The following is a 144,179-nucleotide window of genomic DNA, read 5'->3' on the forward strand; positions in this document are numbered from 1 at the left end:
AGAAGAAAAATCCTCAAAAGAACTATGATAAAAACTTAAAAACATTTCCCTAAGTGTCTTCTCAATAAATATCATCATATAGTTTTTAGGGATACCTTGGTAGGTTGCTCATACTAAATACCTATATCGCATGCATCATCCTTATAGGAAACACTTACTGATCCTACTTCATCAATACAACCTTTTGTAAGTGGTTTTTGCTTTGTTTTTTAGAAGTCATTAAGTGTGTTGTGATCTTTGCTGAATTGAAGGTTCATATGTATGTAATTAGTCATACTTGCATCAGAATGAGTCACCTTTGTTTGATTTTCCTTTTGCACACAATCTACCCCACATTCTGAATGATTCTTCTCACAAGAAGATTTTGAATATAACCCACATTCAAGCATTATTACTTCCATTTTGTCCAAAATTTGATCAATTAAGATATTTGAAATTTTTTTAAGACTAACTTCCAACACGTCCTCCTTATTATGTACATTTGATTGCATCTCATCTTCACATTTTGAATGAAAATATTGATCATAAAATGGATTGGAAAATAGCTCCTCTTCTAAATATATTTCTCCACATATGCTATGATTTTTATTACTTTGAGAATCATCCTTAGGCATGTTATCATAGTGCTGATATATTTGATATAAAAACTCTACTTCAATTAATGGACTCAAGAAAGCAACCTCAAGAATATCTTCCTGACAACCTTCATCTGAAACTTCGTCATGTCCATATGCTATCTCAAATGCACTTTCTTCGTCTTCCTGAATATTCACATTCTCCTCAAGAAATGTATAAGAGCTATATTCTTCATTCCGTTTTGCTAGTCCATCATATATAGGCTCTAAAAATTCTTTGAAATTGTATCCAAATAGATCACTTTCTATACTTAGACCACAATGCACATCTTCAACAAATATGCCATCCTCCTGAGAGCTATACGCTTCTTCTAGTTCGTTGGCTTCCTTCTCATGAAGTAATAAGGATTTGACAAGATGAATGGATTTTCTTGTTCATTGAATATTTCATAGGACACATTAATTTGTTTCTCCTTGTGTATGAGAAGAAAAATTTGACCACCCTTTTCGACATACTTTTGATATTCCATATCTAACAAGATTGAAATCTCATCCACACTGAGAGAATCATTTTCATCATTTCCATGTTCTTCACAGTCTAATTCCTTACCAGTCTCATCATGATCGGATTCTTCTTCTATTTCTTCTACATTTGAATCTGAAACATCATTATGTTCTTGTATTATTAGGGTATCTTTTTCTTGATCTTTAATAGCTTCTTCCCATATATGAAGAAGGAGCTTCACATCAAGGTCCTTTGGCAAGATTCTCAACTTGACAATTTTGTTCAGAAATTCCTTGTAAGGAGACTTGAGGTTTGATGGAATCTCATGATAAGAATTCATCATCCTCAAAAACAAATGTGTTGAAGTCTCGTCTTCATATCTTTCTAAACTAAAAAAGGTATCGAGTGGAGACATGTCAAGATCTTCTATGTTGCAATTTTGATCTTCATATTGTTCATAACACATCTCTTCTTCATGGTTTGCATTATCAAATTCAGATAGAAACTATCCTTCAAATTCTTTCCAAAATGAGATACATTGTGTGGGTAATGATTCGTATGCTTGTCTTGCATCATTCTTTGATGTTCTAGCAAACAACTTCATCACTTGATCTTCCACACAAATCTCATAATCTTCTATAAATGTATAGAATGCATCCAAATGTCGGATTGCCGATTCATCCCATTCTCCATGGAACTTTGGTACCAGTAGTGAAAGATTTGGGGATAACCTCCTAGGTTCGTAATCAAAACTGTTGAAATCCAATGGCTTGATGCCATCTGGAACAAAAGGCTTTCTTTCAAATGATCGATACATTTGAAAGACCATCTACCATTTCCTTTTGAATCTACTCCCTTAGCAGAGTCACTGGTGATCCGGACACTCTTTTTGTTAAAGATCAATCAAAATACAATAGAGTTGCCACCGCCAAATGGAGGAAATGAATAATCTTTAAGAATTTGAGTTCTTCCTTCCAGCAGAGTATACTAAAGATTGAATCTGTAGAAAAAGCTTAAAGAAAAACATGAAATGCTTCTACAAGATCAAATCTTCATAAAGCAATTCAGAATTTCTAAAATAATTCTGAGTTTGAAATCTTCAAGGAAATTAAATGCACTGTAAAAACTTATCAATTTAGAATTTCAAATATATCAAAATGCTTTTTAGAAAATTAAATAGAATCTAACTCTTACTGATCTCAAAATCAAAAAACTCTTAGGGTTTGTTTTTCAACTCCCTAATAGAGTCGTCAATCTGTTGGTTCCCAAAACTGTAGATTAGAATCCTACGAGTCTTGCCTGCTCGATGCTGGGATATCTAATTGGTTGTGGCCAACTTGACAGGATTAATCAATTCAATCTAGATCCCCTGCGCTTCTGGCTCTGCAAAACCAAGGCCTGTACACCTAATCCTGGACAACAAACTTGGATCCAAGATGTTTATAGTAGATAGATTCAATGCAAAGACAATTTCTCAAAATGGCAAGATTTTAAGGAAACTTCTAGATTGATAACAATGAGTATTTAATCTTCGAAATATGGTTACTTTAATAAACTTGAAAATGTTGAAATAAGATTAAAAGTGAATTACTAAAACAAATAGATATCAAACTTTTAAAAGAAAAATATTAGAATATTGTCAGCATATAGATTGAGAAATATGAGTGGTTTAATGATCAGTGCTAAAATTTAAAAGGGCGATAGAGTCAAAACTATATGTTTTCACATACAACTTTATGATATTATGTATATTAAATCTATAAACAATTCAATTATCAGGATGCGCCAAATTATTTCATTTTATGTGTATTTAATCTAGTCTATGATGTTTTAACCCTTATATGGACAAAATAGGTACAAATAAAGAAAACAATAATAATATTTCACAATATTTGCATTTATCAGGTTTAAATAGCAACAAATAATTTGATTCACTTATCCTAATAATAGATTATTAATAGAAAATAAAAATGAACTATATAGTAATTTAACTCTAAAGCAAATAAAAATCTTACTAATTATACCGTGGAGAAATTTGTGTTGAAGACACTCAAATGTTGATGCTTCACTCAACACAATATCAAAATAAATGCACAATAGTTTCAATATCCAACAAATTGGTTCAAACTTCAATCTTTTCAAGGAAGGAATTTCAAAATCGTATAAGCTTCAGGAATGCAAGAGAGCTTTTTGAAAATATAATGAATGGTGATTCTATCTGATTTTTATCACATGTTTATTAAAGGGTGTCGGTTACCTTTCTAAACCTTGCACCCTTTCATTAAAACTAACCAGTTTTTAATATGATTTTAATTACATCAAATCATAACCAGTGGTTCAACTTTTCCTTCAGTATATTTCATCATCGACAGGTACTTATATCCTGTTACGCATCCATATGAAGTTTTTGATCACTCATGTTGGTTCATGCATAAATCTCCAGACTTTGACGCCCGCGAATGATAATTCATCTCCATTTTTGCACTCTAGTGGCCCAAAGAAAATCTGAATCCATGCTCAAACCTACAATACACAAAAATATTGTTAGATTTTGTATTATTAAATCCACTATTTCCAATGCAAAAATGTGATACATGGATCCCTTTGCCAATCTTCAAACCTTGTCCAAGAATGAAGGTAATTTTGCCTCTGCATATCTCTACAAACTTCATATTCTGAATCCGCGTGGGCTCCTCTAAATGGGCAAACTGACTTCTTTGATATTGTTGCAACTCCTTATTTCCATGTAAGAGTCTTTATCCTTTGTGCGAGCATCCTCAAACCTGTAACACGACACGTGACACTGATGATCCCGTGTCTGCATCTTCATTACTCCCGTGATGTGCAACTTGGCAAATATGTATTGGTTTTGCAATGACTTTGTTTTTCAATCAAATTTTATGGATACGTGCATCTTCCTTGTCATACTGGTGTGCCACAACTTTATCTAGCATCCACAAATTATTATAGTTATGCCATACACAATAATATTTTTCATCTACATTTACTTCTCTATATCATTGCCCGACTCGTCAAAGCTACTTCATTTTTGTGTTTATCGGTGATCTCCTATGTGCTCTTAAAGCCTGAATATTCATTCATTCTACAAGGGCTTCTCCATTACGATTCCTTCTGGGTGTATTTTCTTTTGTATAATATGTAATCACAGGCATTTTCTCTTTGGAATGATACGTTTGGCTCCATATTGTTTCATTTTCGACAGATGATCAAATTGTATAGGTGGCGGAACCAAATATTGATGGTTGCTTTGACAATACTTCCCATCTCCAACTCTAAAAAACCTTAAATGTATGATTACATTTAGAGCATTCATAACAGTAACCCAAATTGAGTAAAAGGGCTCTACCACCATGGCTCAACCAAGTAAAAGAAAACATTTACTCTTTGAAATATTGATGGCAATCCTCAGCAAATTCTTCAGCTTAATCTATATTCATGTCTACAATTGTTGCAATCTCAACTTCTGATAATACAATACAAGTTTGAATCCTGAAAACCTTATGTGCCATTTTAGTTGCAACATACAATGAGTCAACCATAGGTCGTCTCCAACACTTCCATTGTCCATGGTAGTAACAGTGATAGCATCCTCCAATAGTGTGTGTGTGTGTGTGTATAGATAGTAGTAGATCTCACCTTGTCTCAATTCTTACACTCCTTGCTTTATAACAGATTCAAGAGGGCAATAAAGCAATCAAAATGCTTCCATCATTGCTTACTGCATCCTGTATGTGTTGATTGAAATTAAGTTGAGTGGACAATTCCACAATAATTGGATATGTTTCTTTGCATTATGAAGAATGGAGACCCGAATTTTGGGCTCCACCAAGGTGTTCTACCACTGAGGTACTCACCCACTTTGTGATTGGTCCAGACCTTTCACCGTTTGAGTGCTCAAGGCTCCTAGGCTTCCTATGATACCACTGTCTATCCAAGACGAAAACTTAAAAAGCAGAACAAATTGAAATGTTTTCTTATTAAAACTACCAAAACTAGTGAAATTGAATGCTATTAATATTTACAATTTCTTGGAGAGCTAAAAGTCTCATTGCACAACTCAGAACCAACTCCATCAACTTTGATGTGAGACCGGTCGATGCAAGAGGCCAAAAGAGTCTTGGGAAGAGAGAATTTGCACGTTTTGCAACTCTGGGAAGGTGGAAACAAAACAACACTTTATGTTAGAATGTGATGTGTACAAGGACATCAGGTTCAAATTTGCAGATATTATATCTGGAAGCTTTTGGCACAACTTATTCAACAAATATCACAGTGAGAAGTTAGGGGGCCTCATCATCAACTTGCACAAAAAAAAAATCTGAATTACTAAAATTGTTTAGTTGGAAGGCTGTCCCATAGGCTATTTTTAGCCTTGTGGACGATAAAAACCTATCTATCTATCAATCATTAGAAGCCTATAAATCATTTCATGTAGAACAATTCTAAATAGGCACCAGAATCTATTTGTATTTCATTTTTGCAAACTTCAAAAGAAAACAAAATAAAACTTCTAGCCTCTCTAGAATTGGATGAGGGAAAAAGAAAATAAGTGTGCAATTGCTCCAAAACTTGGCAACCTCCTTTTCTAACCTAGCGTGACCATATATTTAAAATTTCCCAATTAATTAATTCACTCTTGTAATAAACTGTGACTCGGATATGCTATATTTTCAATACGGCGTACCTATAAGCGGGTTTGACAGATTTTCTCACGTACCCATGACCAACCATCGCTTTAATTGAGGAATTTGATACAAAAAATTACTGAAATTAAAGAATTATAATTGAAGACAGCCAACTGTTTCCTCTGTTTCCAGAGTTGAGAGAGCACATTTAGATTGAAACAAAAAGAAACGTGAAGATTACCTTTTTATTAGAAAAAAACACGAGAATATTATTAGAAAAAAACACGAGAATATTAGAAATACTCAATTTTATCCTTCATCACTTGATCAATACTTGCATCAGATATTAAATTGAAAGCGAAGGAGAAACTTACTAGATGAAGTAATACAAATAATCAATTTACCCATTACCACTTGAACGATTACTGCAAAAACAAAAATTCAAACAAACGCCCCAGAATGCTAATAGTAAACTTTATAATGCAAGCCATTCGTCGGTTTGCTATTAACAGTCACAATTTCTCTGTTTCGATTTGTTTGATAAGACGAAGAGCATCATCAAGCCTGTTTGACCTTTTATAAATGCTAGATAAGATCAGATGCAGTTCCTTTTTACTAATAGCCTCGTCCAACAGTAGTTTTTCAAACAACGACAGAGCTGCCTCTAAATTGCCCCCAGCTGCATGGAGATTCATCATTTGAAAATGCACCTCCTGTGCAAAAATGCAACCCTCTTCTTGCAGCTTATCATACAAGGCCTCTCCTTTTTCGAAAAGCTGAAGCTTCCCATATACATCTAAAAGAATCGCTACCGTTTTTGAGCCTGGCAAATGTCCGACCTGTCTTAACTTCTCATATACATCAACAGCTTTAGAATACTTCTTGTGTCTTGCATAAAGGTCAATCATGAACTCAAAAACAGATATATCTTTTACTCCTCCGGCAGCAAATTCTTTGCAAAAAATCCAGCCTGCTTCTTCCATTTTACCAGCCTTTGCTAAGATAGTTATAGCTGTTTCTCTTGAGACATCTTTACACCGTTTAAGCTCTGAAAGAAGGTGTTTTGCATGGCTGACAAGACCTGCCCTCTCATATACCACAATCATACACTGATAGAGAATTTCATCTATCTGAACTCCAGATGACTGTAACTTCTGGAAGATATATGCAGCTTTTTCGTGCTTTCCAACCTTTCCATAAAGGGAGATTAAAGTGGAAAAGGTTATTTTATTTGGTTCTATACCCTTATTCTGCATCTCCAGTAAAAGATTCGTAGCCTTCCCGTCATCAAGGCTTTTTGCGTGGATGCTGATCATAGTGTTATATGTGATGATATTTTGTTCTATATCATTTTTCTGCATGAGATGGAACAAATGAACTGCTTCTCTAATCAGATCTGCCTCTCCATACACTTTCAGCATGGTATTATAAGTTGCAATATTAGGAAGGATGCCCATTGACTTCATGCTCAGGAAGAGTTTTTCTGCCTCATTTACCATATTCAACTGTCCATACACATTAATCATGATATTGCAAGTAGTCAGATCTACAGCACACTCTGCAGACTTCATCTCAAGGAAAACATTTCCTGCTTCAATAAACTTTTTATTTTCTGCATAGGCATTAAGAAGTGTCCGGTAACTCTCAGTATTTGGCGGAATATCATGGTCCTTCATCTCCTTAATAAGATCCTTAGCTTCTCTGAACAGTTTTGCCTTCCCAAATACTTTGATCATTGTATTATATAGAATTAGATCGGGACAAAGATTTGCAGCCTTTAATTTTGAGAAAAGTGAGACTGCTTTTAAGTAGTTCTTCTGCTTTCTAGCCAACTCAATAAGAGTACTATATGTTATAAGATCAGCAGCAATTCCTTCTTGCTCCATCCGTTCTAACCACTTCAAAGCAGAATCGAACTTACCTACCTTAGTAAAATTGCTGATCAAAGTGGTGTATGTGAACTTATCAGGTGAAACATGTCTCTCACACATCTCATCAACAAGACCTTCTCCTAGACTCCATTTCCCTGCTCTCAAAATATTCCTTAAAACTATATTGTAAGCAAAAATAGATGGTCTGTAATCCCCCTTCTCGACCATCCAGTCATGTAATGCCAGTGCTCTTTGCCAGTCTCTTTCTCGATTCAGTACCACCACCATTAGCCTCAAAGACAACTTCCCTTTCCAATCTTCCATCAATTGATATAGTTCTTCTTCACTGCACGCACCGTTTAAAGACTTTGACAGCTCATCAATATTAATATAATGGTCTGTCTGGACGGATTTTTTACCATACTTATCTGCAACCAAATTTCCCTCTGGCAATTGAAAACTTTTTTTTGTTGATGAACTAGATCTGCAAAATAATTTTCTCCCTCGAGCTCTTATACGAGCACCATCTCTACATGTTAAAGGTTGAATCCCTTGGCCAGTATGAGAAGTGTCTCTCATCATGCCCATATTTACTATCAATAAACCCAGCCATAAGAAACAAAATGTTAGTCAGACGGTAATGGTCAACCAGCATATTACAAATCCATGCATATGAAGCCAGAAGAAATGTAGGTTCTGGACTGTACCTCCACTCTCCTGAGTTGTTGCTTTCAACAAATTCTTATGACCTAAAACAGAAGGTGAATATGCCAAGGGATTAACTGTTAATGCTGATGCCATGTAATTGTCCACTATCACCAGGGATTTCATATAGACTCTCCGTTTATTCCTAGACAACACTAAAGAAAGCACCCTTTCTACTATCAAACTAAAGCTTACAAGAGATTGACATTTAGATTTTGATTTAGAAGGATTGTACTACACATCCATAAAAACCCACAAACAATAGGGTCCACTGGACAGCCATAGAATGATACTATAAGATTCCATCTTAAATACCATAACCTAGCAAACATGTGTTTCTCTTTTGATACCGCTGGACTCAATTTGGATAAACAGGATTACTTTCTGCATCTGCGTAAGATACTCCCTGCAAAATACAAAACACAACATTATTTATTTAATCATGTTTTTTGAGTATTAATCAGTAATTTCTTTGATACAATCCTATTCTAGAAATTACATAAAATACTATTTTTTTAAAGGGTATCCCTCGGAATGTCACTTGTATTGGTAAGGAATAGCCACAGAAGACTAAAACTTATGAGCTAGATATATTTCTTCAGTAACTAGAAGAAATACCCCAGCTTGAATGGCTTTCCTTTGAATTCTTTATAAAAATGTTGCATGTTCTTGGAATATTTTATTCCACTCAGATCTGGGAAGACCAATAGTTCCCTCAAAATGCCTATAAATGGTTGAAGAATTTATTCCTAAAGATGAGTATAGAGATCTGATTTCCATATGGTCATTGCATCACTTCCATATTTCCTTTATGGTTGTACAAAATAGCTATAGCCTGTTGTTAAGATTCAATTTTTTCTCAAAAACTTGACAAGCAAAAACAAACCAAAATCTTTAAGAAAGATATATTTTGGATAATATCCTCTCAATTTGGAATCTTTAAAATGCACAAAAGACACTTGGGTCACAATCATTAATAGTTAAGCTGGACCTAAACCACTAAACAAAATACCATAGAGCATCATCATTGACGTGGACAGACTTGCTAGCCTACTTATTAGGCATTTGATATTGTTGCCTGTTGTGTCCAAATATATTTTATCAGGTCAGGCACAAATATTGAATAATGGTTATGTTAGAATAAAGTAAAATAACAGAGTTAAGTCTATAAAGTAAAATTGATAATGTCCAGAATAAAGCCACAACCATTGGCCTTAAGTGCATTATTGGTTGTGGCCTGAATGCAAGGAAGAGTTTCTTGTGTGTGTATTCTGTTAAAATTTGAACCAGAATATAGATAAATGTGTTGATCTGAAACACAAAACACAAAATCACAGAGAACACAGAAATCTTATCCTGTGAAAACCCTCCACTTGAAGGTGGAAAACCCAGCCCACAAAAATTTATCCTTTACCGAGTTCTTCAAACAACTATAATAATCTTCTTGCTTATGATTGAATACTTTGATCAGTCAATCAATAGGCTTTTAATCCCTTGTACACAGACTGATCATAAAAGAGTCATACATATCTCTCGGATAAAAGAGAAACATAAAAGATTTATAAAAAACATATTGATCTTATGTTAGATTAAATATATACAATAACCAATGTCTTTTTGAAAAATCAACTTCAGTAATTTCATCTCACAGATAAATGGAAAACTCAGAGAAACAATATTCCAGACACGATCACAAAAGTTTGATGATTCCACACACATATGCCATTGAGTGTTCTTTTTACATCTCCCGCTCATCTTGGACACACTCTCCAAGAATCAAAGAGTAGCACACAAGGAGGCAGCCGTTTCCATAGTAACTGAAGTCATCAGTTCGTTGTGGTGGAATAAAGACATGAACCAATGACAACCAACTGGATCCGTGCCAGTCATTAAACATGACCCACCTCAATACATACTCGGTGCCATGTCATTGTAACTCTGTTAAGAATATTAACCAGATAACCTACAGGTCTGATAGTACAGACCGAACTTCCTCTTCTTATTGTATATATATATATATCTCTAAACTGGCATTATATTAAATATAACTCTTCCTATAGGAGCCGGCAACTTCTCATGAAGCAACATTATAATGCTTAATTAAACTAATACATACTTAAGTGTTATTATATTTGTTTCTCCCAAATCGCTGACTTAAGGGGAGTTTAGTTAGTGCTAGTTTAGGAAGGGATATAGTAAGGATATATAAGAGGGTTATTGGTGCAGTTAGAGAACACACAGAAACAATTAAGTCTGCTCTTCTAAGCACCAATACTCTGCAATCAAAGTTCAGAAGATACTCTCAGTCACAAGGTTAATTATTACTTATTATATCAGCATAAGAGAAGTTCGGTGTTCCCCATATATTACACCATTAAGGTTTTTTTCTCAGCAACAAATTACACTGATCTATTTGCAGATATATAATTCTCAGATCAGAATTATAAGTGTCAACTTCATCATATTCAGAATGTAAAAGATCATTGTCAACAATCAAAGAAGGAAACAAAAGCCTGATTCAAAGAATTTTCAGAATCTTTACATGGTATCAAAGCTCTAGTAGTCCAACCTAGGCTCTGCAAAATTCAATTATCAGACTCTATATATATCTAGCAACTATCTTCTATCTTCAATGGTATACACAATCAGACCCCAGGACAGGTTTGATGGGAAAGAGCACTTTAAAGCTTGGAAATTCAGAATCATGATGATTCTTGAAGAGAACGATGTAAAACATTTCGTTGATGGTGCATCCAAATAACCCCTAGTTGAACCTCACAAATCTATTTGGAGCAGAGGAAATAGAAAAGCTATTCAAATCATCTTGGATGGAGTAAACAATGATTTCGTACCTATGCTTACAAAACATCAAACTGTCTTTGATATGATGAATGCATATGAAATAAATAATGCAACTAGGGTTCTTGCACTAAAAAGGCAACTGAATCACATTCAGATAAATAAACTCTAGACTCTTTATCAAAGAAGGTTAGCAGTGAAGTTACAATTGGTGATAATTCAGCACACCCCGTTAAAGGAATTGGAAATTGTACTTTGAAACTAAAATCAGGAAATACTCTTCTTCTTAAAGGTGTACTCTATGTACGAGGAATTAAAAGAAACTCAATCTTAATTACAGGACTTGAAGATGATGGGCACAATGTTGCATTCGTGGATGGCAAAGTATTAACTTGGGTTAAGAACTCCTCCATCAAAAAAAAAAATTTAATTGGTCAAAGAAAAGGATATTTGTATGAATTGAATACAGAATCTAGTCAATCTATTCAAGCCATAGTTCATGAAGCTGCAGATATAAATGAAATATGGCACAGAAGATTAGGGCATCTAAACTTCAAAACTTTATAAACTATGGAGAAGATGGTTACTGGATTACCTAAACTAAATAAAGACCACCCAAGTATTTGCAAAGGGTGTGCTCTGGGTAAGAACACCAAAAGTCCCTTTCATGATAGTATTAGGAAAACAAATAATGTACTAGAATTAATTCATTCAGATTTATGTGGACCTATGTCTGTTCCTTCTCTTGGAGGATTCTGATATTACATCTTGTTCGTAGATGACTTCTCTAGGAAAACATGGATTTACTTTTTAAAATGCAAGGAATCAGAAGAAATCTTACAAAGATTTAAAGAATTCAAAGCATAAACTGAAAATTTTTCAGGACATAAAATTATAACCCTTAGAACTGATAACGGAGGAGAATATACCTCAAACTTGTTTAAATTTTTTTGTAAAGAATTAGGGATTAAGAGGGAGTACACTATTCCTTATAATCCAGAACAAAATGGGGTAGCAGAAAGAAAGAACAGGACAATTATAGGAGTTGCTAGAGCCATGATCTTTGACCAAAATCTAGAATATTATCTTTGGGTAGAAGCCTCTCGTACTGTTGTATATATTCAAAACAGAAGCCCTCACTCCTATCTTAAAGATAAAACTCCTAAAGAAGTATTTACTAAAGCAAAACCCAATATAAGTCATCTTAGAATTTTTGGGTGTCCTGTATATATCCATATTCCAAAAGAAAAGAGAACCAAGTTAGAAACCTCTGGGAGAAAAGGTATTTTTGTAGGGTATAGTGAAACACCTAAGGCATATAGGATTTTCATATCTGGACAAAAAAGCATTGAACTTAGCAGGGATGTAATCTTTGAAGAAGATCTTGCATTCAAAAGAGCCATAAGTTCTGATGAATTCTCCTTTATCTAGTTCTGAAAGAAATAGTAAATTTGGGTCCCAGAGGGAGAACTTAGAAGAAATTGAAGATGAAATTCAAAATATGAACTTTGAAGAAACTTCAAAGAAAAGACCACTTTGGGCCATTAAAACAATTGAAGTAGCTCAAGACTTTGTTGCACCTTCCAGAACAGTCAGAGAAAGCAAAAGACCTAAAAGATTCTCTAGTTATACAGCAAACATGAGTGATTTAACCAAAACAGAACCAACCAATCCTTTTGAAGCTATTAAACATATAGCTTGGAAAGAAGCTATGACAGAAGAATACCAATCTATCCTGAAAAATGATGTTTGGGAAATTGTTCCAAGACCTAAAGGAAAATCTGTTGTTTCTTCCAAGTGGATATTTAAAATAAAGCATGTTGTTGACAATAGTATTGAGAAGTATAAAGCCAGATTTGTAGCCAGAAGATTTTCTCAGAAAAAAGGAATTGATTATGAAGATACATTTGCTCCTGTTGCCAAATATACCTTCGTAAGATCAGTCTTAGCAATTGCCGCATCAAAGGGATGGAAGGTACATCAGATACATGTAAAAACAACATTCTTAAATAGAAAGATTTCAGAAGAAGTATATCTGGAGCAACCTGAAGGATTTGAAACTCATGATCCTAATATTTTTGTTTGCAGGCTCAAGAAAGCTCTCTATGGGCTTAAACAAGCTCCCAAGGCCTGGTATGACAGAATTGATAAGTATCTCACCAGCTTAGGATTCTCCAAGTATGAAGCTAATCCAAATTTATATTATAAAAGAGATAGAGATGATATGATCATTTTGATACTGTATGTCGATGATTTACTAATAACAGGTGATGATCATCTCATAGATCAATGCAAGAAAGATCCAACTAGAGAATTCGAAATGAAAGATTTGGGACTCCATTACTTCCTAGGACTGAAAGTACGGCAGAATTTTGACAGTATCATACTTAATCAAGGAAAGTATACATCAAATATTTTGAAGAGATTTGGAATGTGGAATTGCAAACCTATGTCGTCTCTAATGGAGACAAATCTACATAAACTTAAGGAAGCAGCAACATAATCACCTTCCATAGATTCTACTCTCTACAAACAAATGATTGGGTCCTTATGTACTTAGTAAATACAAGACCAGATATTTGCTGTGCAGTTAATGCCTTAAGTCAGTTTATGTGTGAACCAAAGGAGATTCACCTAGTTGCGGTTAAACAAATTATGAGATACTTACAAGGCACTTTTAATTTCGGACTCAAATACGAGAAAGTTGCTTTAGACTTACATGGATTCACTGATTTAGATTGTGGTGGAAGTGTTAATGACAAGAAAAGTACTTCAGAATGTTGCTTCAGTTTAGGATCAACAATGATATCTTGGATATGTAGAAAGCAGTCTTCAATAGCACAAAGTTCCACAGAAGCTGAATACATTGTAGCAGCAATGGCCTCTCAAGAAGCAGTCTGGCTGAGGAAGTTACTTGTGGGATTATTTGGGCAAGCTATGAATCCCACGATTATTCATTGTGATAATCAGAGTTCCATCAAGCTCTCAGTGAATTCAATTTTCCATGACAGGTCCAAACATATTGAAATTCCTTACCATTATGTAAGAGATATGGTAGATAGAAATTTTGTAAAATTGGAATACATTTGCACTGCAGATCAAACAGCAGACATACTCACCAAACCTCTATCTAGAGTGAAGATAGAACATTTCAGGAAGAGACTTGGTATGGTTGAGTTGTAATCCATTTGTACTCTTTTGATTATTAATAAAAATATTTTTGTTTTGTCAGGCTATTGACTATTATGGTCTCCACCATGTGTATTGATTTTTTAAAGAGGTGACGATCTCTAAAATAATGAAAACTTGTATAAAAGGCATTATGAGAGGTGACGATCTCTTAAATAATGTACTAAACAATAGATTTTACTGTAAGATCTAGATGAGTTTTAGATCATATTGTGATGTTGACATTGCTATGTTCATAAGTCACAAATGGACAAAGGAAGAATCTTAGTATTCTCCAGGTCTATCCTGTATTCTGGTAGATCTTAAACTCAAGATCTTGTTGTGATATAGAAATACCAGTCTCTATGAAATCACAACTTGGATAAATGAAAAGATTACTCTTCAGATTTATCCTGTATAATATCACTAGTAGTGGTGATTTGTCATATCTCAGGTTTTGTAATATGACTTTGTATCATGTGTTCTATGATACCACATACTAAGAAGAATCAGACAGATATAAAGTATTAATTCTTGCTTATTCATCTGTATTGGTGTTGCTAGATATAATATCTCTTTGTAGGATTATCAGGTTAAGAGGGAGTGTTAAGAATATTAACTAGATAACCTGCAGGTCTGATAGTACTAACCAAACTTCCTCTTCTTATTATATATATCTCTAAACTTGCATTATATTAAATATAACTCTTCCTATAGGAGCCGGTGACTTCTCATAAAGCAACATTATAATGCTTAATTAAACTAATACACAGTTAAGTGTTATTATATTTATTTTTCCCAAATCGCCGACTTAAGGGGAATTTAGTTAGTGCTAGTTTAGGAAGGGATATGTCCCTTTGAGGGACATACCCTTTAGTAAGGATATATAGCAGGGTTATTGGTGCAGTTAGAGAACACACAGAAACAATTAAGTCTGCTCTTCTAAGCACCAATACCCTGCAATCAAAGTTCAGAAGATACTCTCAGTCACAAGGTTAATTATTACTTATTATATCAGCATAAGAGAAGTTTAGTGTTCCCCATATATTACACCATTAAGGTTATTTTCTCAGCAATAAATTACACTGATCTATTTGCAGATATATGATTCTCAGATCAGAATTATAAGTGTAAACTTCATCATATTCAAAACGTAGAAGATCATTGTCAGCAACCAAAGAAGGAAATAAAAGTCTGATTCAAAGAATTTTCAGAATCTTTACAAACTCAGCGGTGAAAAAAAATTAATGATAATATATGAAAGAAGCAGCTCCCAAAAATGAACATAGTCAAATAATATATGAAAGAAGCAGCTCCTGAAAATGAACATAGTTGAACACCTTGACCACAATAAGAAGCAGAATGGTGATAATAACTGAAGGTGGTTGTTACCCTTTTCCAGAAAATACAAACCTTTCACAATAAGTCACAATATATAGAAAACACTGTACAACAGCATCTCAGAGGAAGAAAGAAACAACTCTCAAGAATACAATAACAGAGAAACAGGAGTCAAGGAGAGCATTGTAAGTATGAATAATGTCTATCGCTGCTACTAACACTTAAACACTCCCTCTTAGCAAGAGAGATTATTCATATATCATGGCATCTCTCAAAATGACAAACATTAAAAAAAAGCTGCATCCAAAAAAAATGTCAATAACAAAATCTCATTACAGATTTTCTTAACATGATATTCTCATCTCAGCATGACATTCACCATGGCTACTCCCAGAGGGTGACAAAAAAATACAAAAGCTAAGCCGAGGAGTCTCTCACATGACATCCACCATAGCTACTCTTAGAGGGTGGATCCACCATAGCTACTCTCAAAGAGTGGAACAGGGGTTTCACCTCAAACTTCTTTCATATAGAAGAATGCTTTAACAAGGATTTGCACTTCAAACTCCTCTTGTAGAGAAGAATGCATTAACAAGGGCTTGCACCTCAAACTTCTCCCACAAAGAAGAATGCATTAACAAGGGCTTGCACCTCAAACTTCTCTAATAGAGAAGATTGTATTAACAAGGATTTGCACCTCGAACTTCTCTCATAGAGAGGAATGCATTAATTAACATGGATAAGAATCACTGAAGCTAAGACTCTCTCTCAACAACAGCATCGTTCTCCACAAAAGCTTATCACAATAGTAACAAAAATTCACTCTAGGAAGTGGCGTGGTGAGAATGTCCATTGTCTTCTCTTCTATTTAAATGTACTTGAGCTCAATTGCTTTCCTTTGAATCATATCCCTTAAGTAATGCTACTTGATTTTGACATGCTTGATTCTATCATGGAATATAGGATTAATTGAAAAAGCTTGACACAGATTTGGTTCTCACAAAGAATCACGGTAGGTTCCAAGAGCTTCCCAAATATTCCTATCTCAAGATAGGTCTCATTTGGTCTTTGCCATACTTCAAGTCCAAGGAAGTAGTGCATAAGACCGAGAGCTTCCATCTCAAATTTAGAAGCTAACTCCTTATACTTAATTATGAGAGCTTAACCAATGAGAAACAAATTATCATCATAAAGTAATAAGATTAAGGCTTTATCATTAATTACCTTGAAATATAATTCTGGATCTGCATCAATCTTTTGAAAGCCGAAGATCGATAAGTAATGATCAATTCGCTCATACCATGCATGTGGAGCTTGCTTAAGGCCATACAAGGCCTTTTTCAATTTGCATAGATGTGATTCCTTCTCATGAATCACAAAACCTTTTGGCTGCTCCACGAATAACTCTTCTTCAACTACCCCATTCAAGAATGTCATCTTCACAACCATTTGATGAAGCTTCCATCCTTCAACATTTGCAACAGCAATAATAGTTCTAATAGTAGCGTATTGAATTACAGGAGCAAAGGTCTCCTCAGAATCTATGCTTTCCTTTTGAGAAAACCCTCTAGTGACAAATCTGGCTTTATATTTTTTAACATTCTCATTAGCTGCATGTATGGTTTTGAACAATCATTTAGAGGAAACAATAGATTTACCTTTGGACCTAGGAACAATGTCCCAAACATCGTTCTTGATTATGAATTTATACTCTTTCACGCCATCCTTCTATACTTTCTGTTTTGAAGTCTCCCCAAAACTTGAAGGCTCGAATATTATAATACGACTTCATCAAAGAAACATATCTTGCAAACATAGGAGGTCTTTTACTTTCTCTAAAAGTGCCATATAGGGCTGCAAATTTTTCTGTCTCTTGCATAGTATGCATGGCCCACCAAGGTCTCTTCTTGTCAAATGAAGCATTACTTGGACCAGCAGTAGTATCTATTGGATCAACAGAATCTTCTAACTCAGTAGACTCCCTTTGAATCTCTGAAGGGAAATCGACGAACACGATACTCACATCTTGAGAAGGCTCAATATCTTCACTATCGATTTCCATATTAGATTCTTTAGATCTTTGCAAGCTGCATCTTCTTCAAAAGAAACAACCCTGCTGATTTCAGTTTGCTTTTGACCTAGAATGTAAATCCTGTATGCTTTTCATGCTTCATTATAACCAACAAAAATACCTTTCTTTCCTGAAGTTTCTTGGTCCTCTTATCTTTTGAAACATGTATATAAACTGGACATCCAAAAATTCTGAGATGACTAATATCTGTTTTAGTGCCTATGAATTCTTCGTTAGGTGTCATATTGTCTAGGATTTGATGTGGACTACAATTCTGAACATATACCTATATCTTACAAGCTTCTTCCAATAAAAATGTTTGAAGGCCTTGATCATGGATCATGGCTTTCGCTGCCTCAACAATAAACCTGTTCTTTCTTTTAGCTACACCATTTTGTTTTTGATCATAAGGGACCCAAAACTCCTCTTGATCCCAACATCAATACAGAAAATTTGAAATATACCAGAAGTATATTCACCCCAATTGTCAAACCTTAAAACCTTTATCTTCTCATTGGACAAATTTTCTGCAATAGCTTTATATTCTTTAAAATTTGGACGATACTTCACCAGAATCTTTAGATTTTAGAAAATGAATCCATGACTTACGATCTTGCTAAAAGTAACATAATACCAAAAGCCACTTAATGAAGCAACAAACATTGGACCAAACAAGTTGGAATGAATCAGCTCTAGGATATCATTTTCTCTACTTCCACTACTATGAAAAGAAATTTAAATGTTCTTACCTAGAGCCCTCCTTTTGTAAACACTCTCATGATCTTGATGCAGCTTTGGAAAACCAACTACCATCCTCTCCATGGATGACAAGGTTCTGAAGTTTAGATGACCAAATCTTTTATGCCACAGCTCGCTCAAACTTATTGAATCATGTGCTGAGACTAGATAAGATAAGATGAGATAATGATATTAATGTCCAACAAAAGACCAAGAAGAGGTCTATGGGACTAAAAGATTACAACAAAGGCAGAGCAGAACCCAGCAGGAGCACACAAAAGTGTCCGAAGAAAAGCAACAACAATAAACAAAAACAAGCAACAGATCGCAGAGACCGGGAAAGCACTAGGAGGCTTTCTTGGGCGAAAAGAAATCTGTCACAGAAAGATACATGTGTCGATGTGTATAGGTATTGCACTGTCTCCGACCCGTCCCAAAGGAGTGTCACTGGTGTAAATAAGCAAAAAGGGATTTGATGCATCTAGAAAGCTCACTAGGCCGAATAGAGCTAGAGGGCCTTTTCACACTACATAAGGGGGATAGTGGTGTGAAAAAGGTAGTAATGAGCTGAGTAGAAGAGTGTCGATGTGGAAGTAGAGTCTGAATCATGCTATCCCTAAGCATAGTGGCTTCCCAAAGATACAATGCAAGGCATCTCTGATCATAATAGCTGAAGAAATCATAGAGAGAGAAGCACTCTCTAAACAAACAAAAGAACCTCCCTCTGATCTCATAATAAATAGGGCATTGAAAAAAAAAGTGAGCCTCATTCTCCACCTCCCCTATGGTACAAAACAAACAAGTCCGCTCCTCCCTTTCACTATGATGTTCCGACTGAGCCCGAAGACGGTGAGAACCAACTCTAAAAGAACCTAAAGAGATCCGTAGGGCATGAGACCAACGTCGTGAGAGATAGCTAGGTCGGGCAATAATCCCATCTGATATCTCCAAGAAGTGTGTCACATAAAAAGACATTCGTGGGCGTAACCCACCAGGAGGGTTAACCCAGGTAGCAATAATGTAACATCTATAGATATCAAGGCAAACATGCTCATTTAACTCCTACCGAGAAGGGAGAAGATGAGCAGGAGCATCCAAGGAAAACTAAAAAGGGGGGAGACAGTCAATATCGATCCCAATCGAGCTCAGCAAAGAGGAAGCCTGCGCATACCAACACCGCACACGAACACCAGATTCAGTAGCCGCCGTAGAAACCGAAGAACAATAAGCTAAATAGGAGTAGCGATCACGGTCCCCAACCATATCCGCAAAACCACGAAGGCGATGAAGAAACCAAACTAAGTCAAAAATGGCCGCGAGTCTGAAAGGATGAGCCCCAAACTCAGCAAGAATGATACTGTGAGGAGTAGATCTATGACATCTGATAATGCGCTGCAAGAACAAAGTCCAGACCTGCCCAATCGAGGCCCAATCAGAGCTAAGGAGAGAAGGCCCCAAACCACAAAGCCATAAAGAACAGTTGGACGAACACAAGCATCTAGGAGAGATAACTTAGATGAGGTATCTTGAAAGTGATGCCTAAAGCACTGTTTCTCAAGCAAAGCAAGAGAAACCATACCCTTATTAACTTTGGGCTGAATAGTAGGTCTCATACTAAACCGCGGTCCAGAAAACATAACCCCCACATACATGTAGGATGAAGTAATCTCAATCTCCTAGCCCTGAAACATAAAGTGAAGATGAGAGGTCTTTAAACAATTAAAGACCATGATCCAAGTCTTACCCAAGTTAACCACCAGCTGTCTCTGATCACAAAATAAAGCCAATCTATCAAGAAGTCTTTGTAACCTATCAGGAGAGGAAGCAAGGAGAACAATATCATCCGCAAAGAGAAGAATCAAGATCAAAACCTGATTAAGATAACAACCATCTCCCGGGAGCGAAGACTTCAAGAGGAAGTCCTCAGGCTCATCAATATATAATCCAAATAAAGTAGGAGAGAGAGGACACCCCTGCTTAACCCCAATAGTACTATAGATCGGATCCGAAAAGCCATCAAGAGTCTTGAATCTACCGACCACAGTCTCATATAATCTCATAATAGCGATACACAGCATCTCAGAAATACCAATTTCCCTAAGTCTCTCAAACAGAGCCACCCTAGGAACAGAGTGAAAAGATTTGCGAAAATCAACAAAGCAACAGTACACCTTTTCAGATCTGTGTCTGGCCTCCTCAATAATAGCCCGTAGCGTGAAGATGTGATCCATAGTCTGATAATCCGCTCGAAAGCCAGCCTGCCCTCTAGCCCTACAACCAATCCTATCTAGCTCTGCAGATAACATAGTATTAAGAGTTGTAGTATATAGTTTGGCAAAAGTGTGCCCAATCATGATGGTTCTATAGTTCCTCGGATCAAAAACAGGCCCGGTCTTGTGAATGGGATGAATCAAGTGCCTAGACTAGGAAACCGGAAACCCAGAGTGGATCACTCTATTAAATAGAATAGAGAGATAAGGACCCAAAATTGAGGCCTCGAACTTGACAAGCTCGGTCTGGAAACCTTCCTCATCAGCAGCTCTACTACACTTCATGGATCTGATAGCCTCATAGATGTGGGAAGGGGTGAAAAGGTGAGCGAAAGGAGGCGAGGGCTGGTGAATGGAAGGCTGCCCAGGAATGTCATAAAGAGTTATAGTGTGCAAAGTAAGGGAGTGAAAGTCAAGGGTGGAAGGCGGAGAAGGATGATGGGGGAAAAGGGTATGCCAAAAGAGTTGGGGGTTACGAATCATTGTGGAGCAAAGAGATTTACACTTTGAGGCAGTAAAGTTATGCTTCTTACTCCGAAGCAAGCGGAGATAAGACGAGCGAATACTGGCAAAATCAATGGAGTGAGCCTCAAAAGCAGAACGCATAGCACAATGAATGGATTTGCAGTCCGAATCGAACCATTGGTTCATGGGGCAAATATTACGGCGCTTGCTGCGGAGGAGCAAGGGAGGGCAGTGAGGGATGGAAAGAGTGGCAGACTTAAGGATAGTCAACATGAGCAAGTCAAACATGGAGGTGGCCTTGCACGAGTCAAAGAATCCCGAAGGGCTGAGGAGTCTGGAAAGATGAGCTGAGAAGAGCTCACAATCACCATTAATAAAATGGAAGCGAATAGGCAAGTGGGCGGTGATAGAAGGATGATGAGGGGACATGAGCGATGGCGCAGAAAGAGGGGAGAGGCTAAACTGAATGCTAAGGAGAGAGTGATCCGCAAGAGGAAGGCGCAAGATGGTGAAACTGTGAATATAAGGGATGAAGGAGGGATAGGCAAGAACATAATCCACGACACTAGCACCACCACAATGGGGCCAACAAGTGAAGATCTCAGAACCAGGGAAGCAAGGGAGGCCGTTCAGGATCACCAAACTAGAAGACTCACAAAACCACAACAAATGTCTACCATACCCGGATAACGGCCCAAGGGCATCCTCAGAAGATCTATGAAACCCTAAAGAAGTAGGATCAATCTCGGTGGAGCATATGGAATCTAAGAGATGATCATAAAGTGGAGTCTACAGTACTTTGGTTCTCGCATTGAAATCCCAGAGAATAAGGATGTCCCCTAAAGCAGCAAACTGAGAAATAGTCTTGCAGAGATCAATAAACAGATCACCGTCATCGGTACCATGAATAGCATAGTGAGAAGCAGCTGGTGGAAAGTAGCAAGCAACCAAGTAGAGATCTCTCTGACGATAACACTTACGATCAATGCGGACCCACATAAATTTGGCAAACAAATCTGAGTGTACGATAGAAGTGCTACTAAAACTATCATCCTTAATCAAACAGGCCACACCCCCCAACCCCGCACACCTCCTGAGACACGAACCTCCTCCCTATAAACGGATAACCATTGAAAACCTGTGACAGCTGGCAGAGGATGCACAAGAGTCTCATGAGTCTCAAATATGGCAAGAATAGGATGAGCTGAATGTCTATATAGGCTCTCATGATGAACACTGATCTCATCTGTTGTCTTAATGCTAGTGTTCTTCTTCCATGTAAGGACTTTGCCTTCAGCAAATGTTACATGATAACCTTTATCTTCGAATGCTGAAAAAGAAATCAGATTCCTCTTAGTTACAGGAATGAATAGTATATCATTCAAATGAAGAGGAATGCTGAATCTAAATGAAAGATGTAGAACCAACACCTTTCACAAAATAGCAAGCATCATCACCAATGATAACTTGTGTGAATCTTTTATTTCAAATCAGAAAGGAATGCACAATAACCTGTAATGTGGCAAAAGGTTCCACTATCAATAAGCCAAGTGTTACTATTAGTAGGAACATTACTAGAAAGTGAAGAAATAAATAAGAACCCTTCTGAATTTGCACTAGACTCCCTATGAGGAGAAGCTCAACATTTGTGGCAGAAACTTGATGTTTAGATCTTGTAGTACAATCTCTAGCAAAGTGACCATAGTTGTCACATCTAAAGCACTGAATACTACATAGATCCTTCTTTTTCTTAGAGAGCTGAATCAAAATTCTTATCTCTGAAGCTCTTATAGTTACCTTTCTTTTCTTTTCCTTTAGACTTATAGGTAGGAAGAACATGATCTTCTTCATGGTGTGTTACACATCCATTACCTCTAGCCTCTAGTTTGCATTCCTCCTAAATGCAATCAGCTCTCAACCAATCAAACTTAGGAAGGTCATCTCTTCTACTACTTCCCTCAATGAAGGATTCCCATTAGTGAGGAAGGCCATTCATGGCCAACATAACAAGATCTTTGTCTTCAATGTTATCGCCAATAGCACCAATTTGATCCTTTAATTCCAAAATCTTCATAAAGAAAGACACAACAAATCCACCTCTAGCCATCTTAATATGTAACAACTGATGTCTCAAAGCTATAGCTCTGCTAGAGTTGTTGAATTCATTCAAACTTTGAAGACATACAAACATTTCCTTAGCTGAATTCAACTTGGATATGATAGGTACCAAATGATCCTTAACAAAATCAATCAAGAACTTTCTCATTGTGATGTTGTTCTTTTTCCATTGTGCTTTCTCAGTTTCATTAGTAGGCTCAGCTACATCAAACCTACATAAGTGAGAAGATCATTTTTCTCAAGCACAATTAGGATCCTAAATTTCCTTAAGTGAAGTCAAATGCTCCATCCAACTTACCTTCGACTTTCAGTCTATTCAATATTGTAGAGAGCATGAACAAACAAAGTAGAGAAAATAGAAATATATAACTTGAAGATTTTGGTTCTAGATCGTTTCCTTAGACCCGCTCTAATGTCATGTTAAAATTTGAACTAGAATATATATGAATGCATTGATTTGAAACACAAAACACAAAATAACAGAGAACACAGAAAACGTATCTTGGGAAAACCCTCCACTTGCGGGTGGAAAACTCAGCCCACAATAAATTATCCTTTATTGAGTTCTTCAAACAACTTGAATAATCTTCTATCTTTGATTGAATTCTATGATCATTCAATCAAAAAACTTCTAATCCCTTGTACACCGAATGATCATAAAAGAGTCATACGTTGTTTACCCTCGTGGGGTAATAGAGATTAATTGAATACAAAAATAAAGTACTTAACACAAAATGTAAAGAGAACACAAGGGTATTATATTCATTGTTAGGTTTACCATACACATATTTTGTACAACCATGTCCTGATCAAAAGGAATAATGAATACATATAGTGTTTGAGGGGGTGCAAGGTGAACCATCGCACCCGTGTAACTCCCTTGACCAAACCAACTATCTAACTACCCATTTGCCCAACAACATCATCTCCTCAAAAAGAAAAGGTCATCTCTTGACAACTTACAAAATTGGAGACAACTACTAGGTAAACGAAAAAACATAGACTAAGAGGGAGGAGGTGCATCCCTAAAGTGTCCAATATCCTTCGTAGCTCATAGACTTGGTTGGTGCGGACAAGTAAATCTTTTTGTGTCCTCGAATTGACTTCCACCTTCTGTGCATAGGCCACCCTACTCACCATCACTTTGGCTTTGACCTCTGCTAACTCCTTTCCAGGTCTTTCCTTATCTTGTAAGAGCGTTGCTTTTGTTGTTGCCCAATCTGCCTACTGCTTAGCCAACTAATTGGCTAACTCTACTCGAGACTTTGCCTCTACCTCCCTATACCTCTCGGTCGTCATTGTATTGGCTTCCGCACGTCACTGAGCATAGTAGGTGCCTTTTATATGCCTCTACTATCTCATGGACAAGCCTCTATCCTACTACTGCCTGGTCCCAACTATGGTTCTATTGCCCAATCTGCCAGCATTTTAGGTGTCAACTGCCAGCCACCCTCGTGCCTCGAAACAAGATCGGAAGCATTCAAAGCATCTAGTCCAAATGTAGGCTAGGACAAGGTGCCTTTCATTGCATTCTAACCAATTACCTGGCCCTACTCCAACACAACCTCCATAGCCTTAATGTATGCCATCAATCTTTTAGTATCTGAATTGTATTCTATTTTATCCTCTTCTACCTTCTCAACATCTACCTCCATTCCTCTTATCACTGTTATTTCCACATCCGTTGTGACCTCATCACTTGGCGCATCGTTGGACTATGGAATCCCCACATCCTGTGGTGCTGCAATCGCTGGTATCTAAGCTAAGACATCTTCCCTTCTCGGGGACTAAATGGAGAGTCTTACTTCTGCAAGGGTAAGTCGGAACTCCTGCCATAAAAACATGTTGGCACGACCCATTACTTGCACGTCAACTGCCTCTCACTATGTCATATGCACTGGTTTGGTCAATAAAGTGTAATCAATAGTCACCATTGCCTCCGTACCAATCACCTCCAACCTGACCTGGGGTGCCAGTGATGTACTTCCTCGAATGTCCCTAGCCTCACTCTCCAGATGTATATCTATTGCTCCTTCAGCTGGAACTATATTAACCACAACTACGTTGGCTTGATCCTGAACAACTGGGGCTATAACACCTTCTTGAAGTACTAGCTGACTCTCCTAAGGGACTTCCATCGAGGGTGTCACTTCTACATTTTTTGTCCCCATCTTTGTCTCTGTAGGAACAATCTATGTCGTTGCCACTGCTTCGGTCTCAGGAACTAAGGGAACCCTCGTAGTTATCACCGATGGTGGCGTCATATCAATTGGTGCTCTTATCTGGCCAAATGTAAAATGGAACACCAAGTAGTGGTCAACACTAAGTGTGCTGAAGCAGGTAACACAAGGGGTGTGAAAAATGGTTGAGGTGTCGATACTACTTCTATTTCATCCTCCTCGTCCTCCTCTGTCGATGTATTGTCCCCCTTGTGAAGCACTTTCACTACTCTCCATAGTATCCTCCTGTTCGCTGTCTAAGTTGCCATGGGTATCTAACTCTTGTCTCACCCTGTTCTGACCAGCCATCGTTCCATCAGTATCCAAATGTCACCAATAAACTATGGGAGGCTCCCCTAGTGCCAACTTGCCCTTGGGCGGTACCTCCAACACGTAGGCAGGAATCTGGTAAAGTGCAGCTTCCAAGAACAACCTAATGGCATGGTGTTGTATATAGAAAGTACGATGTTGCAATGTCATAAAATCATACATTCTATCTGCCAACAAGGATGCCCAATCATAAACAAAGCCATTCATGATACCATTCATAAAAACTATTTGCTCCTATCAGTCAACTCTTCAACACGTCGAGGATATAGTGCCACGGCCCTTTGCCGATAAACTCGCATCTCATTCCTCTACTCCTTGTGCCCTTTACTACGGAGTCAAACTCGGCGGGGGTGAGTTCTTGAGCAACCAACTTGATCAAATGCTCTTTTTGTTCCTATGAGAGTTTCTGATTTTTTATTTCTACTTTGCATCTAGCTCGTCCTAGGATGCCAAAAACCCTCATGAAATCTATGGCTCTGAAGGAGACAGTGATAGAATGCTTCCTCTACTGAAATGAGTTACTCCTACTATGGTTGTATGCTTCAATCATCACTCTACAGATATGTTCAAAAAGACGAATAGAGAATACCGACATTTGAATCGCCCAATGCACCTGCGCTCATTGCAATATCTACTTTACTACGTCTGCATCAGGTGTCTCTTGCCACCATTGCCAATATTTGAGCCCGTTAAGTCCCTCAAACTGAATTGTGAGGTGTGTAATGTCTTCTATTTGAGGGTTTTGTTGAATCTTGGGACTAACTTTCTTCTTCTTGCTACTAGAGGTTGCCTCTTGCATTTGGCTTGCAACCCGAACGTCTAAGGATAGAACTCTTGCGTTTTTGTCCATGCTTGAACTATCAACTTCCAATTGATCTTTCTAGTGCCTCCACTTTCTTGTTAATTGCATAACTCAACTGCTTCTTGTTTTTGTCATATTGTGGAAAATGGTTAGGTTTGGATGCCACCTCTCCTTGTTGTACATGGATGCAATTATCCTCACAACTCCCACTATCAATTGCCCTAGATGGTGACTAATTATTCCTCCGTTCTTACTAATTTGTTGCTGAATATGTACGCCTAAAGTCACCAAGGGCAGAATATGCACTTTATTTTGACAAGTTTTCCTTTCCACTGACCATGGAACTTTGTCCACAGGAAACAAGTCACGTTCTTTCTTTTGTTTGCAAGCCTAGGTGTTCTCCATATGAGTTCTTCTTGGTCTCATTCGCAAACCTTCTTAGTCTCGTCAATGGGGGTGTGCCTTTTCTGCAAGTCGATTTCTCACTTTAGTTGTCTGCGGGGAGCTAGGGAATCCACGACCATTTTTCATTTTTCGTGGGAGTCTTTTTTGGTTATACGCGGGTCTTGTTGTCTGTGGGTGACACACTCGCAAACTTTTGTTGTGTTGTCCACGGGTGACACACCTGATGACTCTCATCTCTCTCTCTATATATATATATATCTATTTTTTAATTAATTTTAAATTTTTTAAATTATCCTAAAAACTAAATTACCCATGAGTTTCCCAGCAATCCTGGCTTCCTTGCCATTGGCGGTAGACTTTCAACTTTGAGCCATTGACCGTGTCTGAGATTTCTTTGCCATAGAGTATCCATAACTTCATGACTCTATTAGCTGCCACTTCTAGAACTTTATAGGGACCTAGCTATTTCACTTTAAACTTGCCAGGCTTAATTTCATTTCACCTATTAAACTTCAATACCAACTAACCTAGTGTAAACTTTATCCGTCGGCGGCATTTGTCATGCCAGAGTTTCCTTCATTATTGCACCACATCTGTAGCCCACTGTGTCATCGCCCTTTTCTACAAGCTAAGAACCATGAATTTTGCAAGTACCCCTACTTCTTGTCCGTACATGAGGGGAAGGGCATTTGCCCCATGATCACCTTACAGGAAGTTTGGCAGGCCCACAACACTAAAGGCAATTTCTCTTCCTAGTCTTAACCTTCAACTCCACAAGACTTATAAATAGCTCCCACTAAAAATTTATTAGTTTCTTCACCCTAGTCGTTCGCCTGAGGATAGTATGGACTCGACAACTTATAAAAGATTTTGAATTCAGTGGTTAGGAGTTTAATGATACGATTGACAAAATGACCACCTCTGTTGCTCATCAATTGAATGGGGATGCCATACCTTGTTATGATTTGTTCGTAAATGAATTTTGTGGTGTTTAGTGATGAGTTATCTTCCAATGTGCATGCTTCAACCCATTTTGTTAAGTACTTAGTGGCCATTATAATATATCGACATTGTCAGGCTTGACTAGCCTTCAGAGGTCTAACAAAATCCAACCCCCATCTTTCGAATAGCTCCTGGGCATGGGAAGGATTGAGTGGCATAAAGTCCTACTTGAGGGGTTTTCCTGGACGTTGGTAAGTGTCACATCTGACAACCCATTCTCTCACATCATTGTACAAAGTTGGCCACCATAAGCCTGCTAATAATACCTTCCTCGATGTCATATCAGGACCCATATGTCCCCCTATCGGTCCCTCATGGGCTTCCTGAAGCACACTTGGTACTTCTTCCTCCATCACGCATCCCCTCAACACTTGGTCTGGACCCATTTTAAATAACAATCCATTTATTAGTTGGAAATTCCTACTCCTAAGGACCAACTTCATTCCCCTGGAGGCATGTCCCTAGGAAACTGGGTTGTAGATAGATACTCTCCTATACTTGTATACCACTTAGGGAGAACTGACAATATGAAACAAATGTGTGTCTGGGAAGTCATCATTTACTCCAACAAGTGGCTCACCAGACTTAATCTATCATAGTTGGTCTACGATCACATGACTACGTCTTGGTTGTACTCTTGAATACGAACTCTTGAAGTAAGAGAAGTCATCAATTCACTCTTTCCTGTATAATGGATTTATTGACTAAGTACATGAGGGCTTGGTGGTCCGCATAAAAAGTGGATGACGTCGCCAATAAGTAGTGCCTGAATTTTTGGATAGAATAGACCACATTCCAAGGGCCTCCCATTCTATAGTGTTATAATTCTTCTCTACATTCGACAACAACCTACTTGCAAAATATATTGGGTGATCCAATCCCTGCACTACTTCCTAAGCCAAGGTGGCCCTAATGGCGTAATTTGATGCATCCACATGCACATGAAATTCTTTTTCCCAATTAGGGAACACCAAAATGGGAGCACCTAGCAACCTTGATTTCAGTTCCTCGAAGACCTCCCCTTGTTCCTTCTCCCAAATGTACAACTCCCCCTTCCTCGTGAGCCTGTCCAACGGAAATGAAATTTGTGCAAAGCTCTTTATGAACCAACCGTAAGGATTTGATGCCAGTTACATCTGTAGGAGCCTCCATCTCTACTATCACCTGCTCATTATTTAGATCTATTTTCAGTCCTACCTGGCATACTATGTGCCCAAGCAACTTCCCTTGTGACACCATAAACCAACACTTTTTTGGGTTAAGTGCCAAATGAGCTCGACGATATCATTCTATGGACTCTCCTGAGGTGGCAATATGCTTGTCCTCCCCACTAAATATGGACCAGTTGTCCAAGAATGCTTTAAAGTTTCTCGTGGACATCTTGCCAAAAATGTGTAGAATGATGCACTGGAACGTTGTTGGCGCATTACAAACGCCGAAGGGCATCCTATTGTATGCATATACACAATCCTCCACTATGAAACTTATTTCTGATTTGTCTTCCTTCACAATAGATATATGGTTATATGCGGAAAACCCATCCATAAACGAGTAAATCTCATGGCCCACTACTTCCTCCAGGATGTTCTTAGTGAATGAAATAGGGAACGGATCCTTAATAGTTACTACATTAAGAGATCAAAAATCCACACAAATACAAATATGGTTCGCTTCCTTCTTTAAGGATATCACAATCGAGAAAACCCACTCACTCGTCTCCACCTGAAAGCTAATACCTACCTCCAACATCTATTCAATTTTGGCTTCTACCCTTGCAGCATAGTTCTTGTTCATCTTGTATGACCTTTTCCGCACAGGTTGGGCTCCAGAAACCAAAGGAATTTTGTGTATGCATTACTCTGGAGGTACACCCTTCAAATCCATGTAAGTTCAGGCAAAGATGTCTTTGTACTCTGTTCAAGACTTATCTCCTTCAGATTTGCCTCTTTGTATCATATTGGTTCATCTTTGCAGAACTATAGGGTAGGACCCTCATCGACTCATGCCTCGCCTTCCTTGTGTTCTTTAAATTCCTGAGGGAACTTGTTTGGATCTTCCTCGATCTTGATCACATTACATGACAAAGGGAATAGTTAGTAATCACTCATTTGCCAATGGAATAAGCCATCCATAGAATATCTATCCTCTTCCAAATCTAATAATGCTTTCTCATTGGACTCCATACTCCTTTTTCTTTCGCCCCCTCCGTCATTAGATTCTAAATTTGAGGAAGATGCCATTTCCTCTCCAACCAATTACGTTTTTAGATCCATCACAAACTTTCTTCCCCCCTTCTTGAATGACAAGATAATTTTCTTTCAGTTATGATTTTCCTTAGCCGTCACCAGCCACCCACTCCCAAGGATGGCATCATATTCCTTCCGCTTGAGAGGGATTAAGATGAAGTCCAATGTGAAGGGTTATGTCTCAATTGTTACTTGTTGCGCCATTAACATTCTGGGGGGTTTGATGTCATGTTGGTAAGCCCCCAGTAAGTTGAAGGTTAGTGATCAAAGCATTAGCTTGCCCAGACTCTTCCAAATCTCTTCGGGCACGACATTTACCCTTGACCCACTATCAACAATTGTGTTCGTCAGCACGATGGCCAAGATGCCCATTTCTACTACTGTGGAGTTTCGTCCACTATTGACGGTAAGTATCATTGGGTCTGCTACAAAACCATCAGGAACCTTTGTTTGTCCCAATATACTTATTGGGATGGTTGGGTTGTTGAACAAGGCTGCCTTTAAATGTGGCATTGCTTCCAATAGGTCCTGGAATTTCACCCATATCTCCATTTGCATCATTTGCCTTAGGATATTTTGTTCTATTGTGGCTCGAGTAGAAAAACCGTAGGTATCCTTGAGGTCCCTTCAGGCCTATATTTCTCAATCTTGATCTTTGCCTCGAGCACCCTTTGTTTCTCTGTACAAGGGTCAGGATACGTGGCCTTCTTTGCTTTGGGCTCGTGTAATTGCCAAGATGTCTTCCTCTGTATCTCTTGCTTCCACATTAATAAGGTTGCAACCGGGCTTCAGGTAGTTGGCCTCCTCGTGGTCCCCCAGTTTGCACCACTTACACGGTTTCTATGGATTTTCCTCCTAGCAATCCCAGGCAAAGGGTCTCCACTGGTTGCAATTTCTACACTGTATCATTGGCCTTCCCTTTACATTGCATTGGATCCGTGGGTGATTGTTGTTATTGTTATTTCCTCTGCCTCCCTATCAATTAATCCTGTAACCGCCAAATGATACAGTATTATTATTATTTTGTTGACTATTGGTTCCAAATGTGGAAGGTTGCTCTATGTGTACAACACTTGTTGGTTTCTCACCCCCAAATTATAGGGGCATTCTTCGCTAGAATGTCCCACGATCTAACAGATGTCACAAAAGGATTTCTTTGGGCAAGACCCTTTTGTGTGTTCGGCTTTCTTGCAGTCTGTACACCACACCTTATCCTCCTTAGTTTTGCTTGATCCTCCTTTCGTCACCTTAAGTTCCTTCATCATCTTTTGGAGGTCTTTTTTTAGGGCATGCACTTTCTTACTGCATTCCTCCTCACTACTTTCCGTCGAGGACTCATCGTCCAAGGACTTAATTTTCTTGGAAGTCTTACATTCACTTTCTAGGTCCATTGCATTATTGTACAATGTTGGGGGTACAATCTTCATCTTCTTCCGGAGGGAAATTTTTATTCCTTCAACGAACCACCGCTTCTTCAGTTTGCCAGCTGGAGCAGATTCCATTTTTCCCATTAATTCCTTTAGTCATTGCCCATAGGCTTTGAACAACTGGTTCTTCCCCTGTTTTGTGTTGTAGATCTCGTCAAGGATCTCATTGTCATCTATTAGTAGTTTGAATTCCATTTGGAACTCTTTCTTCACTATCGACCATATTATCAAACCTGTTTTTCCCACATCCGAATACTAGTCAATGGCTCCTTCCCTTAATGTGGCAGGAAACTGTTGGATCACTCGTCCTGATCAGTGACACCAGAAGCAGTCCAAATTGTTTCAGATGTATGACAGTGTCGTATGGGATCCTCTTTTGCTTGGCCCGTAAACTTGGGCAATTTTCATTTGTTCCCTGCCATGACTGTCGATTATGCCACGTTTTGTACTACCGGTGGTGCTGCTGACTACATCAGTGCATTACACCATAGTGTGATCGGTTTTGAAAAGAGGGTTGTTCGATTATCAAACTATACTCGTTTGTATAGTGTAAGGGACAAATTGGTCACCCGACGCTCGTGCTCTTTCAACACCTTGAGCTGCACTGGATACTTCATCCCTTCTGTCCAGATTCTCTACCTGTGGTGTATGCAAATTTAGAAATTCGTCCCTCATTTCCTCGATCAAATTCAACCTTTGTCATGTCTCCTCTAGTAAATCCTCCATACTTCTCGGTCGAGGATGGTTAGGCGAACTGTGCTCTCCATTTAATGCACCTCGTGTGGCATCATGATCACCCTTCGTGACCCCACCGTGGTACCCGTCAACAAGTTTCCAGAGCCTTTGCCTTCACTCGACTTGTTGTCTGAGGATCAAAGCTTGATGGGCAGTGTGGGCATCATCATTATTTTTTTCTCTTCTATTTCTACTCTTGTTCAATTGATTTGGCATCAATTCTTAAGAGCACATTATAAATAACAAGAACACTTCTTTTTATATAGTCTATGTACATCATTGGGTCGTCTATGCGACCGTTACAGAGTTCAGTGCTCTTTTCATTCACACTCCATTTACATTCCCACGGCCGAGGGCTCATCAGTGAGACCTCCAGCGGGTTTCATCCTGATCCTCTGATTTGCAACGGTTATGATCCAAAAAGTTCCTGAGAGTTTGTTGCCTACATCATTCTCTCTCCACTTCCTCCCTTTGCCTCACCTGCTTTAGGAACATTTGTGCAAACAATTGAGGGAACTAATGCAACAATCGGTTTACAGTGTGACTTGCGTTCAACACGTCCCAAATGCTGTCCTTTGGAACCTATTCACATATGACTTCTCTCTATATGAAACTTTTGATACTTGCTCAGAACAAAATGTGGAAACTTGTCGTTAGTTCATTCTCCCCTTCATACAACTCGATCACTCCATTGTCATTAGTCCTCACAGTCTCCGAGATAGGTATTCCATTTATTTTATTCTTTGTATGTCATTGTTTGCATTACTCTTCCTAGATTCAGAATAGGCAACAACACAAAATGTTTACCCTCGTGGGGTAATAGAAATTAGTTGCATATGGAAATAATGTACTTAACATAGAATGCAAAGAGAACACAAGAGTATTATGTTCATTGTTACGTTACGATACACAAATATAGTTCGTACAACCATGTCCCGATCAAAATGAATAATGCATACATATAGTGTATAAGGTGATGCGAGGCGAACTGTCACACCCGTGTAACTCCCTCGGGCAAACCAACTGTCTAAATACCCATTTGCTCGACAACATTCATATCTCTTTGATACAAAAGCGGCATAAAAGACTTATCAAAAATATATCGACCTTTTGCAGATCTAATATATACAATAATCAATGTCTTTTTGAATAATCAACTTCAGTAATTTTATCTCACAGATAAGTGGAAAACTCCAGGAAAAGTTATTCAAGATGTGATCACAAAAGTTTGATGATTCTACACACATATGCCATTGAGTTTTCTTTTTACATCTCCTACCCATCTTGGACACACTCTGCACGAATCAAAGAGTCTCCATGTGGGCACACAAGGAGGCATTCATTTTAGTAACTAAATTCATCAATTCATTTTCCATAGAATAAAGGCATGAAGCAACAACAAATAACAGGGTCCATGTCAATCATTAAACATGAGCTAACTTGGCAGTGAGAAAGATATAAATAATAATATATGAAAGAAGCAGCTCCTGAAAATGAACATAGTTGAATAGTATATGAAAGAAGCAGGTCCCAAAAATGAACATAGTCAAACAACTTGACCATGACAAGAAATTGAGAAGTGATAATAATTGAAGGTTTATGTTACCCTTTTCCAACACATATGATCCTTTTACAATAAGTCACAATAGATAAAGTACATTAGCATCTCTAAGGAAGAAATAAACAAATCTCAAGAATGCAATAACAAAGAAACAAGAGTAAAGGAGAGCATCAGAGGTATGAATAATGTCTATTGCTGCAACCAGAACTTTAACACATTCTCCCTAGCCTATAACATGATGTGCTTTGCTATTTCTATAAGACCACCAATTTCACTTTTGAATTGGGCTTCTCCGTTATGTGTATTGCTGCTTGCATTGTTGTTTATGTTTGTCACAATGCCACATTTATGTTATTGATTTTATTGTACATTTACACTAAGCAACCTATATTTCTAGTAGGATTGCCTATTAAAACCTTGATGATTGAAGATGATGTACAAGGGACTTAACTGATGAAGAGTTGGGAGGATGGCCAAATGAGAGTCTTTTAAAGGATTCAGTTTGAATTCATACCATCAGGAAATATAAGATGGTGTAGAAGAGGACATCATATGGAATGTCACTGTTAGACAACACATAATACTAGAAGCTATAGAACTACAAATGTCATCAGCAAAGGTTAATAAAAATTTCAGCTCTAGCAAACTACAAAAGGATTGACTGTCAATGAAAATTGAAAGACATAATGTTCTAAAGGCAAACTCAGCTTGAAGTTGATCTTGACCCAAAGGAAATATTGACCCTAAGAGGATTTCATCTCAAAATGATCCGAAGGCAATCTTGACTCGAAGGGAATCTCAACCCAAAGGCAATCGCTCTAATACCACTATAATGTTCTGTTCCAAATACACACTGGAGAGAGACAACAACTTCATGCAAGAACTGTGAAGCTCGCCTACAGTGTACAAACTAAGGATTACCAAGTACACAGAGACCGTACAGTGAGGAACGATGATTTCCGGAAGTTCATAGAATAGTGCAGGGAGGTGTTCATACGACGTTGCCAAAATCTGTGGTAGTGCAGGGAGGTGTCTGTACAGCATTGCCAGAATCCGTACGGTGATGTCCAAAGCCCATACGGTGTTGGCACTAGCGCTCCGTTCGGTATTGTCGAAGTCCATATGGTGATGCAAAATTGAGACTGTACGATGGATGTTGGATGTTGGATGTCATACGGTGTTTGGGCAAAGGGAGATAGGATGTAATCACTTTGCCAGGGTATTGCACACATCCACGCAAGTAAGATAAATCACTACCAATAACAATGATATTGCAGGTGATTGCACATAGAGAAATAACAATAGCACTTCAGGTTTGCCAAATACAGATGATAGATAAAATGCTAATACAAATAATTACACACAAAATGTATATTTGTAGACAAAGATGGCGCTCCAGATGTGCCAGACCCGAAGCAAAGTAGAACACAACAAAATAGGGTGAGAGTTGAGTCCCACTGAAACCAAAGTAACCAAGTAGGGAAGATCTTTCACTTCTGAAATGGCGAACAATATAGAACTCCAACAAGAATTTGCAGTACAAAGAAATAAAATCACATACCAACTACTACCTACATGTCATGCTTAAATACCCTTCAGAAAAACTTTCCGAGGGTTTACAAAGATAGCCAATAGTCACACCTACCTATGGAAATAATTAAATAAAAATGGGTTTGAGATAGACTAAATCAATCAGAATCACAAATACAAATATTATTAACTTGGGCCCCATATTAATTAATTAAAGTAATAATTAAAGGTCCTTTTGTTATATTATTTAAATCTGGGACTAGTTAATTAATTAATTTAGTTAAATTATTACATTCAAATTTGGGGACATTACAAATGTGAAAAAATAGATAACGAACAATAGAAAGCAGATCCTTCAGCATTATCATGATTGTAACTGACAAAAGAAGCAAAAAAGGTATAAGTGGTGTTGTTGAGGCAGCCAGCAATAAAAAACCAAAAAAAGTCTAGCAACTAATCAGTGACGCCTTCAGGATGTGAGTTTGGATTGAAAACCCAAATCATTTTGTTGAACAACCAAACTTGGGGACATTGCCATAAAACAAAAAATTAAGCAAGCAGTTTACCATATGCCTCTGTTTGCATACTTTCGATCTTAATGATACTTGGAATTTAGGTGTTGATGCATAGCAATATGTTAAAGGTGAGAACCAAATGAGCAAGTAATGACATGACAGCTCTACCGAGTTAGACAAATGTCATGTTTGATCAATTATATAGAATCATATTCCACATGGTGTGACCTGTTTAATTGATGCAAGGCTCACAGGTACACCAGGGTGCCAAGCATAGTTAAAGTGAAGTGTTTAGATCTGAGTGGGGTAACCAAGATGGCAGGATGGTTGCATAGTAATCAAGTGAAAACCAAGACAGTCAGTTAATGGCCCATTGGCTGGTGCAATCAAAGCCATGAAAGGAAATAATTTGAAAGGATAGCATATCACATAAAATGCTAAAAATGAGACAAGGGGATCACAGAGAATATCACCTAGAAAAGAAGGATGACCCAAATAATAAAAGCCAAGAAAATATGTAGAGAATAGAGAGTAAGTCAACAAAAAATCCATATGGTCAAGAAAAAAGTGGAGTGTGTAATATTACGTAGAGAAACCAGGATCAAATTTAAAAAATAAGCCCAATGAAGGTCAAAGAATTTACGAAAAGTTCCTCAAAGGAATTAAAATTTCCAAGGGATCTGGGAATGATGGTGATACAGAACAAACAAATCAATTCCAAGACATACATATTTGTGGAAAAAAGAGCCAATGAAAACAAAGAGCACATGTCCATGAGAGTTAGAGAGAGCGTGCTATAAATCCATGAGTGACAAAGTCATGTAGGTCTGACACTTCAGATCACTGGCCCCAAATGTTAAGTTGCTGAGAGGGGTGAGCTAAAGTCTAAGACACTAAACTTAGCATGAAGAATTCTTCCATGAATGAATGGAGAGAGGTTTAGATGTCAAGATGTTATAGAGGGAAATAAAGAGGAAGAACTCTGGATTAAGAGTCACTTACTCGTAGTAACACTCAATTACCCGTCCAAGTTATTCATTCTTGAATTGGGCACTCACTATTGAGGGCAGAAAGGCAGAATATAAGACTTGCTTCCTTTGGCTTGGCTGCTAATAGGAAAGAAATTCAAAGATGGGGCTGAGACAATAAATTATAAAATTTCTTCCTTGTTTATCTATAATTAATCAGATAACAACAATGTATTCTTTTGCAAGGTGATTCTAACCTATTGTGTAAGGCATCTCATAATTACTAAATGCTAGTGTGCGGGAGGAATTCAACCAATACCAATGAGGTGGATATAAGAATATTTTGTTAACACGAGAAGGAAATACCATTAAATGCAAACAATCCTCAAATTCTTGTAAAGGATGAATGAGTGCAGTAGTTGCACAAAGGATTTAGATGCTGAACTTATAATTTTATGCATCTAGAATTATTGTATCTATGATGGTTATAAGAATTATATGCTCAAATGAGTACATGTAACATTGGACACATCTAGTGTATAGACTTTAGAGACGGTTGAGGAACTTGGTAAGGAATTGAGACCATTATATAATATAAACTATGGTGAAATGAGTTCTAATGCTAATAAATTGCGATTATTTGCCTAGATGGTATAATTAAGGGAGTTAATTTCCATTTTCTTGCAAATAGAGTAGTTGCAAGCACTAGCATGTAGCAGGGAACTGCATAGAAATGCTTAAGTTGGAATAATGTTTTTAGACAGTTGTTCTTGGTAGCTTCAAAGCTCAGGTATCTCTAGCACAAGGCACTAAACCTTGAGTAGTTGACTGCACAAGTGATCCATAAAAGAACCTAATAATACCAAATTAAGTAGTTCAAATATACAAAACTTAATTTATACATTCTTGTCCTTAAAGTTGTCAACTTTTATCAGTTAAGAAATTGATAGCGAAATAAGTTTCAGTTTCTCTACAATTAGAGGTGACATTTATTGTAAATCAATAAAGCCCAATGAAGGTCACAAAGATAGCAGAGGTCCCTGTGTTGGTATTCAACTAGTGCACATTTCTATAGACATACTCCAGATTAGGTGTGTTAATACAAAAGTATCTGGGCAAAATAATTTAGTCATATAGCTGGTGAGAGATTGTATGCATTAGTGAGATGCACATTGGGTTGCCCACAGGAATTTGAAATCTGGCTGTAGTCTCAGGTTAATTTTTTCCACACATTCAGTATTTAGATATTCCCTTGTTTAGTCAATAGATCATCCAAAGAGGAACTTTTTTTTTTGTGGATTGCATAGTTAAGTTTTATGTAACAATCCCTGAATAGTTAAGCTAATAGAGTGGGTTAAACTCCTCTAAGTATATTTGGCAGGCACTAAAACCAATATCTGCCAGTGTTGAGGATTCCACCCTATTAAGGTTCAAAGTTTTTGCGTTTCTATTTCACTTGGGGAAGCCTAGAACCATTTTCCTTAGTTAAATTTCTCGAGATGGATAACTGATCTAAAATTGGCCAAGTGTCATCCTATGATGCGAGGAGTTGATAGCTTACAATTTTAAAGAAGTTAAGGTAGCAGATAACTTCCTACACTAACCTAGAGAGGAGCTTCATGCAAAAACATCTTTTCAGATTTTTACAACTAAAGAAACTTAGCAAAAATAATGTGCAGAAGCAATCTTAGGAGGAAAGCCCTAAACTCCAAAAGCCGCCTAGTATATAATTCAGAAATCAACAACAGACTAAAATAAATTTGCAAAGAAAGCTTCTCACAAGAGTATCACGAAGCAGATATTCGAAGGAAACCTGGTATTACAAACCCATGCGCTAAAACCAACCAAAAAGTGGCATCCACTTATCTCCAATCCAAGATGACCTATGAAAGTGTCAAAACACACACCAAAATAAGTAGCTCCCTTTAATAACTCATTTATGTGTCCAATACGTTTTTATGTTTCCCAATTTAGGAGACCCAACTTTTGAACCATGTCTGATTAATGAATCATTTAAATGTTGGAAAGCTTATGAAGCATTCAATCGAGCTCTAAGCCATTATGCCAGTTACAGACACTTTTGGGTCATTTCAAAGCCTCTAAGGCCTTAAAATTTGACTTCAAAACTTCATTTGCAACTTTTAAAAACTGAATTGAATCTATGCAAATTTAGATATGATCTTGCAACAAGCATTTATCAGTATGTTTATCTAGCCATTCCGAAGCTTTCGGAAAAATTAGAGACCAGTCCAAGCTCAAATGTAAACTTACTATGAATAGTTAACTTATTTAAATGCAAGGTTGAGAGACCATTTTCCTAAGAACAATATCATTCTTTTCAGAGTTTCATTTGTGGATTATTGTGCTATTGTTGTGGTACATTTTTTTTTCTGGTGTATCTGCACATTGTAATATTGAAATAACTTTGGTTATTGTTGCTGCTTCTGGTTTTGTTTGTGTATAATTATTCATGTAATTTTTTGTTGCTTCTGATTTTGATGCAAAAAAATATACATAATCAAACCAGACGCAGCAACAATAACTGTGGAATATTGTAATAACTTTGGTTATTGTTGCTGCTGTCAATTCTATTGGATATCTGTGAGATTGGACAAAGGCCATATGGTTTATCTATTACCAGGAGAAGATGAATACTATCAGATAGCTATAGGAGATTCTTTGGCATTAAGTTAAGGGAAGGGATGCCTAAGGAACAATTGACTGCAGCTCGATTTCAACAAGATCTTTTTATTTTTTTGCATGGGATCAAATTCATTGCAGAAACATTTTTCCTTCACAATATTTTGTGTAAATTTTTTTGTATAATTTTATGTTGCTTTGGATTTTGATGCCAAACTAAAACACAATCAAAACCCGAAGGAGCAACAATAACTGTTATGGATTGTGAAAAATGAATGTATTTAATAGCTTTAGTTATTCTCATCCCTGGGATGTGGTTGATTATTAATTTTTTATAATGTATTTGCATATGTTTTGCTAAAGTTAAAACATGGGAATTTTGTATGGATAACTCGGCATGGTTGTTGTGATGTAAATGCAATTATTTCAGTACTTATTATGCATTTTAGTTTCATAAAACTGGTAGTGTTGATGTCTTATGGTGTTTGCAGGTACAGGAGGAAGAGATTAGAGGGGGGCAAAACTCATGGTCCCCACCTTCCTTTTAACAACCCATTGAAGAAACACATGAGTTTGGTCAAACCATTTAGACATTACATGGAATCCACAAGTTACATTGAAAAAGAAAACATATCGCCAAAGGCCACCTTGTGTTCCATCGATACTTATCTCATTGGAAAAAGTAGGATCTTCGATGAAGCTCATGGTATCCTTTGATCTCTAAAACAACAATGACAACAGCTCATCGGTAAAGCCAGCTTACTATTACATCGAACACACCCTATCGAAGAAGATGTGTATATCAATAAGACTTTAGGATTATCCGACGACTGCTAAAGTTGCACAGATGGCTCTATATCAACTAAACCAAAGATCATATATAAAAGATATCCTATTGATATAAGAGTATGGTTTTGATAGAACCTTAAGTCACTCCACCGAACAAGAGCATCAACGATAAGTCCGTTAAGTCAGTATTGCTAGAACCCTTGCCCTGTTCCATCAAAAACTGCTTGATAGTGAAAAATGACTGCTCATCGACAAGATTAAATGCAACACATATCAAAATAGTAAACCATGACATTTGTTCATTGATATAACCCAAAAATATTACATTGAAAATGCCCATACTAAGGAAAATTACCAGAAAGTAGGAGACATCATTTCTCAACAAAAACAACCCCTAGAAGGAAATTCCTGATCTTGACAACATTCTAAGATCCTTTTGCAATTCCCATACTTAATGAAGATTTGACAATTTCATCCTCAATTTCCCACTTTTGCAATCACAATGCTTCAAATTGATCAAAGTTCCACTTGAGCTTATTGCAACTTCTTGTCTACTTAGGAGACTAAACAAACACAAACTAATGTCGAACCTGACTAATAAACACCTATGACAAGCTAAGCTTAAATGCTAATTGACTAAGGAAAAAGAGGGGGTCCCCATTTGCAATGGGGGTAATGGTGTGAAAATGTTGCAAACTGATGTAATTGCTTATCGTCAATTATAGTCGTTACAATTTTGTATATAATGGTTAATTTTAATGGTTGTTATTTATTTACATATATTGCAAGAATTAAACTGTGTTCGCAAGTCACATAACCTTGCTGAAAATGTCTGTGGTGGTGACTACACTCTTTGATAGCATTATTTCAGATTTTATCCATTGACTACAATAGAAAGGGAATTAAATTTAATTATTGAAACTCAAGTTCATGGTTAATGCTCAAGTGGAAGCCATCATGGTAAGGTCAAGATGGTATTGCATGGCATTCTTGGTTTGATATGTATGGAGTGTGCAAATAATATTTGCACCACCAAAACTGGGGAGGATAGAGAGATTAATGATTTAGGATTGGCTTTCTAGAGTCCCATTAATCTCCACCTAAATGATGTAATGAGGAGTAATTAGTAACATGAAGTTCATTTCTGTACATGTTTTCTTTCTGCTTAGCTTTTTTGTGGGTTACAAATAAATTCAGACCTATTAATAGGAGGGAATTATGACTTTAGTTGGTTGTTCAAGTGTTATGGTTCTGAGCTAGGAGTTAAAAAAGGAGTTGGTGAAAGTTGGAATAATTATATAGTCAGGTATTTTTAACTCTTCTATAACATCCTATTTCTGGATAGCTTTGTTGGAAACAGGGCTTGGGTTTTGGCTTCTTGGCGGCATTTGGTGGAGAAAGCTATTGAGGCAGCATTGCAACCAGGGATTAAGCAAAAATGGCATTGGCTCATTCACTGGACCAGTCTGCAGTGTCTCAGGCTAAGCAACAAGTATTGTATTTAATTTGGGTATAGAACAATGTTAAATATTTCTTATGCTAATGGCTTCATTGTTTTGGGTATTGAGGAAAGTTTCCCTGAGACCATGGGTTGGTTGAGTCAGCACACACATATTCTAGTATGGGATTAAAATTAGCAGTGTGCAATTAACTGAGGCCACAAGTTAGGCTGTAGCTTGTCATATGTTTATTGAAATTTTCAAGTCAAATGGTGCTGTAGTCATTGGTTAGTATAGAAAATGGTTGGGTTTGTTGGATTATGTGAATGTATTCTAGGCAGAGGCATGTGTTTTGTAGCTATTTCAATCATTCGGCTCATATGAAAAACATATAAGCCTAATTATTGCTTAGTTGACAATGGCCGACTAACCAATAATTGTACTTGATGATATGGTGGTTAATGTCAGTTGTAAACTGTGACAGTTCCATTTAAATAAATCAAACAATCTTTGATATTCAAATTATGTGCAAAAGTTCTTGGTTTATGTTGTTTTACTATCTGTTATATATATGTTCGAAAACAAATTTAAGATTGGAATAACTTGACATTTCTATCCTCAGTAAAGAAACATTTAAGGATAGGAATAAACAAATGCATCTTGATATTGCTCAACAGTGTTTTAAAGACTGGAATAAATAAGTTAATTGGTATCAAGTTTGATAATGTTGCTGTATGCTATGAATACTGGATATTCTGAACTTATTGATTATACATTTGTAGATACACACCCATTCACTGTTGCATCAGCATATTGTTAAAAACTTAAAAGTATTAATATTAATTGTAAAAGCCATTTAAAAATATATACTTTGGGTGACCCAAAATATATCTTTTCAACTCAACTGTTTAATTATCAAGTACATATGTTAATTGGTTTTGCACAATTACATTAGGTATTCAAAAATGTAATGTCCCCTTTTTGGGACATTAGGATTCTGAAGTTAAAGTCGTATAATATTAAGTTTGGCTTGTGAGAGCTTAAAGAAAATTTATAAAATAGGTAAACTGAACATAATAAAGGGGGTTAAAAGGTCAAAAAGAGGGAAAAAAGATGAAAGAAGAGGAAAGAAGCTCAAGAGTCACATGTTTGGTCCTTAAAGAAGGATGAGGAGTTTATTTGGATGCTTGGTTTTATGATTCAGACTTCATTTTTCTCTCTTGGAGAATTATTTCGAAAGCTTCAGCTTTCATCCTTCCTGAGGACGGAAACCCTAATGCCGGTAGACAGTGGACACAACCCCATTGTCCATAGAGACGTCACACCATATGTCTCGCATGTGTTTACAGGTTCATTCTTAGTTTTCCAATCTGACTATAATACTATGTTTAAGACTGGATTTTTGATAAATGGTTATTGTATTGCTGATGTATAATGTAATAATGTATCTTGAAGAGTTTATATGAGTTTTGCTGGTTATGATATTGTATTGCTGAAAATCATAATGAAATAGAGATTTCAGAGGTTTTTATACGAGCATTTGTTATGTAAATCTGAAAGTATTTTGCATGAGCTATGTGTTTGCATTCTGATAATTTGTTGTGAGAGAAGTTTGGGGAAAATATCCATTTGGGATATTACAGTGGTATCAGAGCATCAACCCTGCCATCCTGTGGAGCTTGTTTCCAGCAAATTTACAAAAGGCTTCATTAGAAGCTTTACCCTGAGGTAGGTATTTGCCGAAAATAAAAACTCTAAGTCTTATTATTATCTGCAGAAGAGAAAATACCTTTGGAACCATTAGTAATATTTGCAATAAAGCCAAAAGAAATTTAGTATTTGTCTTACAAATACTATTACCATATTTCATTCTTTTTAAGTTGTTGCAAATCAATATAGGAACAAGCTTTAGCTATTCTGAGAGAGTCCTAACGGAGCAAGAACATTGGTTCAAGCTATAATACAGTCTGCATGAGAATTAAGGAAGCTGAAACGCCTATGCATTGACGAGCCTCAACTAAGACGAAAGAGTAAATATTGTTGGGCTAGAATTGTGTTTTGAGCTTTATGTCGGCTCTGTGGTGGTGACATAGCCGTTCTTAGTGGATGGGTGTTTGGGAGGCTTTAATTTAAACTTGACACAAATTGTCAACTTCAGGTTTTGTGGAAGGTTTATCCAGCACAGGTTCTAGCGTCAGCAAGGAAAACAAGAAACTTTGTTTATGTCAATGAGTAATTATATATTTGTGATTGAGAGGCGATGAGAGGCTACATACTTGGTTTTAATGAAACCATGAGTAGGGCATAAACTTGTTTAGATTAAGCCATTCAGGAACTAAGCTAAACACAGAGTGCAAGGGAACCTTTAGAAAATATATATATATCATCAGGAATCTATAATTTTGTTGTCGTCAAACTATAGATGCGGAAAAACTTTGCCACAAAGTATATAAGGAAAGAGTGAACATAGTGAATGGACCATACACAAATTCACCATGTTGGTTGGGAGTTTTTGGTGAGGCATACAAATTAACTGGATTGCAAATATGAGATGAAGAGGCATTTGAACTCAATTGCAATAATTTTGGCAGTTTTTCCCCTCCATTACAAGAGACTGTTGATGGGTGGTTAAAACTATTATCGGCAACATTTTATGCTAAGACCTGCCAAATTACATGACTCAAATTTATGAATGAGACTTTTTAAGGCACTCACAATAAATATTGACTGATAGAAAAATTATTGATTCATCCTACGTTCAACAAATTTGGATGAAAAAGAACATAACGTTGGGCTCAACAAGGCATTTCCACTAATCGAATCATTCTTGGAACCATCAAGCTTGATTATTTAGAAGAACCGAGTTAGGAGTTGTCGTATAATTGCATTGACTAGTGCAAGAAACGGTGGAACAAATTTCTCGCTTATAGAGAATCATCAACCTTGGCATTCTTCTTGGGCATTATATCATCTAAAGACATTTGATCCGATTGATAGGATCTAGGACTATTACAGAGGAATGCAACCAATTACATAAAGTTAATTTAAAACCTTTAATGAATCAAATTAATGTAATTGGAATGAAAGAACAACACAAAATTAAATGACAAAAGGAGGAAAGAGAGATAGGGACACAACACATTTGATCTCGGAGTTCGTCTGGTATGGACTACGTCTTTGAGTTCTGCTCCAATTGGGGGGACCGATCGGATTAACTCCAAAATCAAGTACAATGTTACAAATCACTCCCTCAAAAGTACTACAGCATCACTCTGATGTACGAGACTAAAAAAATGTCCTCATAGGAATATCTCTCCAATTTTCAGAATTTCTGAATCCTCTCCATAATCTGATGCCTTCAAAAGACCCCTAACCCCTCTTTTATACAAAATATTAGCCTAAAATAGGCCAAAACAAAAATTTACAAGAATAGGTTATTCAACTAATTCCCATTCGAATAACCCTTTTGGCCATTTTAAAAAATTTGGCTTTTATGTCACTTTGGGGCAAAAATTAACAATAAAACCTTAATTTACTAAGGTTAGGCCATTTTTGGTTATGAGTTAAATAAAATGTCACCCGCATATATTAACAAACCCACGAATAGCGCAGCGGTGGTAACAAATTTTATTGGGCCGACCGGTCAGGGGTTCAAACCCCGCCGCCGGCCGACTCTTATAACAAACTCGACGGCATTTTCAAGTTACATAACATATTGTGCATGTTAGTTTCAACTACCACCGGTGGTGCAACGGCCACCGGCCGAGTTTTGGGGGCCGGTGGTCAAGGGTTCGACCCCCACCGACCACCAAAGGTTTTCCCGCTATTTTTCTATAACTTTTTTTTATTTTTTATTTTTATTTTTATTTTTTTAATTATTATATTTTTTTGCCACCTCATCATCCCAGACTTTGATAGGGCGTATCTTTCGCATACGAGCTTCATTTTCGATGAAACAAACATCGTCGGAAAGCTCTCGACGAGACCTTCGATCTGATGCTGACTTTGATTGATTCTGGGGAATTTGAATTTTTTTCATTTTGACGGCCTCTAGATCAAGGTTTGACCAACCTTTGACAGGCCATAACTTTTGCATACAGACTTTGTTTTCGCCCGTTCGAATTGCGTTGGATCCAGAATTTCGAGAACTTTAACTTGGTGCTGATTATTGGAGTTTTGGAGATGCTTCAATTTTTGATGAAAATATCCTCCAGATCAATCCTCCCTACTAAAGAGCTTTCGGACCTTCGAAAGTTTGGATTACTCGAAAAGTAGGTGAGGGTATAGTTCCCTCACTTTACCAATCTCCATCCATCTTGTCTTGCTTGGATGCATCCCCTTCAATCCTACTCAGAGGTATTCAACTGGTCCTCTTCATGAAGTTCTGACATTTCTATCAAGGATAACATCTTCTAGCAATTCTGACATGTACTTTGGTGAAAGATCATTAATTGAGGGAATTTGAACACTGATATCTTCATCCAAGATCATTGGGGGCTCATACAACTTCAGATTCTCAACATTGACAACTGAGTAAATTTGCATGTATGGAGGAAGATTAAGGCGGAAAGCATTAGTACCGATCTTTTCCAAGATCTCAAAAGGACCATACCTGATAGGTTTGAGCTTTCTTCCTTCACCTTGCATTCTTTCCTTGCTGATATGTAACCAAACTCTATCACCAACTTGAAAATGATGATCGATGCGATGTTTATCATGGCGAGCCTTGTATTTTGCTTGGCTCTACTCCAACTATGCTTCTACTGCCTGATGAATTGCTTGGACCTTCTGGATGAACTTTAAAGCCCTTTCTAAATCATGGCGTCCATCGATAATGTCATCCTTCCCAAAAGAAAAATCCATTGGCATTTTAGGCAAATAACCGAAGCAAGTCTCAAAAGGAGACCTCTTTGTAGAAGAGTGTGCCGCATGGTTGTAAGTTGTAATGTCCCTTTCCTGGCGACATTAGATATATTAAGGGGGGTCATCACTATAATATTAAATTGACTATGAGAGCTGAAACATCATTAATTAAAAGTCAAATTAATATTCCAAATGGGAAAAAGAGGACGTGGAAAGATAAGACGAAACCCAAGAAAGAAGTCGAAGGGTCATCGTTGCGAGAATAAAAGGGGATGAGGCTCTATCCTTTGTTATGCTTGATTTATTATTCAGTTCAGTCTTCTCTCTTACGAGAGTCTTGGAAAGCTTCAGCTTTCAGCTAGTTGGAGGACGTAGCCCCTCGTGCTAGCAAGCAGTGGACGCAAACCCATTGTCTTGGGAAACATCACTTCGGGTGTTTCATTTGCGTGTACAGGTTCTTATCTTATCATTCCAATCTAACTGTTAAATCTGTATTTAGGATTGGTTTATGTGTACTGGTTATTGTATTGCTGCTATAAAATACAATAACGTATTTAGGAGTGTTGAAAGACTTCTAGTTTATCCTACTGATTTGTAATACATTTTTATATGCGTGAATCTTTAATATCATTCTGAAGCGAACAGATTTATGTGGGAAAATACTAGTTTCTTATTGCTGTTCGTATCACATCTGCTTATGCTTGAAATTCTGAATATAAAGCTGAAAGGAACTGGTTATTAATTGGTGAAGAGTTTTTTGGTTCAAACATCATACTGTACTCCCTTTGTTTGTTTCTGAGTTTGAATATTATTATTAAGGAGAAACTGGTTAAATATCTGCCGGCTATTGTACTGTATTCATTTGTGTTCGAATACATCTACAAGATTTTACTTCTAGTTATTTTATTTTAAAGAGAAACCAATAAATATCCTGTCCGGGATATTTCAGTGGTATCAGAGCTAGTTTTCCTGCCAGCCTGAAGGATTACATTGAGACGATGATATTCTTTTCTGAATTCTAGAAGGGATTGCATCTAACTGCGATAGAGTATGTCAAATGGCTTTAGTTTTTGGCAACATGGGAGGATCCTCTTAAATCAGTTACATTCTGCACAATAGCTTGTTACATTACCTACAAGGCTAGGGCAAAGGAAGAAGCTAGAAATGCTAGGGCTTATGCTAAAGAGCGTCAAGGAATTCAAATCCAGGTTGATAAGGAGTTTGATGAAAACAACACTGCAGTGTTAACACGACAGTACAGGCCAAGGTTCAGAAAGTTTTGGGAGAGTCACCTTTACATGAGGTTACTGTTAGAGCAGAGGAAATACAAAGGAAACTCAGGTATTTATCTAATGATTTGCGGGTCAGAATTTTAGGTGTCACAAAGAAGTTAATACATGCCATTGGATTTCTAATAACTGGTTTACGATAGAAAGCATGCCATACAAGGGTAAGCCCATTCATATTACAGCCCGAGAACACTCTTCACGCAAAAGTAAGAGGTAACAAAAAGTACGAACGCGTGAACCAAGGTCGAAGAAGGGTTGTCGCACATGGAGATACTTGGCATACTAAACTGTGTGGGAATACATTGAAACCTTTATTGCGTGCTCAATTTAATCGCCTTTTTGAAGTCACAGGCAGAGTCATTCGCAATAGCAGCAAGGAGGCACGAGTGTTTGAGAGTTTTGGAGGTCGCGTGGTAAAAACCAAGGCAGTTCAGACAGTGTTTAAGAGGCGCGTCTAATATAGTTGGTCGGGTTTTAGGTCGTCGCAAGCAAAAATAAACGTGGGCATCTCGAAAACACCGCAGTCGGGTTGAAGGCGAGATATACAGTCTACATGCAGCGAAGAGTGGACAGGGCCGACATTGGGTGAGCAAGTCGCCAGTGATTACACCCAACGGAATACTAGTCTAGTTGGACTTCACATTGCTCACGGGAGGACATTCAAACAATTGGGTCGAAGGATTACATAGGCAACAAACATAACATCTGCAACATTAACCTCCTATGAAGCCGCAGGTTGGATGAGGAACACGGGTAGAAGCTACAGCTCGAGCAAGGCATAGCATTTCATTTCCGGCAAGTTAGAGCAGTAACTAGCCATCCCGGGATAGGGCTTCAAGTCTAGAGTCGGATTAAATTAGACGTATTTGTTCCACTATGGGTGTTAAGGATATACAGGTGAAAGATGAAACATCGACCTTTGAGGAATAACGGAGTAACAGGTGTCTTGGGTGCAGTAGTAACGTTTCTACCAGGTGTATCCTCTCTTTTCAGTAACCATTGGAGGGGTCCATCTTTCCTAATTCAGCGGGTTCCACGTGATTCATATTGTTTGAGGAAGTGTAACTGACAGACCAGTTCGTCAAGTGTCCCAACGAAACAGAATCGAGTGAAGACAAATTTTGAATAATTGTGGAGTTACAAGCGGCTCAACAACTTATTCGGAATTTCATGCCTGGAGGAGTGTTGTTCAGTGTTATAATACCAAAGGATTGGAAGGCTTGCAAAATACAATGCATAGCATGTGAAAAGAAAACTGGAATAAGTAGTTAGAAGGAATAAAAACAACTTCCCTATTAAGTATTGTGCCACTAGAAACCAAGAGGGAAACATCTGAGGAGTGAGAAGCTTACATGAGAATCATGTCTAGAAAGAGGAACAACAGGTTTAAGAGTTTCTAAGGCAGAAATTGGGAAGGAGCATTCGGGTTGAGCTGGTAACGTTGGGGAGTCTGGCAAGTCTACAATTTTTAAACAGATAAAAGTTTTGTTTCAAACTGGTTTCAGTGAAGCAGGTCATTGTAGAAATCCATCTACTGTTTTGCGGATGTTTGCTTTGACATTCGAACTTGGAAGGCTCAGTTCAGGTCATTGCTATCATTGAAGTTCCCACTGGGAGCTTCCTGAATTTTCTAGAAGAAGGTATTGAGTATTTTCCAGGAAGGATAAATTACCACAAGCCGAGTATGTGGCATGTATCTCCAAGGGTGGAAATGCAAATGTACTGGAAAATGGTGAACTGAAGCTAAGTCATCACAACTAACACAATCTCCTCGTGTGCCATTTCCCAGCTCAAGGATTCAAGTTGTGAATGAGAATTATCCAAATTTGAAATTCAGGAAAAGCAACAGACAAACTAAATATACTCAGAAACTGTCTGTATTTATATTTGTTTCAAACTCATGGAGTTCTTATGAATCACTTGGAAGTGAACCTAGTACCTAAGGCCGCTGGAGTTATTATTTTTGAAGCATCTGTTGAGGGTGAGTTGTCAGAATTTGTTAATATTTCAGCCAAGACTTTCGAAACGTCAATACACTAGGGGAAGCAATTATATCGAATGATTCATATATGATCCAAAATTCAAATTGAGGACATAGCATTGGGTATAATTTCAGCGGGCTTCATACCTGTTCCGCGCGGCTTGCCAATATGGTGAAATAATGAGGTGATACTGCAAGGTCTCAAACTGAATATATGAGTTGAACTTCTAAAATTATTAATGGATACAGTCATTGATTTGGGGTTGGAGAAAATTCTGAGCAGTGGTGTTTGCACTCTGAATTTATATTTATTGTTGCAATACATGATAACTGTGAACCTTTGATAAAACATCCAAATACAATTTATGGACTCGTGATTGGAGCTAGTGAAGTTTTAATGCTGGAATAGTGGTATATGCAGATTGCTTAAGTATTGTTTGACGAAATTCCTTTCAACAATAAAAACATACACATATTCAGCAAATTGATTGTTAACCACGTTCAGAATATTATAGTGATGACTGAGTGCCTCTGTAATCAAAATCAATCACGCAGTAAATGGCAGAGTTTCTTTGAGACATATGACATCCCTTCAACAACTTTTGAAATTGATGCTGTCTTCAGCTACAACTGCAACCAGCAACTAGGAAACTGTAATGAGGACGGTCTGATTGTATATGCAGGCTTTTAATCTGCTGCTGAAGCTTTGGTCTTTTTCTTCATTAAAAACTGGGCCTTCTTTCAAAAGCAGAGGAGCTGGGAATACTTTCCAGTAACCAGTCCTAACGCATCTAGAACACTTCTAAATCTAGCAATAGTTCTTTAACTTGCAGGGCCGTATGTGTGTATTTTGTCCCTGAGGATTCTATTTGGCAAATAGGTTATCAGTAGTAGCTTACTCTCAATTGAGGGTGGCCCTGCGGCTTTTGCTGATCAAATTTGGTAGCTATGTTGAAGAAATCAAGTTCAGAATTGAAATGTTCAATAAGTTTTAAAAATAAATCTGGGAAGGAATTGGGAAATTTCAAGAAAGCGACTATGGGGCCACAAGAACAGTTAGTCAGAAATTCAAATTCCGTTATGAAGACTTAAATACTCAATATTTACAAAGATTATTAAAGACTCCCTAACCGAATTCAAAATGATCTATCATTCAATGATTATATGGATTTTTATCTTGAGCAACTGAATAAGACTGATATGGCAAAACGAAAGTACCAAGAGTTGGCCCAAGATCTTTTTGCAAGGGAACAACACAGGAGTGTACGAAAAAATTTCGATAGATCAAAATTATCCTGAAATAGAAAAGCAGACACCCACCAGAGATGGGCAGCCTTCTCAAGATCACATAGTAGATGTTACACAAGGCTTAGTTTTCCTTGTTGGTGACTTGGAGGTGAGTCTTGTCAAGCAAAATAATGAAGCAAATTGCACTCAAATTAATAGCAGTTTGGGACCTTGGCATCATGAACCCTATATTCATGATACTCGGAACATGAATTATGAGGAACAACCAGGGATGACACTGCAAGACAATGAACAGTTTCAGCAAGGAGATAACGAAATGCATACCTTAAAGAATCAACTGAGGGTTAGTGAAGATATGGTTGTGGCATCTTTAGTACATTATGACAAGACCCATGAGTTGGTTGAGGAGCTCTACAAGAGGATTCCAAGAGAAGCGGGAAAAGAATAGAATGTTGATGACTTGCAGGAGGTCAAGAAAGCCCTCGAAACTATGAAATCAGATTACTTGTATTTTCTGACCGACAGGGATTATATCCTTAAGATTGCTAAGTTATATGCTAAACAGTCAAATAGAGGGGAGGATGAGATTGACGAACTTTATAGAGAGTTGAAGCATGTTCGTGAGGCATTGGATGAGGCTCGATTCTCTCTTCAAAAAGGAAAAAATCAGATCAGGGTCATGACCAATCTCGGGAACATGAGGATGGAATGAGACAGGAATTTTTCTTAGAAGTCATAGATGAACTTGAGAGCATTCAGCAAACTTATGACTTGGATAGCTGCCCCAAACGATTAAGTAGCAAAACTTCGGATCACTTTCAGTTGATAGATAACCCCTTGTTTGAGGTGGCTGCTGACTGGACGTCCGATAACCCACTTTTTATGATAGATGAGGGAGTTTCTCTTGTTTGCCTTGAGGAGGAAGAAATTGATTTCAGACCCTGGAATGCTGATTCAAATCCTAACAATGATTCAGGGACTCAGCTTGGGAATGGTGAATCAACTTCTGTTGCTTATCAGTTGATCAACCCCAACATATATTCCGATTTCAACCCTCTCGAGAGTTGGGTGATTTTCCTTCATCAGCTGCTAAGTAATTCTTGGTGGAGTAGCTATGTGAGGAATGTGTTTATATTTCCAACATCTTTCAATTTCATGGCACCTATGTACTTGGGAGTTCTCCAGGTTGATGACGATGGTATTGGTTTTGATGTCCTTGAGATAGTGGTTTTAGCTTATGAGCAGCTCATTTCCTACATCACCCATTTTGGGCAGGTTTTCACACTCTACTGGGTTACACATGGACCTTTGATATGCTTCTACCTCATCATAGCAGTGGAAAGACATAACAAAGTTTGGGATCCAGGGGTTGGCGGATTGTATCTATGGTCAGACGAGGATTTATTGTGGTCATGGTGCTGATCCATGCTGATCAGTTTACAGATATAGGTGCCGAGTTCTTCCAGAGAGTAATATGGGATCCAGGAACCCAGTTGACAGGTGGTATACAGCATGACACCTTGCTTCACAGTTTGGTCAGATTTGTTTTTAGTTCAGGTTGCAGGGTCAACTGCAGATTCATATGGGATCCTAGTATCAATTGCTTGAGGGCAAGCAATCTCCAGGAGGGGAGACTTGTAATGTCCCTTTCCTGACGAGATTAGATATATTAAGGGGGGTCATCACTATAATATTAAATTGACTATGAGAGCTGAAACGTCATTAATTAAAAGTCAAATTAATATTCCAAGTGGGCAAAAGAGGACATGGAAAGATAAGACGAAACCCAAGAAAGAAGTCGAAGGGTCATCATTGCGAGAATAAAAGGAGATGAGGCTCTATCCTTTGTTATGCTTGATTTATTATTCAGTTCAGTCTTCTCTCTTACGAGAGTCTCGGAAAGCTTCAGCTTTCAGCTAGTTGGAGGACGTAGCCCCTCGTGCTAGCAGGCAGTGGACGCAAACCCATTGTCTTGGGAAACATCACTTTGGGTGTTTCATTTGCGTTTACAGGTTTTTATCTTATCATTCCAATCCAACTGTTAAATCTATATTTAGGATTGGTTTATGTGTACTGGTTATTGTATTGCTGCTATAAAATACAATAACGTATTTAGGAGTGTTGAAGGACTTCTGGTTTAGCCTGCTGATTTGTAATACATTTTTATATGGGTGAATCTTTAATATCATTCTGAAGCAAATGGATTTATGTGGGAAAATACTAGTTTCTTATTGCTGTTCGTATCACATCTGCTTATGCTTGAAATTCTGAATATAAAGCTGAAAGGAACTGGTTATTAATTGGTGAAGAGTTTTCTGGTTCAAACATCTACTGTACTCCCTTTGTCTATTTCTGAGTTTGAATATTATTATTAAGAAGAAACTGGTTAAATATATGCCGGCTATTGTACTGTATTCATTTGTGTTCGAATACATCTACAAGATTTTAGTTCTAGTTATTTTATTTTAAAGAGAAACCAATAAATATCCTGTCCGGGATATTTCATAAGCATGCTGCACATAGTGAAGACTTTCATCCCACAGTTTAGGATGCTTGCTGCAGTAACCTCTAAGCAAATGCACAACTGTCCTGTTTACTACCTCTATCTGTCTGTCGATCTGCAGATGGAAGGCTGTACCCTTCTTCAGCTTGGTGTCCATGAGTCCCCACAAAGATGACCAAAATTCCCCTAAGAATTGAGAATCTCGATCGGATACAATAGAAGTAGGTAACCCAAAATGAACCCATGCAAATTGAAAGTACAAATGAGCTGTCAGTTCAACAGTGATTTGCTTTTTACAAGGCATTAAAATACACATTTTGCTGAACCGGTCAACTACTACATACAAATAATCATGACCCTTCCTAGACATGGCTAAACCTCCCACAAAGTCCATAGATACACTTTCCCATGGACGGGATGGTATAGGTAATGGTGTGTACAAACCCAATTTCCTATTACTTGGTTTGCTAGTTGCACACATTACACATCCTTTTATATACTTAGTGACAGTTTCTTGCATACAAGGCCTGTAACAATACTTCTGTAATTGAGCCAGTGTCTTACTTACCCCGAAATGTCTTGCAATCAAAGAGGTGTGTGCTTCATAGATTACATGTGTCTATTCATCTTTAGGAATACATAGTTTTCCCAAGTGGTACAATAAATTATTCTACACATAGTAATCTTTCTCTTCCACATGTTTACCCTAGATTAAAGTCGCATAGATATCCTTAAAGTTCTTATCATTAGCATATTGTTCCTGAAAACTTTCATGAACCATAGAACTATTCTGAAGGATTATCAAAGCATTAATAACAGGAGGCCTGGAGAGCATATCTGCTACTTTGTTGTGGACACCTTTCTTGTACTTTATTACCAAATGAAACTATTGTAGAAAACCCATCCACCTAAAGTGCCTACTTAGTTGCAATTTAGACTGTGAGTGCAAATACTGAAGTGGTTGGTGATCAGTGTGGACTACAGTTTCTTTCCCCATTAAGTAGTGTCTCCATTTCTTAACACTTTGAACTAAAGCATAAAGTTCCTTATCATAAGTAGGATAGTTACTTACTGCTCCTGAAAAAGTTTCAGAGTGGTAGCAGACTGGTTTATCTCCTTGCATGAGTACAGCTCCCATGGAAAACCCACTTGCATCTGTCTCGATCTCAAATGAGTTTATGTAAATCCAGTAGAGCCAAAACTGGTGCGGTGATCAACTTTTCCTTCAAAATGTCAAAAGCCTTCTGCTGTGGACCTCCCCACTGAAAAGTTTTCTTGGTACTGGTTAGTGCATGCGCGATGCAATATAAAAGAAGTTTGCAATGAACTTCCTCCAGTATTGGACTGCACCTACAAAGCTCCTGACTTCTATAACTGTACTTGGCTTAGGCCATTTTACAATACATTCAACCTTCGCAAGGTCTACTTTCAATTGACTATTTCCTACAACATAGCCTAAGTATACTAAGGATGTCTTAGCAAATTCACATTTAGACATCTTCACATAAAGTTTTTCTTTTCTCAATACATCCAAGACTCTTGTTACATGAGTTACATGATCATCCCAAGACTTACTGAATACAAGGATATCATCTAAATAGACTATGACAAAATCATCAATAAAGGGATGAAAGACATCATTCATGACTCTCATAAATATAGCTAGTGCATTACAAAGCCCTAAAGGCATGACCAACCACTCAAATAGTCCTTGTTTTGTCTTGAAAGCAGTTTTCCAAATATCATTCTCTGCAATTCTAATTTGATGATATGCACTACGCAAGTCTAACTTAGTGAAATAAATTGCATGTTTCAACTGATCAAGTAAATCATCTATTCTAGGAAGACGGTACTTGTTCTTTACCGTTATCTTGTTTAGAGCCCTGTAGTCAATGCACATTCTCCAAGTCCCATCTTTCTTTGGAACCAACACAATAGGAGAACCACAAGGAGAAGTACTAGGACAGATAAATCCTTTCTCGACTAAAAACTGCACTTGCTTCTTGATTTCTTCATTCTGCAAGACTGATAAATGGTACATGCCGATATTAAGAAGTGGCGCATCTAGCTGCAATTGGATCTCATGTTGTATCTCTCTTTTAGGAGGCAATCCCTTCAGTTCCTAAAACAAGTCATCATAAGCAGAAACAACTTTGACCAATTCAGCTTTATGTTTTGGATCACATCCCTTAAATGCCTCAGACGTTTCATCTTCTTTGGCTTTTACAATCATCAACACAAAATTCTTGCTAGAGTTGACTAAACTTTTCATTTGGCCAACATTAACTAGGGCCAAATCAGTCTTTGTTTTATGTGCCTGTACAATGTATTCAATCTTATCTTTATAAAGATGATACTTATTTTCCCCCCTATAGAAGATAGCTTGTCGATCATACAAATAGGGACTCCCAAGTACAAGACCACAAATATCTAGAGGGATTACATCAGCTTCTACCTCATCTACAAAGTTTGCAATGATAGCAAATCTTAACTTACATTGCTTCATTACTTGTAACTGCACATCATTCCAAACCCATCCAAGAGAATATGGCTTTGGATTAGGTGTTGCAGTCAAATTAAGCTTCTTAACAACTTCCTCAGATATCAAATTAACTTGAGAAACCATATCAAATAATGTATCAACCTTATTATGCTTGATGACAACTCAAATGTGAAATAATTCATTCTTTTTTTAATCATTCTTAGGAGAAGAATCTTTACTCATACTTGCACTTATGCTAGAAGAACTGGTAGCTAATGAAAGAGAAATACCTTCTTTTACCTTGGATCCCAGTGGCAACGATTTGTGTTTCATCTCCGGAATCAGATCCAAGATCCTGTCGTACTACAGCAGCAGTCTTTTGTTTGCCTTTATTTCCACCAAATTGCTTCAGCCTCTTTTCAGGATGCAACTTCCAGCACTTAGAATCATCATGCCCTTCTTTCTTGCAATGTGAGCATGTGGGTTTCTCACCCTCTTTCTTTCCTGTACCTGTATTTTTACCCTTTCCCTTTCTATTGGACTTTTCCTCGAACTTAGATGACTTCTTATCAAACTTATCAATGAAAGTACCCTTACCTCTCGACTCTAAATGTGTTGCCTGTACACATACTTCATCCAAATTACAAGGATTCAAGACGAGAATAGAATGCCTTAGGTAAGAATGAAGACCACCTATATACTTAAGTAAAGTGCTCTGGGTATACAATGGAACATTTAATGAAATAGCCTTTTTACGAAACTCATTGGTGTACTCCAGGACAGTTTGACCTTTCCCTTGCCTAAAATGTTGCCAGTTCATCATTAATTGTTGCATATGGCCTAAGGGGTAGAATTGCTTCTTTAAAGCACTAACAAATTTTGACCAAGACAATTTGAACTTACCATGCTGTGAAGTTTCAACCTGAGTCCTACTCTCCCACCAGGTTAGAGCTACACCACCTAACCGAAGAGTGGCTAACTGAATTCTATCAACATCATCTACAAGGTTTTGAACTCTACAGTAGACTTCTACTTGCTGAATCCAGTCATCTAATTTCTCGGCATTTAACTCCCAACAATATTTTGGCAAGTCAAACTTTACATCCAACTTACTTCGAGGCTTATGTTCACCCTTAAAAATATCAAAAGATTTAGAATGTGTAGAAAATGGAGAAGAGGGAGAAGAGGGAGAAGAAGGAGAAGAGGGAGAAGATGGAGGTGTCTTTGGCAGATCACGATCAGCACCTTTCTTTTTCCCTTTGTCTCCACGAGCTGCACATTTCTGCATCTTTTCTTCTCTTTCCCGTAACAAGACGTCTACCATTGACTGCAAATTTTGGAGAGTCTTCTGGATACTTCGATCTTCTGAACCTTGTGCGCCACCTTTATCTTCCATCTGGAACAATGGATTAGCTCTTCATTTTCCGATCTCAGGATTATATTATTTCAAGGTCACCTTCGCCTTGATTCAACCTGGATCTTGTTAACATTCAAATCTGCAATACTAGTCCAACAAAAGCTCTGATACCAAACTTGATCTGATTTCCAGGATCTAGGACTATTACAGAGGAATGCTAACCAATTACATAAAGTTAATTTAAAACCTTCAATGAATCAAATTAATGTAATTGGAATGAAAGAACAACACAAAATTAAATGACAGAAGGAGAAAAGAGAGATAGGGACACAACACATTTGATCTCGGAGTTCGTCCGGTATGGACTACGTCTCCAGGTCCTGCTCCAATTGGGGGGACCAATCCGATTAACTCCAAAATCAGGGACAGTGTTACAAATCACTCCCTCAAAAGTACAACATCACTCTAATGTACGGGGCTGAAAAAATGTCCTCATATCTCTCCAATTTTCAGAATTTTTGAATCCTCTCCATAATCTGAATGCCTTCAAAAGACCCCTAACCCCTCTTTTATACAAAATATTAGCCTAAAATAGGCCAAAACAAAAATTTACAAGAATAGGTTATTCAACTAATTCCCATTCGAATAACCCTTTTGGCCATTTTGAAAATTTTGGCTTTTATGTCAATTTGGGGTGAAAATTAACAATAAAACCTTAATTTACGAAGGTTAGGCCATTTTTGGTTGAGTTAAATAAAATGTCACCCGCATATATTAACAAACCCACTAAAAGCGCAGCGGTGGTAACAAATTTTGTTGGGCCGGCCGGTTAGGGGTTCAAACCCCTCTGCTGGCCAACTCTTATAACAAACTCGGTGGCATTTTCAAGTTAAATAACATATTGCGCATGTTAGTTTCAACCACCAGCGGTTTTGGGGGTCGATGGTCAAGGGTTCAACCCCCACCGACCACGAAAGGTTTTCCCCCTATTTTTATAACATTTTTTATTTTTTTAAATTATTTTTTTTGCCACCTCATCATCCCAGACTTTGATCGAGCGTATTTTTCACATACGAGCTTCGTTTTCAACGAAATGAACATCATCAGAAAGCTCTCGACGAGACCTTCGATTTGATGCCGACTTTGACCAATTCCAGGGAGTTTGAAATTTTGCCATTCTGACAGCGTCTGGATCAAGGTTTGACCAACTTTTGACTGGCCATAACTTTTGTATATGGACTCCATTTTCGCCTGTTTGAATTGCGTTGGATCCATAATTTTGAGAACTTCAGCTTGGTGTTGATTAATGGAGTTTTGGAGATGCTTCAATTTTTGATGAAAATATCCTCCGGATCAACATCTCTTGTCATCTCAAGGTCTACCAAACTTAAAATCACAAGATATTAAAAACACTATGAATATATTTCATTCACTTCAACGTGGCAAAGACATTTGCAATTCTAATAGGCAATCTCCTAGGTGGACAAAAAATAGCGATCAATCATTAACGATTCTTGAGTATCGTGAGAGGAAAATAATGAAGAGGATGAACGTTATACAAAATGTGCACAATTGACAACGTTTAGCGAGGGAAGAAAGGAAAAATTTCTGGCATATATACAATGATAAGTGTCAGTTGACTCTGTTTGAGAATTGTTCAAAGTCCAATAAAGTTTGGATTCAAATTTGTCCATTGAGAATTCTAGAAGCTAACGCCTTGCTAATGATTTCCATTGTAAGCTTTGCTGTGAGTTTTGCAAGCCATATCAAAACCTCTAATGTTTTTTATTGTGCAACAAGTTGCTTAGTCAACAAGACACAACAATTAAGTTGTATATGTGCTTCACAGAGTCTCTAGACATCATTGAGCTGGCTTTACAATGTTTAGCAAAAAAAAATTTATCACTGAAGAATATTAGTTTGTAGAGGATATGAGGCTCCAAAAATTCCAAAGTACACTCATAAAATAGCAGAGGTTGGGTGCTTTGTGATTATTTTTTACTATATTATATATGAGAATTACATTTCTTCATTTTTCGTGAGTCTAGAAATTGCAGAAGGAAGAAAATATGTAACTTTAAGTGATATCGATGGTGCAAGAATGGTAAACAAGCTCTATATTTAGAAACGGCAAAGGTGAGAAAAAGAAGTTGCAACTTTTGAGACAAGACTTCATGTTCTGTAATGGCAATAGCTAGTTACGCAATCCTAAGTATTCTTACAAAGTTGTAACAGTTACCATAGCCATGAATGGTGAAGTGCGAAGCCCATAAAGAATTGTTTTTTGCAATGAATTCGCAGATTTAGCTGAAATTAATATTGGTGCTAGTCTATATAAATAGTAGGAAGTCTATAAATTCATCTATGCAAAATATTATTTAGTTGTAGAAGTAATATTATTACAACAAGTGACCACATCCAAGATTTGGGACAATATTTGTTGAAGGAAGTCACGAATGTGTGTATACATGACAAAGACTACTTGGTTGTTTAACTTGAACTTGTGAACAATCCAATTAATTGATGGATGGCACCATACTGCAACCATAGTAGAAGCTAACACTCTCTTCATTTGGGTTGTGTTTAAAACCAACGACTCCAGTTCAACGTGCATAGAAGAGATCAAATAAATAAATATTTTTTGTCCCTGTAGACAGAGGATTCCATTGTGATTAATGATTCTAGAGTTTGAAATGGCACAAATAACAAGAGTATAGCTATAGTGCTTTACGAAACAAGAAGCAATCTTGGACTACAATTTGTAAGTAGGAAAAGGGGTTTCAGCATATTGATCCAATTGGAAGGATACTTAACCATGGTAGAGCAATCACCCCCTAATTTATCACAGACAGCTCTTGTTCCTATGTCGATAGGCTTGAATCAACACAAGTGGATGAAACATTCAGATGACGAGATAAAACTATTAGTTGTTTCTTGTTTCATGGAGGTCATAAGAATTTTAGCACCAAAAGAACCTTATGAAGAAGACATCATGGAGGTAGTACAACTTAGTGTTAATAGTTTTCAAAATCTTAGGGATAGTTGTCATGGCCCCTCTCTAGTCTAACTAGCAGTCATGAGAGTTGGCCTATTATTGGAGTCTTGTAGGCTAGCAGTGGTGGATAGAGACTCATATTGGATACTCAGTGACCAAAGCTGGTTCTACAGTCAATTTGAGAGTCAGTTGGGGCAGTTCCTTAATTTTAAGGATTTTACTAAAATTTAGGAGGTTGTGGCAGTGATCAGATTTAAGGCTCCTCGGGATCAGTATACAGTTTCAGTTTCAAGGTGACAAGGTATATTCCCTAATTTCTAGTAGCATCCCTAGTTTTTAGGGATGGAACTGCCAATCGGCCCACATTGCTCGGCATCAATCACAAGCAAGTGAGAGGACCCATTCATTGATTATTTGGTTAGTTTGGCTTTCCAATTGAATAAAGGGAAAAAATTTAATATTTCCTAAGTTTGCATTTAAATAAATTAAAATATAGCTATTTATATAGCTAACTGGTGTAATATGGGGATTTGGGCTTCATCTAGTTAGGCAGGCCTGTATTATAGCTCCTTGGAAAGGTCTTGAATTATTATAACTTATTTTCATCATCCATAGACCTTCAGGCACCTAGAGTTATGTTATTTGAGGAAAGGGGTGTTTTTCTTATACATAAATGCCTTTTACTTGAGAAAATGCCATTTTATAACAAAGGGAAAGGCATATTCTCCCTTTAGGGTTCGATTGACTTTGTGAGAGAGATAAAAGGAGATGTTGGCTCATAATTTCATTATCTTTTACATCTTCATTCTTGGTATTTGAGAATTTGCTCTGAGGAGCGATTCTAGAGGACTAGGATGCAAACCCTAGAGCCTAGCTATTGGGATGCAAACTCCAAAAGATGTTTTCAGCAGCATTCTACAGTATGTTTCAATAGTTGACAAAGATTGTTAAGTTCAGCATTTGGGGGTGCTTGTGCATTGCACGTTGAGGGTCTTGTTTGGCACGTTGGGATCTTCTTTCTGCCTTGGCATGGCTATGGCTATAGTAGTCGTATGGCTACCTTTCAGCTAGCACGTGATTTGTTGGTTGGCTTACGTCACCCATCTCTACCCTTTTGGTGTGTGGCTGGTCCATTCTTGCAGCTGGCGTCTTCATTCCTTGTTTGTAAACATCTTTGCTGGCATACTGAGTACATATCTTGCCTAATACATTTGTAGCTATTATGGTTGACTGAATATTATATTATTTGTTGTTGTTGTTAATTATTGTTTTACTTATATCTGGAAAATACAAAAAAAAAAAAAATCTTTTGCAACTTTTGTCTAATTCTCTAAGACCACAAGGAAAGCACAAGAAAATCTATTGTTTAAGTAAAATTTACAAATGTTCAGTGAAAGGATCCTTTTGGGATCTTTCAATAGTAGTAGTCGTCATTTCCTAAAAGGGTTGCTATACTAAAGTCATTTGCAGAAATCAGATTATGCAATCTTAAACTTGACAGGGGATTGTATAATTTAATACATACCATGTTTCAAACTTGATTAGGCACAATCAGGGGAAAACACAATGCAGATGTTGTTGCAGCCATGGAAGACATTATGGTTATGAAAATTAATGAGAGTAATGCTCATTTGCAGCCTCTTCTACAAAAGTTGTGATGAAGCTCCAAATTTAGAGGCTCTATTTTTGCACATTTTGTGAATGAGATAAAATTTTGAGTTAGAAGCCCCTTTCAAAAGGCAGTCATAAATAGAATCTGCTGAACCATAAGGAGGTGAAAGAGATTAATGATAAATAGAGACTTCTCTTTCAAATCTTAATCCTGTATGTGTGTATTCCTTTCTGGAAAAATGTCATCAGCAAATCAGGGAGACAACAACACATAGTCATGTTCAATGCTCTTGCTGTCTATAACGTTAAATAATAACAGACTGCAAAAGTATTTCAAAATAAATGGGTCTTCAACTGTTCTGAAAGTTTTATTTCTTGGCAAAGGCAGATGGAATCAGACTGCTATAATGGGTTCTGCATTAGAGAAGTTTGGACAATACAAAGCTCATATGAAGCTTATCTTCAATACTTCTGATGAAAAAACATGGAAGGATTGAGTCTATGATACGCTTAAGATTGCCACTGTACATTCAAATTCTCTTAGTGCCCATTCAAGTATTTTGGAACACTCCTTTGATAATGAAGAATATATATTCTGTGCGGGTGGAGGTCTGCAGATAATCCTGTTTGATGAAAATAATTGTTACAATCATTAGCGAGTTCATATTCCCATCTGAGATTGAGAGCTCTAGACATTAAGATAGGAATGTTAGAACTTTTCCACAAGGACTTGCAGTGCTTCTATCGATAACAAGAGAAAGTTTAGACCAAGTATCGAGCTAGTCAAACATGAAATGGTCAAGATGCCTAAGCATAGCGACGTGGAAACGAGGGATCTATAGTCCCATGGCAAAAGAGGAACCATCGATATTTACACTCTGATGATAGAATTAGAGTTTTACAGCATTGAAAACCATCTGAAGATAAATTACTTTTTCCATCTAGTAGATTGTCGGCATGTAGCATAACAGGATTGGCATATGGACAACATATTGAAAACTTATATAAACCAATACACAAGAGGATGAGACGGCAATAAAAAACGATATGTTCATATTTTTGAACTCACAGGAAAAGATATATTGAAGAAGTGATCAAGTTTAAGGAGAAAGTCTACCTGCCTAGGTGTAGCAGAGCCTGAAATGCAGGGGAATCAAGGTGATTCTCGTTAGTTGGCCATAACTCATTGTGAAATCCTATCAGAGAAGTGGCAAGCATTTGGATTTCTGATCTGCAATTTTGGGAACCAACAAATTGGTGACTCCACTGAGGAGAGTTGCTTGCAACGGGTGTTGTGCAGTTACCCAGAGTTTCAGATTTCGTAAGACCAAAATTAGAAAGGAGTTATATCAATTTGTTCAGAAGTGAACTCTGCTGGAGGTGAGAACCCAAAACATCAACAAATCAATACATTCCTCAAAAGAGGTGGCGACTCTATTCAATACAATTTTCAGTTGGTAGCTCTGCTGCGGGAAAAGACTTAGAAGGAAATGATTTGATTACCTAAGATGGAGAAAGTATACTATGATCAGGAGGCAGCTCTATGTTACACCATGGAGGAAGAATACATACACCCTTAGATGCATTTTTCAATTTGGAAAGATATGAAGGCGAGACATTGGCACATTTGTTCATAAGGATGGTGAATATTTTTCAGGAGGTCCCTTCAGACATCATGCCTCCACGCAAGGAATTGATAAGAAAATTTCGTGCGTTGAGAATCTCACCAAAAGATCTTGATTTGATGCTTTTCTTCCAAATATTGGATGAAAGTCCCAATTATATATCTCCTTTGGATGCATTTTTGAACTTAGAAAAGCAAGAAGATGAATCTGCAACATAATTTTTTATGAGCATGTTTAATGCCTATCAAGAAATACCTTCAAAATACAAACCTCCATCATCTGCTCTTCTCAACAGGATGCGAGAATTAGGCCTCTTATACGATCATCAGTTTCTTAACTTTCTCAAATTTATGGATAATGAACTAGTTGCAGATGAAAATGAATGTGAGACTGAAGTAACATATGAGTCAAATGAAGTTTCAAATTCAAATGGAGATGAAAATTTTGAACATTCTAAAGGAGAATCAGCCCATGATGATACTTATATGCCTATCGATGACAATGAATTTGAAAATGAGGAAGAGGATTCTCTTCGTGTGGAGGAGATTTCAGCCTTGTTAGATCTAGAATATCAGAAGCATGTTGAGAAAAATGGCTCAAATTTTTTCTCGAATCAGCATGGTGAGAAAGGCAATGGATCAATGCATTCTCAAGAGGTATTGGAAGAAGGAGATAATAATTCACAGGAATCATATAGTGAGGACGAAGTAGAACATCATATGGTGTTTGAACAAGAGGAAATTTCAGAAGACAATGTTGATGAAGACATTAGTCTTGTTGATGACACACTTGATGATCCAAATGAAAGCTCTCATGATAGTATGGCTGAATTCTCTATATTCTTGAACCCATTGTTCAAAGAAGAAGTGATAGAAGATACATGTGAATTTACTATATTCTCAAATCCATTGTTTGAAGAGGAGTTTTTATGCAATCAAGTCCATCGGCATCATGATGAAGATAGCAGGCCTAACAATGATTTGGAAGTTGAAGAAACTCATGACATACATTCAGAAGGTGAGATATCTTCTAGTTCATCCCATAAGCAAGAGTTGCAGCAAATATGTGAAGAAGCGATAGAATCAGAAAGGCGTAGTGAGGAGAGTATGTTTGAGCATGATTCTGAAAATTACCCAGGTATCCCATCTGATCTTGATATAAAGCAGTAACAATTGATGGAGATAAACCATTCTCAATGCCTTATTGTGAGGATAAGCAATATCTAGAGTGTGGGAACAAAGCATATTGTGTGCAAGGAGACGTTCAAAACCGTGATCTAAATGTTTGCATGACCGATCAAAACCATGACTATGAGGATCCTCCATTCAGCAAAAACCATAGGGCACCTGATGACTTCTCAAAAAGATAAACATAAGACACATAATAGAGGATGCATTGATGAAATGGAAGAAATAAGTGTTTTTTATAAGGATGATGCCTCCAATGCAGCGACGTTGAAAGTGTTACTTGATCAGAATAAGGTGTTTGATAGAGGAAAGAAGCAATGTTCACTTTTGGGGGCCTAGGGCCACCCAATTTCACCCCTGCATCATGTTAAGCATGATTGCTCGGTCTACTCTTCCAGAGATAGCTGGAATCTCATTATGCCCACAGGGGCCATATGTCCCCAGAAAGAGCCACTGATGGAGCTCTAAATTTAGATGCTCTATTTTTGCACATTTTGTGGATGAGATAAAATTTTGAGTTAGAAGCCCCTTTCAAAAGGTAGTCATATATAAAATCTGCTGAACCATAAGGAGGTGAAAGAGATTAATGATAAAAAAAGACTTCTCTTTCAAATCTTAATCCTATATGTGCATATTCCCTTCTGGAAAAATGTCATCAGCAAATTAGGGAGAGAACAACACATAGTCATGTTCAATGCTCTTGCTATCTATAACGTTAAATAATAACAAACTGCAAAAGTATTTCAAAATAAATGGGTCTTCAATTGTTATAAAGATTTTATTTCTTGGCAAATGCGGATGGAATCGAACTGCTATAATGGGTTTTGCATTAGAGAAGTTTGGACAATACAAAACTCATATGAAGCTTACCTTCAATACTTCTGATGAAAGAACATGGAAGAATTGAGTCTATGATACACCTAAGATTGCCACTGTACATTCAAATTCTCTTAGTGCTCATTCAAGTATTTTAGAACACTTCTTTGACAATGAAGAATATATAATCTATGCGGGTGGAGGACTGCAAATAATCTTGTTTGATGAAAATAATTTTGTTACAATCATTAGCGAGTTCATATTCCCATCTGAGATTGGGAGCTCTAGATGTTAAGATAGGAATTTTGGAACTTCTTCACAAGGACTTGCAGTGCTTCTATCGATAACAAGAGAAAGTTTAGACCAAGTATCAAGCCAGTCAAACATGAAATGATGAAGATGCCTGAGCATAGCGACATGGAAACAAGGGATCAATAGTCCCACAGCAAGAGAGGAACCATTGATATTTACACTCTAATGATAGAAATAGAGTTTTACGACATTGAAAACCATCTGAAGATAATTTACTTTTTCCATCTAGTAGATTGCCGGCATATAGCATAACAGGATTGGCATATGGACGGCATATTGAAAACTTATATAAACCAATACACAGGAGGATGAGACGACAATAAAAAACTATATGTTCATATTTGTGAACTCAGAAGAAAAAATATATTGAAGAAGTGATCAGGTTCGAGGAGAAGGTCTACCCGCCTAATTGTAGCGGAGCCTGAAGTGCAGGGGAATCAAGGTGATTCTCATTTGTTGGCCATAACTGATTGTGGAATCCTTTCGGAGAAGTGGCAGGCTCTTAGATTTCCAATCTGCAGTTTTGGGAACCAACAAGTTGTTAGCAGTTTCAAATAGAGAACAAAAGGCTTCAAAGACTGCTTCTCTGTTGGTCAACAAGATGCTCAAACAATGTGAGCCAAAAATTGAGAAGTACAAACAACTACAGGCTAAAGAAGAACTAAAAGCAAGGGAATTATAGGTTGAAGAGTCTCAGAAAATGAGCAAGAACCAAATAAGGAAAGAGCAGATTTGTTTTACTTGCAAGCATATGTAGTCACTTGAACATACTTGTGAGGAAAACAACGAGGAAGAGTCAACTCAAGAAGTGCAGATCAGTGTTGAGGAAGTTGAGGACTCCTTAGTCCAAGTTTAACATGATGAAGATTGTGAGAGGGGTCCTTCTATGGGTGATGGTAAGGATTGTTCTACTATCTTATTTGGTGAAATGGAAGTGGTTATTGACAAGCATTTTTATGAGAATGTCTATCTACATGATATGTCTAAAAATGAAAATGGACCTCTCCATGTGAATGGACCAAAGTAACGAGACTCGGACTTGGCAAGGGTAACTCAAATTGTGACCCGGCTCGAACTCGCTTGTGACTCGGCAGCGACTCGACAAAGTGACAAAAGCCTTGAAATTTAGAGATTTTTTAGGATTTAAATTAATGTAATGTCCCAAAATTAGAGGATTTTCAGATATACCTTTATAATATTAAAATTTATCTATAATATTATAAGGCGGGGGCAAAAGGTCAAGGAGGAATAAGACGAAAAGCCAAAGGGAAGTTGAAGAGTCACAGGGAAATAAGACGAAAGCCAGAGGGGAATTGAAGAGTCTCAGTTCGTGTATTAAAAAGGGAAAGAGGTCCATTCCTGGATATGGTTGATTTATGATTTAGATTTTAGTTTCTCTTGTGAGAGTATTTGGAAAGCTTCAGCTTTCAGCCAGTGTGAAGACGTAGCCCCTTGTGCCGAAAGGCAATGGACGCAAACCCATTGTCCATGGAGACATCATTTCAGGTGTCTCGTATGCACTTACAGGTTTGTCTCTGAGTGTTCCAATCTGACTATTAAACTGTGTAAGATTGAATTTTTAGTGCTGGTTATTGTATTGTTGTATAATGCAATAATGTGTTTTAAAGAGTAGTATAAGAGTTTATTGGTTTTTATATTACTGGTTTGTAACGCATTTTTATATGCTCAAATCCTGAATATTATTTTGGAAAGAACAGGTTATTATCTTGTGGAGAATCTTCTGGTTTTATTGTTGTATAATATTACATTTGCCTATGTTTGAGTTTTGAATATTATATTCAAGAAAAAGCTTTATAAATATCTGTTAGAGTTTCTACTAGTTTCGATTGTATTTTGTAATACATCTACATATGTTTAGTTCTGAATATATTTTGAGAAAAAATAAAGTAAATATCCGGTTTGGGATATTTCAATGGTATTAGAGCTATCGAACTTGCCATCCTATTGGGCAAAAGATAGTTACCAGAAAGATTATTTTGAAACTAGATTTTGAAGTTTATGCATCAAGAGTAGCGAGTGACCATTACTAGTATTACTGTGTGAAGTAATTGCAGAGATACAATTTCTACAGATCATAGTCCTTTTCTCTAAGGATTTGGTACACGAGTATCAATACAGTATAACAAAGGTACATGGCATGTGAAGACATATGAGGTTTCTCTAAAAGATAAGGACTTTATAAAGGGTCCTTGGACACAAAGCAATTTAGATAATGGTGTTGGTCTTCTAATCTAGTTTCACTGCCTTTGGGAGGGGTTATTATTATTGGCGAGCAGACGGTTGTAGCGCATTTGTATTTAAAGCGATTCCAATTAGACCTCCATAACAAAAGCACATGGCAGAGTAGATGCAATTAACCATCGATATCTATTGAGTGATCTGTTGGAATATCTTCGTTTGCTTGTGATCACACGTGAAAAAGAAAGAATTACAGGTCTGGAAGTAGAAGTTTTGGGGGTAAACTTCAGCCACTTCAACAACTTTGTATTTAAACCATGGCTATGTATATGTGAGATCTAGCCACGGAGATTCTCAGTTTATAAAACTCAATCTATAGCTTGACCAAAATGGTTCATATGTATCTGTGTTGCAAATTTTGTAAATCTTGGTCCCATAGTAGATTTCTGTGTTGTTGACCTAGAGAGAAAAGGGTAGGGGCAAGTAGTTACATGTTCTGGAGCTCATCGTAAACTTATCTTATGCAAGATGGAGACTTTAAACGGACTATAGTGTGGCTTTACTGCTGAAGTTTTGGTGGCCGAGTGCATTCAAATGCTCATCAATTGAGCCCACAACCCATTGAGAAAACAATCAATCAAGGTCATCAGGAGACGGGGAGACATGGAGGTCTCCGATACTGGCACTGGTACTGGTACCGGTATGACAATTTTTCAAAAATAGGAGATGGGGGTACTTGGAGACGGCAATTTTTTTTTAATAGTTTAAAGCTAAGTTACCAAATTCTCTTCAGCAACCCTCAAAGTCTGGTTCAATTCTGTACAAAGTCTAGTCCTTGTCAAACTCTCTCCAAATTCTCTTGCAAAGCTACGAATTTGCTGCAAATTCTGTTAGAGGAACTCGGTTAGAATTTACAACGAATTATGAAGAATTTGCTGTCTTGACATAGGCTGAAATTGGTCTCGGAACATTTTTTTTAGAATTTTTAAAGTTCGTTTTTTTTACCTCTCAACCCTATTGTGACCACTAAAAAGACCAATAAAGATGTTTATTTGTCATTTATGCATTTGTGTATGAAAATGAAAACTTGCTTATAAAGGAAAAATCCAAATTGACAATAGGTGACATCTAAATTGATGATTATAAAGGAATGTCTTTAAAAAGATATGATACGCTTGAATCCGGGACTTCAAATTTGTATCTCACCTTTTGATATAGCCTGGTTAGAAATGCTTTAACCAATACAAAATAAAAATTCAGATAACTGCACTTATCTTTTGATAATTCCTTTCATTCTCAAACTATCCCCATGATATGGAAATATGTTCCATGCATGTGACCAAGCAAGTGTATCAAGTTGTATGTAGTGCTAAATGATACAATAAATGTCCTATTGAACTGAAACATAAATTTGGTGGTGTATTTTGCTATGTTCCTTTACTATTAGCAGATTCAAGTATGGATTTATTTTTTGTTGCATATATACACACATACATATTTATAAATAAAAAATGTTTTTGTACGGATGAACCCAAAACGAATCCGAACCTGAGCCCAAAAAAATTTAGACGAATTTTGAACCCGAATCTCGAACCCACATCCATCCGAAATCCGAACCAATAACTTAGGTTTAAAGAGTCTAATACTAAATACAAAATTTGAAAATAGTAATATTGTAAAACTAAAAGACTAAAGTAAATAATAATAGTAATGTCACATTAATATAGAGTCAAATATTTCAAAACTCACATAATCACATTATTGTATCTCATTGGTCTTAATTTTTGCATTAAAAACATTAAAATGAGTGCTAAAATATATGAAATTATTTAATATTATATTTACATTTATACTTTATTAGGAGACTTTGGGGAGACTTCACTTTTTGGATTAGGAGACTGGGAGACTTCAGGAGACTTTGTTATGAAGTCTCCAACCTTTTTCAAGGTCTCCGGACACGCAAAAAGTCTCCAAGGCACATCTCGGTCTCCAAGACGCAACTTTTAGAGGGGAGACGGGTCTCCTCGTAACCATGCAATCAATTGAAGACTGTCTATTGGTGTAAAGCTTGCTACCAGGTTGAGAACAAGCAACATGATAAAAACGGCGACTACACAAGTTAAGAGAGACTCGGAAATCGAAGTTTGAAATGGCACAACTCATAGCTTCATCCTTGTGTTGAGCTGGAAGTATCATTGTGACCAGCGTAGTGGTGTTACCAAGTGGAAATTAACAACCGTCATGGTATCCTTGTCAAGGGATTTAACTCTCATAGCTCGGGATAATTTGAAAGGAGACTTGGGTTGTATGAGTATCTGTGAGAATCAAACTCACTTCTCTTCTGGAAGCCAACGACACTTCACTTATTGTGCACGGGTTTTTGAAATTCTGGAGAAACATTGGTAAAATTTGAGAACGTATGAATGGTTTTTGCATAGTAGAAAAAATAAATCGGGATAATAATTGGTAATGGAAGTAAATCGGATGTGAGAATTTACAACATAATTTTGGAATATATTGTTGCTCAAGCCAGTAGTTGAATCTTTTCCACAACATTATTATCGATCATTGAGGTGACCAAAAAGTTGTCATTACCTGTTAACATGTTGAATACAAACTTTGGAGTTGCAAAAAAAATTCTTTGCGAAAACTAATTTCGAGGCCACCTGTCACGAAGTGTTACTTTAGCCAGAAATACATGATAGTATAAGCAAAATCTTTGATTGCACACACCCAGGTAACATGTCCGTTCCTGGCAAAGGACGTTATTTATCAAATTCGATAATCAATTCGAATTAGGTTGATAGGTGTTGAAGAGTGTTGCATGTCGAAATTGTGGATGAGGTGGAGTAGATCGGTTACAATTCGAGTGCAAATACAGAGAATAAAATTCGTTGAGTTGTCAGATATTAGCGAAGTTGGGTGTAGAAACAGAGAGGTATGTGTTGAAGAATAAGAAGTTCAAAGCCTTCAAGTAAGACATAATTGGTCAATTTCACCTGTTGAGAATGACAAATATAGGTCTTATTAGTTGAGGAAAAACTTTCATATTATTAGACAATTTGGGTGTCGCAATGGCAAAGGATGGGTTACGACAGTAACCAATATGGCTTAGCTTTCAAACTGCAGCAATCTCAAGCTAAAGAACTCGGGTCTATATATATTCCATCGGCTTTGCATTTCATGTTTGCTATGTATGTATTACTTAATCTTCCAATTAAATCAAAGATATTGTCCATTACTTCCAACATAGTAGACTTATAATTTTTTGTCCTTACTGCAATCAATGTTAATTTTCTTGCACATTAATGTTTCCGTGTCAACCTTATATCAATTGCTTGGGTATCTATTCCATTAAGTGCCAATATAAGATTGCTACAGTAGCATCAACACTTTCAGTTCCAAGTTGTTCATCAACTGTTTGACGAAATTTCACTAGCCAGAATTCAGCTTCTTTGATCAAACTAAGCAAGGAATATTACAGGTGCTAGATTACTAGTAGAAAGATAGCAGGAAAATCAAGAAGTTCTTTTGAAGTGTGTTTCTAAAAATTTGGGTTCTAACCATCATAAACCAGTTGCTACCTGTGTTATTTACAAGTGCCTTCTTCATTGGCATACATTTGAGGCTGAAAGGATAGCTATGTTTGATCATTTGATTCAAACTACTTCTTTCAAAAAATAGTGCATCAGGAAATATTGGGAAATATATAGCCCTAACTAAAAGGAGAGAAAATATTTTATTATCAATTTTCAAGATTTTTGTGAATGTACGTCTAGTGCAAAGTCAGCTTGAGGAATACCAAATCTTATTGATATTGTCAATTGATAATGGAATCAAGATAGTTTGACTATTTGAATAAGGCAATTCTGGGGCAAAATATAGCTGTTTATCAGACTTACGATAACAGAATAACAACATTCAACAATGGGAAAAGATTTGGATAAAATCGAGAAGGGTACTATGAAGCCACAAGAGCAATTAGCCTAGAATTCTAAATCCGATATAAAGCAGAAATAGTCGGCATTTATAGAGTATAAAGAACTTCCTACCTGAATTCAGAATGATTTATCATTGAGTGATTACGTGGATTTTCATCTAAAGCAACAAAATAAGATTGATTGGCAAAAAGAAAGTATTCGGATTTGGCTCAGGATCTCCTTGCAAAAGACCAAGCCAAAAATGTGTATGAGGAATTTCTAGCAGATCAAAATCATCAAATAGAGGTTCTTGTTAAAGAGGAGCAGTCAACTACCATTGATTTACAACCTTCTAGTTATCATGTAGAGGATGTTACTGAAGGTGCAAATTTCTATGTTGGTGAATTAAAGGTTAGTTTTGACAAGCAAGTTGATGAGGTCGGTTGCACAAAAGGTAATAGCAGGTTGGAATCTTTGTATGATGAACCATATATTTATGATACCCATGACATGAAATTAGAGGAACATACCGAGATGACACTGCAACAAGATGAACTGCTTCAAAATGACAATCATGAAATGCATACCTTAAAGAACCAGTTGAAGGTTAATGAAGATAGAGTTGCCGCATCTCTGGTACATTATGGCAACACTCACAAGATGGTTGAGGATCTCTACAGGAAGGCACAAAGGGATGAGAAAAGAGATTGGCCTGTTGATGATCTGCAGGTGGTCAAAACAGCCCTTGAATCTACGAAATCAGATTACTTATGTTTGCTTTCCGACAGGGATTATACTCTTAAGGTTGTTGGATCCTATATCAACCAATTGAATAAAGAAAGGAATGAGATTAAGGAGCTCAACAAGGAACTTAAGTAACGTTCATGAGACATTGGTTGATACTCAGTTTTCTCTCAGGAAGCAGAAAATCACATTCAGAGCACAAATCATTTTAGGGAACATGAGGACAAAGAGAGGCAGGAATTTTTCCTAGAGGTAATTGATGAACTTGATTGCATTCAGCAGACGTATGATTTGGATAGTTGCCCCAAGCGACCAAGTTCCAAAACTTTAGATCACATTCAGCTTATAAGCAACCCTTTATTTGAGGTAGACGTTGTTTGGATTTCCGATAACCCACTTTTTGAGGTAGAGGACAGAGTTCCTTTTGATTTCCAGAAAGAGGATGACCTTGACTTTAAAGATTCGAATCAAGCTATAGTTCTTATCAGCAAACCTTGGTCATAGGTTTGGTGTGGTGAAGTGACTATTGCTGCCCCTCTTTCATACAGCCTTTACATGGTTCTGAATTCTAACTTATATATAGGTTGGATGGATTTCTTATTTCAGCAGTTAAACAAGTCCTAGTGGAGGATTGAGGAGAGTTATGTGTTGATCATAGGGAATGCTTTTTCAGCTTCATTCTTTCTCACGACCCCTATGTATTTAGGGATTCTTCTGAGTGATGATGGCAGTATTATTTTTTATGCACTCTTGGTGTTGATTTCAGCTTTTGGGCAGCTCGTTTCCTGCATCATCTATTCAAGACAGGTCATTATTGCCTAATTGCCTACTGGGGTATACATAGCTTCTGGATACATTTTTATCTCATCATATCAGTTGGTTATGCAATCAGTGTTTGGGATCCAAGAATTTGGTTGATAGGTGGATTGCAGTTCGACACCTTGTTTCGCAGTATGGCAAGACTTGTTCTCAGATTGGGCTACAGAGCTACTTACAGATTTATATGGGATCCTAGTATTAATTGCTTGAGGACAAGCAATTTTGAGGAGGGGAGATTCATAATGTCCCTTTTTGGGACATTAGAGGATTTTCAGATACACCCTTATAATATTAAAATTTATTTATAATATTATAAGAGGGGGGCTAAAGGTCAAGGAGGAATAAGATGAAAAGCCAAAGAAAAGTTGAAGGGGAATAAGATGAAAGCCACAGGGGAGACAAAGAGTCTCAGTTTGTGTATCAAAAAAGGGAAAAAGGCTCATTCCTGGATATGCTTGATTTATGATTTAGATTTTAGTTTATCTCCTGCGAGAGTATTTGGAAAGCTTCATCTTTCAGCCAATGTGAGGACGTAGCCCCTCATGCTGGCAGGCAGTGAATGCAAACCCATTGTCCGTAGAAACGTCATTTCAGGTGTCTCGTATACGCTTACAGGTTTTTCTCTAAGTGTTCCAATCTAACTGTTAAATTGTGTTTAAGATTGGCTTTTTAGTGCCAGTTATTGTATTGTTGTTGTATAATGCAATAACGTGTTTTAAAGAATTGTATAAGAGTTTACTTGTTTTTATATTACTGGTTTGTAACGCATTTTCATATGCTCAAATTCTGAATATTATTTTGGAAAGAATGGGTTATTATCTTGTGGAGAATCTTCTGGTTTTATTGTTGTATCATATTACATCTACCTATGTTTGAGTTTTGAATATTATATTCAAGAAGAAGCTGGATAAATATCTGTTGGAGTTTCTATTGGTTTCGATTGTATTTTGTAATACATCTACATATGTTTAGTTTTGAATATATTTTAAGGAAAAATCAAGTAAATATCCGATTTGGGATATTTCAATTGATTCCATGCATCCATTATTCAATAAAGTTTAAATAAAAGGTAATTTGATCACATACATAACATAAATCGATTCAGTTGGTGTTTTTTGGACTAACAAGTACTCTAAACCCAATATCAAGGCGCATAGATGAAAACAAGACTAAGGATTAGCTAGGTCCCATACTCAACAAAATTAATCTCAGCTTTGAACCAACTTCAATAGAGTACACTAGACTCTCTACACTTTAGGCTCTGCAAAGCCAAGGCGGGTGCACCTCAGGGATATGAATGTGACTGGTTATTTTGATTTTCTCTTCAAACTCGTACTCACTAATACTTCTTTCTAAACTATCCCTTATAGCAGATAATGGTCACAATTTCTTCTTGGATTTGCAACAAGCAACAAGCTCTATGATTACAATAGCTAGTTATAACCAAAAGGAAAGCTATCACAAATAAGTATTGACCATCAACTTTAGTTCTTCATTACATAAATGAGAAATTGATTTTTTTATTGATATATGTATTTTGCAACCATATGAAACATCATCTTGAAACTGAAATTAATTCATCAGTGCCTTATCCATTGTTACATAGAGTCAAAACTAGCTACTTTAGATCTATTTAATTGACTTACAATTAAATTTTTCAACGGTAAACTCTGAATCTCATTCTTATTATATCCCCCTCATATACCCAAAACCCTTATCACTTACTGAAAGCAATTACTTAATTCTTTGAACCAACTGCAATCAATAAGAAACATACAATTTATTTAAATTGCATTAAATTGAAAGAACATTGTTCACTTCAATCCCAAAGATCACAAACATACATGAAAGGAGACAAAACTCAGATACACAGTTATGCAGAACTTCCCTTTGTATTAATTTCCTTTGAAAATGAATACAATACTAATACACTCAAAATATAACTCAGAACTTGACAACTTGATCATTCATATTCACTATATCTTCCAGTTTTACAAGATTGAATGCATTCATAAAATAAACAAAATTGGACGGACTGTAAATGATGTAAAACTGAAAAATCTACAAACTTCCGACCTCTACTCCACATCTTGGAAATCCTTATAAAGGATTGCAACAAGCTTCGAATGGGGGGACACATGGCAAAACCCTAATGGAAAAGAAAGGTGGCAGGACATGTACAAAAAAGTTACAATTTAAGACATTCCTCTGCACTTGATCCAAAAATAGGATGTAGTTGAAAAGTTAGCGGGTGGCTATTTATTGCTGGAGCTTTAACTTTAATTCTTTGTCTTTTTCTGTCTTCAGCAAGTAAATCCTCAACTACCTCCTGCCAGCAGAGCTTTAATCTCTCCCACTGCTTCCAAAACATAGATCTCTCTTTTGGTGGACCACTCAGTTGATTTAACTTCTTCTAAGTCCTTTGTGGCTTTAATCCACCAGGCATCTATTATAGCTTTTGACCCACTGAAAATTTATTTAAATCTATTTCAGCTCTGAACAAGGAGTCAATCAAATTGTTGAATGGGCATCACTGTTATCTTCAAAAATTGTTACTCTGGCCTCTTGAGCTAATATTGTATTGAAAGAATCAACATTCTTGCCATTCTCTTAACTTGTTGTTCGTATCCAAAATTGGTGGAATATAGGGCTCAATTCTCTGAGATAAAACTTTCAACTTTCCTTGTATTATTTGCATTTTTCCAGTAAAGAAGCCAATTAATTCCTTTACCATTTCTAGGCCTTTCTTTATTGTAATGATCTCGTCAGGCAAATCTAGCTTTTAAGCCATCAACATAATAAGCCTCTCTAAGAAATGAATGTATGGTCCCCAAAGATTGAATGTGGGTGACAACCATGAAAGTGCTTCATTGCAAAATTTCTCAGCATCTTGTAAAGAAACATATAATGTATGAGCCTGCTGTGATATACTCTTTAGAGTTTCAACCCTATGGCCAATCATACCTCTAAGGACAATTGTCCTTGCCTCATCACCTTGTTGTGTTGGTAGAGCATCCATGCTCAATCTTCTAGGCTCTATATCATCTACCTCCAACTCATCTGTCTATGTTGTTGTCTCTGTTGTAACCTTGGATGGTTGCTCCTGACTATCCTGTTCTTTGCTCTATTCTGTAATGGAAATTTGTTCTGCATTGGATAGCTGCTCTCTGAGAGATGCAACTTCAATTTCTAATCCTTGGACCTTAGCCTCAAGCTCTTCAATTTTCTCTTCGTTAACATCGCTCTTCCTAAACTCATCCTCATAGAGCTTCCTAACATCAAAATAATCATTAAAGGATTTGGCTAGCCGTGTCTCTATCTCCTCTACCTTGGCCTCATTCATAAATGAAAAGTGTTTTACAGCCTTGGAGATCTCTACACCTGAGGTACCTTGTAATGTCCATACTATCATGTTGCCCTGATCTATGCTTTGCACATCCATTAGTTTGGGCTTGTTTGTTGCAGGAGCCATGCTCCATACTGCCAGAGACTTGGCATCAATCTTGAATCCAGATCCTCTCTGTAGTCGACTAGCACCATATGCCTCATATGAGATGGCATTCTCTTGTCTTCTGATTTGGTCAAGCACAAATGCTTGTTCCAAATCCCAACCAGGCACCAATAACATCCCACTCCTCTGACTAGATCCCTTGCCTCCTCAAGAGTGATGACTTTACTTTCAAGATCATAGGCATGCAATTTTTCAACCAATTCTTTCTTCTGCTCATCTAACTCACCTGGTTTCATCTTTAATACCAGTTCACTCTGTTTGACCTTATACAAGAAGCTCTTAAACTCATCTGATTTGATGAACTCATCATCCTCTATAAATTGTTGGGCTTGGATGATCCTATCATCCAACCTTGCTGCCGCTAGCTCCAAGTCAATCAATGTGTTCTCAGCTACAGTGACTCTATCTTGGATATAACTTTGTCTTAAGTCAGCAAAGTACTGACTTTTGCCAGGCAGGATTTGCAGCGTCCTCTGTTTAACCTTTTTAGGGATGTGGACAACCTTTTGCCTCTTATTTCCCTTAGTGACCCATGATGCCTGAGGGAGCTCATTTTCTTCCATTTCTAAGGTCACATCAAGTTCGGGCTATCAGGATTCACCCTCTCTTCTTCCCTAAGTGGTTCCTCTGGCATTTGTGTCATGATTTCTGCATGGTCAACCGCCATCTTTCTTATCCTTTGTGAGTAGGGGATATCTATGTAAAAACCTTTGAAATTGGGATCTAATCTCTTCAGCTCCCTCTCTACCCTCAATACATCAAACTTTGACAATTTATCAATTGCCTCCCCCATGGGGCAACTCCTTGGTACTAGGCAACACATAGTTTCTTAATTCCTTAAGGGTGTTCCTCATCCAATTATCAAGATCATACATCCTATAAGGACCAGTTGACAGATTGTAATGGTGGAGGAAAGAATGAATCTGATCAAGGGATTCTTTTCCAATTGAAAAGTCTCCCACCTTAAAAGACCTACATAAGAATGCGCCTCTATGTACCTAGGTCCTAGGTACTCCCTGTTTACCATGAATAACTACCACATGAACTCAATGATGGCCAGTCTAGGGGGAATGAATTTTGGCAATATATGTGTGGGTTGGAGACAACCATAAACCCTCATCGAGGAAAAAGTTGGAAATAGGAAAATATCTCCCCAATTATGATCTAATCTTTTGTTCTCAGGGAGTAGTGCTGGTTTTAAAAGACTTTAAAACCTCAAGTGCCCTAAAGTAACTTGGGTCTAACATTTTCATTATGATGGTACTGAAATTATTGAAAAATGAGATAGAATCAGAGTAATGATAGGAGTTATCCCATAATCGTGTCTACAGTTGAACTGGCAGCTCTCCATTGGCATTAAATGTGTGATCAATTAAGTCTGGGCTTATATACCCCACCTTTTCATATAGGATCAAGTACATCAGCAATGACTAATGGTGGAATTTGAATTTTTTCATTTCTCCATTCTAGGCCAGTCCAATGTTCTCCTTCATCCTCCCCAAAATATACTCAACATAGTCATATTCTCCACCATTGTAGGAGTCTTGCACATCTCTTGCAATGATGAATTCTGCTCCATATACCATGTCAATTCCATCTTTACCAACTACCTTATGGACAACATACACAATTTTCACAAAATAATTTTTGAAATTGTCCAAAGGCATCATCTTCTCCACCTTCTTGGGGTAATCACCCACCTTCTTTAGGTCAATGGGAATATGTTGTAGCATTGACTTCCCTATGTAGGATTTGGTGTTTCTCTCAAATTTTCCTTGTAGGTCAACCAAGTTTACTGGTTCACACATGGCACCGTCCAATCCAAATACTTCAATAAATGAGGCACAATCCAGTGTGCATAGAATAGTTCCATTCCTTTTGTGGAATGATTTGGTGGCTGGATTATATGATTTGATCAGGGCCTTTACCAAATCAACATCCACAAAGACCTCTGGAAAGATTAACTTTGGCAGGTTCTTCTTCCATGGATTGCAAATAGGGATCTTTGCTCTGTTGCAATAAAAATATCTGAAAAGCTCAAAACCAATGACTTCAGGATATGTAGCATCTCTACAAATATATAAGGGTCCTTGAGCTCATGGTCATATGCAGAAATGGCATTTGAGGATTCCAGGAATAACTTAATCCATTCTTCCACAAACCTATTAGGTTTCTTCTGCTTGGTTTTTCCTCCCTTTGAAGCTAAAGTTTCTGCAACTTCCATGTTTGAAGCTTGAATTTCTTCTACTTCCTTGTCAAACATCTTGTAAATAGACTAGAAACTTTCGCAAATAGCTCTAGAAATAATAATCTGCTGACACTGAAAAACTCTACAACTGCTCTAAAATCTCTAATCTCTGCAAATGGTAACTAAAATACTAGATTATGGAATGTTTTATGCCAAGCGTACATTCATCACCCTTCTTTGTGCATTGATATTTTGCATGCTCGGGCTTTAAATTCAGTGCAGTTTGTCAACTCAGATGGAGCATCCACATAACTATTCCGGCTCAGGAACTTTTGTACTTTACTCAAATTTTATTGGCCAGGGTTTCTTGTCGTTATTCCAGCTCAAAAAAGTCAAGTTCACTTTTTCATGTCAAACTAGGGTTTACGAGATTGAAGGAGTCCTTCGTATCATCTTAGGTGGGGAACTTTGGCTCTACGATCTCACAATACATCAGTTACCGTGACATCAGAGCTTACCTTTAAGTCTCTTGCAATCCCACGAGTCACAGTTTATACATACTGGCATAGCATCTTATTTTGCTTTCCTTTGCCTCACGATCTTATGATCACGACTTAGTGTACCATTTCGTCACTTCAGCAGTTACCCTTCAAACCCTTATGATGTTACGAGCATAGCTTTGGCATAACATTATGTATTGATTTTTTGTTCCTTACGACCTGTTGGTTCCCAAAACTGTAAATTGGAATCCTACGAGTCTTGCCAACTCGATGCTGGGATATCCAACTAGTTATGGCCAACTTGACGAGATTGATCAATGTGATCCAAATCCCTTGAGTTTCTCGCTCTGCAAAACTAAGGTGGGTGTACCTGATCCTGGACAACAGCCTTAAATCCAAGATGCTTAAAGCAGATTGATTAGAATGTGAATGCGATGAAAGTTTTCCTAACGGCAAGAATTACAGAAAATTTAAACTTGCAAATAATGAATTAATAATAATAAATGAATATATGATTTATTTTTTTAAAAAGGAAGTACATATTAACGCAACAAATGAATATATTAATTCTTCAAAGGAAAGATATGATATAATTGTCAACATATGGATTGCAAATTATGAAAAATATAAAGACCAGTGCCAAAGGGCAATAGAGTCAATATTATAAGTTTAAAACGTACAACTTTATAAAATTCTACGCACATTGATTATAAACAATTTAGTAATCAAGATGCGATAGATCAAATATATGGACATAATTTTAAAACAATCTGGAAAGTATTTTAACTCATGTGGTTCAGAGACAAATGTAATGTTCCTGAACAGAAATAAATGTATTTAATTATTTTTGTGTGATGGGCCGATTGTTTAATTTAACTCGGACCCAAATTTAATTTTTGTCATAGTAGAGTGTGTCGCCGTCAGCTAATTTTGTACACCCTCGAAAATCTTTTCCGATGGGTATTTAAGCACGGCTCGTAGTAGTTGATAGGTATGCTTTTAATTTTATCTCTCTGTACTGCGGATTCCTGCTGGAGTTTGGCATTGTTCGCCATTTTAGAAGTGAAAGACCTTCCGTATTTGGCTTGCACAGTTTCGGTGGGTTTCATCCCTCACCTTATTCCGTTGGTGTTGGTTTCAGTCTGTATCTGGCAATTTGAAGACTTATCTATATCAGGGTTCTTGTTGGTGAATTTCTTAGTCTCTGCGTATGCAAATTGTGCAAGTAATTCCTACAACTCTAAGTGTCATCATTTGGTTTGCACTGATAATTCATCCTCCGAAACATCACTGTACGACAACCATCCTTCACACTCCCCTATACTTCACCATAGAGTCAATTGCCCCTTCTGTGTGTCACCATACGGCAACCTTGGGCCACCGTACAACCACCCCTGTTGCCCACAAACCCTGTACGGGCTCTTCCTGCTACACACACTGTACATATGGCTTATAAATATTGTTATCTAAACTTCTGTTGCACCATACGGTACCTAAGGCCACCGTACGGCATCCTAAACACTTCCGTACGGCCATCATACCCCACTGTACTGCCAATAAAACCCACCGTATGGCTGTTGTATCCTGCATATGACAACTTGGAGCTCATCTTCCGTACGGACTTCCTCAGTTCCGTACAGCAATCTTGGATCACTGTACGGCCATTCCATTTCCCAAGCAACCTACGGACTCAGTGACTTCCCCCCAGATCCACCGTACAGACATATTGTTTCCAGATCGAATGCCCTCCATACTTCCAGTTTGATTGCCATCCCTACACCTCTGCCAAAATCGATTGTGGAATTAGAGTTGATAGTTCCCAGCCTGCATTCTATAGACCGTACGGCCTTAATTTTGGAGTCGTCGCACTGATAAAAAGGGGTTCTCAGTGAGTGCGAAACATTACAGTGGTATCAGAGCAATTGATCCTGCCAGCCTGTGATCGGTGAATGCGAGTTTATAGCCGAAAGAGGACACATTCTATTGATCAAAAGGCTGACGAACAAGAACGGGAACGGGAACCGACAGGTGCCAAACTCATTGCACTTCTGAGGAATCTTGCGCGGAACCAGGCACAGATCACTGACACTCAGCGGCTTATGGAAGAAACTCTCAAAAAGTTGGCGGAAAACAAAATTTCTGGAGAACCGAATGGACATAGCACAGATTCGATGGCAGGCAGATCACACCCTCACACTGCACACTCTCAACCATCCATGCCGACTTCCCCACCACGGACTGAGACACATCACGGAGAGAGACTTCCAACCTTCGAGGAAATACGGGAGGATTGGCAGAATGCAAATCTTGAAGAAGACATCTCCTACAAGGATTACGCAAATCTAAGAATGAGATACGCAGGAGGTGGAAACAGTGGAGGATATTTTAACGATGACCTAAGGAGAAAATCGAGTAAGGTGAATCTGTCTCCATTTGATCAAATAAAGACTTATGCTGAGTTCATGGAGAGACTAATTGAACGATTTGATGGAGAAGACCCCGAGCTCAATTTCAAAGATCTGGCACAACTGAGGCAAACGGGATCAGTAGATCAGTTCATCGCAGATTTTCAGAGACTTTGTGTTGGTGACAGACATTTCTGAATGAAGGCAGGTCGTTCTCTTTATGGATGGACTGGCAGAACCACTCAAAGGTTGGGTAAAAGGATTCAACCTGTCAACCTTGACGGAAGCAATCAATAAGGCACGAAGCATGGCGTCGTCGTCAACATCATCCTCATCCTCTTGGATTCATTCACATTTGAAACCGCCGACATTCCCGAGGGACAAACCTCCGCCCAAGAAGCCATCGCTGGATGAAGCATCCCGACAAGAACTCCGAAGAAAGAAGTTATGTTTTAATTGCAAGGGGCCTTGGGAACCTGGCCACTGATGTCTCGGGAAAGGGAAAATTCATTACATCGAAGTGATGTCCGATGAAGAAGATGAGCAGGATCGAGAGGAAACGCCAATGGAAGACATCCAACCTAGCGATGACATTGACATGGCCAACTTCAACCATACGGAGAGGATTGCCGCTTTAATAAAACGTGGAGGATCCATTGCCTTGGCTGGCAGTCCGAGGTGCACAGTTTTCCGTGTGCGAGGTACCCTTCAGGGACAAAGGATCACAGTGATGCTGGATAGCAGAGCTACATTGAATTTCATAAATTCATCTTTAGTATAGCAAAGAAATCTTCCAATGGAAGCACACGTGGGCTTTCAGGTCAAAGTTGCCGGAGGGACTTTCCTGCCTTGCATGCACCTAGTTCCTCAGCTGAGTATCACGATGGCAAATCACACGGTGACAGAGGACTTTTTTATAGTGGATTTAGCCAACATGGAGGTCATCCTCGGCATACAGTGGATGGAGACGCTTGATGAATACACTCAGAGTTTCAAGCGAATGGACTTCACTTTTGTGGTTGATGGGAAGAAGGTGGTCCTCCGAGGGATGGCAAATGAAGGACCAAAGGAAGTGTCTATGCACCGAATAGAGGCAATCCTACAGCATGATGATGTTGCGTGGGTTGCACAATGTTTCATCTCGGCGGAACCTATTAAGGGGCACCGAACACCTCCACAGGATAAAGAGCTTCAAGATGTTTTAAGTAAGCATGAAAGGGTTTTCATAGATATTCCTCCTGGCATACTGCCGCATCGAGGATTTGAACATACAATAGAGTTGGAACCAGGAGCGAAACCTGTTATAACCACACCATACCGCCACCCGAAGAAGTTCAAAGATGAAATCGAACGAACGATCCAAGAGTTACTTGATAAGGGATGGATCCGTCCCAGTTCTAGCCCGTTCGCATCATTAGTAGTGTTGGTCAAGAAGAAGGACGGAACATTGCGTATGTGTGTGGACTATCGCGCACTGAACAAGAGGACAATAAAGAACAGGTACCCCATTCCGAGGATAGATGAGCTGCTGGATGAACTATATGGTGCGGTCTATTTCTCAAAAATAGATCTCCGTTCTGGATACCATCAGATCCGAATGAGGGAAGAGGATGTGGAGAAAACGGCCTTCCGTTGCCATTACAGACACTATGAGTTCCTGGTCATGCCGTTCGGGCTAACTAACGCACTTGCTACATTCCAGTCATGCATGAACTGCATCTTTAACAAGCAATTGCGTAACTATTTGTTGGTGTTCTTTGATGATCTTCTCATTTATAGCAGGACATGGGAGGAGCACTTGAAACATTTGAACAAGGTTCTAAGTATCATGGAAGAACAGTCCTTGTTTGCCAAACAATCCAAACGTGAGTTCGAAATGACGAAGATATTGTACTTGGGGCATGTTGCCAGTCAATATGGGGTTCAAGTGCATCAGGAGAAGATCCAGGCCATCCTCGATTGGCCTCCCCCAAAATCACTCACGGATCTGCGAGGGTTCTTCGAATTGTGCAGCTACTACAGGAGATTTGTCAAGGGTTTTTCTCAGCTCAGCACACCTTTAACAAATCTGACGAAGAAGGGGCTTTCCAATGGAATGAAGAAGCGCAACTCACATTTGATAGGTTAAAAGAGGCCATGAGCACTTGTCCGGTGTTGGCATTGCCCAACTTCACCTGACCATTCATTTTGGAATGCGATGCGTCAGGGGAAGGCATTGGAGCAGTTTTGATGCAGGATAGACACCCCATCGCCTATGAGAGCAGGAAGCTTAGACCAGCCAAGTTCCTGTATTCCATCAATGATAAGGAAATGTTGGCCATTGTTCACGCACTGACCAAGTTTCGGCCATACCTGGTTGGTGCCAAGTTTGTTGTCCGTACAGATCACAATAGTCTGAAATATTTCCTGGAGCAGCGGGATCTGAACGAACGGCAACAAAAATGGGTAAGCAAGGTTCAATCTTTTGATTTTGATATTGAATATGTAAAGGGGAAAAACAATGTTGTTGCAGATGCCTTGTCCCAAAGACCCACCATCTGCTCACTAGAGCAGATCTCAGCCGATTGGAAGGCACAATTGCTGGTGGAATATTCCAAGAATACTTTTGCTTGTGAGATAATGGATGGTCACATCCACGATGATCGTTATAAGGTGGTGAATGATATCATTTATTATAAGGATCAGATCTACCTAGTGCCTGAATCAAAATTGAAGAAAAAGATCCTAAAGCACGTGCACGACTCCCCTCTGGCTGGTCATCCCGGCTTCCTAAAAACTTACAGAAGTATGAGGGAGAGGTTCTCATGGCAGGGATTGAAAGGGGATGTATTGCAGCATGTCAGAGCATGTATTGTTTGCCAATAGAACAAATCCGAACACACTCTTCCTGCTGGATTGCTACAACCTCTGCCGATTCCCGAACATAAGTGGAAAAGTATATCCATGGATTTCATAACAGGTCTTCCCAAGGTGAACGGAAGGGATTGCATCTTCGTGGTAGTTGACCGATTGACAAAGCACGCTCACTTCTTCGCCATCCCTTCGGACCTTCAAGCTGCACAGATCGTCGATCTGTTTTTCAGAGAAGTCTTCTGCCTACACGGGTTACCCCGAAACATCGTCAGTGACCAGGATAGACGCTTCATCAGTATCTTCTGGACAAAACTGTTTCGGATGGCAGGAACTGAACTATCACCGAGCACAAGTTACCACCCACAGACAGATGGCCAAACTGAAATTGTGAACAAATGGCTCAAAGGTTATCTACGGAACTACGTCTCGGCACAACAACGCGCGTGGGTGAAATGGATCCACCTCGGAGAATACTGCTACAATACCACTTATCACATGTCGATCGGAATGACGCCGTTCAAGGCTCTATACAGACACGAACCACTCTCCTTCCTTGATACAGTGTTGAGCAACAGTCGCGCTCCAAAGGCGAAGGATTGGCTTCAAGAAGGATAGGACATTCTGAAGAGTTTGAAAGAAAACCTGCAGCAGGCACAAAACCGACAAAAGGTATATGCCAACAGACATCGATTAGAGAGGAGTTTTGAAGTGTGGGATTTGGTCTATCTCCGACTACAACCTTATCGACAGTCCTCACTGAAGGGAACAGGGAAGGAGAAACTAAAGCCTCGGTTTTATGGTCCCTACCGCGTGATCCGTCGCATTGGTGAGGTAGCGTACAAACTGGAGCTTCCCGAAGGTAGTCGCATTCATAATGTCTTCCACATTTCTTGTCTGAAGAAGGCTATCAGGCAAAACATCTCCATCACTACAGATCTTCCACCACTCAATGAGGGGAAACTCATCTTGGAACCTATTGAGATTCTCGAAGTACGCAAAAAAGTCTTGCGTAACCGAACAGTGAGAGAATACCTGGTACGTTGGCGACATCTATCGCTGGACGATGCAACGTGGGAAGGTGAACACATCCTTCAGCATCCGGCACTGCATTTTCTTGAGGACAAGCAAATTTCGAGACGGGAGGACTGTAATGTTCCTAAACAGAAATAAATGTATTTAATTATTTTTGTGTAACGGGCCGATTGTTTAATTTAACTCGGACCCAAATTTAATTTTTGTCATAGAAGAGTGTGTCGCCGTCGGCTAATTTTGTACACCCTCGGAAAGCTTTTCCGATGGGTATTTAAGCACAGCTCGTAGTAGTTGATAGGTATGCTTTTGATTTTATCTCTCTATACTGCGGATTCGTGCTGGAGTTTGGCATTGTTCGCCATTTCGGAAGTGAAAGACCTTCCCTATTTGGCTTGCACAGTTTCGGTGGGTTTCATCCCTCACCCTATTCCATTGGTGTTGGTTTCAGTCTGTATCTGGCAATTTGAAGACTTATCTATATCAGGGTTCTTGTTGGTGAATTTCTTAGTCTCTGCGTATGCAAATTGTGCAAGTAATTCCTACAACTCTAAGTGTCATCATTTGGTTTGCATTGATAATTCATCCTCCGAAACATCACTATACGACAACCATCCTTCATACTCCCCTTTACTTCACTGTACGGTCAATTGCCCCTTCTGTGTGTCACCATACGGCAACCTTGGGCCACCATACAACCACCCCTGTTGCCCACAAACCCCATACGAGCTCTTCCTGCTACACACACTGTATGTACGGCTTATAAATATTGCTATCTAAGCTTGTGTTGCACCATACGGTACCTAAGACCATCGTACGGCATCCTAAACACCTCCATACAGCCATCATACCCCACCGTACTGCCAATAAAACCCACTGTACGGCTGTTGTATCCTGCGTACAACAACTTGGAGCTCATCTTCCATACAGACTTCCTCAGTTTCGTACAGCAATCTTGGATCACTGTACGGCCATTCCATTTCCCAGGCAACCTACGGACTCAGTGGCTTCCCCCCAGATCCACCGTACGAACATATTGTTTCCAGATAGAATACCCTCCATACTTCCAGTTTGATCGCCATCCCTGCACCTCTACCAAAATCGATTGTGGAATTAGAGTTGATAGTTCCCAGCCTGCATTCTATAGACCGTACGGCTTTAATTCTGGAGTCATCGCACTGATAAAAAGGATTTCTCAGTGGGTGCGGAACATTACAACAAATAACTCATAGATTTGAAAACAATTAAATATTTCACAATATCTATGATGCTTGATTTTAAAATGCTATAATTGATCCTTTCCACTTATCTATCATATAAATCATTTATAAAATTAAAATAATAATTTTAAAGAACGAAATTATATAATATGTTAACTCTAAAGCTTCATGCAAATAAAATATATATTTCTTACTGATCATGCTAGGAATAAAATTGCACTGAGACACTCCTTACGGATGATCCATCCAATACAGTTTAACTCCAAAATCGGAAAAGAATTTATTCAATAATCTGAATTCACGAGCTTAGTTCAAAAAATCATTTCTTTACCAATGAAAGAATACAATATATCAAAGTGTATAAGATATGTAAAAATTTGTAAGAATATGAATTGTTTCAATTGTATTTTACATTTTATATTTATAACCGATGAGGAGACACTTTCAACCATCACACCCTTTTGTAACAAGAAACCAAATATTGTGAGCCTTTAATGTAACTTGTAATATAATTTAAGTCGAGGGAAATGAAACCATTTATTTGGGCGTATAAACATGGGCTTTTGGTATGCATATCATGCTTACTTCCATATTTTGCCACGCTCGATTGTTAATATCCGTCACAGGTGCATATCTCCATAGACTTGTTACATCCTGGTGAGAATTTCCCACTCCTAAACAATTCATTCCTACTTTTGTGCAATGTCTGGAGTAATTCGGAAACATGAAAGCTTCTAATCCATCAATCTTTACTCCTCTAGAACAACTTTGTTCTTCTCCGTGGATGTTCCTGAACCTTCGATGAATGCTGAAAAGGCTCAAAATAAAATGAAACTCCTCTTGTAAATATGCAACATCCATTCGCTAAATATGCACAGGCTCTTCTAAACTTAGTCGGGCAACATTCTGAAGATGTTCCTACTACATATCTAATGCATTCATGACAAGTATTGGGCCTTCATGAACATTATTTAGCGCTGAGTAACCAGAAAGTGTGGAGATTATCAGCATATGTTACTAAATCATCCTCGCATCATAAACAGGGATAGTAGTGGTAACTTTCCATCATTTCTACCTTCCCACATATATCTCCAGGCCTACAACAAATACGACAAGACATTAGATATTAAATATTAATAAAAGTTCCTTAATGATTGGTGGCAATCAACACAAAACTCCTTGCTATTCACTCTTGAAATGAATGTAACTTTATTATTCATGTACACTCAAGAAAATTCATGAAGTGATTGGTATGCCATTTTGTTTATCAAGTTCCCTTATCCATTAAGAAACTTAAACATTTCAAACAATTTTATTCTTCTACCCATGATGATTACTTTTATCTGCATGTCTCTAAATTGGGATTTCCATAGACTGGATATGCTTCTTGTACGTCTTGCTACCATTATTTCACGGAGGAGTATGTGACTTGCTCAATATTGGTGGTTGTTGCAGAGGACATCATACGATTAGTTGAAACCATTTTTAATATCTGTCAGTTGGTAAAGGCGCAGTTTTAATTGTTTTTGTAATTACTATTGTGCAACAACACAATATAACAATATTCTTGTTATTTCATAGACAACATCCAGTTGCACAATACTTTTCTTCTTAGCGCTCAACTTCATCACTGCAGAATCATTGCTTTCTAGACTCCTGTCATTTATGTTTTCTTTGCCTGATTAATTGTGCGAACGAATTCAAACCACTGCATAATCTGTCATCTTCCTTCATCACTTGTTTCAGATTAGAATTTATCTTTGTCTTATTAACAAGATCAATATCAAAGAAATGAATTTCATTATCACCGAGTCCAAATATCTGACCTCTTGCATCATTCATTTGATTAGTATACATAGAAGAAAACACTTCAAAAGAAACACGATGAAAACTTGAGAACATTTCCCTAAGCATATTATTAACAAATATTATCATAGACTCTTCAGGGATACTTACCTCAGTATGCTGCCCATACTTCATACTTGTATCAACTGCATCATTCTTATGCGCAATACTTACTATCTCTGCTTCGTGAAAGCAATCCTCAAGGGCATTATATCTTTCATCAAATGCAAGATCTCCGATGTCATGCAATTGATCTGTCATAAAAGTATCAAGAAAAATGTTCTTTGCTTGGTTGTCCTCTTGTATACAATCTTCTCTATCTCCACACTCCAAATGTTGATTCCTCCCATTAAAAGGTTTTGAAAATGACTCTTCTTCAAGGGATGAAACTTTTCTTTTACCAAGAATTTGGTCAAATATGAAACTTGGAAGATATCTGGAACCATGCTCATATGATTGTATTTCTTGCTCATAGGATGAATTGGAAGATGTCTCATCTTCTAAATGCATATCATGAATTGTGTCAACTTCAATATCGTCTTTAGGTATGTTATCTTCATCATAATGTTGATATATTTGACAGCATAAAATACCTTCTTCAAACAATGGACTGAACATAGAATGCTCGGGCATATCTCCGTGAGATAACATTTCCTTGTGTTCATATGCCACATATTGTTCTACTTCATCTCCATAAAATACTCTGTCAAGATTCTCTATTATTTCACAGCATAAAAGATCTGAAAAGATTTTTTAATCCTCCCTGGATGCATTTTCTTCTTCATGTATGTTCATATTGTCCTCAAGAAATATATAAGAGCTATATTCTTCATTACCTTCTGCTAGTTCATCATATATGGAATCTGAAAATTCTTTAAAATTGTATCCAAATAGATCTCTTTCTATACTTAAACCATAATGCACATCTTCAACCAACATGTCATCCTTCTGAGAAATGTATGCCCCTTTTGGTTCATTGTTTTCCTCCTCATGAAAGTGATATGGATTTTTAGAGATGAACAGATTTTCTTGTTCATTAAATGTTTCATAGTGATAGGACACATCAATTTGTTTCTCCTTGATCTGATTTTCTTTGTGTACAGGAAGAAAAATTTGACCACCCTTTTCAACATACTTTTGATATTCCATGTCTAACAAGGTCGAAATCTCATCCACACTGAAAGAATCCTCTTCATCATTTCCATTTTCTTCACAATCTAATTCCTTACCAATCTCATCATGATCAGATTCTTCTTCAATTTCTTCTACATTTGAATCTAAAACATCATTATGTTCTCATTTTACTTTGGTATCTTTTTCTTCATCTTTAATAGCTTCAACCAATTTTTTAAGAAGAAGCTTCACGTCAGGGTCCTTTGGCGAGATTCTCAACTTAAAAAATTTGTTTAGAAATTCCATGTAAGGAGGTTTGAGGTTCGACAGGATCTCACGATAAGTGTTCATCACCCTCAAAAACAAATGTGTTGAAGCCTCACTCTCATACCTTTCCAAATTGAAAAAGGCATTAAGTGGAGACATGTCAGGATCCTCTTCCATGTTGAAATTTTGGTCTTCATAATGTTCATAATACATTTCATCTTCCTCGCTTGTATCATGAAATTCATATAGGAACCATTGTTCAAGCTCTTTCTAAGACGAGATACACTGTGTGGGTAATGATTCATATGCTTGTCTTGCATCATTCTTTAATGTTCTGGCAAAAAACTTCATCACTTGATCTTTCGCACAAATCTCATAATCTTCTATAAATGTATAGAATGCATCCAAATGTCAAATTTCCAATTCATCCCATTCTCCATGGAACTTTGGTACCAGTTGTGAAAGCTTTGGAGATAACTTGCTACGTTCATAATCAAAGTTGCTGAAATCCAATGGCTTGATGCCATCTGGAACAAAAGGTTTTCTTTCAAATGATCGATACATTTGAAAGACCATCTACCATTTCTTTGAGTCCTCTCCCTCAGCAGAGTCACTGATGATCCGAGCACTCGTTTTGTTAAAGTACCAACCAAAATACAATAGAGTCACCACCTCCAAATGGAGGACTTCAAGTATCTGAGTTCTTCCTTCCAGCAGAGTATACGTCACCAAAGATTGAATCTGCAGAAAAAGCTTAAAGAAAAATATAGAATGCTTCTACAAGATCAAATCTTTATAAAGCAATTTAAGATTTATAAAATAATTTCGAGAGATTGAAATCTTTAAGGAAATTAAATGCACTATAAAAAACTTATCAATTTAGAATTTCAAATATATCAAAATGTTTTAACAAATTAAATAGAATCTAACTCTTACTAGTCTACAATCAAAAACTCTTAGGGTTTGTTTTGCAATATTCCAAACTGTTTTAAAATTGCGTCCATATATTTGATCTGTCGCATCTTGATTACTAAATTGTTTATAATTAATGTGCGTAAAATTTTATAAAGTTGTACGTTTTAAACTTATAATATTGACTCTTATCGCCCTTCGGCACTGGTCTTTATATTTTTCATAATTCGCAATCCATACGCTAGCAATTATATCATATCTTTCCTTTGAAGAATTAATATATTCATTTGTTGCATTAATCTGTACTTCCTTGTAAAAAAAACATTCATATATTCATTTATTATTATTAATTCATTATTTGCAAGTTTAAAGTTTTCTGTAATTCTTGTTGTTAGGAAAACTTTCATCGCATTCGCATTCTAATCAATCTACTTTAAGCATCTTGGATTTAAGGTTGTTGTCCAGGATTAGGTACACTTGCCATGGTTTTGCAGAGCGAGAAGCTCAGGGGATTTGGATCACATTGATCAATCCAATCAAGTTGGCCATAACTAGTTGGATATCCCAGCATCAAATTGGCAAGACTCGTAGGATTCCAATCTGCAGTTTTGGGAACCAACACGACCTCTCAACCACAGTCAGTAAACTGACTTTGTAGCATTGGAGGTTACCTTTAGCAGCTATCATTAGCCTATGACCACACGACAACGGTTATCCTTTCTATATCGTAGCCTCGGAAGCATCAATTTTCATCTTCATGATCTCACGATCTAACACTGCTTCATAGCTTCGTAAAGCTTTGAACTTGTCCTTGAGATCTTATGATCTACTGCTTGTCATAGCATCAGAAGATTTGACTTGCCACGTGTCTTAAAAACTCATGCAAATGTGCCTGGCCCCACCTTACTTTATCATCTGATCTTTACGAACTTACGATCGTCACTTTATCGTGTCATCGAACATCCCAAAATTTGCTTCCACGATCCTACGATCATGACCTTTTCATATCTTCGAAAGTCTTCTTGAAAACCTTCATGATGCCTTGATCTTCCCTTTGTCATAAGATCAAAACTTACTTAACCTTTTGCTCTTTTATGTCCTTGCAATCTTACGATCACCACTTTATCACATGGTCGTGAGCCTCCATTTTTTCTTTTACGATCCCATGATCACCTATTTCTTGTAACATCGTACACCTTGATTTTAACCCTTCCATCAAATACTTAAGATGACACAACACAAGAGGAATCGTAAGATCGGAGACCTCATTTTGAACACTTGCGATGCTACGACCATATAACATATCTTAAGATCGGAAGACTCAAACTTTACCCCTACAATCCTCCGCTAACCCTTATATTGTAACATCGGGAGAGGGAGATTTTAAGTTCATGACTAGACGCCTAACCCTTGATTGTAAGATCGTATCACATGATTTGAATGACATACAATCTCCCACTTAGACTAGAACTTGGGGTAAGGGTAAAATGATTGCAGACTTTAATGAAATTTTTTATGACAAGGGTGTAGACACAACCTTAGGATATCACATTATTCCACTAGGGCAAGATTTTCAATACTGGGCTAGGGAAAAAACAACCAGGTTAGGGTCTTTTCTGGAAACTGAAAATAAATGAAGCACAAAACCCTAACAATACAACTCAGTTTAAAATATTTTCACAATGAATTTTCAAAAAATTTGGCGCAATAAAAATAGGGGCTATTAGATTACGTAAGTACAAAGGTAAATTTTAGATCTATTAAGAAAATTTTGAAAACAAAAATCAAAAACCAAACGAGTCAAATGAGTCAGCTGAGTCACCGAGCCAAGTCAGGCGAGTCGGCTGAGTCAAGCAAGTCAGCTCAGTTGACTTGCCGAGTCAGGGTCACGGGTCATTTTGACCCGGCTGAGGTAACTCGACTCGCTGACTCGGACGACTCATCCGACTCGCGGCGAGTCTCGTTACTCTAGAATGGACTATTTGAAAACAATGATGTAATAGTTGATGAGACAATACAAATGAGGATAGAGGGAAATTTTGAAAATGGTGCAGTTAAAAATGAATCGAGAATTCAAAATCTAGAGCAAGATGTTGTTACTATAGGGGCTAATTTGAAGGACCAATCAGAAATTTTATTTCAAGTTTATGATTTTGGAGTATATAATTTGGAGGATAAGTTGAAAGTATCAAATGATATGGTTATTGTAGTCTTAGTGCATTTTGACAAAACCCATAAAAACATTGAAGAAACCATGTGGAAAATTAAAGGTGTCGAAAAGGTGAAGGGAACAATGAAAGGAATCAATAGTGCAAACCTTCACACTCTTTAAGAAAGCATTGGAAAGAATGAAATAAGATTACTTGAAGTTGCTTGAAGTTGCACAAAGATAGGGATATGGTGATCAAACATGTTGCATCAGGCTAAAAATCAGATTTCTAGAACAGCCAGTCACCAAGATGATGGACAAGAACCTAAGCATCCAAATGAGCTCCACATCCTTCTTTTGGATGCTTGGTTTTATGATTCAGACTTCATTTTTCTCTCTTGGACACTTATTTGGAAAGCTTTATCTTTCATCTTGCCCAAGGATGGAAACCCTCATGCCAATAGACAATGAACGCAACCCCATTGTCCATGGAGAGGTCACATCAAGTGTCTCACGTGTGCTTACAAGTTCTTTCTTAGTTATCCAATCTAACTATTATACTATGTTTAAGATTGGTTTTTCGATAGCTGGTTATTGTATTGCTGATGTATTATGCAATAACGTATCCTAAAAAGTTTATATGAGTTTTGTAGGTTATGGTATTGTATTGCTGAAAATCATATTACAATAAAGATTTCAGAGGTTTTTATATGAGCATTTGTTATGTAAATTGGAAAGTATTTTGCATGAGCTATATGTTTGCATTCTAATAATTTCTTAGACAGAAGTTTGGGAAAAATATCAATTTGGGATATTACAAAGAATATGGACTATAGTACCATTTATTAGTGATTAAGGACTGTCTACACAAGTTTAAATCATGAAAAGTGAATTGATAAGTCAATGATTCTATCAAAACTATTAATTAGCAAACTAAAAATTAGATGTTGCCAATAGGAACTCAAACATAGCTAAGGAAGCAAATTTATCATGACATTGGCACACTCTGTGACAGTAATTTTCAGAACTCTGGATACAAGAATATATTGAATTATTTTATATATGACAAATACATAGTTTAATCTCCAAGATACAGACAAAATGAATTGAAACCATTTTACTTATGATAGATATGTAATTTAATGTCCGAGACATGTTAAAGTGGGGTTGTCGTTGCACCAAAAGACCAATCTGTCAATGCCCGATACAACCACTCAACTTATAGTACACAAGAGGCGGTTAAGCCCTTGTCACGAATCCCGAGGGGAGCGCTGAACAAATTTCCAACAATCTTCCCCTCAACATTACCTAAGGGTCTGAGGATTCGAACCTGTGACCAAGCTCTGATACCACTTGTTAGAGTGGGGTTGTCGTTGCACCAACAGACTGATTTGTCAATGCCCAATACAACCACTCAACTTATAGTACACAGAAGAAGGTTAAGCCTTTGTCACGAATCCCGAGGGGAGCGCTGAACAAATTTCCAACAAGACAAACTTAATAAATTGAAATTATTTTATTTGCAACATTTATTTAATGCATCCCTGAGACAGAGAAATGAAAATAAATTGATTTATATGCAGGGTCCAAGGCAAACTTGAATATTCAATTGTTAATTCAATAATTTACTTATGATAGAATTAGTGTGTGCATTCAAAGGAAGCAATGTAAGCAGAAATGCTTCCTACACTATCTACTAAGAAGACTGCCGTGCAAAATTTGATATTTAGCAATTACAGAAAGTAGATACACATATAAATACACAATATATCATAGCACAGGTGTGCAAGGGGAAAACCTTTCATGGCCCACACTCCAAAGAAACCCAATGTTTTAATCAATAAGAATAATATGTACCTACAAAATTGCAATTTCAGAGCAAGCATCACAGTTTCACCAATATAAAACTATGGAGGTATTCTAGCCACATAGAAATACCTAAAAAAAACCATATAGACTACAACTCCAAGCACCAATAAATAGATAAGATGCAAACTAGAAACAATGAACGGCTTCAGAAAACCATTTGCAAAACCATGAGAGAAATGGCACCCAAATGCACAGATTCAAATTTTAGTGTCTCTCCTTAATCTTGCTTTTCTCAATTATTTTTGGCATATTCCTTACACTTGCTATATTGTCATAATCTTTCATATTTGTCTAACCAAACTTGGGTTCCACAATTTGTCCTCATTCATCTATTTAATAATGCTGTAATGCTGGTCAAGATTCCAATGTAATCTCCCTCCTACATGCTCTTATGCATCATAAGAATCTGTCATATGTAACTACTGCCATAATGCCCTTACACCACACGATGCCACCACATGGACAAACTATGCCACCACAAAGTGAGACACCTACATCCTCATGTGAGAACAAAATCCTCTAAAGACAAATTCCACATCACCTCTAAATGGGATGCCAACTCTCCATATGAAGACAAAAAGTGTGAATGCATACAAAAGTATTGAAATTAAACGTTGGGAATGAATGATTGAGAACTGAAGACACCTTTTCCTCGTTTGTATTTGCATGATGGTATGTAGCAAATTTTAAGGTTTCCTGTTGTATTAGTGTTATCATTAACTAATTATTAGGTGCATTACATTATGATTATGTCAGAAGATTAACAAGTAAATCAAACATGTCAAAAATATATTAACTTCATGTGATTACCTCTCTTGTGCCTTAAGGTTGGGGGGTGGTAAAGGCCAACAATGCTTGGAGCTACTTCAACAAGCTTTTCCAATCGGCAAGAGCATAACAAATATGTCATCTGCATGTTAAGCAACTTTGTTGCAAAGTAATTACTATTATACTATTGGAATCTATTAGTTGTGATTGTGAACACCAAAACAAGAATCTATAATAACCTGCTTGAAGTCACAGAGAATTGTAATTCTAATGCTGTAAATATCTCCCTAAGAAGTAGATCTAATTTTATTAAGTTGTATTGTTGTTGATAATTATCTTTTTATGGAGATGCATATGATATTGTAAATGGAGGTTATATTCATTGATAGTGTTATAATGAGGAAAACATCATAATTTTATTATAGAAGGTTAAAAATGCAAAAATAAAGAATTGTGACACAAATTGTTGAACAATATTTCATTCCATTAATTTAGCACCAGACTATGATATGATTAAACTTGTATAAAAAATTTTGTGAAAAGTCTCAAGCATTAAGTTTTCACCAATTACAAATTTTTTACTTGATTGAATGAAGTAATCTGCATGCACTGGGACAGAAATCTGGCTTTATGGGGTCTTATAGTTCGACTTGTGATAGTATAAGTCTTTAGAAATTGTTGTCAAATTTTGTAAATGGATTGAAACTTTGTTTTAGACTCTAGGAATCAGTAGCCCCCACATTAGTTAACATTTCAACATGACTGGTGATGCTGGCGCAACATGCCCTCCAATACCAATTGGGTTGAGGGGAGACAAGACCTCATGCCTACCACAAGAAGCACTCGCCAATTAAACCAGGCCCCCAGACCAAATGAGGTGAACCTAGACAGATATCAATTCAGTTTTTGTTGGGGGGATTTCTTACATTGGTATGAAAGCCTAGGCTCCAAACTATATTGATTTTATGAAGTTTTATAATTCAAGTTATGACAATCTACATCTTGAGTGTAAGAACCCCAACTAGGTCTATCCTTAAACACTCAAATTGTCTTGGAGGAATTTTGTCAAACAGTTGGCGAAGTAAAGTCTCTTTAATTTTTCTATGTTCATGTCACAAACACTACAAAGATCACAAGTATTATGCATAGAAATTTTGTCAAACTGTTGTATGGTCATAACAAGCTGAAGCAATCACTTATATCACAAAGACAATTCGTCAAATACCTGGTGTACCCCCTCTTGACACAATAGAATTCCTCTGTTGTAAACTTGGATTTACTGCTTAGCTGTTACAAACTTAGTAGATGAACCGTGGCAATATTTATGTCATGTCTTCATACAACCATTTAATTTCAGATTTACATATAATCAGATTGGCAAATATATCAGATGAACAAATGATAGCAGCATTGAAATCTAATACTAGTTTAATGGACATACATAAAAGTTACAAATTTGTATCTTTAATTCCAAATGATTTCAAAACAATTAGTAAAACCTGGTTGAAGTCGCAGCTCTGACATTTGACTCAAAAAATGATCACAATCTCTACACAATGCAAGAATATTCCAAGGCGCCAAAATCTGAAATGAAAGAATACATCACAATCGCCATGCGTTAAAATGCAGAGGTTTCGGCATCAAGTTTGAAGCTTATGTGGCTGCAATATCTGGGACGGCTGCTATAAAGCACTGCAAATAAATTGACCAAGGCTATCATTCAACCTGTTTTTACTATCTATCACCTCTGCTTAATATCAATTGAAACCTATACCATACTTCACCAAATTCAAAGCATTTATCACCAATCATGGCTCTTGGATGAAGCCATAGCCAAAACGCACAATTTCATTGAATCTTTCACCAACTCAAAGTGTCTGAAACCTGAAGAATTCACAATTCTACAAGCTAAGGAAAATTGAAAACCCTTGGCTTTCAACTTACAAAACCAAGTTGACAAAGCATAAGTAACATAATGAAAAAGAACTTATGTGACTTTTTTATAACTTCTGTGGGAGAACTCACACAACTTTCCAGACAATGGGGGATTAATAGTTATACTTTTCCCTTTGATAATTCATTTACTCCAATACTTTTATTAATACCTTGGCTTAAGATTCCATGAATTAATTGAATAAATAGCCCCTTTGAACGATGACTCAACCCTCAAGTGATTATAAAGTCAAATTATAACTTTATAATAAGCCATTTAATGTTTTACTTTTAATAATAATTTGGATACAAAAATATAATAACTCCCAATATACTTATCCATTATATATGGCATTTGAAACAGGGGTCACACCTACTATTTCCCCATGTGACCAAATATACTATACAAAAATAGAAAGGGTCCCTCTCAATCATCACCAAACTTACTGTAAATATTAAGTACATGAAACTAATTGCAAATGAAGTCCATTATGAGCCAAACAAAGACCAAACTAGAATATACTGAATTGTGGAGAAGACAAAACCCTCCCATAACCAAGCCTCCTTCTCGAAAGTCCCTCTAGCCACAATAATTAGCTTACAAGGGACACAATAATAGGCTAACAACTCATCCTCTAAAATTGGCTAAAAACGAGACATTACAATACACCCTCCCTGAAATGGCTCGTCCCCAAGCAATCTCAGAAACAATTAAAACATCAATCCACTTTGATCCCAAGAGTAAGATTGTATAATGCCCCCATGATCACTAACTAGCTCCTATAACATCATCACTAGCACAATTGACAGAACCTACCAACTAAACCAAATCTAGTTGTAGATGTCACAGGAGTAAACAACTTAAAAAGAAAGCAACTCGATTAGTTGACAAAGCTTGCTTCCCCAAATTGCGCAAACTGAGTTGCCATACACACTATTTAACACATGTGCAACTAAACTGTGAACCTAAAAGAGATCATGCACATGAGGGTCAAAAGTAAAACCATATGTACTCGATGCCATGTACACATCCCAAAACTCCTTTGGGAGCTCTTCCTGAGACCTCGATGCACTAGAAGGATCCCAAAGCACACTAAACTCACAACTATCCCTATTGTGGAGATAAAGAAATCCAGAGGTGTCTATAACACGACCAATATCTCCATCCTTTGCTACGCTCCCAAGGATGTGTTGTGTTTTCAAGAAATTTGTCTTGTAGTCACTAACCCAATCAACTAAAGAAGGCCTATACCCATCCTGTAAAGGATGGTATGATCTTAGAGCCCATCCACATTGACGCATAACCAAGTTCTCTACCTATGGATCGAAAGAGAAATGATGTGCGTACCTCATTGTGTAGTTACGGTAAAAGGCCCCCAGAAGATGGTTCCAATCTCTGACGCCAAACAACTAACTGGGTAGATGTCACACTAAGCCTCTTCACATACCCAATCACATACTCTCTATCATGAAACAAATGGAGATATTCTGATTTAAGTGCCTCCAACGCCCTCTAGATGAGCCTCAAATCGCAAATATTAGTACCAACCTCAACACCATAGTGCCTCTCCTCAAATTCGGCTCTCCAAAGTAGGCACTCAACATATTTATGTGCGCAATCAAAATGAGACAAAGCTGAATCAACCTACTCTCCCGAAACCCTCAATTGGTCCCTCCAACATTGAGGCTCAACAATCTGTTGAACAAAATCAATTGTATGGGATGAAATAATAGGATTGTTTCCGAAGGGAAACAACCCAACATGAGAATCAATCTCCCAACCAGATGACACTATGCATATATTCTATGAAGAAGATGGAGTTTTGTCATCGACTGTCACATAACTCACTAATGAATACACCTCTATATCACAAGAAATCTCATACAACAAGAGGCTCTTTGTAGCTCTCAATCAAAGTACTCATGCCAACTGAATCCACTGCACCTAAATCAGTGTGAGATATAGCCACATCCTCGCTACAACCCATGGCTATCAACTCATCACTGACTGCCACTATAGGAAGCTGAACTGAATCTGTAGCTAGTGAAGAATGTACTCGGCTTAACTACACGATAACCTCATCCAACTAAAGTTTTGACACCTAAAGAACCAACTAGGTGCTCTCCAACTAAAGCTGCCTCAAGCTCGCTCGTGAGTGAGCTGAAATACCTCCTCCTTTCCTATCAAAACATCGTAACAAGTGCAACCCCACTCGAGAAGATAATTCTATCAGCCAATAATTGCAGGTAATTATGTTTCACTATACCAATAGCTTCTCGAAGTGAATGGAACTATGCCAAGGAAAGGCCTCTATCACCGTGCTCATCTAACATTGGAGCATACCAACCAAATATGGCTAATATCTAATAGGCAACGTCATAATGCTTAATGATTGTAGCAATTTGACTATCACTCACCTTAAATTGCCTAACCACATAATGTCTCTGAACTCTCAGACTCCCATATAAGCTCTATGACCCAAGATTCACACTATGGTAGGAAGTTATATGATCAAAATCATCATGTGCACTATCATCCCTACACATCAACAAATGAGCTATCGCTGCTAGGTGCCTCAACGAATGGCTCATCTTAAAGAGTAGAAGTTGTTGTTGTATCAATCTCCTCACACATTCCCACCCTCAATGTAACTATAGGTCCCTATTAGTCATGATTGTTAGGAATAAGGTGTCTCAACCTTGGATAATTCCTATTCTTATTATTTGTTTTGTAAAATGTGCAAGTTCTGGAGGGGTGGGGTTGTTTTACCGAAAGGTTTTTCCCCACCGGCAAATCTTTGTATTATGTGTTTCTTTCTCTGTCTATTTTCTTTATGCTTGCTTGGCTGAAATATTGTTGTTTACATGATATTGGATCTATAAGTGTAGAAGATTTTAATAGGATTTGCACCATACTTCTCTTAAGAGATTAGTGTAGGAAGTTGTTTCCACACCTGAGCTTCCTTACAATGATCCTGGGACCTATCATCAACCAATGAATTCTCTAATCCACTTCCTAAGGTCTGATATGACAAATCAGACTCACTGTAGCAGGAGTCATCCTCATAGATAACATCAATAATTTCCATATCACCAATGCCAACATCATCTGCCTGTAACATATTGGTTGTCTCATGTTGCCTTAAACATGACTAACTTTTCTCACGAAAATCAGAATTATAATGGCATGAATCTACATCATATAACTCATTTCTAGCACCCAAAACTCCATCCACTCATTTCTATCTCCCATATAGGCTCACCTTTATGACTGTTGTCATAAAAATCAGAGCTATTAGAGCTATAATTTTCCATGCAATCCTCAAAAGTGACACTCCCATCTTGCGAATAAAGACTCAAAGAGACACCCACATCTTCCACATTGGCCCTATCATCAACATCATCATTACGCTCAAAAAGGGACTGCTGTCATAGAAATCAGAACAGTGAGTGCCCACTTCTTCCTTAATCTAAATCTGATTTTTAATCTCCATAGGATCAGCTGCATGCTGATCGCCAACTGCTGAAAGTTCATTGTAAAGATTCTTGGATGTCTCACCTGTAGAAACCTCTTGTTTATCTTCCCTTTTGTTTTGTGATACAGACCCATTAAAAAAGATGTCACAAACCATACTAAACTGTCTATTGTTGCCGGGTTTGAAAGCAATTCATCCATCCTTTTCTTATTTTGCTTAATCTTCTCCAAGTTTTTCTTTATGGCATTTGACTGCTTCCTAGAAATTATCATGCCATTCAACTAGCTTCCCTGTTTAATTGATTTTTCTATAACTGAAACAACTACAAGAGTGTTGGTCACTCAAAATGAAACGTGTGAGCTCAATGATTCTCCCCAACAGGATGGCAGGAAACCGCTCTGATACCATTGTAAGAACCCCTGCTAGTTCTATCCTTAAATACTCGAATGGTCTTGGAGGAATTTTGTCAAACAGTTGGCAAAGTAAAATCTCTTCAATATTTCTAAGTTTGTCACAAGCACCATGCATAGAAATTTTGTCAAAACAGTTGTATAGTCATAACAAGCTGAAGCAATCACTTATATCACAGAGACAGTTCGTCAAACACTTGGTGTACATCTCTTGACACAATAGAATCCCTCAGTTATAAACTTGGATTTATAGGTTAGCTGTTACAAACTTAGTACATGAACCATGGCAATATTTATATCATGTCTTCATACGACCATTTGATTTCAGATTGGCAAATATATCAGATTAACAAATGATAGCAGCATTGAAATCTAATACTATTTTAATGGACATGAAAGATACAGAAATTTTATCTTTAATTCCAAATGATTTAACAACAATTATGAGAACCTGATATGAAGTCGTAGCATTGAAATTTGACTCAAAAAATTATAACAATCTCTGCACAATGCAAGAATATTCCATGGTGCCAAAATCTGTAGTGAAAGAATACATCACAATCACCATGCATTCAATGTAGAGATCTTGGTGTCAAGTCTGAAGCTTATGTGGCTGCAATATTGGGACGGCTGATAGAAAACACTGCAAATAACTTGACCAAAGGCTGTAATTCAATCTATTGTTTACTATCTATCACCTCTTCTTGATATCAATTGAAACCAATACCACACTTCACGAAATTCAAAGCATTTATCACCAATCCTAGGGCTTGGATGAAGCCATAGCTAAAATGACAATTTCATTGGATCTTTCACCAACTCAAAGTGCCTGAAACCCAATGAATTCACAATTCTACAAGCTGAGGAAAACTGAAAACCCTTGACTTTCAACACCGATTTCACAAAACGTAAGTAACATAATGAAAAAGAAGTCATGTGGGTTTTTTATAACTATTGCGGGAGAATGCACACACTTTTCCAGCCGATGTGGGATAAATAAATATACTTTTTCCCTCTAATAATCCATTTACTAAAATACTTTTATTAATAGATTGGCTTAAGCTTCCATGAATTAATTGAATAAATGACCCCTTCCAATGATAACTCAACCCTCAACTTAAGTGAAATTATAAAGTTAAAACTTAATCTATAACTTTATAATAAGTCATTTAATATTTTTTTCATAATTTGGCTACTAAAATGATAATAACTCCCAAAATACTTACGCTTTAAATATGCCATCTGAACCAAGAGTAATGCCTATTATTTCCCCACATGACTGAATGCACTTTCCAAAAATAGAAAAGGTTCCTCTCAATCATCACCAGGCTTACCATAAATAGTAAACACATGAAACTAAGCCCAAACAAAGTCCAATTTGAGTCAAACAAAGACCAAACTAGAACGTACTGAATTGTGGAGAAGACAAGAACCTCCCATAACCAAACCTCTACCTCAGAAGCCCCTCGATACACAATAATTACCCTGCAAGGGACACAATAATAGGCTAACAAGTCATCCTTTGACACTGGCTAAAAAAGGGAGGGACATTACATTGAGTCATTGTTGTCAAAAAGTTTCAAAACAGATTGAATCTAAAAAGAAAAATCAGATTAGGTTTCTTTGGGATTCTTACACTAGTTTCAATCACATCAATGGGCATCTGGGCTGCTCTAAACCATTCCAAACTATATGGAAAGGTATGTTAATTCTGTAACTTTAAATCATACTGATCTGATTACAGATCGTACTGATCTGTTCTTGCATTAGATATCTTCTTAAGTCATTATATAATTGTTAAAATTGTCTTATCTTCTTAATAGGTATTGGCGCCTATCTTGGACAACTGATCTATGAACTAACTAATCTCCTTGGTTAGTTTAGGTATTAAACTAAATTTTCATTGGAAAGTCGCCAATTTTGAGAGATCATTCAAAGCCGACTTTGGAAGGGACATGTCCTTATATAATTGTCTTATCTTCTTAATAGGTATCAGCGCCTATCTTGGACAACTGGTTTATGAACTAACTAATCTCCTTGGTTAGTTTAGGTATTAAACTAAATTTTCCTTGGAAAGTCGCCAATTTTGAGAGATCATTCAAAGCCGACTTTGGAAGGGACATGTCCTTTGTAAGGACATGCCTCGGTTCTATATTTAACAAGGTGAGGTTGTAGTTAAAGGACACACAAGAAGAACATACAATCTACTCCTTTAAGCAAGTCTACCCCATACGAATACTTGCAAAAATAGAACATTTCAGAATAATAAAATATTATTGACATCTCTCTATACAAATCTATAGAAGGAAGATCATCTTCAGCAAGCATATAAAGGTATTATCTAAGTCTGATTTATAACAGAATTTGTAGAAACTTTACATGGTATCAGAGCTTTGGTAGTCGAACCTAGGCTCTACAAATTAAACTATCAGACTTAATATATCTAACATTAGTCTTCTATCTTCAATGGCATACACAATCAGACCCAAGGACAGGTTTGATGGGAAAGAACACTTTGATGCTTGGAAATTCAAAATCATGATGATTCTTGAAGAAAATGATGTGAAACAGTTTGTTGATAATGTATACAAGCTACCCAATGTTGAACCTAATAAAACTATCCGAAGTAAAGGAAACAGGAAAGCCATGCAGATCATATTAGATGGAGTAAAAAATGAAATAGTACCCATGCTAACGAAACATCAAACAACATTTAAGATGATGAATGCATTATTGAATGCATATGAGGTTTAAAATGCAACTAGAGTCCTCGCACTAAAAAGGCAACTAAATCATATATAGATAAAGAAGGGAGAATCAATTAATTCTTACTTCCTAAGGGTTGCCACTCTAAGAGATGAACTTGAATGTATAGGAACCATAATTGATGACAAAGAACTAATACTGACGGCTATAGATGGATTACCAGATTCATGGGAAACATTCGCACAAGGAGTAAGTGCTAGAGACAATCTTCCTAACTTCAATAGACTTAAGGGAGATTGTCTTCAGGAAGAATTCAGAAAACTTAAGAAAGGGGGAAAGTTGAAAACTGAAGACGAAGAACTTCATGTTCTAAACACAAATTCCTATAAAGGTAAGAAGAAGCACTTCAAGAAGAAGGGTAATCAAAAGAATGAAAAACCTAAGAAAGATCTATCCAAAATAAAATGCTTCAAATGCGAAAAGTTTGGACACTACAGATCTAATTGCCCTGAAAATTCTAAACAGCAAGTAAACTGTACAAACATTACCAGGAAAAAAGATAACTATGATCCTAAGAATCATGTATTGTATTCGGCACTATCAAATGAAGTCTCAAGTAAGGCATGGGTGATTAATAGTGGATCATCTCAACATATTATAGGATACAAAGAAGCACTAGACTCTATATCAAAAAAAGTTAATGGCGAAGTCACCATTAGTGATAATTTAGCACATTTCGTCAAAGGATTTGGAAATTGCACCTTGAAACTAAAGACAGGTAGTGCTCTATAACTCAAAGGAGTATAATATGTACCAAGAATTAAAAAGAATTTAATCTCAATTACAGCTTTTGAAGATGATGGACATAATGTTGCATTTGTGAACGGTAAAGTAATGACCTGGTCTAAGAACTCCTCATTTAAGAAAGCAAAGTTGATTGGTAAAAGAAAGGGATACTTGTATGAGCTAAATACATAATCTTGTCAACCTATTCAAGCCTTAATTCATGAAGTTGATATCAACAAAATATGGCATAGAAGGTTAGGACATCTAAATTTCAAAACCTTATCAACTATGGAGAAGATGGTTACTGGTTTACCTAAATTAAATAAAGATCACTCAAGCATATGCAAAGGATGTGCTCTAGGTAAGAACACTAAAAGTCCATTTCATGATAGCACTAGAAAAACTAACAATGTTTTGGAATTAATCCACTCAGATTTATGTGGACCTATTTTTGTTCCTTCTTTTGGAGGATTCTAGTACTATATATATTTTATAGATGATTTCTCTAGAAAAACATGGATTTAGTTCTTAAAATGTAAAGAATCAAAAGAAATCCTTAAGAGATTTAATGAATTTGAAATCTTAACTGAAAACCTATCAGGACATAAAATTAAAACTCTTAGGACTGATAATGGAGGGGAATATACCTTAGATTTGTTTAAAGAGTTTTGTAAAGAAACAGGAATTCAGAGGGAGTATATTGTTCCTTATAACCTACAACAAAACGGGGTAGCAAAAAGGAAGAATAGAACAATTACAGAAACTACAAGAGCTATGATATTTGATCAAAATCTGGACTATTATCTTTAGGCAGAAGCCTCTTCTACAGCTGTCTATATTCAAAACAGAAATCTTCACTCCTACCTTAGAGATAAAACTCCTGAAGAAGTTTTTACTAAGATTAAATCCAATATAAGTCATCTTAGGATTTTTCGGTGCCTAGTATATATACATGTTCCAAAAGAAAAAAGAACTAAGTTAGAACCCTCTGGGAGGAAAGGTATTTTTGTTGGGTATAGTAAAACATCTAAAGCATATAGGATTTTCATACATGGTCAAAAAAATATTGAACTTAGTAGGGATGTAATATTTGAAGAAGATTGAGCATTCAAAAGAGCCCTAAGTTCTGGAGATCTCTATCCCTTACCTAATACTGAAGAATATACTGAATCTGAGTCTCGGAGGGAGAACATTGAAGAAGTTGAAGATGAAATTCGAAATCTCAATCTTAAGGAAACTCAAAATTTTAAGAAAAGACCACTTTGGGCCATTAAGACAGTAGAGGAAGCACAAAACTTCGCTACACCATCTGGAACATTCAGAGAAAGCAAAAGACCAAGAGATTTTCTAGTTATGTAGCAAACATGAATGATTTGTCTAAATCAAAACCAACCAATGTTTCAAATGCTATTAAACATACAGCTTGGAAGGATGCCATGACGAAAGAATACCAATCCATTATGAAAAATGATATTTGGGAAATTGTTCCAAGACCTGAAGGAAAATCTGTTGTTTCTTCCAAGTGGATATTTAAAATCAAGCGTGTTATTGATGGTAGCATTGAAAAATATAAAGCCAAATTCGTAGCCAAGGGATTCTCTTAGAAAGAGGGGATTAATTACGAAGAAACCTTTGCTCTTGTTGCCAAATACACCTTTGTAAGAGTAGTCCTAGCTATTGCAACATTGAAGGGATGGAAAGTACATCAGATGGATGTAAAAACAACATTTCTAAATGGAAAATTACAAAAGAGGTATATTTGGAGCAACCTGAAGGATTCGAAGGCTCAAGAAAGCTCTCTATGGGCTTAAACAGACTCCAAGGGCATGGTATGAATGAATTATAAGTATCTCATTGGCTTAGGATTCTCTAAGAATGAAGCTGATCCAAATCTATATTATAAAAGGGATAAAGGATGATATGGTAATTTTAATACTGTATGTTGATGATTTACTAATAACAGGTGATGATCATCTCATTGATCAATACAAGAAAGATCTAATCGGAGAATTTGACATGAAAGATTTAGGAATCCTTCATTACTTCCTAAGACTGGAAATATGGCAGAATTATGACAGCATCATACTCAATCAAGGAAAGTATACATTAGATATCTTGAAGAGATTTGGAATGTGGAACTGCAGGCCTACGTCTTCTCCCATGGAGACTAATCTACATAAACTTAAGGAAGCAGCAACAGAATCACCTTCCATAGATTCTACTCTTTATAGACAGATGATTGGGTCCCTTATGTATTTGGTAAATACAAGACCTAACATTTGCTATGTTGTTAATGCCTTTAAGTCACTCTTAACCTTGGGCTCAAGTATTAGAAAGTTGAATTGAATCTACATGGATACACAAACTTAGATTGGGCTGGAAGTGTTACTAACAGGAAAAGCACTTCAGGATGTTGTTTCAGTTTAGGTTCAGCAATGATACTATTGAATCTATAGCCCAGAAATCAAAGATAATAACCAACAATAAAAAAGAGGAAAACCGAAATGAAGAACACCAGAAATATCCTAGGAAAACCCTTCGAGAATGAAGGGAAAAACACAGCCACACAACAAAATATATCTTTATTGATGATAAAAATTCAAGTGTACAATACCTACCGCTTAATGCGATATATTTAACAATAGGAGAGACTCTTCACATTATAACCGAAGGTCTCTTGATATTCTCATAACTCCTATAATTAATTATGACTCTTCGAATATTCATGCCTCAATGCATGTCCAATGACACATGTCATTACATTTATTGTTACAATTTAAACATAAGTGTCCTTTTCAGCTAAACATAACAATAACGGTAATAACATTCATATTTTCAGAGATAACGATCTCTATCGCAGCTACCATCTTCAACACTCCCTCTTAGCTAGAGAGAGATCTTTAGCTGAACAATCACACAAGACTGCAACCAAAATGTTAATGATAAAATCTCGTCACATATATCCTATTTAAACTTGTAACAATCAATCACATTCATGTTATCACTCAACATGAGACCCTGTAACAATTACTCATATTCATGAGATCACTCAACATGAAAAGATTTGCAAGATCTGCAGCTAAGCCTTTATTCACGGACTCTCTCAACGTGAACTATCATGGAATCTCTCAACATGACATCCAACTCCAATCACAAAATCTCTCAACGTGATGATATCATGAACTCTCTCAATATGATGTTCACTATCGCATAGTGAAAGAGTTATCATAGTTGCTCTTACAATCTCATTTATTTACACAAGAATAGAAATATGCATAACAAAATAAGACTTAGTTCCATTTAAGTCAGATTTACAAATACCACAAGCATCGCATGCATATATAACAATGAAAGGAATTCCATAAGCATTCCCTCTTAATAATTAAACCTCCCTCTAAAGCTCAACATCTCCCTCTAGAGCTATAATCCTTATCTTGTTGCATCCTACAACCAAGAGAGATTATTAAAATCAACTATCAATGCTAAAAATAATCTCTTTCGAGCAATATAATCATAAATACTCATCTCTTTGTGATCTAATTCATACATACACAATGAGATTCAAAATAATGCCTCTAAGCTAATGTAAATCTTATAGCATCAATATAATTATAAGAACACTTATCTCTTCAATTCCATGCAATACTTATCTCTGCAATCTCATGCAATTCTGTCACTCTACCATGGTAATGTTGTAGATAATTTTGCTTTCCTTTACTGTTATGATAAGAAAAACATCTCCAGAATGTACAAAGCAATATTGATTATTCAACATTACATAATGAATCTCATACAATATGATAAATTATACAAACCAAAATGTATTAATCTGGACACAAAAATAATATCTTACGACACAATAAACTAAGTGCTCTATACTCCACAGAGGAATTCTGATGAACAGAACAAAGCCAAAGAGAGAATGAATCCTTTCATCCTCCAAAAGCTCACACCAAATTACTTGCCTGTCAAATAAAATAAAATAAATAAAATAAAGGATTGACTAAGTCCTCTATACTACAATCCCCCTCTAAGCCTTGCAATTACAATGTAAAACATATATTACCACAACACTGTCAGATTCTAATCGCTGCACAAAACCTCAAAATACCATAACCCCCAAATGGCCAGAACAAATGCAAAAAATTCAAATTAGGGCAGCACCAAACACATGACAATGTTAGCATTTGTATTTCAAAGCATTAATGCTTTCCTAGAGGTGTCAAATTCACACAGCCCAGCCCGATAGAACAAATCAACTCCCTCAGTCACAACTTGATTCCCCTCTAACAATCACCCATGTGGATGAATCGCGGCAGCAAGGGGTGCTATAAGAACCTAGAGTTTTTGCATTCTATTTTAGATTGATCAACGTCATTTGTGTAGGGGGTATCTCAGCTCAAATCACCACCAGTTTGCAGCAGTGGCATCTAGGGTAATAGCAAATATTGGTCCTCACAGATAGGAATCACAACACCAAATATCGCACACAATAACAAACCAATTCAACGCCCTTTCCCCTTCTCAATCTGAAACGCTAAAATGACTTTATTTGTCCTATGCCTTCTCGTATAATTTTTCAAAAACATATCCTTTTGAATGAATATCTTACCCTTAGGAATGCTCTGTTGTCACCCTGCATTTCACCAATAAACTAAACAAATTCAATTTATTCACACTTCAATTCACAGGTTTTTGCCAGATATATTCAGGTATATATTCAGTCGTAGTGACAAACAATTCACTGAAAAATATACAAATTCAACCCTACCTTAATTATATTTAGCAGATTGGTTTACAAATACACAAATGTGTAGAACAACGCAGTCTAATCAACAAATTGTATTCAAAGGAGGGTTCATATGAATAGAGATTTAGATTGCAACAGTGTTATGTACACAAAGTAACAAATCATCTAAAAAATACTTATATATTCTATACTCGACAAAAAATTCCGAAGAGACAGTCATTCGAACACGAATTTTAGGCAGACAGTGAATCTAACCTAGCTATGGAGTGATCTTGGAGGCCACGCAAGAAGCACAAATCCATCATAGCAACACAAATGCGCTAGGAAACACATGATTAGGAGACAACAAAAAATCCTCAAAACTAAAAGCCCAATAAAACTTATATCATGGAGCTTGAACTAGAATGAATGAAAATAGCTAATAAAGGAAACATCTTATCTTAGCTATCAACACTCAAATAAATAAAAAAAAGACAAACAAACATATCCAAAGAATGATTTACCATCCATTATGCTACAATGGACCAATCGCACAAATGATAGAAAAGTAACCGCATCCAAAAGAGAACTAAAATTGGAAGGAGTCCAACAATCATGATGCTACCAACTTGGCTCTGATACCATGTTGAATCTATCGCCCAGAAATCAAAGATAATAACCAGCAATAAGAAAGAGGAAAACCGACACAAAGAATACCAAAAATATCGTGGGAAAACCCTTTGAGAATGAAGGGAAAAACCCAGCCACACAACAAAATATATCTTTATTGATAATAAAAATTCAAGTGTACAATACCTATCGCTTAATGCGATATATATAACAATAGGAGAGACTCTTCACATTATAATCGAAGGTCTCTTGATATTCTCATAACTCCTATAATTAACTATGACTTTTTGAATATTCATGCCTCAATGCATGTCCAATGACACATGTCATTACATTTAAAATTACAATTTAAACATAAGTGTCCTTTTCAGCTGAACATAACAATAACGGTAATAACGTTCATATTTCCAAAGATAAAGATCTCTATCATAGCTAACATTTTCAACAGATACCATGGATATGCAGAAAGCTGTCTTTAGTAGCACAAAGTTCCACAGAAGCCAAATACATAATGGCCTCTCGGAAAGCAATTTGGCTTAGAAAGTTACTTGTGGGACTATTTGGTCTAGCCATGAATCCTACGATTATTCATTGTGATAATCAGAGTTCCATCAAGCTTTCTATGAATCCAATTTTTCATGACAGGTCCAACCATATTAAAATTCCTTACTATTATTATAGAAATATGGTAGATAGGAATACTGTTAAATTAGAATACATTTGTACTGCAGATCAGATAGCAGATATTCTTACCAAACCTCTCTCTCGAGTGAAGATAGATCACTTCAAAATAAGACTTGGTATGGTTGAATTATGAAAATTTTGTATTTTTTAAATTATTATTAAAATATTTTTTGTTAGGCTATTGATTGTTATTGGCTCCACCATTTGTACTCATCATTTAAAAGGTGACGATCTTTGAGATAATGAACACTGTTATAAAAGAAATTATGGAAAATGACGATTTCTTAGATAATGTGCTAAATAGTAGAGATCTACTGTCAAATCTAGATGAATTCAAGATCACATTGCGATGTAGACATTGTTATGCCTATGAGTCACAATTTAATAAAAGAGTAATTTAATCATTCTCCAAAGTTTATCCTGTGAACTGGTAGATCTTAACTCAAGATCATGTTGTGATATAGGCCTACCAGTATATATGAGTCACAACTTGGATAAAGAAAGAATTTAATCATTCTTTAGATTTTATCCTGTATGTTGTATTCCATGTAATATTGTTATCACTAGTATAAGTGATAAGTCATATCACAAGTATAGTAATATGACATTGTATCATGTGTTCAATGATACCACATGCTAAGAAGATTTAGATAGATATAGAGTATCAATCCTTGCTTATTCATCTTAATTGATGTTGCCAAATATGATATCTCTTAGTATGATTATCAAATTAAGAGAAGGTGTTAATTCTGTAACTTTAAATCATACTGATCTGATTACAGATCGTACTGATCTGTTCTTGCATTAGATCCCTTCTTAAGTCATTATTTAATTGTCTTATCTTCTTAATAGGTATCGGCACCTATCTTGGACAACTAGTTTATGAACTAACTAATCTCCTTTGGTTAGTTTAGGTATTAAACTAAAAACTCCTTGGAAAGTCGCCGATTTTGAGATATCGTTCAAAGCTGACTTTGGAAGGGACATGTCCTTTGTAAGGACATGCCCCTTGGTTCTATATTTAACAGGGTGAGATTGTAGTTACAGGAAACACAAGAAGAACATACAGTCTGCTCCTTTAAGCAAGTCTGCCCTATACGAATACTTGCAGAAACAGAACATTTCAGAATAATAAAATATTATTGACATCTCTTTATACAAGTCTGTAGAAGGAAGATCATCTTCAGCAAGCATATAGAAGGGGTATTATCTAAGTCTGATTTATAACAGAATTTGTAGAAACTTTACAAGGTACATCCAAAATGCTGGATTACGCTCTGACAAACCATCCAGAACAAAGTATTCCAAGAAGAGAGACATGGCTGATTAATAAGTGAACAGTAATTCAAGCATTACAACAATAAGGGTAAAAGGAGACTATCAACTTATCAAGGGAGGAATCGCATGATTCTACTGTGCAGAGGATAGTCACTGATGGCGTAGATGATCTCCTCTCTTCTTAATTGTTAAACATTGTCATGGGGGGTGAATTTATCCTTACGCGTCACCATGAAATAGCTGGGTGACAAAGAAAAAGTGAGCTTACAAAACCTCTGGGAAACTCAAATGCATCAATCACGAAGACCAACACAAAATACTTTTACAACAAAATTGGATTGTGTTCGAGACAAAAATCACTTGAAGTACAAAGCTAATAAGTAAAAATGGAGGTAGCTATTCTCTCCTTAAAACAATGCCTCCGCATCTTTACAAAAACCTGCATACCATAATATTTTTTTGCAAAATTTTACTGGTTTGATTTTTATAGTCTGCCTCCATAATGGAATGAAAATGTTAACAAAAAATTAAATGAAAACATTAAATTATGCGGATTGTCTTTTCAGAAAATGCCAGTTTTGAATGGAGAATCATTAGTATAGTAAAAATTGCAGTTATGAGTCATAAACCATGGCGTGTTATCCAAATACGTGATGCTCATTAAACTCGCAGTGTTATGGGAGATGAAGCAAGCAATTTTGAGCTTTGAACAGAAAAATTGTTCAGAGAAGACCATGCAGGGCTGCAAATTCTTGGGGTTTGGGGTTCTCTTTTGGACTAAAAAGCAAGGGTTCCACGGGAGGGGAATAGATAACTATTGGTCTTCTTGAACCAGAGAGATTTTGGTTGCTTTATTGATATTAAAAGCGCGTGGGATAAAACGGTTGCTGAACTTACTGAAAAGAGGGTGTTGGTGTGCATTGAAAGATTGGCTGCCTCACCTCGTCTCCCTCCCACATACTTTGACATGCCGTAGATGGGTGATGGATATGACACTGTAAAGCGATTATATTCCTCTTAGGTGATTTATTTAAGACATTGACATGTTGATTTTGGAACTTTATTTTGATTTTTTTGATTGACCTGAAATTGTAACTTGTGAAGGAGGTTGTGGATTGTGTTTGGTCTTACATGCATCACAGGACGTACACTGTATACGGTAGGCAGTGTATATCTAGTTTTTTTTTTTTATCGTCATGCCAAAGTCACTAAGGTATACTTTTCAATCTTAAACAAGGAACTGAAAACTACATTTTAGCAAATATATAAGAGACATTTAAAGAATGGGAACTCTCTAGAAGTTTATGTTCAATCAACAAAGTTCTCTCAATGGATTGGCTAAGCAAATTGATTGATATTATCATGTTGTCTAAATTATTTTACTATAAGTTGGCTTTTTTTTTTAATAGAATTTAATTGTTTGCAATTTTTGAACAATGTTTCATTTCATGTTATGTGTACGATTAGAAAAAGGGGAAATTTGTATAAAAGAGGAACCAAAAGCTCTATAAAACTATGCAAAATATTCTAGTCTACCACGAAAGCCATTGAAATACAGGTGCATAAATAAATAAATATAAAACTCATAAAACAACCCCTTTCAAATGAGCTCTCATGGTCTCCTTTCTTCTCCATAAAGTTAAAGTTGATGTTGATGTAGCTCCAATTGACAAGATGCACCTACAATTGAAAGCAAGATGGTGATAGCAAATTATATGATGGTGAGAATACTAGAATAGTGATTAGCCAAAACAAGTGCATAATGGCTCAATTTATAGGATTTTGAAGCCAAATACAAGAATTCGAAAGAAAGTGGGCAAATTGGAAATTGTCATAATCATGTGTGAAACTTGGAAAATTGTGCCACAAAATAGAAAATTATGACAAAATCTGACAATGTGTAAGAATTTTGCATAGAAATGTGTAAGAAAAATGGAAGAAGAAAGTGTAAGGGAAATTCATAGAAAGGTGTAAGAGGTGTAAGCTAAAAATTAGGTATCTTATATTTTAAAAATTCATAATTCCCTCTAAAATGGTAAATAGAAAATATAAATTAGGAATATGGAAATAGGAAAATAGAAATTGGGAAATAAGAAAATGGGAAATGGGAAATGGGAAATTAGAATTAGAATTTAGCAAGACGGAAAATTAGAATTAGAATTAGAATTTAGGAAATTGGGAATTCTCATAATTCATGAAAATGGAATCAATTAGTTAATAAAGATTAATTAAGTGAGAAATGTGAGTAAAGAGGGATAATTAATAGGGGGGGTGAAATTAATGATTAAGACATAGGAATAGACTATGGGTTATTTATCCCTATAGGAGAAATTAATAAATTGATTGGCCAAAATGATGAAATAAATGCAAGATAACCCTATTGAAGGATTGTGATGAAAATGCAAATCAAATGTGATGATATTGGATTAGACCAAAGTAATGATCAAATGAAATAAATGACGCTAGACGGATGACATGAAATGATGACTTGTCAAGGACACATGACAAAGGTTGATGACATATGACATTTGATGAAAATTGTAAATGTCACAAGATTGATTAAAATTGATTGATGGGGTTGACTAAAATAACTTGAACGAAAATAGTCAATGCTATTAAATTGATTGAGTATGGACATGATAAGACATTGAAGGACTCAACAATGTTGAGGATCGAATTGATGACAAATGATGATATGCCAAGGATACACAACATGTATTAATGAATGTTGATAAGGCACTAAAGGGCGTAACAACGCCAAGGATTGCATAATGAAATGATGATATGCCAAGGACACATGACATGTATTAATGAATGTTGATAAGGCACTGAAGGATACAACAATGCCTAAATGATCGATGATGATAAGATGATGACATTGAAATGGTTTTGAATTGATTCTGAGATGATGTGCATTTTGATTGAAAAGGGATTAAAAATGATGAAAATTACATTGAAAGATGTTCATAGAATGTTCAGAAATAAGATAAAATGATGATCAAGTTGGCCAAAAGATCGAAGTTAGTGAAATGAGAAAATGGGACAAGTTAGGATGTAAACGTGATGAAAGAGTAGGCGTGAACCATTTTTTAGCGTCTACATTTTGCCCCTCTTTGATACGATGTAATTATGAGTGTTGTGTCAAAGAATATTAAAAAATGCCCTACTGAAATTGAAAGCGTAAGGAAACCCAAGTACGGAAACAACTTCCTACACTAATCCCTTAAGGAAAATATTGTGCAAACTCTATTTAAATCCTTACAATTTTAGGTTCGATATTATGTAAACAACAATATTGCAGTCAACCATGAATATAGAAAAAAAAATAGAGAAAGAAAACACAAACACAAAGATATGCTAGTGGGGAAAAACCTGTCGATAAAACAACCTCACCCCTCTAAAACCTACACAATGTATTATCTTCAACACAAAGGATACAACACACTTGCAATGCAAGTTCTTTCAAGACACAGAAGACAAATCCAATCACGACAGGATTTCTAGCTAAAGATGAAAATGAAATATTTTTAAGAACAATAGAAATTGAGAGTGATGAGTGTTGACGAGTCCAAATATAAATATGTTATCAATCAACTTCTTAAATAAATGAACTTAGATGAGGTAAATTGCATGCTCGATGAATCCAGAGAAATTATATAGAAAAATTGTGTATTCATAGTTCCTAGACTTTGCCTCAAAAAATTGCTTTTATTTGATCAAATTAGGAGACTAGATAACCCTATGTTTGTAGAAGAATTTAATATAGAGGAAAAACTTAATTGGTTAGGAAAAAACCCTAAAATAGAAACTATGGCTACATGGGTATGTTTTGAGGGAGCTTAAAAGAAAATATTAATCCATAGCATAAAAGTTCTCAAAAGAAATATAGCATTCTAAATGGCATATGATACCTCCCCACCAATTAATAATAAAAAGCTAATGTACAAAGTTGTATTTACCAACAATACACTTTCACTCTCTCCTATCTGCAACCCTAAAGTCACTTATATCATGCACTTTTCATTTTAGGGCAACTTCCAAAGAAGAACTATATTAGGGTTTTACTATTCTCTAAACCCTGCATGCTAGATGGAGACTCGAGTGTATAATACTCAATGATAAATTGCCACATGTCTTCATGTCTTCACCCATCATCATATCTTCCAAAGATAGCTCTTAGGCATCATAGGAATCTATCATAATCATTTTAATAATGATCTCCTTACACACAATTCAAGATGTTGACACATGCAAGTAGAGTGACACATCAACATGCCAACTAGACATGTACACTCACACTTAATTACATTATTTGTGAAAAATACATTTACAAAATAAATAATAAGCATAAGAATCATCCAAGGTTGAGACACCTTATTCCTAACATTCTCCCACTTGTCAAACACCTTGTAAGAGCAACAGGAACATAACAGGAACTAACTGCTATAGGCTGAAAGGTCCATAGACTCTAAACATCATCTGAACTTATTTGTGCCCACTGGGTTCGTCAATGCATCTACAACATTCTTTATAGTATGTACCTTCTCCAAATTTACCTTTTCATCTTCCACCATATCTCTCACAAAGTGAAACTATACATCAATGTGCTTTGTTCTAGCATGAAAAGATGGATTCTTTGCAAGGCAAATAGCACTCTGACTATTGCACCAAATAGTAATTTGTCCTACATCAACACCAATATTAGAACACAATCTCCTAAGCCAAATGCACTCCTTACAAGCATGAGTAGTAGCCATGTTCTAAGCTTTTGTAGTGGACAAAGCAACCATAGGTTGTCGCTTACTTATCCAACTGATGGCACCACCAAACACAGTGAACACATAAGCATTGGTGGATCTTCTACTGTCAATATCACCTGCTCAATCTAAATCCACAAACCCACGAATACAAACTGAATGCAGAGCTCCAAAAGAGTTACCATGATAACAAATGGAGTAATTTGATGTATCCCTCAAATATCTGAATACTCACTTAACTATATTCCAATGTACCCATCCAAGATTAGCCATAAACTAGCTTAGAACTCCCACTACTTGGGCAATGTCTGGTCTAGTACAAACCATAGCATAGATAAGACTACCAACTGCACTAGCATAAGGTAATCTATTAATGTCCTCCACCTCACTAGGAGATTTTGGACAATCATCTACAAATAACTTTGCTCCCATATAAACAGGAGCACACAATGGTCTACAATCTACCATGCTAAACCTGTCCAACACAAACTTCACATACTTACTCTAACTCAACCAAAGTTTTTTGTTAGACCTATCTCTACTGATTTCCATACCTAAGATGTACCTTGTTGCCCCAAGATCTTTCATCTCAAACTGTGCTGACAACTGAGATTTAAAATCAAAAATCATACCCTTACCCTTCCCAAACAACAACATATCATCAACATATAATGCAACAATAAGAAGGTGATCGTTTTCAACTCTAAAATAGACACAATGATCTGATTTTGATCTTACAAATCCAATTGACAACACAAAGGCATCAAACTTAAGGTACCACATCCCAGGAGATTGTTTCAAACCATATAGAGACTTCTTTAATCTACAAACCTAAGATTTTTTACCTTTAACAATGTAGTGCTCAAGTTGTGACATATAAATCTCTTCCTCCAAATCACCATGAAGGAAAGTTGTCTTCACATCCATCTATTCTATCTCTATTGGAAATGATTGAAATAATCATGAATGAAGAATAATGGAACTGGTAAAGAATGTTTTCAATCATTGTTTTGTCATTGATGTCAAACTTGCTACTCGCAGGAATGACAATTGCTTAAGTGATCCAAATACTATCAATTGGTTGATTGTCAAGGAGGCAGCAATCAATAAGATGTAACTAGAGTACCTAGAGAAAGGTTGAATTTATGATGTTCTAATGAAGTATAAGGATCAGCTAAGCCATTGATGAAATAGTGTATTGATGACATACTCTAAGAGGTTGGACACATTAAGACACATCAAAGATGTAAGGTTTAACTAAGTCATTTGTAAAGACTAACTAAATTCATTGGAGAGAACCGAGCAAGCTAGTTAGAGTTGAACAGATTCTCAGTTGAAGCCGAGCAAGTTCAACTTTAGTGTGTGCCGAGTGATCTTCAGGTGCCGAGTGAAGATCAAGTGTTGAGTGATATTTAGGAGCCGAGTAACACAGAAGGAGCCAAGCATCAGTAAACCAATGATGTCGAGTTGCTGCATTATTTGTTAAGTCAAAGATTCGCCAGATCAGCAGCGATAAGTTTGTTACATCAAATTTTGTGAATTAGTTGGATGATAAGGATAATGAGTAGATGTCATAGAATTTTACGTAAACCATGCAAACCAATTCAAGGTGAATGCTAATGGATTTATCATGAAGTTTCTAGAAGAAGCAATTTGGAGGGAAAACAATACCATTTTCTCAAGATCAAATCAAGATTTGAGTGGGAAATGAAGAACAGAACTTCTTTGTAAGGAGTTACAGGTCAGAGATCAAGTGTGCATGCATGAGAAGAGAGTTGGTCATAAGTGTGGTCATGCGAAGAAGCCAAGAGGAGTAAGTACAGAGCATCAAGACTCTAAGTTGATCAAGTGATCATGGAGTGCATTAGCATAATGAGTGGAAGAACTCAAGGAGATAGATCTTGAAGGGTGAACAAGTTGTCTGCACTGCAAGGGAGAAAAGCCAAGCAAAGAAAAGAACTGAAGAGTGACCTGAAATATGCACAGTTAGGGTTGCAATATGAACCAAGTCAAAACCCTTCTAATACTCTCTTACCATTGTATTAGATATTGAAATCCTACATTGCTAGGTTAGCTTAACAGCTAGGTGGATAAGCCTCAGGAAAAGGATAAAGAGATCCCCAGGAGAAGGATAAAGAGATCCTTAGGAGTAGGATAGGAGATCCTTAGAGAGGGATGAAAGATTCTTTTAAGAAGGTGACTGTAAATCCCATGGACTTGGGTGAGCCTAACAGCTCTATGTAAATCCTTTAACAGGGTGACATTCTAAGTTAAATGTTCTTAAATCCTTTAACCGGGTCTCATCTTACAGTGTGTAAAGCCTTTAACAGGGCAGGCCTTTAATTGGGAAAACCATCAAAAGTGGTTGAAATCAATTGCACAGTTATTTCGTGGGTGTCATCCCCACCCCAATTTTACCTTCTTATTCCTGGAGGGTTTCTAGGTCATCAAAATCCTTAGTGTTATGGTGTGATGCATGTTTACTTTTCATGGTTGTTTAATGTTTAATTGCATGCATGATAATTGATGTGCCATTAAGGATGAGAAGAAAAAGTTGTATTGGACATCATTGTACCTTGGATAACTAATTCACCCCTGTCTCAGTTATTCTAAAGAATTGTAACAATCTCTAGATCATATGATGCAGCAAGAGATAACGGGAATCTAATGGATGTCAACTTTGCAATAGGAGAGAATATGTCACCATAATCTATTCCCTCTACTTGTGAGTACCCCTTCACAACCAATCTAGCTTTGTACCTTTCAACACTGCCATCTGCACAAAATTTCTTCTTGAACACCCATTTGCTACCAACAAGTTTATGTCCTTTAGGAAAAGGTACAAGGTCCCAAGTTTTTTTTTTCTTCCAATGAAGTCATCTCATCATTCATGACCCCAATCTAGGAACTTGCATCTTCCATATCCAAAGCTTCTTTCATAGATCTAGGCTCATCAATGTTAGTAATCAAAGCAAAGGCACAACTAGAATCTAACATAGAATAACCAAACCTTTATGGTTACTTTCTTACTCTCGTGGATCTCCTCAAGGGCTGAGGTTGAGGTTGTTCTTCCTCCTCTTCTAAACTATCAGAGCTACTAGAGCTCTCCTTATTATTAGACCCAACATGGTCTTTCTATTCAGTCTTCTTAGGGGTAGAAGGCAACTGAACAATATCTTCCTTCTTTTCTTTTTCATCTGGTTCTAGCACAATAGGAGAAGATTTTAGCTCTCTAAAAATAACATTTCTGGTATACAACACCTTACTAGTCACAGGGCCCCAAAGCTTGTATCCTTTCACGCCAACACTATATCCAATGAAAATACATTTGATAGCTTTGTTTCCAATTTAGATATTTTCTCCTTTGGAACATATGCATAAGCTACACAACTAAAAAGAGAAGGTGTCTAATTGAAGGCTTCTTACTAGACAACACCTCCATGGGTGTCTTACCAACAAGGGCTGATGTAGGAGATCTATTAACCAAATAGCAAGTAGTGGCCACAACTTCAGCCTAAAACCTTTGTTCAAGACCAGCTCCACTAAGCATACTCCTAGGCTTCTCCATCATTGTCCTATTCATTCTTTCTGCAACTCCATTTTGCTATTGGGTATAAGGAGTTGTTTTATGCCTCTCAATACCTCGTTCTTTATAGAACTGTTCAAACTTTGTTGAGTAAAACTCACCACCATTGTCAATTCTCACACACTTAATCTTCTTACTAATCTAATTCTCTACAAGAGCTTTAAATTCCTTGAACTGACTAAAGATGTGTGTCTTACTTTTCAAGAAATAAATCCATGTCCTTCTCATGTAATCATCTATGAAAGATACAAAAAATATAGACTTGGAGATTGAAGAAACTTTTACAGGACCAAATACATCATAATCAATAAGATCCAAAACATCAAAAGATTTGTGAGAAGTAGAGTAAAACTAAAAACAATTTTGTTTACCATAGACACAATGTTCGCAGAAGTTGAACTCAAGATTACAATCATTTAAACCCTCAACGATGTTCTTGTTTTTCAAGGTTCTAAGACCCTTCTCACCAATGTGGCCAAATCTCATATGCCACAACATTGGCTTTTCTGTAGGAAGCTTTCCTTCCAATGTGTTTGGACCCTTAAGTACACATGTTGCACTGCCATCAGAACCAATAACCATGGTCTTCTTTATTGCTCATTCAGATGGTGGGGATGAAGTGATAGTTGCTCTCTTGTTTGAAACAAAAGAACTATTGTATTGAGAAATGCATGCATCAAGCTGAAATAGAGTACCTCTCCTAGTATCCTTAGTAGGCACCATATCTCCTCTCATCATCTTGCATCTATCTTTAGAAAAAAAAAACTTACACACCTACATCATTCAACATACTTACATATAATAGCCATTACCCCATTGATATCCTTTACTCATCCATCAGGGAATCTGATAGTGACCTATCCTCGTCCAACTATCTTTAAGTGAGAATCATCACCTAAGTACACCTTTCCACCATTTAAAACTCCATACTTTGAGAACCAACTTTGATGAGAGGTCATGTAGAAAGAGGCACCCAAGTCTATCAACCACACATCATAAGATGCATGCATTGCCAAGGCTACAATGAAAGCATCGCCATCTTCTTGAGATTTTTCTAAACTAGAATTTGAGGCCTTCTTCTTCTTCTTTGACTCTTTACAGCCTTTATAGAAGCACCCATTCTTATCACAGTTCTAGCATTTTGCCTTGGAATTTCCAGGAGTCTTTGATTTTCCACGAGATTTGGATCTACCCTTTCTAGACTTGTTGTCATTTTGCTTCCCTCTATTGTTGGACCTCCCATGAACAACAAGAGCTTCCTTAGTTGAATCTGACGATTTTCTCCTTGTCTCCTCAGATAACAATGAAGACATTACATCATCCATTTTGAAAGTGACTAAAGTATTTCCAAGAGCCATCACAAGATGGTCCCATGAATCTGGCAAGGAACATAATAGAGTCATACATCAATCCTCCTCCTCTATCTTGTCACTGAATGATGTCAACTATGCAATCAATAAATTAAAAGCACTTAGATGATCTATAATAGATCCTCCTTCCTCCATTCTTAGAGAATACAACTTCTTCCTCAAGAATAAATTTTTCACTAGAGATTTGGCTTGATACACAGACCCAAGCCGTGTCCACAACTATTTATGGTCTTCTCATCAAGAACATTCAGGAGAACTAAATCAGCTAGATAGAGTCTAATGAGACCCTTAGATTTTTAATCCTTGAGATATTGCTACAAATATCACATCAAGTGAAGCCACCTCCCATAGATCATGATCTTCAAGAAAGTCTTCCATCTTGAGTTTCCACAACTCAAAATTACTGCCATTAAATTTCTCCACCTCCTATTTTTTGTATGATGAACTAGCCATCTCAATCTGCAAATAAGATTCAAAATGCTCTATAAGAAACTCCCATTCAACTTGAGATTAGCTCAAAAAACCGTACCCAACAACTAGGATCAAAAGTTGATCAAACTCTGATACCACTTGTAAGGAAACTTAGGTGCAGAAACAATTTCCTACACTAATCCCTTAAGGAAAGTATTATGCAAATTCTATTTAAGTCTTAGAATTTTAGATTCGATATTATGTAAACAACAATATTACAGTCAACCATGAATACAAAAAATAGATAGAGAAAGAAAACACAAACACAAATATATGCCAGTGGGAAAAAACCTTTCGGTAAAACAACCCCACCCCTCCAAAACCTGCACAATGTATTATCTTCAACACAAAGGTTACAACACACTTGCAATGCAAGTTCTTTCAAGACACAAAAGACAAATCCAGTCACAATAATACACTACCAACAATATACTTTCACTCTCTCCTATCTGCAACCCTAAAGTTGCTTATATCATGCACTTTTCATTTTAGGGCAACTTCCAAAGAACCGTTTTAGGGTTTTACCATTCTCCAGAAAAGTAGGAACCAAAAAAAAAATTCAGGCTGATGCCCCAAACCCTGCGTGCTAGATGGAGACTTGAGTGTACAATACTCAATGATCAATTGCCACATGTCTTCACATCTTCACCCATCATCATATCTTCCAAAGGTATCTCTTATGCATCATAGGAATCTGTCATAACCATTTCAATCATGATCTCCTTACACACAATTCAATATGCCGACACATGCAAGTGGAGTGACACATCAACATGCCAACTAGACATGTACACTCACACTTAATTACATTATTTGCAAAAAATACATTTAAAAAACAAATAATAAGAATAGGAATTATCCAAGGTTGAGACACCTTATTCCTAATAGAAAGGAGGTAGGATGTCCCCTCAAAAAATTGGGCAAGAAATTGACTCGAGGACAATTTTTTGAAAAGAAAAGAAATTATGAGAATGATTGGTGGAAGAAATATTAGTAGGAAGATGGAAATGAGACTTAGGAGAGTTAATAAAAGATGAAAAATTGCTTTCATAAGTGCACTTTATGTCATACAAGCTTTATTTTGATATGGAAAATGGAATGCAATGCATTGTGGTATAGAAAGCCAGAGAAAAAATGCAAGCCTTTTGCATAAACAAACACAATGCAGATAGAGAATGGCCTTATCCACCCTGAGGCATAGAGTCATGCCTCAAACTATCAAAGGACATTAGAAAAATAGACAAAAAGTAACCATGAACCATCCTAACCACTCTCATAAATTAGTTTATATCATTGAGTAGCATAGGAACATGATCAAAAGAAAACAAAGCAAAAATAAAATACTCACTAAATAATTTGAGCCAACAACCATTCTAATATGTTATTACTTGCTTTATTAAGTATTGTTGATATTAACAATTGTGTTTGATTGATGTTTCACAGGTTGATAATCAAAGGTGTTGTGATTAGAGTGTGAAATTAGATTGATCATTGGGTCAAGCAGTTTAGTGTGACCTCATCAAGACATAATTTCATTGAAGCACAACATTTAGGCCTGAGTCTACATGTGCAAGTGTTTAAAAAAAGTAGTGATTATTTACAATAATTATGTACAAGGTTATTGCAAGTTTTTGATGATCTTTTTGAAGGTAATCAGATTTTTTGTGTTGCATTTTTTCCAGGACTTTTTTGTTTTTTTATTGATTTTTTTAGCACATTTTATTATTTTTAGGGATTTTTTCAAGGCATTTTGTGCTTTTTAGGGATTTTTTTAGGATCAAATTTTCTTTTTTTAGGCTCATATGTGATTTTTTTGGATTTCTTCAAGATCATATTTGAAAATTTTCAAGATTATATGTGATTTTTTTGGATTTTTTCAAGATCATATGTGATTTTTTTGGAATTTTTGCAGGTCTTTATGGTGTGTACATGATGTCAACTCTAATCTAATAAGAACGATGAATCTGGTGGATTAGCCGTGTTTAGGGATCTACCCCAACTCAAATTTGAAGTCATTGAATGTGCAGGTAAATGCCCCCAAACAAGACACAAACTATATACAGAGACCAAAGACAAGGTATATAGAGACTAGTGATGTATGAGGAAATAACATGAGATAGCAACCAGTTCATAGGCCATGATCAAGGACTAAAACCATTTCATAGTGTAAAAGATGTGATCACAGAATGATGGGGGAAAATTAGATAGAATCCTAATAGATGGAGGAGCAACAACTTGCTACACATGGTGCCTGTTTGCCAAGTTTTCACTATTGGATGGAATTTTTCTCTTTTTTCATGCCAAGACTCATGTTTGCTAGGTTTTCACCAAGGGATTCATTTTTTCATGAATTTTTTCAAAAATAAATTTTGATATTTTTTTCAAGACTTCTTTCAAATTTTTTATATTTTTTCAAGTCCTTTTTTCAAATTTTTTGATATTTTTTCAGGTTTTGGAAAAAATCATGAATGTTGCTAACGAATGTTGAAAATGAATTTGTTGTCAATGTTGTTAGCTGATAACCTCTGAACCCACAAGTGACTATAACTACATAGGATTCGTTCCAAGTTTGTAGCTAAACTCAAACCACTAAAATAGCCTTGAGATATACCATCATGTACCACATGCAAGGCAGTGTCTACCTCTCGTGAATCAAGACATATGAGAATAGTTGGGTCAAAGGATCCCTTATGTAGGATGTCACTGACGATGACGTACTTAAAGGCTTGTTGGATAAAGGTTTGATGTTAGGTGTTGGACAAGTCAAGTAGTAGGATTTGGGCATAAATAGCAGGATATAAGGAAGAATTGGGAGGATTGAGACCAACAACTTCCCACATGAAGGTTGATCGAGAAAGCTCAAGTGCAGGGACAAAAGGATGTTTGAGTAAGAACTCATAACATTTAGTACTTTGTGGCATGTTGAAAACTGGAGCACTTATATTCATGGCATCAACTTGTTCATTTTTATCCTTATAAGCTGGTGAAAAGAGATTGTAATAAATTTATCTTGTTCTTCTTTGGTCAATAAAGCTACAAAATATATGATCTTGTCCTTTCTTTCTTCTATCATTAGCACAATGGACTTGTCCTTGAGTATGGGTATACCCAATCTTCCATCCTCAGGCACCTTGAAGAGCTTTTCACCCTCAGATACGTCCTTTATTTAGGGTTGAGACCAATGACTTCCCACATAAAGGTTGATCAAGAGAGCTCAAGTTCAAGGAGAAAAATACATTTTACTAAGAACTCATAACATTTAGTACTTTGTGGCATGTTGAAAATTGGAACACTTATATTCATGGCATTAACTTGTTCATTTTGTATCCTTATAAGCTAATGAAAAGAGATTGTAATAGATTTATCTTGTTCTTCTTTGGTCAACAAAACAACACAATATATGGTCTTCTCCTTTCTTCCTTTTGTCATTAGCACAATGAACTTGTCCTTGAGTGTGGGTATATCTGATCTTCCATCCTCGGGTGTCTCAGAGAGGTTTTCACCCTTAGATATGTCATTTATTTTACATTTTTTCAGTCTAATGGTAACTTTAGATTTTCACCAAGAAACCTTTTGTTTTCATTATTCATTTTATTCTCATTTTTGTGATTGGAAGATGGATTTGACTCCCCAAAATATGCCAATGTGTTTAATTCAGGAGAAATTTCTTTTTTATGGTCATTCTTGCCAGACTTTCACTCTATCCTTTGTAAACTTCTAGCTTGAGAAGTTTTCAATGCAATTATGTTCAAGTTCTTGTCTAAATAGCACATAGGTGGCTCTCTTATCATCGAACATCCTAAGGTTTCCCTTTTGCATTCTTTTTGGGTTTCACCTCCTCCACTTCCCCCTTATGCCTCCATGTAGGATTCTTCTTGCTCCACTGCATTAAAGTCTTAGTTGATCTAGGATTGGTAGGGTTAGTTGGTTGAGTGTTTTCTTGATGAGAAGAAAGTCTTTTTTGGTTCTGAAGTTTGTTTCCCACCATAAGCAAGTGTTTTCTTTGGATTTTATCCATTTCTTCTTATTTTACATCTTTGGTGAACTTCATCAAGTAAGGCCCCAAAGAATGAGAAAAAATAGCATTCACAAATATATAAAGGACTAAGAGAAGCAAAACATGATGCTAAGAAACTCTCAGATCGAAGATTTGAAGTTAGAGTTTAGTTGTGTAGAGAAACGAAGCTTGATGTTTTCAGTTACTCAACCTCTGGGAGAAAACATCTTCTAGTGTGTTTTTGAAGATTAAGATCATATATTGATCATTGATGCTATCTCAGATCAAAGGTTGTGATTCATTGAATAAGCTATGGGTATAAAAGCAACACAATTCATTCTCTATTCAGAAGATTCCATGTGTTTAGTGGGACCCAAGCATGATGTTATAAACAAGTTAATCTAGGCCCTTGATATGCATTACTAAATGATGAATCAACGACTAGGAATCTCTAGGATATATAAGGAAAAGTGGCCATGACAAAGGAAAATGTTTCTAAGTGCTTCTCTCTTTGGAAAGAAAAGGTCTTAATGGTGTTTTTCCATCTAATGGAAATATTCAAGGTCTCCTTTCCAAAGGATAAGAAAGGTAATGACTTCTAAAGTTGAATATACAGATATTATGCAGAGATGCTAGAAAGATGCTTATCAAGTCAATTACAAAGTGATCCTGATACAAAGGAAATAAAATGTTCATGTGCTCAAGATGAGAATTATCTTTGTGGCTTCTCTGAACTAAGTTAAGAAATCAAGAGAAAAAGCCTTGTGTAGAAAATAAATAGGTAAAAGTACTCAAGGAACGAAAGGAGTAGTCTACACATTACGCTCTTGAACCAAAGGAAATCAAAGGAAAAAGTAAGCTTATGGAAAAGCAAGGTATTGTCTCTCTCCCCACACTTAATGGATTAAAGTGCAAGCCTTTGTTCCAGATTCCCAAGTAAAGAGGGTAGTTCTTAGTAAACCCAAGTAAAATGATTCAAAAAGGAAATAATCTCGCTACTATAGGAGATTAAAGTGAATTTTATGTTGGTCAGATTTATGAGCTATCATATGGATGGAATATGTTTCAAATAGTTGTTGATCTGCCTAATTTATTATAAATCTGACCATTATGGATGTTAATTATGAGTTACTTTATTCATGTGGTGCAACGGTCTAATTTTTAAATCTATATGATTAGACTTTTGCTAAATGAGGTCCTCATTCTACAACACCTATTTAGTTGAAACAATTACTTTCTCTATGTGAATTTATAAGCTAATGGAAATTAGAGTTGTTGGGTCTCATCATTTGATTGGATTAGAGAGTGAGCTAAAGAACTTGTCTGATGCCTCTTTCAAGTTTTACGATCTTAGTAATTTGCACAAAATATTAAACATTGAGCCCCTCCATCCAATCACATAGAAGTTGAAGGAAATTGATTTAGTCAAAGCTGCTAGTTTTCCCATGACTATGCATGTACCAAAATTGGTGAAGGAATACATTGAAAGGTATACCCTAAAAACTAAGAAAATCTTGTTCCCCAACCAATCTATTCTTCTTTCTGTAAATAGAGAATTAATACAATATGCATTCAGAATTCCAGTAAAGGAGTAGTACCGTGACATAGAATTTTCTTCTTCTGCATCAATGTTGAATTGAAAGAAGATGCTGAGAAGAGAGGACATGCAGAGAATGCGGATTCAGACTCCTTGTTCCAAAAAGAGTAAAATGTCAAAGACTCTCTTTGGAACCAATCTGAAGAGGGAAGTTGTGGATATCTTAGCCTTGTTACTAAGATTAAAGCATAAAGAAGAGCTCCTAGATTTTATTAAGCATCACTTATATGTAGTTTAGGCCATCTATGTTGATGAATTACAAGTTGATTGGGCCCAAACCATATGTGAAGAGCTAGCCTCCTGGCTAAATTTGGCTAAAGCATTTAAGCAATTTTATATATCATCATATCTAATATATGCTTTAGCCATGCATAATTTATGGCCTTCTCTTCCCAGTATTGAAGATTATGATGAGAACACTAAGGTATATAAATTTTATCCTCATCTACAGCTAGGAAAGATCTTTGAAGAATATGTAAGGGTGAATGATGCCTTCACAATGAGGCTATGCTGGGGGTTACAAGGGTACTCTTAGCAAAGATTCTCACCTAGAGCTATATCAGTAGTGGGCTAGTTTGAGTGTTGTTTTATTTAATTCCCATCATTCTCTTAACTAAGGATCAAATCATTCAATGGTTTTCCAAAAAGACTTCCTAGGTATCCTGAAGATAAAATAGTGCTTGTTGAATTATGCAGGTAGATTCTAGATGTGAATACCAATGTTCTAATGTAAAGAAGATAGTCGACATCTCCTTCTCCATTGTGGTAGGACCTTATTCTTGTGCATCTAGGTCTTATGCTTGAAATTTGATGAAAGCCTTTGAGAACAAGGTAAAATTGATTGACTATGAAGTTCTAAGAAGATCATTTAAAGCTAGGATATGCTTATATGCATGTTTTGGATATCAAGGATTATTGGGCTGCATATTATAATGAGCACCAAAATAAAGAGAGGTATTGGTCTAGGCTAACTATTGATGAAATCAAGTAATATAATGATAAAAGTGATGTTAGTGCTATTGTAGATGATGGTTCTTATATGTAGCCCTCCACTTATGAACAAATCAAGGAATCTCCTATGGTGTGAATTCTGCCTGATGGTCCTATCATTGATACAATAGAGGTCCTCATGGATGGCATCATCAAAAGGAAAAACAAGTGGGTAGAATGGACCCAAGCAATGAGGAAGAGAACTAGAGCCACTAGTTCTGCTAGTGAAGTAGCATCTAGAATTACTCAATCATTACCATCTGCCACTTCCACCATTGGTGCCACATAAATATCAAATGGAACAACTCAATTTGTTGGTGGAGGGGGAGATCAACCTCATAAAAAGAACATACAATTCCCTCCAACCTATGGAGGAGGATCTCTGCCAGACACCGAAAAAGTGGGAGATAAAGAGGCAAGGAAAGATAAAGATAAAGATAAAGAGAAGGAGAAATCAGTAGTCAAGGATTCCTCCTCTACACTAGTCATCAACCTAGATGGTGACACCAATCCTTTGGATGGACAAGAGAAAGATGCATCTCAACAAGGTAAAACTCTAGCCCTTTCAGTTAATAAAGTAATTGCCTTCCCATTTGCTAGAAAGAGTAAGGTGACATCCCTAGTGGCAAGGAGGCTCTTTGATCCTATAGCCCTATAGTCACCACTCAATTTCCTTTCAACTGAGTCTTGGTTGGAAGAGACCATTGATATAAAGGAGAGGAGATGTGAGGAGAGTGCTCCATCTAAAGACCTCGTTGTGCAAGAAACTCATTCCTAGCCCTTGTCAAAGAAAGAAAAGAAGTAGAAGACCATTATAGCATTGGCAATAAGCTCAACTTCTAGACATTTTCTTGTGGAGATTGTAGAGCCCAAGAAAGAGGGAAAGTTTCACAGATTAACTCTAAATTATTTTTAGATCAAAGCTATTGATTTAGGATTTCTAATGCATGACTCTATGGTCAATATTTGAAAATCAACTAATACAAAGATAGAAGATAAGTTGGAGGATTTAAGGTCTGAGAAAGAGGTAAGAAAGTCCTCAAATAAAGAATTAATTGATTACACTAGCGTTCTACTTGGAAGAACACCTTCAAGTACATTTGATCGAAGTGCAAAGGAGAACAAGAACCTATTGCTTAAGCTACATCAAGAGAGGTAATATGGTCAAATTGATTGCGCCTGGATAGATGAACTCAAGGCCCAAGGTCCTCCCCTCATAGAGAACCTTGGAAATATATTGTTAGACATAGATAGATTAAGAGAAGTAGTGTCAAAGCACCAAGACTCAATGGAGAAGGAATTAGAAAGATTAATAGACAATTTGGCTTTGTTACAAGAGGTGATTGACATGAAGACCAATGTGGCTATGAATCATGAGATACTTAAATTTGACAAAGAGCCATTGCTTCATTGGAAGCAGTCTTTAGTGTTCAAATATGAGAGTTTGATGAAGTCTAAGAATGAATTGAAGTGTGTTTGTGACTTGGTAAAGAAGGAAATGGATAAAATATTTGAATATTTAAAGGTCTTGCATACTTAATCTTATGTCACCAATAATCATCAGTTGGTGCATGTTGAGCAAATGAAGACTAAGTTTCTAGAATTTATTGAAGAAACTTCTAATCTAGCAAACTTCTAAGTGGAAAAACTTTCTAAACTCACAACATAGGACTGTGTCCTGAAATATGCAGTAGAGAAGCTCAAATCAAATATTTCCAGAGTGGAAGATTTGATAGAAATGCATGATTATTGGATGGTCAAAGCTTACAACATCCTTATTCCAAGTGTCATGGAGTTGAAGAATGTAATCAAAGCAATGGAGGCCTAAAATGTTAAATCCATAACTCTGAAGAAGAACTAATGCTCTATCAAAATAATTACATTTTTCTCTCTCTACAATATGACAAGTGTCCCCCCCTCCCCCACTCTCTCTTTTATGATATTGTAGTCATATTTGGCATTCTCCTCATATGTTTAAACTTTGTAACAAATGATAACTTAGTCAATCATATTTTTAGCATTCATCTATTCAGAGAGGCTCTACAATGTAATCATCAAATGTAACTAGCCATTCCTAAGAAGGCTTTTAAATGTAACTTTTTGAAGAGTAAATGAGACCAACAAATTATTATGTGGGAAAACCCCTGTAGGTGGGACTACTGTGTGAGAATCTGGGTATGTATTTTAATCTTGTTGTTCATTTAAGTCTTGTATTGTGCTTAGGATGAAATATGTTGTGAATGAAAATTGTAAGATTACAAATAAACTAGGTTTTTTTCCTCTCTTTTCAGTAATTATAAGCTTTACTTTCCTCATTTACAATATTCTTTCAATTCCTCTATTCTGTGAAAGTTAGTTCATATGCATTTCATTGATGTATGAGAAGTCCAGGATTTGGTTAATGAAAGGGATTGAATAGAAAGCAATCTAAGCATTGTCAAATCTCAGTAACTAGGGCAATCTGGGTGTTGTCTAGTTGACCATACTTTCTCTTCTTATGTAGTGTACATTGGTAGATATTTTTGCATTGTTACATCTTGCATTAAGAGGATAGAATAGATTGTATTTTAGGTGTTAGATGAGCTTTAAAATGACTTACATGCATTCATATCTATGGAGGCTATGAGTCATAATCTAAAATTGACCTAGATTTCTTGAAGTGTTGGGAAATTTGGTTATACCTCTTTTACTCTCTGATTAAGAGCATACCCCCAACTTAGTTGATCTACTAAAAACAAATTCTTTGCAAATCTTTGCACTACAAGGGATCTGTACCTTTCCAATTTAGGGCTCTTTGATAGATTGCTACATTGACCCATTTTGTCATTAACTATTTTGTCTTCCACCATACTAGGCGTATTGAGAGTCAAGGTGCAAACCAAATCCAAGGAAGAAAAATTGTTCACCAATAGTCACCAATCATAATGCCTTCATAGAGCTCAAAGGATTTTACAAGAGCATCATCATTGTCGAATTGATCGAAGATTGGTGATCCATGTTGGTCTCAATCCAACAGTTTAAAATAACTTGAGGGGATTTCATCATCAATGTTGAATAGGTTCTAGTCAAAGGTATATATATATATGGGTATCAGATTTGGTAATATCATTGGGGTCATGTTCAAAAGATGGAGGGCTTGGATCCCTGAATGTTTTGATCTAAGGTGCAAAGTGTGGTTGAGTGATAGGTAGAGTTATAGTAACATGTTTATTCTCCATAGGTAATCTATTAGGGTGCACAAAGATACAATCAAGTGCATAAGGACTATCAATCTTATCAGTATCAGGTTGGGTATCCTCACATGCCTTTTCATTGTTCAAAAATATTCACATTCTCATGCGAGATACCTTAGTACTAGGAGGACCTATTTGCAATGGCCTAAATCTGAGCTCCAAACTAGGAGGTCATCCTTTCATAGTGATAGGTTCAATTGTTCCTTATTTTTGAGATCTAAAACCACTACATCCATCATAGCTTTTTTTCTACATGATAGTAAACCTAGGTCTATACTTGTTAGGAGATAGCAGAGTGAGTTATTTACTTCTTTAGCTTTCTCAATACAGACAGATGTATTCTTAGAGACATGTTCTTTACGTGGGCCACCTCTGCTACTGAAATTGGTAGAAGTGGAATTTTGTGTACTAATCTTCAATTATTTTACTTGCAGTAGTTGTGGTTTATCATAAGATTTTGGAGAAAGTGGTAAATTCCCAATGTGAAATGCTCGAGACACAGAGCACTCTCCACAACCTTTGTCTTGATCAACCTTCAACTTTGCCTTGGTCCTACTGAGGAGTATATTAGGGTCCACATATTTAGAGAAATCTATGGGTTGTGCTTCATTGTTTGTTAGGACTTGGTGTGCAATAGTATCTCTTAGATAAGCACAAAAATGGAATGGATTTGGATCTCTAGGGATAGTAATTTCCATGTCATTTTAGGGAAATTAAGACATTGGTGATATGTAGATGGAACTACTTTCATGGCATGGATCCAAGGGCATCCCAATATCATATTACAATTCATTTCAATATCTAGTACTTGGAATAATGTATTCTCAGTAATAGGTCCAACTCTAATAGGTAATATGATGACTCCCTTAGAGAAACATTCGCCATCATTATAAGCCTCTATTGTGATCATATGGGATGCATCAATGCCATCTTTAGAGTAACCAAGACCTTTGATAACTTTTAGGGTACATAGATTAAGTCCTTCTCCACCATCTATCAAGATTCATCTAACCTTAGCATTATGCACAAAGACTTCAAGATGGAGGGGATCATTGTGGTTAGGTCTATCTCGGGGAACATCTCAAGAAGAAAAGGTAACATGCTATAATATAGACAAGCTCCCTATCCGTGGCCTGAAATTGGGCAACATCAATGTTATTGGGAACTATACACTCTTACAATGCTCAATCAAGGAGCTTCTAGTGCTAAGGGGATGACTGTAGCAAACCAAGAATAGATATTTGTGCGGGACTCTTTAAGAAGCTATAGGTCTAAGAGCAAATGAAGGTTTGGAAGGAGCTCCTGGTAAGGTAAGTTTGGTACGATGGGTAGTAACAACACAAAAAGGATCTTGGTTCTTGATGGTAAATGTAGACACATGTACATCAGTCTCCTCAAAGAAGTCAATAATATAATCATATTTAGTGTAGGTGTAGTTTATATTGGATTTTGCATTTAAGTTTAAACCAGAGACTTTCCCTTTATCATGGTCCACCAAAGGATTCTTGAAAATGGTGATTAGTATTGGAGGACAATAATGATAAATCTACCTCAACTAATCCTTGGTCTATCAAGTGTTGAACTACATATTTAAGTTAAAAACAAGATATTGTATTATGTCCTCTTGTTTGATGGTGATCACATTATTTTTTGTCATCTCATCAAGAGGGTTTAACCTCTGGTTGATCTCTAATTGTTGGTAACTAGAGAAAGCTATTTTGGATCAAATTTTATAGGACAACATCAAGTGATAATCCCAATGGCATAAATTTTTTGTCCTTAAATCTAGGAGGTTTTTTGGATCGATTCTAAGATAAGGTATCAAAGGTTTGTGTTTGGGGTGCTACCTGAGATGTAGTTTGTATGTTTGTTGTACTAGGACCCTTGATAGTGAACTTGGGTTGTGTAGTTCTAATAATTCAAGAATCAATAATACCATCATTTGTGATATTGTTGTCCTTAGAAAAAAAAAACTTTTCTTTATCAGTATAGGTGCATGTGTTCTTGTTATCCTTATTGATCTTTAGGATCCCTTTGTGAATAAGGGCATCTTAAATGCTAGTTCAATTTTTCATTAACTTGGAAATGGTGCTAGGACTCTTGATCTTAAGTTCATACATCAGTTCAGGAACTAGGTTCTCAATGCATAAGTTCACTTGTTATTCTTTTGGGATGTCCATTGGAATTTGACTGTAAAGGTTTCTCCAATGTAGTAAGAATGCCATAAATGGTTCTCCTGTATTTTTCTTTATTGTGCATAGATAAGATAATTTCACTTCATTCATTATGTTAAGAGAAAAAAGGGATATATATGCTCAATCATTATTAGGTAGTTCATGGGTGTAGTGTTGGCCGAGGTACTTGATCGCTGAGGGAGATTGACATATACTGTTGCTTGACATATATTGTTTCTTGTCATATAATATGTTGCTCAACAATGCTTGTAGGAGCTCGACAATACTTGGTTGGTGGTTGTAGATGCTTGAAAGTTTGGGCTTGTTGAACAAAGTTCTTGCAGATTTAATCAAACATCTTCAAGCATTTAATGCACATGGCATGAGATCATGACATGCAAAGATCATGGGAGTTTGCGTGGACCTATTTGGGTCTTGGTTATTTTTCCTAGGTGTATTTAATGAGTTTTGTAAGCCTTTTAAGGCATTTGGTATTTAATATCTATTGTAGGCCAACTTGTGACTTAGTTGGGTATAAGTAGAGGGTCTTGTAGAATCTTGAGTCATTATCATTCAACATGGAGAAGGAGTAGTTGAGATGAGCAAAGTGTATTAGAGCTAGTAGCTAAGTGTGGGCTTGGGAAAGAAAAAAATATTTCTTGGTGGCTTGCAAGCACAAGTTTAGATTCTTCTTGGAGTCTCTACCAGAGTGTGGATCTAGACTAGCTAGGGGATAAGATCTTGCAAGGTCTTACAAAATTACTATTGTATATTGCTTTATATTTGGCCGTAACCCAAAAGGCCTTACAACTGAGCATGTTGAATGAAAATCTTATGCTTCTATTATGAGAATTGGCATTGTTGTGGATCTTAATCTTTGTGTTATCTTTTATATTCCACTTTGTGGTTAATTGTTGGGGGCTTGGAAATCTCCTCTAGGGATTATCTTGCCTTGCACTACATTATATGGTATCAGAGCTAGTTTTTAGGTGTGGATAGATCGTTGAATGTGAGGCAATTTGCATTGTGACCTTGGTTGTGTGAAGATTTGATATAGGTGCTTGATATCATCAGAGTGAAGGTTTGATTTGGTTGGAGATTTGTTGCATAGGGTTTATGAAGATCTTGGAAGATGCCTCTGAGAAGATTGGACCCTAGGGAAATTGAAGATCTCTATGATGATGTGGAAGCAAGGATCTCAGAGAAGGTTAAAACATATTTTAGATTTAAGATGGAGTTGATGAGAATGAGATCACGAGGACCATAATTGGTGTATCTTGGCATGTGGGTATTGAAGATGGTTATGAGGAAGGCGCTAAGGACTTTAAGATTGCTAGATTGAGTGGTGAGGATAGAACTGATTGTGTGGAGAGATCTGCGGAAGATAGATTTGGTCAACCAGATAGATCTGATACTTGGTTGAAGCTAAAGCATAAGATGGATGTTTCTAATTTATTAGGTACTTTGAATCCTAAAGACCTAATTGATTGGCACCAATTGGAAGGCTACTTTGAGTTAGATGATATAGGAGATCCGCTTAGAGTAAGTTTGGTAGAGACTAATCTGCAAGGACATGTTGCTTTATGGTGGAAAGAATTGCAAAGAGATAAGAAAGAGGAAAGTGAAATGAAGATCACTTGTTGGAGATTGATGGTGAAAATATTGAAGGCTAAGTTCGTACATGTTGATTATGAACTTGAGTTGTTTAAGAGGTTCTAGAATTTGAAATAGAAGGATTTGTTTGTGAAAGATTGTACCAAGGAATTTTAAAAGTTGACTATTCAGTATGGACATAGAGAACTTTCTAAGGAGAAGGTGGATTGGTAAATTAATGGCTTGAGATTCAATATTCACGATGAGATTGGTATATTGAATATTGTTTCTATTAAGGATGCTTATCAGTATCCTATGAGGCCAAAAGATAAGTTGAAGAGAAGAAATCAAGGTAGTTCCTATGGGAAGGAGAAGCAATATAACTTGGAAAATGGTAAACCAAGTGCAAAAGATGAACCAAAACCTATTGAGCCAAGGAAGAGGATGGGTAAGATTAACTTTAAAGGTAATTGTTTTCATTGTGGTGAAGAAGGTCATAGAGCTTATGAATGTTCATAGAAGGTTGGTGATAGGAAGCTAATATGATGAGTGAACTTGAAGACCATGTCAATGAACGTGAGGAAGGGGAGAATTTGTTGGCTCAGTGAGTACTATCTGGTAAGAAGGCACTAGAACCTTTTCAAAGGAGTAATTTTTTTAGGACTTGCTATAAGTTTGCCTGTAAACTATGCAATGTGATTGTGAATAGTAGTAGTATGGATAACCTTGTTGTTGAGGAGATGGTTTAGAAACTTGGTTTGAAGAGAATGGGACATCCTTGTCCTTATAGGATCGGTTGGTTACAAGATGATCATGCTTTGGAAGTGAGGGAGCAATACCTTGTTGATTTTCAGATTGGACGGTATAAGGAACAAGTGTTAGGTAATGTACATTGTGGACATGAGTAGTTGTCACATATTGCTTAGTAGACCTTTGCAGTATGATTGCAAGGTTATGCATGATTGTGTTGAGAATGTGATTACTTTTGAGAAAGGTGGCAAGAAGCATTCCCTTATTCCTTTAAAAAATGAAGAACTTGATAGGAGGAACTTGAGCTTTGGGAGCCAAGTTGAGTTGAAGAATTTTGAGAGGGTTAGAGATCAGTGTGGAAGGAAAACTTGTGGCACACTATGAATGGATGTGAAGAAGCAAAGAAAATAGTTGTATGTTGCTAGAAAGGATTGGCATAAGTGGAATAAAGGGAAGAGTGTATAAGTTGATAACTTGGAGGATACATATGTGAAGAGCCAGTTTGGGATTAATGTGTTGAATGTCATAAGATGTTCTTCTAGCTTCTAAGAACATCTTTTTGCACCTGGGTTTTTTGATGCAAGAGCATCCTAGGGTAGTTGGAAATCCTACATGGTGAAGTGGTTGGAACTTGGAGTTGGAGAACATAGTGCTAGCCGAGGTGCTTGGTTACTAAAAGAGCTCAACATATACTATTGCTTGACATATACCATGTTTCTTGGAAATGCTTGTAGGAGATCGATAGTGCTTGGTTGGTGGTTGTTGACGCTCAACAATTTGGGCTTGCCAAATGAAGTTCTTACAAATTTAATCAATTATCTTGGAGCATTTAATGCATGTGGTGTGAGATCATGATGTTAATAGATTGTGGGAGTTTGTGTGGACCTATTTGGGTGTTGGTTATTTGTCCTAGGTGTATTTAATGAGTTTTGTAAGCCTTCTAAGGCATTTGGTATTTAATATCTATTGTAGGCTTGCTTGTGGCTTAAATAGGTATTTAATATAAGGGTTTATTTAATTTGTAACTTACTAGGATGACTTGTGGCTTAATTGGGTATAAGTAGAGGGTCTTGTGGAGTCTTGAGTCATTGTTATGGAGAAGGAGTAGCTAAGAGGACAAAAGTGTAGTAGAGCTAGTAGCTAAGTGTGGGCTTACAAAATAAGAAAGTTGCTTGGTGGCTTGCAAGCACAAATTTAGATTCTTCTTGGAGTTTCTACTAGAGTGTGGATCTGGACTAGCTAGGGGATGAGATCTTGTGAGGTCTTGCAGAATTACTATTGTAAATTACTTTGTATTTGGCTGTAATCCATAAGGCCTTACAACTGAGCATGTTGAATGAAAATCTTATGATTCTATGATGAGAATTGACATTGTTGTGGATCTTAATCTATGTGTTATTTTTTATAGTCCAATATGTGGTTAATTGCTAGAGACTTGGACATCTCCTATGGGGATTCTCCCACCTTGCATTGCATCACATCATCTATGTTTATCATAGTTTGTAGGTTCCATTTGTGAGTCTAAAGCATGAAATGTACTTGTGTTGGTTTTTTCAAACTCAAAGGAACCACTTTGTTCATCTTGGCATGTTGTGGGTACACTTCCAAATCTTGGTTGCATAGGTAAAAAATATAGGTTCAAAGTCTGATGGAGGACCCCATTCAACTACTCCATGTGAAGGTGAAGTGTTAAGTGGAAAACCCAAATTACACATGTCATTTGCAAAGGATGAAGTTTCTATTGAGTTTCTCACAAAGGTAGGTTATTGTAATTATTGGGTATTGTCCATTAGAGGATACATGCTTATAGATTGACGTGATGAGGTTGTTGTGTTTCTACTTGAGATGTGGACATAGGTTGATATTGACCTTGTGGATCTTTGGACAATTGAGCCCTTGTGAAAGATGACATGATATCCTAGTATACACCTAAGTGAGAGGGTGTATGAAAACTAAGGTATGCAAGATTTATTTTTTTGACTTTTGTGATATAAGGTATGAAAATGCAACTAAGGTATGATTGTGAAAAGGTTGAAAATACAAATATTTTCTGATTTTTGACCAAGGGATGTAACTACAAACTAAGACATAGTAAGGTCTAAATGCATGCAAATGTTGGTTGAATTTTGGACTAAGGTATGAAATGCAAATATATATTTTTTTGGAATTTTTGAAATGCAAAGTAAAGATATGTATGAAAGATGTTTGGAGTTGGACTTTGATTTATGCAAAATGCAACTAAGGGATAATGTAAGATGTTTTCTTTTTTGGATTTTTGAATAATGCAAAGTCTAAGGTTTAAATATGCATGTATGCAAAGAGTTTATGTTGTTGGGATATGCAAATTTATATAATGGTTAACCTATACAAAGTGATGTTGGTTTTGAAATGACTAGAATTAGACAAAGTTTGATATTTGAAATGTTTGGATATGGTTGGTTATGGAAAATGCACTTTTGATTTTGGATTTTGAAGGATAATTAAAATTATATAAAAACTAGGAGGGTATAAACCAATGTATATGCAATTAAGGGCTAAGATGATTATGAAGTTTGTATGCAAACTAAAATGAAGGGCCAAAATGGGGTTTATGCAACTATGGTTATGCAAAATAAGGATTAGGAAGCTAAGGTTATGCAAACTAAAGTTTGGCAAAACAGGGTTTATGCTAAGTGCAGACTAAGTTTATGCAAAACACAACTAAGGATATGCAAAGGTTTTGAATTTTGAACAAAAAAAATCTTTGGAAATGTTAATCAAAGAGTGTAACGTTTTAATGATGAGCAACAAATCTTGACCAAGAAAGAAAGATCAAAAGGACAAAAATGACAAAAAGGACCAAGTCAAATTCATCAAGATATAGATAAATTTTGACACAAAAGAAAATGATAAAAGATAAATGACAAAGACCAAGGTCAAAATCCTTTACTCATCTATACAAGGAAATGCTCTAAGACCCATATTTTGTTCAGATTTTTCTACCAAACTCAAAGGTGCTAGGTTCAAAATGATGACTAAAATGATGATTATGAAGGATATGCAAGGACATAAGTGCAAAAATGGAGGATATGATATGGTCAAAATGAGGGCTAAGGAATGCAAAAATGCAAAGGCCTAATGGAAAATTATGCAAGGAACCTAAGTGCTCAATGCAAGTAATGTGAGGATCAAAATGAGGACTAAGGACTAAGGGATGTGAAATGGAAGTGAAGGCTAGGCTATGCAAGATATCCTAAGTGAAAGAGAGTGATGGTTATGCAAGATGAAAATGAGTCCTAATGGTCATTCCAATGAACACTAAGGCTACATGTTTCCATGTTTGCAATTGTTTCAAATGTTGAAAAGTGCATGGTTGCAAGAATGTTTCAAGGGTACCAATGTGTTTTGTTGTGAGAGTGTATAAGTTTTGGCAATTATCTTGATTAATGAAAACACTCACACAAGACACAATAGATAGAATGGTTGTTGTTAAAAGTGAACAAGCATACCACAACCTATGTTGAAAGGACAATATCCACTAAATTTTGACTTAAACTGAAGTTTAGTAGTGCTTATCTAGAGTAGAAAACCTAGAATCATGGTAGCACATACTCCCCCTTACAGTGTATTCACTTCTCGGGCATACTAAAATCCGCTTCCCAAGGGACTATTGTCTCTAAGTATCATGAAAGCGTGAGATGTCTTCACAGGCATGGGTGACCCCTTGAGCCAGTGGATAGAAGGTCTTCGACCACTAAAACATGATTTTTAGTATGGGACAATCTATTCAGTAGGTGGATGGAAAAATCCTGTAGGAGGTCTCCCAGTCCTGAGAACTAGGGTTTGACGCACCTCTAAGAGTACTAGAGGAGAGAAATCACCCAATGGTATTGTTGATTGGGAATTACCCACAATTGAGCCTCTATATAATGGTTAGAGTGGAGACCTAGCTTTGGCCTATTATTGCTCTGAAGTCATCCCCAAGCATACCCAATATTGGATATCTTGGTCCAAGGAAAGATTTTCCAAAAGAATTACATAGATTTCTCTTACACCTAGGATCCACGAAGGTGAGGGGAGAGGATACGTCCATATAATCCTTTGGGATTTTTTAATAATGCTAAAATGCCAAACATAATAGAAAAGTTTAGTTTAGAGCACCAAAATTAGGCATTTTCTAATCTACTAAAAAACACACGTAGAGTTATGACAAGCACACAAGGTCTTCATCATGCATCCTGCATCAAATTCATTAGTAGTTTTTAGAATGTATCTTCATAAAAAAAAAAAATGGACACCTCCTCCTTCCTGCATAAAAAGACATTAAAAAAAAAGTCTCTAAAAATTAAAAATTAGTTTCTAAAAGAACAATTATCAATTTTAACAAAAACAAAAATAAACTAAAGTTAATCTAAATTAACAAAACCTAAAATAGTTCTGGTTAATGGTAGTTCATCTCAATTCTTTTATCCCTCTCAGGGTTTGAGACAAGGTGATCCTTTATCTCCTATCCTTTTTGTAATCATGGCTGATTGCTTGGGGAGGCATATTGGGGATTTGATCCATAGAGGTTTCATTAAGGGTTTACAACCTTCCTCCCATCCTCTTGGTTGCTCTCATTTACAATTTGTTGATGATATCGTCTTCTTGGGTAAGGCTGAAGTTAAGGAAGCTAGAAATTTGAAGCAAGCTATTAACTTATATTCCTCTGCCTCTAGTTAGTTGGTTAATTGGAATAAAAGTGTTGTGTACTTTATTAATACCCCTATCTAGAGACAAAACAAAATTGCTAAAATCCTTGGATGTTCTATAGGATCCCTCCCCTCTTCTTACTTAGGCCTCCCTCTAGGTCTGAAGATCCCTAATACCTTCTGGGAAGATCTTATTAACAAATTTAGTAAGAAATTTGTGGGATGGAAAGGGAATCTTTTAAGCCAGGCAGGTAAGTTAACTCTCCTCAAAGCTTGTCTACAAAGCATACCTACTTATGCTTTAAGTCTCTTTAGAATCCCTACAAAATATAATGAGTCTATTTAAAAAATTCAAAGAAATTTCCTATGAACTGGTTCTGAGGAGAAACAGAGAATGCCTTTAATTGCTTGGGATAATGTTTGCAAACCATTAAGAGAAGGGGGTTCGGGAATTAGGAAAATCAGATGCATGAATGATGCTCTTTTAGCAAAACAAGGTTGGAGAGTCTATCATGATAACAAAGAGTGAAGCACTATATGGAAACAAAAATACCTCTTCAATGCTAAAATCCTTCCTAATTTCTTCTCTGCTCTTGATGTTTTTCATCCTTCCTCTATATGGAGGGCTATTTAGGGGACCAAGAAAACTCTAGGAAAAGGATGTTCATGGAAAATTGGTAATGGGCTTCAGGTGAAATTTTGGGAAGATGTTTGGTTAATGGATCATCCCTTGTTTGAAGATGTCCTTGAAAATGATCTTGTTGATCGATGCAAGCAGAGATTTGGCATAATAGTTAGTCATTATTGGTAGAATGATTCCTGGGTGAACTTAACTGATGTTGATCAAGGCTTCACCAATATCCAATTATCTCTCAATGTTGTTTCTTTGTATCCTAATCGTGAGGATGAGGTTATTTGGCATGCTGACCCTAGTGGCAATTTTAAAGTCTCTTCTATATTTGCCTCAAAGGATAAGGGAAGTCAACCTCTTTGGTATCATGCCTGGATTAAGGGTCTCATTCCCAAAATTAATATCTTCTTTTGGATTCTACTTCAAAATAAAATTTTGACCCTTGATAATTTGCAAAAAAGAGGTATTAATGTGGTTAATAGGTTTATTTTATGCAAAAATGGTTTTGAAGATAGAGACCATATGTTTTTGAATTGTTCCTACACCCAACAAGTCTAGATGGAGATTCTTAACTTTTGGGTTATAACATGGGTCCATCAAAATAATGTGGAGCTCTCTTTTAGAAGCTGGCTTTGCCCCTCTAAGGATTTTGATGCTCTTTTTCTTTGGAAATTTACTCTCCCTCACCTCTGGTGGGGAATTTGGAAAGAAAGAAATAATCAAATTTTTAGGAGTAAAGATCTTCCGGGATGGGTGCTAGGTTAGAATATCATTAGATTGACTATAATCTGAAAGGTCCAATTTGAAAACTGATAATCCTAGATTGACTATAAAATGGAAGGCACCTCCTTTTGGATGGATCAAAGGGAACTTTGATGGAGCTGCAAAGGGAAACCCAAGAAGAGCGAGATGTGGAGGGGTCTTGAGAGATGAGGTGGGTAATGTTATTGACGCTATTGCTATCCCTATTGGTAAATCTAATAGCCACATTGCTGAAGCCACTGTTGCCCTCTATACTATCAAGCTAGCTGTCGAGTTGGGGTATTCCAAATTATGGTTGGAAGGTGATTCTTTGAACATTATAAATACCCTAAATAATAAAAATATTATCTCATGGCCTATTGAAGCTATGATTATGGAAATTAAAACCTTAATTCAAAAGTTTGATAAGGTGGTCATTTCCCATACATATCGCAAGGCCAATGGTGTAGCTGACTGGATAGCCAACTGTGTTGTTCAAATGGGGCATAAGGTGAGGTGGCATGAGGA

The 144,179-nt window shown here is 36.7% G+C and overlaps 2 protein-coding genes across 6 annotated transcripts; one reads left to right on the forward strand and one right to left on the reverse strand.

Annotated features, from left to right (window-relative positions):
- Nucleotides 1-6,072: 6,072 nt before the first annotated feature.
- On the reverse strand, nt 6,073-114,217 carry LOC149530220 (Tetratricopeptide repeat (TPR)-like superfamily protein). 5 transcript variants are annotated; one of them, XM_089810292.1, is made up of 4 exons: nt 113,989-114,217; nt 38,793-38,895; nt 8,305-8,708; nt 6,073-8,190 (listed from the first exon to the last, which is right to left on the reverse strand). In XM_089810292.1, exons 3-4 carry the CDS (start codon nt 8,426-8,428, stop codon nt 6,239-6,241), a joined length of 2,076 nt encoding a protein of 691 aa, XP_089666418.1. In that variant the 5' UTR covers nt 8,429-8,708; nt 38,793-38,895; nt 113,989-114,217; the 3' UTR covers nt 6,073-6,238. The 5 variants fall into 5 exon arrangements, with proteins under 5 accessions (XP_089666418.1, XP_089666417.1, XP_089666420.1 ...); XM_089810291.1 differs by lacking the exon at nt 38,793-38,895 and adding an exon at nt 95,154-95,294; XM_089810294.1 differs by lacking the exon at nt 38,793-38,895 and adding an exon at nt 96,503-96,602.
- Nucleotides 83,436-85,903, forward strand: LOC149530221 (uncharacterized). Its single transcript, XM_089808178.1, has 4 exons — nt 83,436-83,984; nt 84,347-84,558; nt 84,700-84,880; nt 85,301-85,903. Exons 1-4 carry the CDS (start codon nt 83,436-83,438, stop codon nt 85,901-85,903), a joined length of 1,545 nt encoding a protein of 514 aa, XP_089664304.1.
- Nucleotides 114,218-144,179: the final 29,962 nt, after the last annotated feature.

The sequence above is a fragment of the Cupressus sempervirens genome, chromosome 11, assembly GCF_028749045.1.
Source record: "Cupressus sempervirens isolate cs-2001-9-10 chromosome 11, ASM2874904v1, whole genome shotgun sequence".
NCBI lineage: Eukaryota > Viridiplantae > Streptophyta > Pinopsida > Cupressales > Cupressaceae > Cupressus > Cupressus sempervirens.

Coding starts and splice junctions, on each gene's coding strand:
- LOC149530220 (XM_089810289.1), bottom strand. CDS start 8,428: ATGAAATCCCTGGTGATAGTGGACAATTACATGGCATCAGCATTAACA. Junction 8,191..8,304: donor AACAACTCAGGAGAGTGGAG/GTACAGTCCAGA, acceptor GTTTATTGATAG/TAAATATGGGCATGATGAGA.
- LOC149530221 (XM_089808178.1), top strand. CDS start 83,436: ATGGACTTCACTTTTGTGGTTGATGGGAAGAAGGTGGTCCTCCGAGGG. Junction 84,559..84,699: donor GCGCAACTCACATTTGATAG/GTTAAAAGAGGC, acceptor CTATGAGAGCAG/GAAGCTTAGACCAGCCAAGT. Junction 84,881..85,300: donor ACGAACGGCAACAAAAATGG/GTAAGCAAGGTT, acceptor GTTTGCCAATAG/AACAAATCCGAACACACTCT.